This window comes from Haliotis cracherodii, unplaced genomic scaffold, assembly GCF_022045235.1.
Source record: "Haliotis cracherodii isolate W230 unplaced genomic scaffold, xgHalCrac1.p SCAF_16, whole genome shotgun sequence".
Classification (NCBI taxonomy): Eukaryota; Metazoa; Mollusca; class Gastropoda; order Lepetellida; family Haliotidae; genus Haliotis; species Haliotis cracherodii.
In genome coordinates, this window is record NW_027266271.1 from 6,935,901 (window position 1) to 7,080,079 (window position 144,179).

The window sequence follows — 144,179 nt, forward strand, 5'->3', positions numbered from 1 at the left end:
TGGATCAGTCATGTGTAACAGGCAGCAGATGCATGTACTGACCTTGATCAATGTAACACAGGCAGCAGATGCGTGTACAGACCTTGATCAATGTAACACAGGCAGCAAATTCATGTACTGGCCTGGATTAGGGTGGAGTCTTGTACATTGTTCAAATAATAATCTTAGTGTCTCATCAAGTTCATCATAAAAGATTACTTTGTGCCAAGAGCTTGTATGCAATACATAGATATAAGAATATAAGATGTTCTTCATGTATTCTCTTCTTCCAACAAGTAATATATTTTTCATTAAAGCTATTCTAAGACTTACAAATTTTCATGTTTGCTGTTGATGTCATTCTTGATTACGCTGATGCTGCATGTAAATGATGCTTTGTGTAAATAAAGTCGGAGAGACATTTGAAAAATAGATCTCTTTATTGTCTATAATGGTGACAAGTATATCCTACTGACGTCAACACAGGCGTGACACCAAGGCTGGCTAGGCAAGGACAGACAACCCACTTTCTTCCAGGACAACTGGCACAGCAAATGTTCTCAGCAGGAGAATCTCTGAGGGATGGGTTACTTTTTCAGTTGAACGTGTGGTCATATCCTTCTTCCTGTTGTTGTGAGACACTGTGACACAATACCACGTCTGAAGTGTATGCCTGGCCGCCCGGCCTGTGTAGCAGGTCGGGTAGAGTGCTTGTTACAGCACACTAAAGTAGACACTAGATTGCACGTGTTCCTAGCTCAACAAACACAAGGACTAATACCGGATTATGTCAACACGTTTGTATGTCATATTTAGCAGAGAAATAATGTGATACAGAGGGATATGAGATATCACGAAAATCTGCCTTGTCAACTGTAGGTTACTTAAAATATTACGAACCTTTAGATAGTTAGGTCTGATACAGTATCATATACAATAACATACTTTGCAAACAAACAAATGTTAGAGTAACTTGGCAAAGTTTAACGCAATTTATTTTCAATGATGTTGAAAACAAAAGTCTGTGTAAATAACATAAAACCAATGCTAGAAGTGTATACTGTAAATCTTGAAATTAACGCAAGCATGAATTTATTGCGAAAAATGCGAGTGGTTTTTGCTCGCATCAGCTAAACTTCGCATTTATGTCTCCAAAATGGCTATCAACAATAAAACGTCCTCAGTGCACACTCTGGATAGACGATTGGGATCAACAGTCGTATTAATTTGGGGACACATTAATTTCAAGACTTACAGTAGCCTTTGTGTATAGTGTCATGATCAGCCAAACAGGCCATTGCTCAGTCCAGGACTAACTTAACAACTAAAATAACAACATATTGCACAGAAAACCAAGAAGTATCTGATTTCAATAAGAATATAACAGATGAAACATTGACAAAGCCTGGTAGATATAGCACCATGATGAATGATCTAAGTTGACAACAAGGCTACTATATATTATATCCTGGTCCTGCACATGGTTATCACGAGATGATTGGACTTGTGTCTGCACATGTCAGCGTTGCCCACATTCCAGCCACACACATATCACATAGCTTCATGCTGCAGTCCTTCACAGTGTCGCAGGTGCAGCCCTCAGTGGCTCAAGGCAAACAACAGTTCCCTAGGAACAAATAACATAGTGAAAAGTGACCCTGGATCTTACTTCCAGGTAATATCAGCAGCCACAGAGAACCAGGAAAATGTTCCTCATCAGTGTCTGGGCAGACAAACATGGCACTTGGGGATTATAGCTGTTGATACATTATTGCACATGTAGTTCTGCAGGCCAATTCACCAAAAGCCACAACCAGAACATCAATTCCTCATAGATGTTTGACTTCATGACAATTTATACATAAATGTACAGTTGCTCCAGAAGCAATTAAGCCAACAAGCCCTGATCCTGTCTACATGGATCCAATTTGGCACACTCATGACCTTGTGGTACAGTGTTACTAACTGCACAACAAACAGGTTATACACCACCTTAACATACAATACATGACTGTATACACCACTTTACATGTAATACATTACGGGCATATGCTTATATATCACACATCTTACAGTATATATTATCTCAATATAGCAAATAACTGGTTGATCCAAGTTCTAAAATAACTATATAGTTGTGGGATTGCTAATGTCACAGCCAAATAGCTGTTCTGAAAACTTATAGAGAAATAATACTATTTGCTAACTTTATAACTATGTATGGTTCGTATTGAATAATAAATAATTCACACAGCCAGAAATAATTCATCATTGTCCACAGAGAAATGTTATTCAGACAACTTTATAACTGAAGAAAGGATGTTGCACAATAAGAACAGGGTTAAAGAGACATCAGCCTCTACATCATCAAGGCCTTGAAAACACAATACATTTCTTTGTCAACAGAGATTAAGTGTTATGAAGATGAAACACCTGACTACTGACATAGGAGAGCTAAAAAACATAAACAAGATGAAAGAAGATACAAAGACATAAAGTCTGTCAAATAGATGAATAAAATGGTACATTCACACACTGAATATCTACAAACATTAAAGTGTCGTTTTACTTTCAACGTCAGAGTGTAATATTCTGTCGCCACTACCATCCAACCTGACTGGATGTCCTAGGCAAAAGAACTAACGAAGTCCAAAATGTAACAGTGTGAGTGTATATATATATGTATATACATAGTTATTGCTCTATGGAAGGACAGTCAGACCTGGCTCATACAGAGTTATGTCCCTTTCAGTGAGTGAATGTTGTCTAAACAAGGGGAGACAATTTTAGAGCTTGCATACATATGATGTTGCTAATGGTTCAAAATCCACCCCACCAAGTGTGTGTGTTGTCATCAGACCGACTGATGAGGGAGCTATCTCACTTCATTGTGTTCAAATAACACAACCACTAAACACTTACAATGGCTTAATTCAAACGACAAAAAAGAGTTCACTTAAATATGCATCATCAATACTTCATGGGCTGTATATACACTATGTTCTGGCAAGATAATGTTCATTTACATTATAGAATCATGTGTAGTATTTACACTGTTTTCTCTTCTGAGTTCCAGGTCTCCACCATTTGTGATCCCGAATAAAGATACCTCAAAACAGTACAGTACCTACTCATTTAGTTTCTCCATCCCTCATGAATACACATGGCTGCTATGCAGTGATGCATGCCTATTCAGGTAATGACAAAGTCAGTGAAGATGTCACACGAATCTCATGTGACATGTACCTTGCATTAGCTTTGTGCTAACCCTACTGTTGCCTGATGTTGAAGCAATGACCACAAGGCTGTGGCACACATGGCCTGAAAAACATTGCTGAGGTAATCTGACGCTTGTTGGTCAGCGCACCTGGCTTCCCCCTCGCTGGAACAAACCTTGGCTTGATTTGCTGCTGAAAATAGCGACTACACCACAAAGCAGCTGTACGTATTGATGGTGATGGAGAGGCTGGAACATTATGTACAATAGCCTGTGAAGTGTTGAGGATGTGGGTAGGAGAATACTGAAGATACTGTTCCTTTATTCTATTCATCAAAACACCAGGATATATTTCTTGCGTAATGCCTCAGCCTACAGCACATTCACTCACTCAAAGTGTACACATGCCCACTCTGAGAACCAGTTCTGACTTAAAGTTCATGCGAGACTGAGCTGTGCAGACGACATTCCTAGATGCAGGGGACATCGCAGCTCCTACAAAGAACAAAAATAGTCAATAAGTCATCAAAACTGTTGCTACATAATTAGGGATGGAACGCCAAACAAAACACTAATAACCTCATTCACCATTTAGGCACAAACAGAATATTGAAATCATGGATTTAATGCATGCCAAAAACAGGCTTTATATTTTCTATATATCAACATTATCATTTCCTGAGAAGCATTATTGATAATCAATCTGACTGAATATTACTCTGATTCAGCTTACAGCTGCCTACACAAATGTACCATGCATTACAGAAACAATCAGCACATGATGTGTGCTGAAGTTAGGTGCTTAAATATGGGTACGAATACATTAAAATGTCACAACATGCAACAGCAAAAAACCCAACTACAGTGAAATATTGTTTCCTTTTATTTCTACACAACATCAAAAGCAACACAATTCACAACAACAAAAAAGCAAGTATTCTACAAAACATTGTAAGTTCTTTCTTGCACACTTACATCAAAGTAAATCACATATAAAACCTAAATAAACTGTTCTTTGTTTTGCATTTTGCATGTAATATAATGTTCTTATAATACCAGCATCATCATTGGAAAACAACACTCACTCGTAATTATAAGGAGATACAACTCAGCCTATTCTGGAGTATTAGTTAAATTGCTTATGAGATTGAGTGAGAAAGTTGAATGTAGAAGAGTGTGAATGTTGCACACAGAATACTTTATAACAGCACCTTCTGTGACAGCACACCCCTTCTGCATGTGTCAGTGAGAATTATTCATAACGCTGTTAGTGTGGAAGCATATGCTGTTACTCAATGACTTGTCTACAATCTATAAACAGTCTAGGTGAATTAACTGCCACATTTAAAGCCTAATTTCAGATGAAACAACACTCTCAGCCAGTCAATGACACCAAGGTCTCATATGAGCCAACCAGATTTACCCTTTGAATGTTAAGGCACAGCTAGCCTCCAGCTGCGAACCTCTGAAAGAAGCAGGACACCATCAACACCTGATACCCTCCTCCATATGATGTACCTTACTGGGCGACCTCTGATGATCACTTGGCCCACCTTTCCCACAAAGTGTTTATTTAAAATTGAAAAATTAACCTTAAAAGAAATCTTTCAAAACAGAAGATAAATAAGCTACTTAATGATCAGTTAACAGTTCTGTACTGATAATTTTTTAGAACATGGTTCAGCTGTTATCTGATGTTGGCAGCACCACCAACCCCTCCCCCCTCGAATGACACAAGTCTGTGATCATCAGTTCCCCCCACATGAGTCACCACATGGTGTTAGACATAAACACTGTCCAATCTGATGTATACCACAACACCCGATACATGTCTCTATTTATGCATTGCCTTCACTGATCTACACCGCTCATTAACCCACCACTCTCTGTGATGTAATCTCAGGCATTAGATACACCATTGGCACCAGGAAGATGGCATATATGTATGGTGATTGTAATACCAATTCACGTAAGAAGTATGGTCCACAAAAACTGAACTTGAGTCAGTCGTTCAAAAGAAGCAGTTTGTGTAGTGAATGTATCCTGTGTTGTGGTAGACATGCACATAAACACCATACATACAGACAGGAAGTCTCCAATACATGAATATCTAGAATACAGTACAATGCTGTTTCATACAAAACCACATAACTTTCAATAAATAATAACAAAGGAAAAATCAATATTTTGAAAATCACAACCTGCATGTGAATATATGGATATAAAGAAGAGCACTGTTAGATTAATAAACAAAGTGACATGAATGTCTTCAATGAATCTGGTTACTAGAGTCATGTGCCCGTGACAGTGCACTGGTGATGTTATTGTTACACTATCCCACTACAGTCAACTGAACTTTTAGACAAGCTCTACCTTCTCTGGTTGGTGCCTTCTCTCGCTGCTCTGCCAGGTGCGGCTCGGAGTGGTAGGGCTGGGAGTGGTATGTCCGCTGCACCACAGTCTCGGGCATCACAATATCTTCAGATGCACACTTCCGTAATGTCTTCAGTCGCTGGAGGCGATTCGTGTTTGGCTCAAATGATGCCAGTAGTTCATGGAAACTCTTTGGTCTCTCAGGCTTTTCTAGAATAGCACTATCACTCTCTGCTCCTCTTTCAGCTGATTTACCACGCTTACCTCTACTTGACACAAATACTTTTTCCAAATTGTCTACCTCACTCTTCCCACTCACATCTTTCACGACTTTCTGCTCTGGAACGACAACTGTCTTCTCGGGGCTGGCAGCTTGCTTCTTCAGCGGGTGAACGGGAGGCTTAGCACTGGGAGATGTGGGAGTGGAAACCTCGGATGTTTCACTGCTCACAACTTTGTCTGATACACTCACATCCATCGGCGTCTTAATGTGCCCAAGCGTTTTAGAACCAATATCACTTTCTCTCGACTCATCTTTCAGATCCAGATCATCATCATCAGTGAAGGCTAGAGTCAAGTCAGGAGCACTTCGAGTATGAAGGGGTTTGGATTTCCGACTCTTTTCCTCATCACTTGAGCTAAAAATTTCAACCATTCTGGCAATTCCTCGACCTATCTTAGCCGGCCGACGCTTACTATCTGAGCTCTCCGAGCTGGAGGCATCATTCTTTAGATGAGGATGTCGACCACGAAGAGTTTTCTTCTTCAGTTCCTGTGATGATGTCTGGGTCTCCACTGTCCGCTGTTTGGGAGAACCATGGGGTGAAGGAGGTTTCTTCTCACTCACTTTAGCAGCATGGATGTCAAAGGTCTTTTCAAATTTTGCAACTGATGGTGGCGTTGCTGGCTGCTTTATCTGAAATTCCACCGTTGATGTTGCTGTTGTTTGTTTCGGGGTTTCTGTGGCAACATCCTTGCGCAAAGAACGATAAGCCAGGTCATCATGCATAATGTCTGCATCTTTCTCTGGTCGAAGTCTGAGATGTGACTGCGGTGGTGATGATTCCCTTGGCTTGAGGTAATCAGCTGTTGTAGGAGACACTCCTGTTGACTGTGTCTCTGCTCGTGGGGTTGACTTGGACCTGGCTTTCCTAACAGCCACATCATCATCCACCAAATCAGGATTCTTGGAGCGAAACCTGCCGCGTGCCTTTCTGTCTCTGGGAGCTACTGCTGGGGGTGTTTGGGAGGAGCTGACCGACATGGCAGGCTGGGAGCTGCTTGTTGATGGTGCTCCAGGGGACTTCAGCACGATTGAAACACTCTGACTTTGAGTTTCAGGGGGAATCCCACTCTGAGTCATCAACTTACTCACATTTGCAGACAAATTATGCCTTTGTGGTTCATCTAAAGTACTAACCTTCTTGGGAATTGGAACCATAGCTTTCCCTGACTTCCCTATGAGAGGTTCTTGTGCAACTTGTCGTGGTATCAGGGGTTCCTGTGTGACAGTGCGTTGTGTTCCTGGCTGAACGACCTTGGCTGTTGTTGACATGAGGGCCAGACCCTTCCTGCCAGGGTCAGGACTTACCACTGGAAGGTTCAAAGGTCGAGGAATGCCAGTTCTCATTAAGGTTTTTCTTTGTGGATCTGGACTGACAGCAACTTCAGGCTTTGGCTGAAAAATTATGGATGATACTGGAGACATCTGTGGTGCTGATATTTTCCTTACTGGCTCGGGACTTGGTCCTGTTTGAGGAGGGTAGTTAAACCTGGGCACAATATTACCTGGAGATGTCTGCATCCTGCTGGGCCCTGCTATGACAGCCGACGTCTGATTCACTTCATCAAGTATGGCCTGAAACGACTTTGAGATGGCCTCATAGTCTGCCTCAGACTTTCTTTCCGGTTCTTTGCTTCTAAATCTGTCTGGTTTTGCAACTTGGAAGGAGATACTGCTGGTTTCAATCTTCTGCTCAGGTCTCTCTGTAATACTAGGAGCCTGAGGTGGTCCCTGTGACCTGTAGGATGGGTAGTCCCTTCTCTCTGCTCTATCCAGCAGACTTTCATCATCAAGATTCAAACTCTTGTAAATGCGTTCAAGTTCGGTTAGGGCATCTGACAGTTTGGACTTTTTTTTCACATAAAAATCTTGAAAAGATTCATTACGAGGTTCAAATGATTTTGGACTTGCTGCTGGAGCAAACTTTCTAAGGGCCAGCAAAATTTTATCAAGGTTCTTTTCATCAGCTCTAACTAGTTTGGTTTTTATTTGATTAATTTTACTTTCAACATCTTTAGCAATTTGTCTCAGATCCTCCATAGACTGATTTACCTGATTAATCTTTTCTTCAGAGGAAGGCACATTGCGGGGTGGTACAGGCTGGGACTTCAGCGGAGCAGGATGGGTTACTGAGAACAAGGTGGGGGGCTGCTGGGAGCTTTGTGGTATGATAAGCGGAGGAGGCGGCTTGGGTCGAATGCGTCCAGGTGACTTCAGAAGCTGGTCCTGCGCAAGACCAGTGTTAAGCAGTTTCTGTTTGAGTATATTAGGGTCAAGCTGATAGTTGCCATTCACAACATTGGGGTACTCCTGCATTCCAAGAACAGGCTGGGCTGGCTGCTGAGCGGCATATGTCAACAACAAACCTTGAGCAGGAGCTGGACCTGGAGCTGGAGCTGGAGCTGGAGCAGGGGCCACACTTGGTGCCACACCCAGGTGAGTATCATCCCAGTAGCTCCTGGACACATCAGCATACATTCTAGGTCTTGAAGAGCTTGAGATGTTCACCTCAGGGAAAGGTGGGCCTGGAGAAGACCTGTGTGAGTCAGAACTGTCCCCAGCCTTCCTTACTTTAGGGCTTGATTGTTTCTCAAGGGATGTTTTGATGTCATCTAAGACATCATCTAAAGCACTGGGGGCACTATATTTATCTACAGAAATGGTTAAAGGAGTTATATTGGGTGTGTAAAGTGACTTTGACCTATGCATTCTATCCCTAGCTGAAGTACGAGGTTGGGTGGGGAGTGTGTAGCTCTGACTATGGGGATAATCAAGCTGATGCTGTCTAAAAGATAGAGGGTCATCTAAACCTGTTCCATTAAACATTTTTTCAAAACTTGTCATTTCCTCGATTTCTTTCCAGAAAGGGTCCTCTGAGAAGGGTATTGTTTGTAATGTTCTTGCTTTCACTCTTTCTATGCTGACCATATCTCCCTTGTTGCTCTCCATGTTAGGAGACCAAACCTCTGTTTCTTTGATTTTATCTTCTAGGTCAGATATAAGCTTTGACCAGTCAGTATCGTCATCATGCTTTGATGGTAACTGTCCTTGAAGCTGACTGTCAGAATCTAGTTGAAAGTCCAGATCAAACCTTCTACACAAATCCCTAACACTGTCACTCTTAGCATCTTTCAGTTCCTCCAATTCTTCATAACGAGAAACATATTTGCCACCATTTGCAGTAATAGTTGGAACACCATGGGTAGCTGGCTGGAGAGCAGGCTGTTTGTTGGCTAGCATTTGTTCGCGCAATTCTGCTGCAGTCAATAAACCACCAGTAGCTAGCTGTGGAACTGGTGCGTGATAGAAAGTGCTCACTGCACTTGTAGTGTGGTACTGGGCACCTGACACTGGCTCTCTAATCAGGTGGAATAAGCTCTTGGTCTCCTGAGCTATCATCTGAGGATCTGCAGCAAGGTGTATCATTGGGTCAGAACTGGATGGTTTGAGAGTCCGCAGATTACTCCAGGTGAAGCTCTGGGACACAGGTCCAACTGGGGACTGTGGTATCTCAAGTTTCTGCTCCATATACACTGATCTACGAATGTTTCTTGGCAGCAAATCCTGCTCATTCCTCTCTTGGATGGTTCCAAGATCAGGATCACTCCTCTTTTTCATGTATGTTTCCCACCTGTTCACTCTTTCTGACACTTCAATGTCATAATCAACATCTGAAAACATACCCCGGTCCAGGTGAGGAATGTTCAAACTATCTGAGATGACAGCTCCATCCGGCTGTAGTTGGTCTGCTGAACTAGACTTGGGATGCACATATGATGGATGCAGAGCACCCTCCCTGAATGATGGTATTGCTGGAGCTGCATTCAGCTGTGTGTCGGACTTGGAGAAGGCATCTCTAGAGATGTCACTGGTAGGTATAACTGATCTACTATCATATGATAGTTTACGTTCTGATGGGATACCATAGGCGGAGTACCCTGACGAAGATGAGGTACTATTTCTCTGGTTGGGGGCAGTTGGACTAATACCATAATAAACACCAGAATCAAATCTGTTCTCACTTGCGATCCGAATGTCAGGCGGTTGTGGCTGATTCCCTGGAATAGGGATATGGTACTTGAGTTCACTACCAGCTTTTATATGGGGCTGTGAGGGGATAGTATGGGTTGTTCCTTGCTGTTGGGCAGATGCATAGGATGTAGGGAGGACCCCAGAATGTAGGGGACCTGATCGTACACTGGTATAATGGCCAGAACTCCTCCTCGGATCTGGTAAACTGGCTGATCTGGACACTGATGCAGAGCCTTTCTTAGCACGTCCACTTTCTATCTCACTTTCTAGATACTGAATGTTGGACTCTATTAGTTCATCTAATGAGTCATCACTATTGGCTGCTATATTAGCTCGTAACTTCCTCTGCTGATCAAGGACACTTTGTGAAGGAGGTCTATCTATGAGACGACTGGTCTTCAACCGTAACTCAACCACCTCATTAAAGTTTGATGGTGATTTCTGTCCTAGCCCTTGACGCACAGGTGCATGAACTAATTCTCCTTTTGGTACCTCCATTGTCCCACTGCTTGCTGGCCTCATGAACACAAAACCATGGCCAACATTCTGGTAGGTAGTACCAGCACCAAATTTCCTGCTATAATCCACGCCTGGCGAGTGAAGCTCAGGCTGTTGGTTGCTGCTTCCTTCATATATAGAGTCCACAGACGGCACACGGGGGCGGTCAAATGGCCGCTTGACCACCTCAGGGGAACTGTTGTACACTGCAGTCTTTGTCACAGGAGAACGAACCTCATTGTGTTGGGAAAACCTGTTAGCATTAGCTGGAGCATCAATCCTTGTGGGTATCCCAGAATCAGAAAAACCTTTAGGATCAAAAGGACGAATAAGAGGCTGTCTATTTTGGCCTCCACTCTGACTAGTTTGCTTTGCTCCATACGGTGAACCATACGCAGAAGATGAAGGAGCACCATTCACGCCTTGGTAAGATGACTGTGTGATGGAGGACCTTAGATTCCCTGTTTGTTGGGAGGTCCCGCCAGATCTGGGATCAGATGAACCATTCTGGAAGAAAGCCCCTTGAGATTTGGGGGAGTAATGTTGTGTTGGACTTCCTGGTATGACTGCACTTTGTCTGAAACTATCTGGTCTTGGCTGTTTACCAAGGCCACTTTGAATTGCACGCTGTCTGAGTCGAGATATCCGTGACTCAGGAGTGTTTTCCTCGTCAGATGTCATTTGTATGTCAATTCGTTTCCGCCTTAATTCTTCAAGCTTTTGGTATTTGTTTCCTTTTAAACTGCCCCCACCACCACCACTATCCCCCTTGTCTTGAGAACCACAGTACACAAAACTTTCACGATTAGTTTTGATAGGTGTTGGTATCCCTGTTGAAAACCCATTTTCACTGTTCGACTGGCGTTTCTCTATTTTTCCAGTTCTCTTAGTCTTCCTCATAACAAGAGGATTTTTGGTCCACACTTTTGTGTCACTTTCATTAGAGTCTGAGTCACTTCCTGCTGGTCTTTGAGCCTGCACATGAATCTGATTCCCATCATCTGATAAGGGTGGGGAATACCGTGACATCCGTGTGGCAGTAGAACTGTGAGTAACTGCCCATATTGGACCAACAATTTTCTCATTTTTCTTCCCATATGATGCGAAATTGTCATCCTGTCTGCCTTCTTCTGTAAGTTGTCTCTCACGAGTCACCCTGTTGGTGGGCCCCTCACTCCGAGACCGGCGTTTGATTTCTGCTTTACTTGGCTGATCTCCTCGTCCTCCTTCGTTACCTCGAAAACGATCCCTTCGACCCTGGCGTTGTTGGATGCGCCGTTCTGCCATGTTGTCTCCCTCCCTCTGCAGTGGCTCTGGGGCAGATGGACTTGCCGGTTTGGATCCGGGCTGTTTACTAATGCTCCTTATCTTTTCATCAGCACTCTGCAACAGGATAGAAGTAGTTGTAGTAGTAATATTGTCAGTACGGCTTACAGGTATATGATAAACATGAAAGTAAGTTATGGAATATCGTCAGTATGGCATACAGGTATATGATAAACATGAAAGTAAGTTATAGAATATATACAGTACGGCATACAGGTATATGATAAACATGAGAGAAGGTTGTGTAATATTGTCAGTACGGCATACAGGTATATGATAAACATGAGAGAACGTTAGGGGATGTCAACAGGATAGAAGCAGTTGTAGTAGTAATATCGTCAGTATGGCATACAGGTATATGATAAACATGAAAGTAAGTTATGGAATATCGTCAGTATGGCATACAGGTATATGATAAACATGAAAGTAAGTTATAGAATATATACAGTACAACATACAGGTATATGATAAACATGAGAGAAGGTTGTGTAATATTGTCAGTACGGCATACAGGTATATGATAAACATGAGAGAACGTTAGGGGATGTCAACAGGATAGAAGCAGTTGTAGTAGTAATATCGTCAGTATGGCATACAGGTATATGATAAACATGAAAGTAAGTTATGGAATATCGTCAGTATGGCATACAGGTATATGATAAACATGAAAGTAAGTTATAGAATATATACAGTACGGCATACAGGTATATGATAAACATGAGAGAAGGTTGTGTAATATTGTCAGTACGGCATACAGGTATATGATAAACATGAGAGAACGTTAGGGGATGTCAACAGGATAGAAGCAGTTGTAGTAGTAATATCGTCAGTATGGCATACAGGTATATGATAAACATGAAAGTAAGTTATGGAATATCGTCAGTATGGCATACAGGTATATGATAAACATGAAAGTAAGTTATGGAATATTGTCAGTATGGCATACAGGTATATGATAAACATTAGAGAAGGTTGTGTAATATTGTCAGTACGGCATACAGGTATATGATAAACATGAGAGAACGTTAGGGGATGTCAACAGGATAGAAGCAGTTGTAGTAGTAATATCGTCAGTATGGCATACAGGTATATGATAAACATGAAAGTAAGTTATGGAATATCGTCAGTATGGCATACAGGTATATGATAAACATGAAAGTAAGTTATGGAATATTGTCAGTATGGCATACAGGTATATGATAAACATTAGAGTAAGTTATAGAATATATACAGTACGGCATACAGGTATATGATAAACATGAGAGAAAGTTATGGAATATCGTCAGTATGGCATACAGGTATATGATAAACATTAGAGTAAGTTATAGAATATATACAGTATGGCATACAGGTATATGATAAACATGAAAGTAAGTTATGGAATATCTTCAGTATGGCATACAGGTATATGATAAACATGAAAGTAAGTTATGGAATATCGTCAGTATGGCATACAGGTATATGATAAACATTAGAGTAAGTTATAGAATATATACAGTATGGCATACAGGTATATGATAAACATGAAAGTAAGTTATGGAATATCTTCAGTATGGCATACAGGTATATGATAAACATGAAAGTAAGTTATGGAATATCGTCAGTATGGCATACAGGTATATGATAAACATGAAAGTAAGTTATAGAATATATACAGTACGGCATACAGGTATATGATAAACATGAGAGAAAGTTATGGAATATTGTCAGTATGACTTACAGTATATGATAAACATGAGAGAAAGTTATGGAATATCGTCAGTATGGCATACAGGTATATGATAAACATGAGAGAAAGTTATGGAATATCGTCAGTATGGCTTACAGGTATATGATAAACATGACAGAAAGTTATGGAATATCGTCAGTATGGCATACAGGTATATGATAAACATGAGAGAAGGTTGAGGAATATCGTCAGTATGGCATACAGGTATACGATAAATGTTTAAGAAGGTAAAGGAATATTTATAACTTGTTTTGTACTGAAGTATTTATCTTGGAATTCAGGTCATACAACTGGATGGTCAACATATGTCTTGAACAAATGCACCTTTGTAGTTCAAAATATTTAAGAACTGACTTCAAATTTTTTTGCATTGATGGAGGCATAAATATAAAGCCCAGCATAGCAGTATGACACAAAGTGCTACTCACCAAACACATCGAAAAACAAGAAAAAGAGCGTGGCTCACTAATACCCCGACCCGCCTAGTGTGTCAGTAGTTTCAAATTAAATAGCGAGGATAGGGTTAGGGTTTGAAAAATTTCATTAAAAAATGGGAAATTAATAAAATCATTTTTTTTCTTTTGACTGCATCCCTTCATATGACACAGATTATATGTACTAACTTTGAGATGAATCCACTGAATAGTTTAAGAGAAATCGCGCAGACAAAGTTTTCAGACGGACGGATGGAACCTTGGTATAACAATATACCCCCGACATTTTGTCCACACCCTATTAATATAAGCAAATCTGCTAGTGGGCTTGGCACAAAACATTCCCCCATTAATGCAAAAAATTTGCTTGGTCAGCCAATGAAATGCAATGGGATCAATAACAATTATGTTTTTTGAACAGATTGATTACAATTTTTCAAAGAAAAAGAAGTAGGAACAAAAATATTCAAGACAACACAAACATGTTAACTGCTGAGTGCAATTTCCTTTTCTTGTAACAAGTGAATAGATACTTCTGATGTGATCAACAGGGATTTCTCCGAACCTGCTCAGAGGCCGATATTCGGCCCCAAATCTGCAGAAAATGTCATTAAAAATTCCAAATTTGGAATAAAAAAATTCCCATTTCATGTTACTACAATGATTTGATATATAACTTATAACTAAGTAACCTCCATTTACTTCCAGGATGCTACCAACTTCTTACAAACATCCTATTATTGTGCTTCACAGAAGGCAAAATCCTGTTAGAAACTCAATTGTTTCTCACATCTGGTACTGTAATAAAAGGATGAAAAAAAGGCTCCAAAACATGGTTGTGTTTTGTTTTCTAAGAGATGTTCCTGTTCACAAGAAACTCCATGTCTATGCCACTGTACCAATACTCTCAGGCCTGGCATACATTTATATCACAAACTTAATACATTAATATGCATAAATACCTACCCATCTAAAGAGAAATCTGTTAAATGTAATTATCTGACACTGCTACATATTAATTTCAAGGACACGTTTCAATTCCTGTCTGTTGGAACAATTGGTTTGCTTTGTCTATACCTGCATACTTTATTTCTGAGAAAAGAGAAAGAAATTTACTCTAACTGACGCAATGTATACAGTGCAACATTCAACAAAGCACTCCCCTATTCTACTGAACATTCCCTGTACACTGTAACAGGTCGCCTTCCTCAAGCCCCAACTCACTCTGTACAATCCATCTTGCTGCCTCCCAAAGGTAAGGGAGAAATCACTCCACAGGTAACGGTTCCTCAATATCCAAATTCCTGAAGGAGGTTCCTATCACTTAATCATTGGAGCAGATGCAAGTAAATATGCAGGTAGGATGTTCCGTCAGTGTCCAGACCCCATGCTCCCGTGTCTTCTAGTCACCCCTCATTACACCAGACTCCCCACCTACGTCCATCTTGAATCAAGGGGAGGATCATCATCCGGGCTGCACCCTCACATCACCAGTTAGTTTGAATCACCTTCCATGGTGGTGCCAAGCCAGGCTAAATTTGGAAGACTTACTTCGGAGGGTCTACAGGGAGGGTCACTCCCAGCGCTCTACCACACTTGTACACACCTGGAGTTAATTGCCCCTAGCTTGATGTGGTGTAGATTGCGACTTGTCTGTTCATACCTCTTATCTTATTGTAAGTCTCTTTATACGATATGTAAGCTAATGGTAATGTATTGCATAAATACAGCGTGAATAACACTGGAACTATGCCTTTCGCTGCCAACAAATACCTTAACAGCTAAAGATATTTTACCTAAAACAAACATGATGAGCATAATGAGGGTTCCATTATTACATTATGGGATGCGATCAAATATGACATTATGGGACGAGATCAAATATATGACATTATGTGACTAGATCAAATATATGACATTATGGGACGAGATCAAATATATGACATTATGGGATGAGATCAAATATATGACATTATGGGATGAGATCAAATATATGACATTATGTGACTAGATCAAATATATGACATTATGGGATGAGATCAAATATGACATTATGGGATGAGATCAAATATATGACATTATGGGATGAGATCAAATATATGACATTATGGGATGAAATCAAATATGACATTATGGGACAAGATCAAATATATGACATTATTGGACGAGATCAAATATATGACATTATAGGACGAGATCAAATATATGACATTATGGGATGAGATCAAATATATGACATTATGTGACTAGATCAAATATATGACATTATGTGACTAGATCAAATATATGACATTATGGGATGAGATCAAATATATGACATTATGGGACTAGATCAAATATATGACATTATGGGACGAGATCAAATATATGACATTATGGGATGAAATCAAATATGACATTATGGGACGAGATCAAATATATGACATTATGGGACGAGATCAAATATATGACATTATGGGACTAGATCAAATATATGACATTATGGGACTAGATCAAATATATGACATTATGGGACGAGATCAAATATGACATTATGGGACGAGATCAAATATATGAAATTATGGGACGAGATCAAATATATGACATTATGACAGTAGAATGAATATATGACATTATGATTCTAGACTGAATATATGACATTATGACACTAGATTGAATATATGACATTATGACACTAGACTGAATATATGACATTAAGACCATTTTTATGAACAGGTGGGTTACAAGATAGACACAATTTTTATGGATAACAACTTCTTTAATACTGAAGTTAAAGAAGTTGTTATCTATAAAAATTGTGTCTATCTTGTCATCAGTCAACTTCTAAGTAATGCCTATCAAACAAGGTGGGTTACATTCAACAGTATAAAGAGAAAATGTGCCAAGTGGATAATTGATGGACATAATCTGTACCTTTTCTCCCATTATAGATTGCCATATCTCGCCCACGTTTGGATGCAATCATTCGGCCATTGAGTGTATCTGCGTTGACCGGCTACATCTAAGGGGAACAACTGTCTACCCTCTCCAGCATCATACAATTGAAGATTTCATCAAACTGTGAGCCTCATTCTTCATTGTGCTTTGCGATTTATTACAGAGCCGTCTAATATAAGACATTATGGCACTGGACTGAATATATGACATTATGGTACTAGATTGAATATAAGACATTATGGCACTAGATTGAACATATGACATTATGGAACTAGATTGAATATATGACATTAAGGTAGTAGATTGAATATATGACATTATGCCATATGACCGTTTCCGGACCCCTGCATTATGGTATTAGATGGAATATATGACATTATGGTACTAGATTGAATATATGACATTATAGCACTGGATTGAATAATGACATTATGGCACTGAATTGAATATGACATTATGGTACTAGATTGAATATATGACATTATGGAACTGGATTGAATATTTGACATTATGGCACTGAATTGAATATATGACATTATGGTACTAGATTGAATATATGACATTATTTCACTGAATTGAATAATGACATGGCACTGAATTGAATATATGACATTATGGTACTAGATTGAATATATGACATTATGGCACTGAATCGAATAATGACATTATGGCACTGAATTGAATAATGACATTATGGCACTGAATTGAATAATGACATTATGGCACTGAATTGAATAATAACATTATGGCACTGAATTGAATAATGACATTATGGCACTGAATTGAATAATGACATTATGGCACTGGATTGAATATTTGACATGATGGCACTCGATTGAATATATGACACTGGCACTAGACTGAATATATGACAATTGGTAATTAAATTTTATGGCAACTTAATAAGTTCCTTACACCTGAACAATGGATGAATCAACACGGCAAACAAAGCGGCTGAATACACCTGTCTTCCAAGCAACTTCCTGAACCTATGGAATGGTGGCCAACATTTTAAGTTTTGACATTATGTCCAGTAAAGCTGGATTATCTTCACTGAAGGAAGTAAAGCCACTCATCTTATCACCATCCAAATCTGATAGTGTTCATGGGACACCTAGTGGTGTTAGGAATTACAACATATAACTCACATAAATTTGAAAAGAAAAGAGTTGCTCTAAAACTTATAAGCCGTCATGGTTGTCTAAAAGATTCCAAGCAGACATTCAGTACTTCCCAGCATTATGTGCAGGGGAAGGACCCTGCCTCCAGCTGACACTGCCACAAGTCTCCTGCCATGAGCAGCATGCACTGAACTGTCTACATGCTTCCTCATACATGGTTCACACATCTAAAACAATGAAACTGACATTTCTCTTCTTCCTGACTTCTTCAGATGCATATTTGAGTGCATGACTTCCATTGGCAGTGGAGTAGTCATAGCAATGATAAGGCTCTGCATTCAGACGGAGACTCTGGCAACCCTCCACTACCAGCTGTCCCCCTATAAATAGAACCCATTCCACACCAGTAAATATAGACCTGCCCGTCTGCTTGCCTATACCCCCTCACAAACTGTGCTCAACAAGCAACAAGCCCTGTTTTTGTGTACCCAATAAGCACTTCCTATTTAGTGAAATTGTATGTAGAAATACTGCCAGAATTATGCATCAATGGATAGACGAGGCACTGGAGGAAAAATGACAGCAGAGCATTGATTTTCATCTGCAGTTGTTAGGATAGACAGTACCATATCTGAAATTTGCATGTATATACTGTATAAATGTTGCTCTTGAAAAATATTAAAACAATCCTCTGTATTACTGAAATATTAACGTCATGGATTTAAATAACATATTTCAAAAGCAATACTGATACAGTTTTATGTGCATAAATGTACATGGCATACTCTGCCGGTCCTAATGGGCAGTCTATAATGGCTGCATATCAAATCCACATGGTCCTGATAGCTAGTGAGTGAGTGAGATGGGTTTTACACTGCTTTTAGCAATATTGCAGCTATATTATGACAGGTGACACCAGGAATGGGCTTCAGATATTGAACCCATGTGGGGAGTTGAACCCAGGCGTTTGGTGTGATGACCAAACACTTCAACTACCCCACCACCCCTCCTGATAATTACCTGAATGCAATGGTGATAAGCAGTCAGTGGTTGTTCACGATGCTTTCATCAGAAGAGTTCAGCCCGACTTCATCCCCTACTTCGTCACTGTGCCACTGTTTGAGTGTTAGATAATTGCCTGGGACACTTGAATGTGGCAACATGTTGCTGTCGCCTCCCCATCCCCTGTACCTAGCGGAGTAATGATGGGCATCAGTCTGCCTCCTCTGCTGGTACATACATCACATACCAGACAGTCATGCTCAAGTACAATGTTCTGTGGATGTAGGAAGACTAATACAGACTGCCATCTCAAATACCATTAAATGAACAACAGCATTGCTGATTGTGTTCCGTACTTATGATACTCATGTAAACAAGGGCTTCTAAATGATATGTAAATGTTTCCCTTTAGCGCATATACATATTTTCCTATGAATTAATTGATCAAAACAGATGACCCTGTCAGATTCCTACATTTCCTAACTCATGTACTGCTATTTACATGCTTTGTCAGTTTGTGTTGAAATCTGGGATAAGTGTGTGCCAGAGCTGACCAGGTCCACTGTTTGTCTTGAGCTATGTGGAATGTGTCCATGAGTGGTTCACACAATTATGTGAGAGTGATCTGTATGTTTCTGTCAGTCAGGACAAATACCACAGACGTGTTAGGGAAGTGACACAATTACCTCTGTGTGCCTAGCTGACCAGACACAGCAGGCGGGGCCCTCCCCCCATACGTCACAGCATGATCTTACACAAACTCCTGCTCTTCATAAAGACACAACTTACTCATCACCAGATATACAAGAAAAGTATTGATTCTATGTACAACAGAACCTCGTTATTCCAGACAGTACCGGAAATTTACCAGATGTTCATATTTCCGGATTCACATCAAGTGGATAAAGTGGACCAAATCAGCTTGCCTGTCATGTGTGATGTGTCATGACACTACCACCCCCATACTGATCATGGTCAAGAATTGTTGCTCTGACATACAGCTCGTGGCTACTTCACCAACAATAGTTTCTGCAATCTGTGAATCAGGAGACAAGATCCTTGATTCATCTCTAAACAAGATGTAATACCATTGGCGCACAGCCTGTCCGTGCATGTTCATGTATGATAGCTACATTCAAGTCATTAGTTTCGTTGTGTTATGTCGGTGGTGCATTGTACTGAAACAGTACAATCGGAGCGCACTAAGATATTGGTATAAGAATCCTGTGAATAAACAGCAAGTCATGGAGACTAAACATGCAGCCATGGCTTAAACTGTCAAAGATTTTCTATTCTGACTCTGTTTTCCATAGTTGAGCTTGCCACTTTGACAATATTCACTCCGATAATTGTGGTAAATTCCACAGGGTGTTTATTTTACTGCATTCAGTCTGTCACTGAGTCTGTTTGTGGTGCCTGCCATAGCCACAGTCAGTTGATTAGGTCATTGCATGGAGCGCTTGGAGTCAACAAGAAGAGACATACAGGCTGTTGCCAATGGATTTATTCCCCTGCTGAGAAATTTCTTCACCTCCAAGGTGGGATACACGGTATTTTATCAAGATCACATGGACCAATCAGATCTCATCATTTTGACATAGAGGTATGATAACTACAATTGTACCTCCACTCATTTCACTTAAAATGAGTTTGTTATCTCAAGCGTAGCTGAAACCAGGGACCATATGCACCACATGCTGAAATATGTATTGCAATCTGATTATTAACCATGAAGTAGAACTATGGAGGGTTTGACACAGATGTGGCCTGCTGAGACAAGTGATAGCCTGGAAGGACTACTTGTCTTCTGGTTGTTATATAAACAACTTGTCCAAAATGAGCCATGAACTCATGATCCACCCCTTTAATGCTTGACTGAAACTTAGTCTCTGACAGTGTGTATTTTTGGTTGGAAACAAATAACTCCATTTAAACTGAAAGGGAGCCCAAGTGAGATGGGAGATTCACAACCTGAACCTGAGGAAAATCTAGACTTACTTCATATAGGGCTGTTGTATTTCAGTGAGGGCTAGAAGGAGGGGAAGATAATATGGATCAGGGACTGTGAAACAGACCACTCTAATGCCTTCATATAATCAAAAACTAACATTATATTTTTTCAAATCCATTTTCTTTACATAATTTCACTTGGTAACAAATGTCAGTGGAAAGGAGTGCTAGGTTATGTTTATGAGAAAGAAAGTCGAGCTATTTTATCCTGTGTGCTGGCACACTTGTGGATGGTTGCAGATGATTTGCTTGAAAGCGCAGTAGGTGAACTTTCTGAGAGTGAGATAAGATATCTGCCTGAAGCACCAGGTGGCCACACTGATAACACATGGTGGAGGTTCAGCTTCTCACTGCAGGACCATGGGAGGAAGTAGGGGAAAAGTACCATTCTCTACTCACAAGGGATTCACACCGATCCATCTCCTTCTCTTCCATCTTTGCCACAACATTGCCTTCCCATCTTCAAGTATTCTACCAAATCACACAAGCTTGTGTTACCACATGTCATTGTCTTAGTACAGTATCATTGTCTTAGTACAGTGTCATAGTCTTAGTACAGTGTCATAGTCTTAATACAGTGTCATAAACTTAGTACAGTGTCAGTCTTAGTACAGTGTCGTAGTCTTAGTACAGTGTCATAGTCCATGTTGCTGTGGATGCTAGTCTGTTGCTGGGGCAACCAGCCAGATACTGTTTCTCCACCACCATGTTGCTGTGGATGCTAGTCTGTTGCTGGGGCAACCAGCCAGATACTGTTTCTCCACCACCATGTTGCTGTGGATGCTAGTCTGCTGCTGGGGCAACCAGCCAGATACTGTTTCTCCACCACCATGTTGCTGTGGATGCTAGTCTGTTGCTGGGGCAACCAGCCAGATACTGTTTCTCCACCACCATGTTGCTGTGGATGCTAGTCTGTTGCTGGGGCAACCAGCCAGATACTGTTTCTCCACCACCATGTTGCTGTGGATGCTAGTCTGTTGCTGGGGCAACCAGCCAGATACTGTTTCTCCACCACCATGTTGCTGTGGATGCTAGTCTGCTGCTGGGGCAATCAGCCAGATACTGGCAAGCTGCAGGTTTGGCATCAAGACAATGTTGGGCAATGAGTGAGTGAGTGAGTGAGTTGGGTTTAACGCCGCTTTTAACAGTATTCCAGTTATATCGCGGCGTGTCAGCTTAATGTGGGAGGAAAGCCCGAAGTGATGCAGGTCTCAATGTTGGGCAATGTTAGAAGAAGAAGAAATAAGAATTTCAATCAGAATGTATCTTTCTTGCTCCAAGTTTTATCAAAAGGCTGTACTCCCTACTTCTTCGTACCACATTAACATTTCTGTTCTGAGGGTCAAATGGGAAAGGATTGATAACTAATAGCTACACATATGTATGCAAAAGCTTGAAATATATGAGGTAATAAGTCAAAATATGGTCTTTGAAACATAATGGTCTATTTATTTTTTCCCCTATAATACATTCTTGATTTCTTCATGGTTATTGTAAAGCTGAGATATCTGGAAACAAGCATAGTTTACTACCCATCAATAGTGAAAAATGATATGTAGAGCATGTCAAGATTCAGGATATTAAATTGTTGCAATGCCTATAGGAACTATACATCACATAATGAACAGGGATACACTAATCTTTGTGAAATGGAGAATCCATGTGCTTGTTGCACTGGCTTAGGCTCGTGAGACCCAGGGTTTCCACGGGTCAGTCTCCTCCTGGAGTCTGGTATGTCCAGCATGCCAACCTTCCCAGCACCTGACCTATACACTTCCTCACCTTCTTCCACAATCATCTGACTTTAATATCCCACGCCAATGCTGCCTTATCACCCTCTCAAATATGCCCAGCCAGATTTGCTAGTCCAAAACACTACAGCAGTAATCACATGACCTTAATACTACACAGTGGCTCATGTCATTGCCACGATCTACCTGATACAAGACCCCATATATTCTTAAACACTTGTCTTGCAATACAAAGAAATACAGTAAATACCTACATACTGTTGACAAATTACCGTGAAGAACATAACAGGGAAAGTGTCAACAATCGGGCTGTAGAAATACCTGCATATACCCGATACATGACAGTGTCAACAATACATGATCTGGCTGTAGAAATACCTGCATATACCCGATACATGACAGTGTCAACAATACATGATCTGGCTGTAGAAATACCTGCAAATACCCGATACATGACAGTGTCAACAATACATGATCTGGCTGTAGAAATACCTGCATATACCCGATACATGACAGTGTCAACAATACATGATCTGGCTGTAGAAATACCTGCATATACCCGATACATGACAGTGTCAACAATACATGATCTGGCTGTAGAAATACCTGCATATACCCGATACATGACAGTGTCAACAATACATGATCAGGCTGTAGAAATACCTGCATATACCCGATACATGACAGTGTCAACAAAACCAACATATGGCAGTGCCTGATGAAGTCACTGAAGTCCACACATGACTGTGATTTCCACCAGCAGTACCCATGACTGATAGCACCTGTCCATGTTTTTCTTCTAGCTGTTTCAGAGTGGCACCTTTCAGTCAGTTGATCTGCAATCTGGCCACCATCTCAACACAGGCTGATTGTCTTCAATGTGACTCATTCTCACTTCACCCATCCCTGTCAGGGAAGAGCCATTACATTCAGTCAAGGATACATCTCACTGTGTCATGCTAGCCTGCATGGTCAAGGATCATACCTCTATCATGGGAGTATTTATACTAAGTTATCCTATAATAATTAGATCCACATCAAGTGCTTTTATGAGTTATCATGGTGTAATATTTATACATCATTTCATATAATTATAGTTTAGCAAGTAATATTTATCATCAGGTAAAATGTATATATAAAATATCAGTAGTTTCAGTTATAGCTTTTTAGATAGATGCTAGCCTAAGGTAATGGGAGCGCATCTAGACATACTATTCAATACGACAGTGTTACGTCTACATAGTTTAATAGATTAGAAGCTTTTAGATAAATGCTAGCCTAAGGTATCAAGATCCCATCTCCCAGACAAAGGATATTTATTTAAGTATATCTGTCATCACCTACCGGGGTATATTAGAATAACATTACTTCAATTAAGACTCATTAAGGATTAGCCCCCATACAAGCTCGTCTATAGCGCATTAAGGATTAGCCCCCATACAAGCTCATCTATAGTGACACCCTAATCTCTTTCAAAGCATCCAGTAAATATGTCAACAAGATTAGTGCCAGTCCAACAGGATTAACAGGATTTAGTATTCCCCTCTGTCCAGCCATCCATTTAGCATAGGACACAACCAATCGTGTATCAACCAATCACATTCCTTTCTATTGTTCAAACTTTCATTAAATACATACTGTAGCCAAGTTCTAGCAGAGAAGGGGTTTGACTCTCTTACCAAGCAGACCTCTCTCCCACAGCCCAGAGTGTGTACCGACTCTCTGTGGCACCCTCAGTTATTATCTAAGCATAAATTGTAAATTGTTAATTGTTCTTGTAAATAAAATTGTGATTAGTCTCCTGTGACTCTGGCTCTTTGCTGACTAATTCCCCAAGAAAACCAGCACGTCATTTGGAAGGTATTGTTCACCCAGAACAGTTCCATGATACCTCTCTATTGGGTTAGCCCCACAGGTTCAAGGTATCTCTTTGTCCAGTCGACCTCTCAAGGTCGTGGAAGTATCACCTTCTGTCAGGTCAACTCCAGAGTCAAAGAGCATACACAATCCACCAGGCCAAGGGTGAAGGGCCATGTTCTGTGCTTATATAGATTCTAACAACATTGAGCATGTAGTCTAGAAGAAATATTCTCCATCAGGATAAGTTGAAAAACACACTGTCAAATCTGTCCCTCTGTCCTAACATTATCAATGAATTTTATTAAAACAATAATTAAGTTCAGAAAATAATTGCATGGTTTTAAGCAGTGATTTGAGAAACATCCAGTCATAGCCCACACACCAAGAGCGTCCATTGTGCCTTTGGCCCAGACTGATATACATGTATTCTATTCCCCATATATTAGCCAAGACTTATAAGTTACAAGCAAAACCAGCAAGCTCTAGGTACTCCTGACAAGGTCCTACAACATAACATGCCATGAGGAAGTGTTTGAACACAACGGAGAGTCTCCCTCTCTTGCATTGTTAGACAGCCGAGGTCTCATTTAAGAAATATTGATGCCACTGTTTATGGATTTAGTCTGCTGCAGGGAAATGACCCCTGATGTTGCACAACATGTCTCGCTGTATGGGTATTCCAAGGCCATATAATCCCTGTGTATAACATCCTGGTCTCCTAATGCACTCAGATCAAAAGTTGATTACTCCCTGATACTGTTCCCCATAACACTGATAAACATGGATATAATGTAACATATGTGGTAACATCTTATCATTGATTGGTTCTATCTTTACAAACACTTCCGGAATTTATGAAATAGGCAAAATATGGAATGTACTAAACCTGCATCAAAACTCATTAACCTTACCAATTTGACTCATTGAGAAAAACCTACTGATGACTCATTACGTATATAAGATAATTAGAAACTAACATCAGCTTTATTTCATAAAATCTTCCTGCTTGAAAGATGCAATATGTATGCTTAGTTTACATTCAAATAGTACAAGACGAATATCCATGTACAAGGAGTACAAGTGAGTGAGTTGAGTTTGATGCCGCTTTTAACAGTATTCCAGTTATATCACGGCATCTCAGCTTATTAAATGTGGGAGGAAAGCCCGAAGTGATGCAGGTGTCAGACGTTTACCACTTTGGTGAAACCCACCAACACGGGTATGGTGCTGACAAACCTAGCAACTAAATCGGGGCGATTCGAACCCACAATCATAGGTTTCTGGCATGCCCAAGGGACGCAACTCTGCACAGCGAATCGCGGCGCCTCAGACAACTGGGCCTTCCATGCCCCCCACAAGGAGTACAAGAGCAATATCCATGTACAAGAGGGATCTCCATGTACAGGGAGTACAAGAGGGATCTCCATGTACAAGGAGTACAAGAGGGATCTCCATGTATGAGAGGGATCTCCAGGTACAAGAGGGATCTCCATGTACAGGGAGAACAAGAGGGATCTCCATGTACAAGGAGTACAAGAGGGATCTCCATGTACAGGGAGAACAAGAGGGATCTCCATGTACAGGGAGAACAAGAGGGATCTCCATGTACAAGAGGGATCTCCAGGTACAAGGAGTACAAGAGGGATCTCCATGTACAAGGAGTACAAGAGGGATCTCCATGTACAAGAGGGGTCTCCATGTACAAGGAGTACAAGAGGGATCTCCATGTACAGGGAGAACAAGAGGGATCTCCATGTACAAGAGGGATCTCCAGGTACAAGGAGTACAAGAGGGATCTCCATGTACAAGGAGTACAAGAGGGATCTCCATGTACAAGAAGAACAAGAGGGATCTCCATGTACAAGAGGGATCTCCATGTACAAGGAGTACAAGAGGGATCTCCATGTACAAGAGGGGTCTCCATGTACAAGGAGTACAAGAGGGGTCTCCATGTACAAGGAGTACAAGAGGGGTCTCTATGTACAAGGAGTACAAGAGGGATCTCCATGTACAAGAGGGGTCTCCATGTACAAGGAGAACAGGAGGGATCTCCATGTACAAGGAGTACAAGAGGGATCTCCATGTACAAGGAGTACAAGAGGGGTCTCTATGTACAAGAGGGGTCTCCATGTACAAGGAGTACAAGAGGGAACTCCAGGTACAAGAGGGGTCTCTATGTACAAGAGGGGTCTCCATGTACAAGGAGTACAAGAGGGGTCTCCATGTACAAGGAGAACAAGAGGGATCTCCATGTACAAGGAGTACAAGAGGGATCTCCATGTACAAGAGGGGTCTCCATGTACAAGGAGAACAGGAGGGATCTCCATGTACAAGGAGTACAAAAGCAATATCCATGTACAAGAGGGATCTCCATGTATGAGAGGGCTCTCCAGGTACAAGCAGTACAAGGGGGATCTCCATGTTCATATGAATCATGTGGGATAACATAAGATTCCACTGACTTCACATATTCCTATTCCAGTTGTCATGGCAACGTTGCTATATACATGCACACAACTGGTTCTTGGAGCTTGAGTTCTACTACACTGGTAACATGAATCCTGATCTTGCACCTCAGCATGTACCCATACAAAACAGGGTCATTTACACATCACAATATGGATTTGTATCTGCACACATGCCCTCCTATCAACAGAGCTGTCTGCCAGTCTCAGAAGATCAAGGCCACCTTCTGATACATGTACCAGCACAACAAGCATATCAATAGACAACAAGCATATGAACATGTTCCACTGTTGTTTCCCAGATTGTAACATCAGTAGACATTGATGATAGACTACTGAAGCGACTGTAAAGATAGTTAATACATTCTGTAGTAATACAAAACAAATGTAAATCAATGTTTCTGCAAAATGCACAGATAGAGCATTCAGGACTAGATGCATTATAACATTTGTTATACCTCTATCAAGAATGAATTTCACTGGTTAATACATAGGGAACAACAATGAATTTCCATGCTGACTTAACAATAGAAAGTTCAGCCAACAAGTTCAGGTCAAATCTCTTGACTTACACTGATCTCAAATATTGACTCATCACATTCTCACTATTGACTTTGTCTGCTAGAAAACAAGATGGCATCTGCAAATGGTAATATATGGTTTGCCATATATCTTTCTAGAGAAGATACTGTTCAAATGCTTGATAACTTGGAAAGGCGTAACACCAAAAAGTGAAAGTTAAAATCTTGGTATGAAAGACCACAACGTTCCGCTACACTGTACAACAAACTGTCAGAGCACACCATTCAGCTACACTGTACAACAAACTGTCAGAACACATCACTCAGCTACAATGTACAACAAACTGTCAGAACACATCATTCAGCTACACTGTACAACAAACTGTCAGAACACATCGCTCAGCTACACTGTACAACAAACTGTCAGAACACACCATTCAGCTACACTGTACAACAAATTGTCAGAACCCATCTTCCAGCTACAATGTACAACAAACTCTCAGAACACATCATTCAGCTACACTGTACAACAAACTGTCAGGACACATGGTTCAGCTACACTGTACAACAAACTGTCAGAACACATCTTCCAGCTACAATGTACAACAAACTGGCAGGACACATGGTTCAGCTACACTGTACAACAAACTGTCAGAACACACTGTTCAGCTACACTGTACAACAAACTGTCAGAACACACTGTTCAGCTACACTGTAAAACAAACTGTCAGAACACACCATTCAGCTACACTGTACAACAAACTGTCAGAACACACCATTCAGCTACACTGTACAACAAACTGTCAGGACACATGGTTCAGCTACACTGTACAACAAATTGTCAGAACACATTGTTCACCTACACTGTACAACAAACTGTCAGAACACACTGTTCAGCTACACTGTACAACAAACTGTCAGGACACACTTTGTTCAGCTACACTGTACAACAAACTGTCAGGAAACACCATTCAGCTACACTGTACAAGAACTGTCAGAACACACTGTTCAGCTATACTGTGCAACAAACTGTCCTTCCATGTGACAGACTTGCCCGTCAACACCTGAGTATTTCCCTTTTCCTTGTGAATGACATTCCCAGACATGTGATATAGGTCAGCAGTAAATGGGGTTTATATAAGTAATGATAATGAGAGCTCAGTCAGTTGAGTTCCTAATAATGGACTATAATGGCAACAATTACAATCATCATTACACTGCTACTGCTAGCGCCCGGGTATGTGACAGGGCCAGCGCTTTGGGGAGGAAACGGCTTTCTCTGTACTGCTTTATGTACTTTTTCTTAACTTTCCATACCCAGTAAAACAGTGAAATTCCAAGGGTGTAAGAGACCGAAAACTTGATTGAAAACTGTAAACTTATGTGACAGTAAACTCTTGAGAATTATTCACATTATAAAATTGCAGTGTACTAAGCCTCTGATGATAGTATGTTATAATTAAGGTTAAAAAAATGTTAAATGTTAAAAAATCTTTAATTTGGATGAGTATATGTTCTCTATAATCTTCTGTGAATGGCATTAACTTATATTGGACCCCAGACAACTGTGTTATTTACTGTAATATAACTGATTATATACAAATGTGTAATGGTGTTTATGCCATATCCAGATGAGAAGTAAATATTTATAACACAGCTTAGTAGGGGATAACAGTTTGTTACAGGGCAATATTCTACATCCATCAGTATAACCCTCCACTGCAAGGTCCAGCATATGTTTCTGGGGTATCCATACATGTAAACATAATGCAAAATAACAAGGGGCTAATTACATTTTAGGGGCATTGGTAAAATAAATACTGGATGTCTGCTATATTTAGAGGAGGTACAGGCAGGATGTTCCCGCTGAAAGGTGATACGAGTGATAGGCAGATGGTGGAATAATGGCCAATATGACTGCTAGAGGAAGGCCAACTCACCTTGAGTAAATTCAGTGCTAGTTTCTTCATCTTTAGGAGTTAGTCTGTGTGTCCGTGGACTGTATGTATGGAGTGGTGTTAGCAGTAGGACATTAGAGCTGGCCAGAGGAGGTAGTAAGCTACAGCTCACTCACAGTAGCCTGCCTCTGCATTCCTACATCATCTGTTCAGTGTTCAGTGAGAGGACCTGAGCAGGGGTGGGAGGCAGGGCCACACAGAGTCAAAACAAGGCCAACTTTGTTTTCCTTTCACCAGGAGGGTTACAGCCTGAGAATATTTCACATATTAACATCAGTAAACTCGCTGAGTGTGATTTCTTAAATAAGAGCAACCTACTATTTCTTCACTTGAGCCTGGTCTCCCCACTGGAAGAGTCTACTGCGGCTCCTAAGATGGTACCTAGGCAAGATGATCCCTCACAGGAGATAGTGCATGGAGGGGGGCAGATGTGGGGGTCACGGCGTGGGAGGGGGGGTGGGGAACTGGACGTCTGATACACCACTTGTAAGGGAGTTTAGTTTTAGTGCTTTACCATGAACTAGATTGCCAGCATATGAAACCATTAGTACTGTGGTGCCGGTCCCCTCTCCACCACACCTCTCCATGCTGGTCCAGGTGCAGCATCAACTGCAGCAGCTCAACATAGAGATATTGAAACCACAGATCAGCAGCAGGATTAACCTCACCTAATCCTCAGCAACAACATCATGTTAAAATGTAAGTGAGTGAGTGAGTTAATATTTAACGTCACATTGGCAGTATTTCAGCCATATCGTGACGAGTTTAAAATGTAAGAGTATTTACAGAGTGATTTATTTGTATCAGGTCACCTTTGATTGTTTGATTGTAAAAATATTACATTGTATATATTACAATATAGATATTTCTACATCGTGGTTGAATTAGCTGCTTGTCTTTTGGCTTCTGGCCAGCAGAAATAGCAAAGAGCCTGCTAATAGTCTAAATCAAAAGCCAGTGGGCCAGCTGAGATGGTCAGACATTCTTGTATTGGGTGGTAGTCACATTGAGGCAAGATATTCCTGCTATTATACACTTACACCTGGTCAGAAATAGGTGCACATTCAAATCATATCCTAATCCTTATTCATAAAAGAGTGAGTGAGTAAGCTTTTACACTGCTTTAAGCAATATTGCAGCAATATCATGGCGGGGGACACCAGAAATGGGCTTCACACATTGTACCCATGTCGGGAAACGAACCCGGGACTTCGGCGTGACGAGCGAACACTTTAACCACTAGGCTACCCAACCACCCCTTATTCATAACAGAATTAATAATCATATCAAATTCATCAGAAAAAATTGTATAGATATAATTATGCCAAATTCCAAAGTGTTCCTAGTTCATGAACACTTAACTTTCCTAATGGAAGAATTCACTCCATGCCTTGACACTGATCATGACTCAACTAACTTCCGGCCATTGTAATAACTGCCTATGTGTGAATGACAAATTACATCAGTTTTATTTCATCAGCACACAGCGCAACATCAGGCATATCAACAGCTAGGTTACTGGATGCCATTAATAGGAATCAACATATCATTTCTTAATAGGCAATGATAAAAGTCATTTTAAAGAATACTTTATTTCCCAGACAAGAACAAGTATCACGATGAAACATGAAACTTGATCCTTGTAACAGATATATACAGCATCCATGGGAAGTTGGCATCTGCAGGCATTGTGTTATCACAGACCAGTGTCCATGTGGGGCAGTTACCCTTGCTATACTAATTAGCCGAAACACATCAAACACAGAAATTGTATCTAATACACACAGATGAAATCTGTATTAGAAACTGTCATTTATTGGACACAAAAAATTAAATTAATTTCTACAGCTGCAGAATTACATTTTGACAGAATCAAGTAACTTAATAAAATCAAGCTAAACACTACTTGTGTTACAAGAGACCCATTGCCGATGGGATGGTGCTTGCTACTAGTTCACAATGTGAGGCCAAGGTTCAGCAAGCTAACCATCAGGAAGACTGGAGGCGATAAGAAAAGCTAAGCTCAGGATCTCTGTGTTCAGTGTGATCAATCCCAAATAAAGTTGGGTAGGGTAGTAGGGTAGTAGTGAATCCATCACTGTTCCAGTGAAAGATAAAGTTGAGTTTCATTCCCGATATTTCTGTCAGTGTTCTTCATCCCGTATTGCAGTACAATTGAGCACATATATGTTATCATGAACAGAGATTCTTACATACATACTATGTTATTGAGTCTGCCTCTGATAGAGAGGGATGTAAATAATTGTGGCCAATCTCCCTCTAGTCCAGCCAGTGTGGGTTCACAGTTATGCATACAGCATGAGCTGGGATCCACCCATGCTCCCAAGTGCACAGGCTGCAGCAACAGAAACCAGTTGTAATACAAAGATGTCACATTACTTCTCAACAGGGATAAATGGAGCAATAAATCAGTCTATTTTACTACACTTTTCTTGGAAGGAACACTAATTTTGCAATGGTTAAATCATGAACCTAACAGGCTGCATGGTGAGAACTGTCAGACTGCTATGGAAGTGTGATGAAACCTAACACAAGTTTTCAACAAGTATTTGTCACAGAGTGACGAAATATCCCCCGCCTGTACACCATAGTACCAAATATGAAGACAATCCAGCGATTAGTTCTTGAGATATTGTGGCAACACCGTTTTCCAACTCCAAAAACAGATTTGCCTGCTGTGACCTTGAAAATGGGGTCAAGGTCACCAAATCTGACAGGTGTATGCGGTGTCTGTATATACACTATAGTTCCAAATATGAAGACAATCCAGCGATTAGTTCTTGAGATATCGCGGCAACACTGTTTTCTAACTCCAAAAGCAGATTTGCCTGCTGTGACCTTGAAAATGGGATCAAGGTGACCAAAACCGACTGGTGTCTGCAGAGTCTGTATATACACCATAGTTCCAAATATGAAGACAATCCAGAGATTAGTTCTTGAGATATTGCGGCAACACCGTTTTCCAACTCCAAAAGCAGATATGCCTGCTGTGACCTTGAAAATGGGGTCAAGGTCACCAAAACCGATTGGTGTCTGCGGAGTCTGTATATACACCATAGTTCCAAATATGAAGACATTCCAGAGATTAGTTCTTGAGATATTGCGGCAACACCGTTTTCCAACTCCAAAAGCAGATATGCCTGCTGTGACCTTGAAAATGGGGTCAAGGTCACCAAAACTGACTGGTGTCTGCGGAGTCTGTATATACACCATAGTTCCAAATATGAAGACAATCCAGAGATTAGTTCTTGAGATATTGCGGCAACACCGTTTTCCAACTCCAAAAGCAGATATGCCTGCTGTGACCTTGAAAATGGGGTCAAGGTCACCAATATTGCGGCAACACCGTTTTCCAACTCCAAAAGCAGATATGCCTGCTGTGACCTTGAAAATGGGGTCAAGGTCACCAAAACCAACTGGTGTCTGCGGAGTCTGTTACCTTGAAAATTAAGTTAATGTTACCTTGAAAATTAATTTAAGGTCACGAAAACCGACTGGTGTCTGCAGAGTCTGTATATACACCATAGTACCAAATATGAAGACAATCCAGAGATTAGTTCTTGAGATATCGCGGCAACACTGTTTTCCAACTCCAAAAGCAGATTTGCCTGCTGTGACCTTGAAAATGGGATCAAGGTCACCAAAACTGACTGGTGTCTGCGGAGTCTGTATATACACCATAGTTACAAATATGAAGACAATCCAGAGATTAGTTCTTGAGATATCGCGGCAACACCGTTTTCCAACTCCAAAAGCAGATATGCCTGCTGTGACCTTGAAAATGGGGTCAAGGTCACTAAAACCAACTGGTGTCTGCGGAGTCTGTATATACACCATAGTTCCAAATATGAAGACAATCCAGCGATTAGTTCTTGAGATATCGCGGCAACACTGTTTTCTAACTCCAAAAGCAGATTTGCCTGCTGTGACCTTGAAAATGGGATCAAGGTGACCAAAACCAACTGGTGTCTGCAGAGTCTGTATATACACCATAGTTCCAAATATGAAGACAATCCAGAGATTAGTTCTTGAGATATTGCGGCAACACCGTTTTCCAACTCCAAAAGCAGATATGCCTGCTGTGACCTTGAAAATGGGGTCAAGGTCACCAAAACCGACTGGTGTCTGCGGAGTCTGTATATACACCATAGTTCCAAATATGAAGACATTCCAGAGATTAGTTCTTGAGATATTGCGGCAACACCGTTTTCCAACTCCAAAAGCAGATATGCCTGCTGTGACCTTGAAAATGGGGTCAAGGTCACCAAAACCGACTGGTGTCTGCGGAGTCTGTATATACACCATAGCTCCAAATATGAAGACAATCCAGTGTTTAGTTCTTGAGATATCGCGGCAACAAACAGGTGGGACGTACGGACGGACGTACGGACGGACGTACGGACGTACGGACGGTCGTGAATACTAAATCCCCCGCTTCGCGCTTTCGCGCGGCGGGGGATAACAAGGTTTCCTAGAGATACAAACAAAAGGTAGAGTTCTCATGAATGTTTTGTTACTTATTGTTTTATTTTGTTATGTCCATCCAAACTATCCTAATTTCATACTCGGGGGCATGGGTGTCCCAGTTATCTAAGGAGCCACGATTTGCTGCGCAGAGTTGATTCCCTTGGGCACACCAGAAACCTATGATTGTGGGTTCAAATCCCAGTTCTCCCCGATTATATTTCTAGGTTTGTCTGCACCATACCCATGCTCATAGGTTTCACCGAAATGGTAAATGTCTGAGACATGCATCACTTCAGACTTTCCTCCCACATTAAGCTGACACGCCACAATATATGTGCCATACTGTTAAAAGCGGCATTAGTCCCAACTCACTTAATTATTTCAAACTCATATCACATATTTAGAACTCGACGTAGTGAGAGAGTAAGTATGGTTTTACGTCGCTTTTAGCAATATTCCAGCAATATCACAGCAGACGACACCAGAAATAAGCTTAACACATTGTACCCATGTGGGGAATCAATGAGCGAAAGCTTGAATCACTGGACTACCGCCTCGCCTGATCAATGTAGTGACAATCTGGTCATTTGCAAGGATACCTACAATCATGACACCACAATAAATGTTGTTTGATATGACATGAGTTCAAGAAAACAATTCCAAGGCAGTGCTGCCCACTACATACAGGGCAAATGAGCTGAAAGTAATATGCAGAGAAATATTAAGTCATTGAGGATGGAAAGACTCAATTAAAATATATTTTACTTCTTAGTTTTGAATTTTTTAACAATGAAGTAATGTGATGCCATGAATAATTCAAGTTATGGCAGTAGATACAACATATGCCAATATATAACCTGATTTAACCCCTAAAAGGAATGCAGTAGCATCATAAACAAAACAAAATACCTATACTATGGCAGTAGATACAACATATGCCAATATATAACCTGATTTAACCCCTAAAAGGAATGCAGTAGCATCATAAACAAAACAAAATACCTATACTATGGCAGTAGATACAACATATGCCAATATATAACCTGATTTAACCCCAAAAAGGAATGCAGTCGCATCATAAACAAAACAAAATACCTATACTATGGCAGTAGATACAACATATGCCAATATATAACCTGATTTAACCCCTAAAAGGAATGCAGTAGCATCATGAACAAAACAAAATACCTATACTATTTACGAAAATATTATTTTTAATATACCTGACATGACCATTATGTTAACTGAAAAGACATGACAAGAATGGTCTGACATATTTTCTTTGAATGTGCAGTATAACACCCATTCACGGCCCTAGCTGTCATCATGTCACCTACATGCATCAGTCACTGTGTATTGCAACAAAATACATGTGTCCAGGCAATACTGAGCCCAAGTAGCATGTTGAAGGAAAAGATATCGGTCTGTTGAGAGCTCCTACCTGTCTATACACACACAAACACGGGGTCAGTTCCACCAGTCTTGTGCGTGAATGTCAGTCAACTGAAGCAATAAACAACTTCGTGTCTTGAGAAACAAAAAGCTTTCAAGGCCTGCTTGTTTACAAAGTGCATGGTGTGGTGAAGCAAGCCTGCTACCATCATCCATTACAGCCGGACAGGTAAACTGTAGTAAGTCTCACCTCAGCATCTGATAAGACGCCACAGAGAGTCATTAGGAGCTCTCCACCCCCACTACTGACCACTGTGTGGCTTCTTTACTCATGCACACCCTCCCAGTTCAATAACAAGACTCCATCACGTGGACATCACCAAGAAACAGTCTTCTTACACATACCTCCATGGCCATGCATATAATTGATAATATCATTAACATACTTTCCTCAGAACATTGGTGTACCAGTATATCTGATTTGTTCTCACTGCACATACTTATGATATTTACCTGTATTTACCTGTATTTACCTGTATTTACCAGATTTATCATCTTGGCCCACATATGTTTATCAATATTTGTAATAATTAATTACACTTAATTATTACACATTTCCTGAATGCACATACATTCAAATACCTTTATCCCAACAGTACCATTCCCAGTGAAATTGTCAGATTAACCTCAGGAACATATGAATAAAAGCGACAAAAAAACTTTCCATAATCATAAGAAATCTCTGCTAAATGCAGAGTCCACTTTATGAATCACCAGTCATAAGCATGCATTGCCATTCCTAACTATCATCATACTAACTATGTTAAGCTGCATTAACATTTACCATTATTTAAATATTGACCTCAATGCAAAGAGTTTTCAGCTTTACGGCAATGCTCAAGCTTATCCTCTTAATAATCACCAACAACTTCCTACCTTTATCTTTTCACGAACACATTTGAGCATTTTCCAAATCTTCCTCAATGGTTTTGGCAACCTAGCTACCATTGCAGTCACTCAGGAGAGTGAGTTCTTGTACCTGTAGGACTTGAACCCATTAATGTCACTCAGCATGTCCTTGTAGAGGTCACTGGCACAAAGATGTCCTTTGAATATGTAGTATAGCAACAATGAATACTTAATACATCCTTCCAGACCATGGACCATCTGGTATTCTGGAGGAAGTCTCTCCAGATCCTCCAACAACACAATTCACAATGAGAAAAACAGGTCCTTTACAATGTATGAGTTTCCCACTGGTCTCCACTCTCTGTAGCAACACTCACAACTGTAATATATAGTCTTAATTTGTTCACCTGTCAACAGACACAGGGTTCTCAACACAGGGCATATATCCCTCCACTACTGGTGGACTACAGAATTGTCTTGAGAACACCTCTCTGTCCTGTCTGTTTCAGTGTTTTCTGGCAACACGTCACTACTGTTATGTTTATCTGTGGTCTGGCTCACATTCCAGTCACTCTGATTCCTCTAAATTAGTTGGGAGTCAACAAGTGTTCAGACCCCCACTTGATTCTTGACACACTGCCAAGACTAAAACAGTTTCACAAGAAACAATTGTGTGTTCCTTTCTACTGAGGACTGAACAACAAAGTTCTTTACCTTATCAATCAGACAAACACACACAAGTAACACTTTTGGGTAATTATTAAATTTACAAATTAGGAAAATGAGGGATATGAATTACACAGCGAAGATTCCAGATGAATTACAAAGTGATGCACTCCAGGTGGTGTGGCTGAAGAAAACTGATGAACATAAGTACTGTACCTATGGGCACATACGCAAGCCACTTCCTGTTCGAAAACAGCAATCACAATTTAGCAAACATAATGGCTGCCACATTGCTTGGGAAACAAGCAGTCAAAAAAGGCTGGGCAGAGATAGCAGTAGTTGCCCTGTGACAAATGATGCTTTAGCTATTCTTAACCTAGGGATGAGCGATTAATTATACCTCTGTTGAGAGAGGCTGCAAAATCATGAAATGGTAAAGGTGGTTAACTCTTCTATATACAATTAACCAAAATAGCGCCAACAGGTCTCTGGTGAGAGAAGACTTTCAGTGGAACCCATCCAAGTTTCCTGGTTAAGTATTCAGGTAGATAGAGCCTCATTGTAATGCTTCTGGTCAAGACATCTACAAAGATCTATGACATAAATAGGTTCATGTGTTCTGCTGGGCATGAAACTGTCAGTGACATGTCAGAACCTGCGGATAGTTCTTCTCCATCTCTGATTACTGAGCTTTCAAAATGTCTCCCAGGTAACCGTGCAACAACGGGGAGTGCGGAGCAGCAGGAAGTAGGTTTTTTCTTTCAAATTAGTAAAGCGTTTCCATGGTGATTCAACTTCCTGACTGCTCCATCTAGTGGTTGAGGTAGCTCACCCCCAAAATACATGGAGAGCTCTACCCCCTGCAAAGAGTGTTCTACAGGGTAATTCTAACATAGCAAACCATACAGCTAAACAATGGAAATATCCACACAATGCTCCAGATGTTCCAGATTCAAACGTAGATATATTCCTTTTATCACAAATATAAAGGAGAAGAATAAGTTGAGGTAGGAAGATTGGGAAGCTATTTCTGTTTTTGTAAGCAACATCTTATTTAAATGATACAGATAGGATTCCGACCACTCTAGACCGTCTCTGTCATGTAACATAACTGATACATGTACTAAGAATGTATGTGTAAGTGAGTGTAAAATGTTTGCATGGGAAATATTTGAGACAAATTTCAAATAAAATCTTATGTCAGCTCCTTCAGAAACAAAAACCATTGGCAAGCTCTGAAAAAATTGCGTCTCAGCGCCCATTGACTGGAAATTGAGAGGGGCCAATATGTATATATACCAACAAAATGAGCTATGATTATGCAAGCTGTGTCACTTAGGAGGGGTTGAAGATGAAGACCACTTCCTCCTCAAGTGCTCTCTCTCTACACTACTGACTGTAAGATTATCATTTCCAGCCCTCATCTTCAAAAGTTAGCCTCATCCCAATAATACCAATGCTTTAAAATTCCTTCTAAATCCACTCCCTGATTGTTCAGCCCTTACAGCCCATTCCATTCACAGCAAGTTTTAAATACAGCTAGATGCCCTCACTGTAGGTTAAACCATGGTGCTATTCCTATATACTCTGACATTGTGTTTTATTATTATCATTTGTTTAATATTTATTACAGTCATAATATAACATGTGTTCAATTTATTTCTGGGCCTGGTCCTATGTGGGTGTATATGTACCATAAAATTTATGTTATCTTATTTTATGCCTCAAGACATGGGGACCTGCTCTACTTGTCAAATTATCTCTGAACCCAGTCATAGAGCATTATCCGCCGAGACATCTGTCACGTCCATGTCCCTGGCACCTGATGATGGTTCCATCAGTAAGGAGAGGAACAGGTGAGAGTTGCGGCAGCAGCAGCCGTGTACACCACACTGCAGTGTCTGTGAGAAGGGGCGCCACATCCTGGGGGAGACACATTAGACACTACGAGCCCACAGTAAACAGATTTCATACAACCTTCTCCTGTCTACCACTGATAAAATTCCTTAAAATACTTCAGATAACATTTCCATGGCAACCGATTTAACGTAAAAGTGGTGATATCAACCTGCAAGTAGAGATTGTCATCACTTTGCAGGATGCACATACACAAGGTTAAGACGGCTGTGGATCGAGAGCAGCGCTGACTAAACAGCCAATTATGATTAATTTGTAGTCAAGGCAATCCTCTTTTCCTTCATTTACACAGATCACAAAAAACGTTTGTGTAAAAATCTAAAACATGCATGTGTAGTAATCGCGTTACTATAATACAGTATGTCATCAACTTTCTGACATACATCCTTACGAGTGACACTTAAAGAAAGGGATTGGGATTGAGTTATGGAATTCTTTGGTCACAGGGCATAGTCAGAATCGGAATTCTTTGGTCAGGGCATAGTCAGAATTGGAATTCTTTGGTCAGGGCATAGTCAGAATCATACAACGCATTCTGCTTTTAGCAGAGATTTCTTGTAACTATGGAAAGTGTAATTACTCATTGGTACATAATTTACTTTTATTCCTGACTAATTCAAAATAATAGTTACAAAATACATAGTTTTGAAAAAATAACCCTCCATAGAAATGCAATTAATTTTATCATAACCTGTTGCATATTTGCAATGCTTGGAGTGAATCAAATCATTTCTTGGAAAGCAACTTGATCTCCCATTGTAGGGGTGACAGATTGTAGAAAGTGAAAAAATGTTGAACAAATTTATATATTTTCAACAAACTTATTAATAACAGGATTTAAGTTAGTTTTAAGTTGTACTTATATGCAGTTGGTTTGAGATACCTCCCCAACAGTAAGACATATTACGAATGACTATCTGTCCACCCCAAACTTCGACCTGCCTGAACAGTTAGCTGCAGACACCGACGCGAGAGAGCCTGCTCCTTTCAGGGACCAATCACACTTGGTAAGTGTGTGTTCTACTTAACTGTGTATGTTTTCATGATTTACTGCATAATATATATGTATCACATGATGGAATACCTTTTATCATCTCTCTCTCTCTCTCTCACACACACTCTCACACACACTCACACACACACACACACACACACACACACACACACACACACACACACACACACACACACACACACTTGTCATTTATCCAGCTCATAAACTGTTTCCAGAAATTCTGTACAATATCACACTCCCACAAGAGATGGACGATCATCTCTCTATCATCACTGCAAAAAGGACATTGATCACTGTCCACATTCTTGATATAAAATAGAAATGAGTTGGTTGTAAGTATCCTATGAATTATCCCGAACTGAAACCACTGAAGCTTTGTATCTTTGGTTATTTTGAAAGGTTTTTGTAAAAATGGATTTCCAGTTTAATTCACCAAAAATAAATTCCCATTTCTGTCTGGCTTTCCAACTAACCAAAGGTCCCAAAAGTGTGTAGTAGGTATGTGTGGAAACTTTCTTTAATAAGAAAAGTTTAGTCAATAATAAACTGTAATCTGATTAGCTGTTTTTCTGATATCGAACATATACATTGTTATATGCATTGATGCATCGTTTGTCAATAAATGAATGTTTTCATACATATGTTTTTTGTGTGAAAAGGCTTTATTTAAATGAGGAATCAATAGGAAAAAGATACTTCTTTTTAACCAATCAGAATCAAGCAATTTTTAATGTGTGGGTAGAATACTGTTCAAAGCAGCATTAACTCACTCACTAAATCCCTGTTACACACCTACTTTTAAACGTGTCATAAATCATTTTGGCACCAAAAATCTGAGCAAGACAAACCGACATTGTGAATATGTACTGGTAAGTATAATACCAGCTGTAATCACATTTATGGTAGATTAGGAGGTAATACTCAGTGTGATGTTATCTGGACAACCTTGTAAGACAGCAACCAGTCAATGAGTCAGATTTATTCAGTTTGTGGCAGTGTGAAGAGTTAGGTACTCTCAGACCTGTGTCCCTCCCAGCATTCCCTCAGTATACCACTGGCTGCTATCTTGATTGGTTGGTTTCCAGAAATAGCAGCAAGCTGAGTTTGGCTAACTTTCACTTACACTATCATAAAGTAAAAGGACCACAGTGAAAGTGTTCACACATTTGTGAAGACAGCACCATCCAGACAATGTCATGGACATGTTAGTGTAAGAGTGAATAATATCAGGATGATTCTCCCTATAGTGAATTTGAACCCATACCAGAGTGTTTAATCCTATCCTATACTATACTCTAGAGTAAAACTTCCCCGGGATCAGGTAGGATGTAATCCTTGCTTACATGAGCCCTGATGTATACCCCTGATCTCCTCGATTGAATGATCCTGCTGCTTCTTCCTGTTATGAAGGACAGCGGTCAGTGGAAAATGCTCTACGCAATCATTTCAGCAGCAGCGCAGCAAGCTTTACCGCTGTAGTGAATTCAATGCATGTTACATAACTCAGTTCTGAACTGTCTCTTGTAATCTGGTCGGCAATCCTTCCAGAAGAAGTTCTAATGCAGCTGCAGCTGCTACTACAGAGAGAACATGCTGTTGGTGTGGGTAGGACTTCAGGACTTCCTGTGCTGGACTGCATCTTAGCCACTTATTCAGCTTCCAATCTATCAGACACACTTTCTGTAACATCTGTTGAGTGAGTGAGTATGGTTTTACGCCGCTTTTAGCAATATTCCAGCAATATCATGGCAGGGGACACCAGAAATGGGCTTCACACATTGTACCCATGTCGGGAATTGAACCCGGGTCTTCGGCGTGACGAGCCAACGCTTTAACCACTAGGCTACCCGACCGCCCCTGTAACATCTGTTGAAGGGCTACTATTTCTATTTACGTATGCTAACAGGTAAGATATAGTTTACCACATACAGACAATTTAAGCTATTGAAATAGTGATGTTTCAAATAATTGAAATAGTCAGAGACTGGTCATAAGGTACAAATGACCAATCAATCGCAATTTTCCATCATCGAAAACAAATGATATTACCCCTATCTCAACCCTGAGACAGTGTTGTTTCCTGGGGAGGTTTATTCACTTCTTACTACGAAGGACTTGGAGAAAACAGTGAGAAAGTGTGAAGCCAGAGTCTTTATTTGAAAAATATAGTGCTGAAGTAAATATTTGTGTTGGCTTTTGTAAGGTGTGATCTAATGAGCTTAACTTTGATAAACAGCAAATTGAGGCAAAGCAATTAATTTAAATAATCGATCGGTTGGGTTGATCCAATCATAAATAATAAAAATAATAATAATAATGAGTCCTTTTGTATGGCGCCAAACTCAATACCAGCTCGTGTGCTCATGGCGCCTACATTAAAAAAAAATTACAACCTTCATGTTTTTCAAGTTGGACTTCAAGTTAGTGAGGAGCCAGTGATTCAGACAAACAAATAATGACACCGTTAGAAACTAACATTTTTAGTCCGATAGTCCTTAAAATGATAACTTACAGCAAAACCCTTAAAAATGGCAAACCTCTACTAGTCCTTATGTACGTAGTTTGGCAAGGACTAGACGTGTGCCAATTTCTATTGTTGAATGACTTAATTGCAGTCTATATCATTGATCTGGCTCATTTAACAGTGTCACTACCAATACATGTTCAATCAATACAAGACCATGGTTGATGATACAATGTTGCTCATACTGTATTGGAGTAATCTTTACAGATTTGTACTTTAATATAGTATCTCTTTGGGTAGATCTAGACTTTAAACTGAATACCATCTTGTCCTACTTTACATATTTCAAACTGGAATGATCTTGTGTAGTGTGTGTTCAAAACCAAAGAATCATATTTGTCCACATCAAGCACTTTGTGATCCCCTCATCCACCTACCTGGACAGACACTGAAGCAGATACTGAGACGGGAGGGGGGAATAGGGGGCTGAAATAAAAGTGTGTGAAGAGAGGAGAGGCTGGATGTGGGCGGCTACTGTCAGATCAGGGGAGATGATACTGTATTACACAGGGGGGTGCAATTTGTTTAGAATATGTCTGTGAAGGGATGATTATTAGTTTAAGTCATAATTTCTTAAATACTTATCAGTCAGTACAGACTTGGAGCAAGGTTAGAATATGTTAGCCTTTGTAACTAGCAGTCCAGGGAATTGGGTGTCAGACTGGATAGGGGAGGGTACTGTTTGGGGTGGGTGTGGTGTTGTGTGTAGGTGATGGCCTGTAGCTGATGGTCAGTAGGTGACGGTCTGTAGGTGATGGTCTGTAGGTGATGGTCTGTAGGTGACAGTCTGTAGGTGATGGCCTGTAGGTGACGGTCTGTAGGTGATGGTCTGTAGGTGATGGTCAGTAGGTAATGGTCTGTAGGTGACGGTCTGTAGGTGATGGCCTGTAGGTGATGGCCTGTAGGTGATGGTCTGTAGGTGACAGTCTGTAGGTGATGGCCTGTAGGTGACGGTCTGTAGGTGATGGTCTGTAGGTGACGGTCAGTAGGTGATGGCCAGTAGGTGACGGTCAGTAGGTGATGGTCTGTAGGTGATGGTCTGTAGGTGACGGTCAGTAGGTGATGGCCTGTAGGTGATGGTCAGTAGGTGATGGTCTGTAGGTGATGGTCAGTAGGTGATGGTCTGTAGGTGATGGCCTGTAGGTGATGGTCAGTAGGTGATGGTCTGTAGGTGATGGTCTGTAGGTGATGGTCAGTAGGTGATGGTCTGTAGGTGATGGTCTGTAGGTGATGGTCAGTAGGTGATGGTCTGTAGGTGATGGTCTGTAGGTGACGGTCAGTAGGTGATGGTCAGTAGGTGATGGTCAGTAGGTGATGGTCAGTAGGTGATGGTCAGTAGGTGATGGTCAGTAGGTGATGGTCTGTAGGTGATGGTCAGTAGGTGATGGTCTGTAGGTGATGGTCAGTAGGTGATGGTCAGTAGGTGAAGGTCTGTAGGTGATGGTCAGTAGGTGACGGTCAGTAGGTGATGGCCTGTAGGTGACGGTCAGTAGGTGACGGTCAGTAGGTGACAGTCAGTAGGTGATGGTCTGTAGGTGATGGTCTGTAGGTGATGGTCAGTAGGTGATGGTCAGTAGGTGATGGTGTGTGTAGGTGATGGTGTGTGTAGGTGATGGTCTGTAGGTGATGGTCAGTAGGAATGGTACTGGGTTAACCATGGTTGGTGGAACCTGGAGAACTCCAGAAGGATCAGTAGTCTTACAAGTGATAACATTGAAAACATTGGCTGATGGGGCATATATCACACTCCTCATGCTCACTCATGGTACATGTATTCCTGCTCAAAAGGCAAATGAAATGTTTTACTGATATAATATCTATAAATCGTTCAAATGCTAAATTGTCTGAAATTTTGTGAAATTGTATGTTAACTCTAACTGCTCCATGATAAACATGATTATACTGAGCACACATCATCTGCTACACGAAGCATTGGCATCATCTGTCAATATAGACTTTAGAGTTGTAACACCAAAGATGACCTTTATTCTACAACTATTGTAACCCAGCCAAGGCATCACATGACCAACAGTGCACCATGAGAAGACAAACATGTGGAAGGTGACCCTCCACACAACAAGAATGACACCTGTGGGAGTATCTGTAGTGATCGGTGACGGGCAGACTGACCACTGTCACTATCATCATGGACGGCTGACTGATGCCCACATCACCATCATCACAGCAGCATCTGCAGCAGATACCCACATATAGAAGGAAGTGCTGATGGTTGGCAACCGAAATAGTTGTTCAATACCTAGCGACATATTATATTGTAAGCTCAGGGCTAACTCAGTGACAGAAAAATGCTAAAACTTGTGTACCCATATCTGGATTAAACTAATGAGCAAATGCACTTACCACTGAGCCACCATCCCACCCAATACACTTACCACTGAGCCACCATCCCATCCAACACACGTACCACTGAGCCACCATCCCACCCAACACACTTACCACTGAGCCACCATCCCACCACCACACGTACCACTGAGCCACTTTCCCACCCAACGCTTACCACTGAGCCACCATCCAACCCAACACACTTACCACTGAGCCACCATCTCACCCAATACGTGTACCACTGAGCCACCATCCCACCCAATACACTTACCACTGAACCACCATCCCACCCAATACACATACCACTGAGCCACCATCCCACCCAACACACGTACCACTGAGCCACCATCCCACCCAATACACGTACCACTGAGCCACCATCCCACCCAATACACTTACCACTGAACCACCATCCCACCCAATACACATACCACTGAGCCACCATCCCACCCAACACACGTACCACTGAGCCACCATCCCACCCAATACACTTACCACTGAGCCACCATCCCACCCAATACACATACCACTGTGCCACCATCCCATCCAATACACATACCACTGAGCCACCATCCCACCCAACACACTTACCACTGAGCCACCATCCCACCACCACACGTACCACTGAGCCACTATCCCACCCAATACATGTACCACTGAGCCACCATCCCATCCAATACACGTACCACTGAGCCACCATCCCACCCAATACACATACCACTGTGCCACCATCCCATCCAATACACATACCACTGAGCCACCATCCCACCCAATACACATACCACTGTGCCACCATCCCATCCAATACACATACCACTGAGCCACCATCCCACCCAACACACTTACCACTGAGCCACCATCCCATCCAACACATGTACCACTGACCCACCATCCCACCCAATACACGTACCACTGAGCCACCATCCCATCCAACACACGTACCACTGAGCCACCATCCCACCCAACACACTTACCACTGAGCCACCATCCCACCCAACACTTACCACTGAGCCACCATCCCACCCAATACACTTACCACTGAGCCACCATCCCACCCAATACACTTACCACTGAGCCACCATCCCACCCAACACTTACCACTGAGCCACCATCCCACCCAATACACTTACCACTGAGCCACCATCCCACCGAACACTTACCACTGAGCCACCATCCCACCCAATACACTTACCACTGAGCCACCATCCCACCCAACACACTTACCACTGAGCCACCATCCCACCAATACACTTACCACTGAGCCACCATCCCACCCAACACACTTACCACTGAGCCACCATCCCACCCAACACACGTACCACTGAGCCACCATCCCACCCAACATTGTATGGCTGTTACTGTTTTTGCACACACACCAACAGTTCCCTACTTGTGTTTCTATAATGGGACATGTACTGTACATGATGCTTACCAGAGTTGAGACATTTGCCCAGAGAGTAGGACATGTAGTCTAGGAATATCCTCAATGTTCAGCTTCAACCATAAACTCTCACAAAAGAATCACACCTTCTTCATCCACACAACTCTGGGATGAACAAAGCCAAGTTTCTCCACACATTCCTCCACAAAGCGAAGATGAAGAGTTCTCTGCTCTCACTCAAGTCATTAGTGGCAGGAATTTGAAGCAGGCAGCAGCCATACACTGTGCACTCAATGGTGTAAAAATATAATAATCTCTTCTTGAAATGGATCCCTGTTTACAACGTTCTGTATGCATGTTAGTACATTGCATAACACACAGGGTTACACTAGAGGTAGCAATTAAGGTGAGCTTCATTAACTTTGCCATGAGAAAGACCTTGTACAAATTGTGGTTGATCAGGAGTGTTACATGTTGAACTGATGGAACACTGGTGAGAGGATAACTTCACAAGACAGAACATATAGAATTTTGTTTTTAATTTCAATATATTTTGATCCTATAAAAAACAGGATGCACACTACTTAATTGTGTATTCATTTTCCACTCTCAGGTACATATTTTCAGAGTGTTTAACTTGTTGTCCTGTAAATTAAACAAAACAAGAACAAATATTCTTGTAAAATGAGTTAAAAAAACAACATTATCTGGAATGATCATATATCACTGTTGTTGTATAGTGGGAACTACAACCCCCTGAGTTTCTCCGGAATGACCTGTGTGCACCATCTTCCCACATCTGGTCTGCAGTTACCTAAGAAGAGTTCCGGTCTCGCTCACCCCTCTCACCTGTTGGCCTTTCAGACATGGAGGCTCTACATGGGGGGGTCAGGCAGTTACCTAAGAAGAGTTCCGGTCTCGCTCACCCCTCTCACCTGTTGGCCTTTCAGACATGGAGGCTCTACATTGGGGGGGTCAGGCAGGTTTCTGGAGGTGAGTTAAATCTCGCTCACCCCTCTCACCTGTTGGCCTTTCAGACATGGAGGCTCTACATTGGGGGGGTCAGGCAGGTTTCTGGAGGTGAGTTAAATCTCGCTCACCCCTCTCACCTGTTGACCTTTCAGACATGGAGGCTCTACATGGGGGTGTCAGGCAGGTATCTGGAGGTGAGTTAAATCTCGCTCACCCCTCTCACCTGTTGACCTTTCAGACATGGAGGCTCTACATGGGGGGGTCAGGCAGGTATCTGGTCTCTACCCTTCAGGCCTTTCAGTATGGCATGACACTTCTAAATGTGCGTAAACCACTTGGCATATGTAGTAAGACAAAAAGTGCAATGACTCTAGCTAACTTACAGCATTACAAAAGTCCCATGCATGTCCGGTCTGATGTTTCCACACTGGAGTGTAGAATGCATGCATGGGTTACAGAACATGTCCCCGTACTGGTGCTGAGGTGGACAAGGGTTCCACATTATTGCACTTATACAGTGATGTGTCTGTTTGCATCTGCTTGTACTTGTTCAGACAAATTTCAGCTTTATAGTGCCAGCCCACTGAGATACCTTGTCGCAGTTTTACCATGGATATCCTACTCAGACCAATCCTTGTTTTAGTCTTCTAATGCAGAGCACCAGGCAGGGTAACAACAAGTACCATCTTTTAAAGTAGCTGGGCATCAAACCACCGACCTTCCACTCTCCAGACAGACCCTCTATCCACAAGACCACGGAGGCTCTCCATAATACTTGCATGACAAGTTGTTATAAAGTGAAACATATCCAATCAATTATTATATACTCACATAGATGCACCAGTTATATCAGATACATGCACAAACGTTGAGTTTGGCAATAATATCAGGGGCTCTTGACCGTTAGAGTGAAAACAATGGATGAGATTTTGTTGTAAATCTCAATTTTCCAAGATACATTCAGTCAATTTCTGAGAGAAAGTGTTGAAATCACTCGTTCCGAATTTGGCTTTAAAAAACAACAATTTGGGGGCGTGGCCTAAAGCTACATGTGCAGCAGTGACAACTGTTTTCATTGGTTGATACATTTGCCAGGTTTATCTATCCTGTAATTCTTAGCCGTTATACATATATTGTTCCTGCTATTTCTGTTAATCCTACAAAAATAACACAATGGCTTACATTGTTGATTCTGCGTAATGACTTTTGATCTTGACTTTGTGAATAATTAAAAAAACAATTAAATATCAGTAACTAGCATTTTACTACTAACATCCTGTTTGGGTAATAAAACACCATCTGCCCTCGGCCCTATTCCAGATAATAAAGACCTTTCAGGGATTAATCCCCTGAGTAACGACTGAAGGCATGATCAGTGTTGTTACTAAGGTGACTAAGTTGTGGACATGGTAATCTAATGGATGAGCAGACAGAAAAAAAATGTTATGTCTTAAAAAATCTAAGGCAGAAGCAGGCCGACTGGGCGTCGGCCCAATCATCCTGATTGTTGAAATTGCACAGTGCACTAAACACTGGGAACACCTTTTAACCCTAGTGAGGAGAATGCTGTCAGTGGTGGAACATTTTATTCGGGGAACAATTTCAGCTATTGTCTCTGAGCTCCAGATTAGCTGCGTAAAACACGCATCAGAAATGCAGAAATATGCAGTAAAATACAATCCAAGCGTATCAAATACGCAACAAACATTACAGATACGCTTCAAAAATAAAACTTGTGCGTATCATCAAAATATTATGAAGTAACCCTGCGTATTCGATTAGCAAATCAGCACGATGACAGTTACATCATGATCATTTGCCATCACACTTTCTTGTGGAAGTATTGTGGTATTTTTGAGTCCTACAAAGCTCTCGAACCCACCCGACACCAGTTTGCAGAGACTAGATGAACAGTGATTTTAAATATTTAACTTACCCACATGTGTAAAAACTAGTGGGTAACAGAAATTTGAAAACCCAGATAGAATTACTGATACCCAATGATTTTAAAATGCATGGGTAAAATACCCACAACACCAAAAGCTTATCTGGAGCTCTGTGTCTTTTATCGTCCTTTTTACATCATTTCCATTTTTCAAATTTAATTTTAGCCAAGTGTTTGTTATTAATTATGCCCTAAAGTAATAATATCTGCAAAGTTGCTTTGTTGACTTTACTTGGCCTTTAAAATAAATCATATATATTGACTGATTCATAGTAACACAGGGCTGGCTCCATGGGCAAGTGGTAGAGCGTCTGCCCGGAGAGAAGAAGACCCGGAGTTCAATCCCTAGCTGCATCATACCAAAAGACGCCAAAACATGTTACTTTTTGTTACCCTGTCTGGCGCTCAACATTAAGGGGCTGAAACATAGACTGGTCGGCTTGGAGTCAGTACTGTGTCTGAGTGGGGCATTCATGTTAAACTGCGGCATGGTATCTCATGGTACATGTATCTCACTATAAAATTGGCATTAGTTCGGACAAGTTAGCCACACACACACGTGCATGCACGTCGCAATACAAGTGCAATAATCTTGGATGCGATGTTAAACCCCATTTCACCTCAGCTCACCTGATAGTAACACAAGAATGATATACAAAGTCTAAGGCTATTTAAAAAACTAATATTGTGAGTGGGTCATCACGTGTAAATTCATGGCCAACATTTGCCCATGGAGTGTATACAACAGTCTATTTAACAGCAGCAACCAAACGCGGAAGTGGGATTCACTGGCGTAGTGGGATTTATTGGCAGGCAGTAAAACTACACATGTTCATCACAAGAGAACCTTGAAGCTTATCCCTGGTCTAACTGGCATTTCAGGCTCATTCTAAAAATATCTGACCAGCTGCTTCTGGGAACCTAACATACCTTGTACATGGCCAGTCCCTCTGGGTTCTCTATCTATCCTTATACATGAGCTTCCCTTACCCCTATCTCCGGCACTGGCTTCTCTATCTGACCTTATACATGAGCCTCCCTTACCTCTATCTCAGGCACTGGGTTCTCTATCTATCCTTATACATGAGCTTCCCTTACCTCTATCTCCGGCACTGGGTTCTCTATCTGACCTTATACATGAGCTTCCCTTACCTCTATCTCAGGCACTGGGTTCTCTATCTGACCTTATACATGAGCTTCCCTTACCTCTATCTCAGGCACTGGGTCCTCTATCTATCCTTATACATGAGCTTCCCTTACCTCTATCTCAGGCACTGGGTTCTCTATCTGACCTTATACATGAGCCTCTCTTACCTTTATCTCAGGCACTGGGTTCTCTATCTGACCTTATACATGAGCTTCCCTTACCTCTATCTCAGGCACTGGGTTCTCTATCTGACCTTATACATGAGCTTCCCTTACCTCTATCTCAGGCACTGGGTTCTCTATCTGACCTTATACATGAGCCTCCCTTACCTCTATCTCAGGCACTGGGTTCTCTATCTATCCTTATACATGAGCCTCCCTTACCTCTATCTCAGGCACTGGGTTCTCTATCTGACCTTATACATGAGCTTCCCTTACCTCTATCTCAGGCACTGGGTTCTCTATCTGACCTTATACATGAGCCTCCCTTACCTCTATCTCAGGCACTGATTTCTCTATCTGACCTTATACATGAGCTTCCCTTACCTCTATCTCAGGCATCGGGTTCTCTATCTGACCTTATACATGAGCCTCCCTTACCTCTATCTCAGGCACTGGGTTCTCTATCTGACCTTATACATGAGCTTCCCTTACCTCTATCTCAGGCACTGGGTTCTCTATCTGACCTTATACATGAGCCTCCCTTACCTCTATCTCAGGCACTGGGTTCTCCATCTGACCTTATACATGAGCCTCCCTTACCTCTATCTCAGGCACTGGGTTCTCCATCTGACCTTATACATGAGCCTCCCTTACCTCTATCTCAGGCACTGGGTTCTCTATCTGACCTTATACATGAGCCTCCCTTACCTCTATCTCAGGCACTGGGTCCTCTATCTATCCTTATACATGAGCTTCCCTTACCTTTATCTCAGTCACTGGATTCTCAATCTGACCTTATACATGAGCCTCCCTTACCTCTATCTCAGGCACTGGGTCCTCTATCTATCCTTATACATGAGCTTCCCTTACCTCTATCTCAGTCACTGGATTCTCTATCTGACCTTATACATGAGCTTCCCTTACCTCTATCTCCGGCACTGGATTCTCTATCTGACCTTATACATGAGCTTCCCTTACATCTATCTCAGGCACTGGGTTCTCTATCTGACCTTATACATGAGCCTCTCTTACCTTTATCTCAGGCACTTGGTTCTCCATCTGACCTAAAACATGAGCTTCCCTTACCTCTATCTCAGTCACTCTGTTCTCTATCTGACCTTATACATGAGCTTCCCTTACCTCTATCTCAGGCACTGGGTTCTCTATCTGACCTTATACATGAGCCTCCCTTACCTCTATCTCAGGCACTTGGTCCTCCATCTGACTTTATACATGAGCCTCCCTTACCTCTATATCTTTCACTGAGTTCTCTATCTGACCTTATTCATGAGCCTCCCTTACCTCTATCTCAGGCACTGGGTTCTTTATCTGACCTTATACATGAGCTTCCCTTACCTCTATCTCAGGCACTTGGTTCTCTATCTGACCTTATACATGAGCCTCCCTTACCTCTATCTCAGGCACTGGGTTCTCCATCTGACCTTATACATGAGCTTCCCTTACCTCTATCTCAGGCCCTAGTTCCCCTATCTGACATCATACATGAGATTCCCCTACTACTTTTACAGATACCTATCTTAGTCTCTAACATCTTGTCTCTGAAATGAAAATATTTTACAGAAATAAACAGTTGTTAAATTATCATAATACAATATAATAACAAGGAGCCCAGAAACTCTCTTCATTTTCATTTTCCCTGAAACTGCAGAAATCTAGACTAGCGAACTATTATAGACTTGCATGGGTTGCATTTTATATATTTGTTTCAGGGTCTGTATGACATGGTAGTAGGACTGGGACGGGTAACTCAGGTACTTGGGGTTGGGTGGCTACTAGGACCCGGGTGGCTACTAGGACCTGGGTGGCTACTAGGACCCGGGTACCCACAGAACTACCTGGACCCGTGTTTAATCATATGATATATTGTTTTCTGATAAAAATTATCTTGCACTCCATGGTTACACTATAAGTGACTAATGTTTGCATTCCTTCTGACTTCATATTTTTGCATAAAGATAAAACTTTAGTCATCATCAGTTTATGCATGGCCAGATCGTTTTATACGCATATCTAAATACAGTTTGCCAGGGCTATGGTCAAACTATTCCCAGTCAGACATTTGTACCCATCTCTTGAGACCTACAATGGGTACCCGGGTAGTAAATTTGGACTCGTCCCAGCCCTACAGGATAATTATGTCAGGAGGGCAGTGATAGTATGTCTCACTCATCAGACTATGCTAGACAGACCCAAACTCTTATAATAATGACTTAACAGACAATAACTTTACAATGCATAGTTCGCTCATTAAACCAAATACCTGTATTTTCACCTGTAAACAAATACCAACTTGCTGACACTTTTGAAGTGAAATATGACAGCTCATAGGAAGTGAAATGGAACAGACAGTAGACAGTCAAGCCATGACTAAATGCAAACTCTAATTGTAGCAACATGTGCCTTGCACACCCCACATGGAGGTATAGATTACGTTTGAGAAGGCACCAAAATAGACACATAAATATAACACTTCGCTTATCTTCAACACTTGAGGAGCCTTGCAACTTGCAGTTCAAAATAACTTGGTAATCCTAGATGTATGACATAGTTATACTGGATGTTACTCCTCACACATGGAAGTGGTATTTCTTTCACCATCCTGGTGTTCTGTAATTGCTCTTGAAGTCACAAGTGAAATGATGTCAATTTTCTTGAATCAACAAGAAGACACAGGATGTGACTTCATGAATGTCCTTGAATCAACAAGAAGACACAGGATGTGACTTCATGAATGTTCTTGAATCAACAAGAAGGCACAGGTGGTGACTTCATAAATCTCCTTGAATCAACAAGAAGACACAGGATGTGACTTCATGAATGTCCTTGAATCAACAAGACACAGGATGTGACTTCATGAATGTTCTTGAATCAACAAGGAGACACAGGTGGTGACTTCATGAATGTTCTTGAATCAACAAGAAGACACAGGATGTGACTTCATGAATAAGCATGCATAAGATCTTTCTTCACTGAGGCCTGAAGACTATTAGCCATCTTGCATACTCATATTTCAGTGGTACAAATAGTGTTAAATACACCCTGACATGGGATAATGAATTGACCAAATTTATAGCCCTTCTTGTCATAGGTAACTGTTACTATAACATTCTGCAGTGGACCTTTCTGGTGGGAATCCATATCAGGGTTAAGAGGATTTGAAAATATTTCACTTCTGACCTTGGTCAGAATACAGTTAGTACACAGACCGATATGTTTAGTCAATGCCACCATACATCATATCAGGGTAATGAAAGAATGTAGACAAAAAACTCACTGAAATTAAGTATCATCCAGCCATCATGTTTTATCAGGTCCAATAACATCTGACAGAGTGGAGTGCCTGTGTGAGTGAATGTACTCTCATGCTGTAGTTGACTGGCAGACTGAGTTGTGTTTTATGCTGCTTTTTGATCAAATCACCAGAAATGGGCTTCATAATGGGCTTCCCATGTTGGGAATTGAACCCAAGGTCTACTATGTGGAGCAACAATGCTTGTACCACAAGGCTATCCCACCGACCCTTAGTGACATCCACCTGTCAACGGACAGCCTTCTCCTTTTCCCAGATAGATCCTCTCTACAGACAACCTTCTCCCATATGGACCCTGTCTACAGACCGCCTTCTCCCTGGTGGACCCTGTCTACAGACTGCCTTCTCCCTGGTGGACCGTCTACAGACTGCCTTCTCACACATGGATCCTGTCTACAGACCGCCTTCTCCCTGGTGGACCCTGTCTACAGACTGCCTTCTCCCTGGTGGACCCTGTCTACAGACCGCCTTCTCCCTGGTGGACCCTGTCTACAGACTGCCTTCTCCCTGGTGGACCCTGTCTACAGACCGCCTTCTCCCTGGTGGACCCTGTCTACAGACTGCCTTCTCCCTGGTGGACCGTCTACAGACTGCCTTCTCACACATGGATCCTGTCTACAGACCGCCTTCTCCCTGGTGGACCCTGTCTACAGACTGCCTTCTCCCTGGTGGACCCTGTCTACAGACCGCCTTCTCCCTGGTGGACCCTGTCTACAGACTGCCTTCTCCCTGGTGGATCCTGTCTACAGACCGCCTTCTCCCTGGTGGACCCTGTCTACAGACTGCCTTCTCCCTGGTGGACCCTGTCTACAGACCGCCTTCTCCCTAGTGGACCCTGTCTACAGACTGCCTTCTCCCTGGTGGACCGTCTACAGACTGCCTTCTCCCTGGTGGACCGTCTACAGACCGCCTTCTCCCTGGTGGACCCTGTCTACAGACTGCCTTCTCCCTGGTGGACCCTGTCTACAGACTGCCTTCTCACACATGGATCCTGTCTACAGACTGCCTTCTCCCTGGTGGACCGTCTACAGACCGCCTTCTCCCTAGTGGACCGTCTACAGACCGCCTTCTCCCTGGTGGACCCTGTCTACAGACTGCCTTCTCCCTGGTGGACCGTCTACAGACTGCCTTCTCCCTGGTGGACCCTGTCTACAGACCGCCTTCTCCCTGGTGGACCCTGTCTACAGACTGCCTTCTCCCTGGTGGACCGTCTACAGACCGCCTTCTCCCTAGTGGACCGTCTACAGACCGCCTTCTCCCTGGTGGACCCTGTCTACAGACTGCCTTCTCCCTGGTGGACCGTCTACAGACTGCCTTCTCCCTGGTGGACCCTGTCTACAGACCGCCTTCTCCCTGGTGGACCCTGTCTACAGACTGCCTTCTCCCTGGTGGACCCTGTCTACAGACTGCCTTCTCCCTTGTGGACCCTGTCTACAGACTGCCTTCTCCCTGGTGGACCCTGTCTACAGACTGCCTTCTCACACATGGATCCTGTCTACAGACTGCCTTCTCCCTGGTGGACCGTCTACAGACTGCCTTCTCCCTGGTGGACCGTCTACAGACCGCCTTCTCCCTAGTGGACCGTCTACAGACCGCCTTCTCCCTGGTGGACCCTGTCTACAGACTGCCTTCTCCCTGGTGGACCCTGTCTACAGACCGCCTTCTCCCTGGTGGACCCTGTCTACAGACCGCCTTCTCCCTGGTGGACCCTGTCTACAGACTGCCTTCTCCCTGGTGGACCCTGTCTACAGACTGCCTTCTCCCTGGTGGACCCTGTCTACAGACCGCCTTCTCCCTGGTGGACCCTGTCTACAGACCGCCTTCTCCCTAGTGGACCCTGTCTACAGACCGCCTTCTCCCTGGTGGACCCTGTCTACAGACCGCCTTCTCCCTGGTGGACCCTGTCTACAGACCGCCTTCTCCCTGGTGGACCCTGTCTACAGACTGCCTTCTCCCTGGTGGACCCTGTCTACAGACCGCCTTCTCCCTAGTGGACCGTCTACAGACCGCCATCTCCCTGGTGGACCCTGTCTACAGACTGCCTTCTCCCTGGTGGACCGTCTACAGACTGCCTTCTCCCTGGTGGACCGTCTACAGACCGCCTTCTCCCTGGTGGACCCTGTCTACAGACTGCCTTCTCCCTGGTGGACCCTGTCTACAGACTGCCTTCTCCCTGGTGGACCCTGTCTACAGACTGCCTTCTCACACATGGACCCTGTCTACAGACTGCCTTCTCCCTGGTGGACCGTCTACAGACCGCCTTCTCCCTAGTGGACCCTGTCTACAGACTGCCTTCTCCCTGGTGGACCCTGTCTACAGACTGCCTTCTCCCTGGTGGACCGTCTACAGACTGCCTTCTCCCTGGTGGACCCTGTCTACAGACTGCCTTCTCCCTGGTGGACCCTGTCTACAGACTGCCTTCTCACACATGGATCCTGTCTACAGACAGCCTTCTCCCTGGTGGACCGTCTACAGACTGCCTTCTCCCTGGTGGACCCTGTCTACAGACTGCCTTCTCACACATGGATCCTGTCTACAGACAGCCTTCACCCTGGTGGACCGTCTACAGACTGCCTTCTCCCTGGTGGACCCTGTCTACAGACTGCCTTCTCACACATGGATCCTGTCTACAGACCGCCTTCTCCCTGGTGGACTGTCTACAGACCGCCTTCTCCCTGGTGGACCCTGTCTACAGACTGCCTTCTCCCTGGTGGACCCTGTCTACAGACTGCCTTCTCCCTGGTGGAACCTGTCTACAGAATGCCTTCTGCCTGGTGGACCCTGTCTACAGACTGCCTTCTCACACATGGATCCTGTCTACAGACAGCCTTCTCCCTGGTGGACCCTGTCTACAGACTGCCATCTCCCTGGTGGACCCTCCCCTTCTCCCAGATGGACCCTGTCTACAGACTGCCATCTCCCTGGTGGACCCTCCCCTTCTCCCAGATGGTCCCTGTCTAAAGACTGCCTTCTCCCAGGTGGACCCTCCCCTTCTCCCTGGTGGACCCTGTCTAAAGACTGCCTTCTCTGAGGTGGACCCTGTCTACAGACTGCCTTTTCCCAGGTGGATCCTGTCTACAGACTACCTTCTCCCAGATGGATCCTGTCTACAGACTGCCTTCTCCCTGGGGGACCCTGTCTACAGACTGCCTTCTGCCTGGTGGACCGTCTACAGACTGCCTTCTCCCTGGTGGACCCTGTCTACAGACTGCTATCTCCCTGGTGGATCCTCCCCTTCTCCCAGATGGACCCTGTCTACAGACTGCCATCTCCCTGGTGGACCCTCCCCTTCTCCCAGATGGTCCCTGTCTAAAGACTGCCTTCTCCCAGGTGGACACTCGCCTTCTCCCTGGTGGACCCTGTCTACAGACTGCCTTCTCTGAGGTGGACCCTGTCTACAGACTGCCTTCTCCCAGATAAACCATGTCTTATTTATGTTGTGCTGGAGTTGGGCCAAGGAGTCAATTCACGTATCAAGACATCAAGTGCATTTAATTTAAAATAAGTGGGCACCAACAGATACAGGGCTTTCAGCATGTCACCATGCCTTTCCACACAAGATCAACCTGTCCTTAGAATCTTGCCACATTAATCTGGACCTGGATCCACAAAGCAGGCGACAGAAATACATGACTAGGTGGGGGAATGCAAACCGCTGTGCACAGATCCAGTACCATATACAGATCGAGACATCTTAATAAATTGGAAGTCTTTAGCAATTGTTAATTGAAATAAGAATTAGTGTAACTGTTACACAAGGCAACCAAGGTCACCGCTGGTCAACAATGTTGTCACATATGTGTATTTAGATTAATGTTTCAAAATATTAAGAATTGACTTTGCTTTAATGGAGGTATGACAATGTGGCATGCATACTGTATAAATCTGTGTTATGTATTTCACGCAAGCCCCACCCATTCTATTATCAGCTAATCAGGAAACAGTAACCTGTTTGAAGTTGACTTAGGGCGAAAATTATTTTGAAAGGCTAGATTTTTTGCTCTCAGCAAAGAAGTCATAATAAACTCATCTCTTAAAACAATGTGTATTTACCTCGTTAATACTCATAAGCACAGTGACTTTGGTACCACAGGTTACAGGAGCAAATATGTGTTCACCTGCATTTTACCAAGTTTTACCAAAAGTCATTAGCTATCCCTTCCATGTGTTGGCAAACTAAAAATAAATTGTCTGAAATGGCCCCTAGCTAAGAAAAGTAGCCAAGAATAAGTTTCTTGTTATAGAACTGGAACTCTACGAACTATGTTAATGCTTTTTCATGGCCGCAGGTACCTACTCAATCTTCCAACTCTAAACGCAGGAATTCTTTGGGCACTCTTTAGACATGGTTTCTTTGAAGCAGTGCTAAAGATAAACAGATAAATAAACTCCCTGAGAAGAGGACAATCAGGAGTTGGTGCATGGTTGAGGTTTTGGTGGAGAAGCTGCCACCATTGTGGCCACAACTGAGTCTGACCAATCTCGTCTAGAAACTTGTAGCCATACTCAAATATGACTGGCAATAGTGGGTGTAGCAACTGGCTGTTGAAAGTCTTATGGTTTCTGTAGCATGTGAAAGATCTTGTCTTCAACTTCAGATAATGTGGCTTTACATTTTGCACATAGCTAGACCTGAATTTAATCTTATTTAGAATCTTAAATCAATGTACCCGGAGAATTTGTGTTCTATTGATTGTTGGCAAATGATCCCAAGACATGTCTTATTATGTGGTACAAATAATGTTATCACCCATATTATAATAAAGTCCATTTTCAACATTGTCCATTAATACAGAAAATGTTTTGCTACAGAATTTGCCCATCCAAAATAGACAATAAATCCTCAGCATGTGACCTCTACTTTGCTGCTACCCTGTATTGTGTGAACTAATGTCATTGGCGGTCGGATAGCCTAGTGGTTAAAGCGTTCGCTCGTCATGCCAAAGACTCGGGTTCGATTCCCGACATGGATACAATGTGAGAAGCCCATTTCTGGTGTCCCTGCCGTGATATTGAGCAATATTGCTAAAAGCGGCGTAAAACCATATTCACTCACTCACTCACTCACTCACTAACTCACTCATTGGTATCAGCTGGCACTGTCGAGGAATTAAAATCAAGCATACGTCTGCCGGTACAATTTTGTAGTTATTACACATCTTGAACTGCCCACTAAGTTATAGATCATTGATGTTTTCCTATAAACCAATGCTTTATGCTACTTATCATACTTTTATGTGAAACCATTAAGGGGATGATTTCCCCAAATGCCTCTACAGTAAAGTTTTAATTTGGTCAAGTAGTTAACCAGTGCCCGAGTGCAACCATATATGTACACTTAATTCCATTTACTTTCTTTCCAGTTGGATGGTTACATTAAATAATAAAGATTTCAGAAATCCCTGTCTTAGTAAAAGTTAAATACTCTACTACAGACCACGCATCAGGCATCCTAAAGAGGAAATCTACCTCAGTTTTCCACTGCATGGTTAGCCCCAACTGAACACACTTGGTTCTTTCCCAAATTTTAGGCAACATGTGAATGTGATCAGACTCTAGAAAGCTCAGTGACCATTAAGAAACAATGGAACTACTGACAAGATCTTGATCTGTTCTGTGTCAGGTTGCACAGCCTGGTATGAGCCACTTCCCAAACTACATATAGACATAAGGAAAGGATGAACTCCCAACAATCAATGTTGGGTCATCATAACGAACAGAAAGTCTCAGTTAGCCAGGTAGCATCTTTTTCAGATCTGTTGTAGAATTATGAATGTATAGTAAGAGGTATTCTTTCGTGGGATCTACAGTTCAGTTCTTATTCTAGTTTACAACAGTTGAACAAGGTTAACAAAACTTACACCTTTCACTTCATCGTAGTTGATGTTATGTCTGTTTGTTGATTCTAGGTTATTGAACACATTTGCATATTCTACGTTACCAATGTTTATTTGTGATTCAGGAGCACAGGTGGCCCAGTTGTCTAAAGCGCAGCAATTCCCTATGCAGAATTGCTTCCCTTTAGTACACCAGAAACCTATGATTGTCGGTTCGAATCCCAGTTTGCCCCTAGTATGTTTCTAGGTTTGTCAGCGACATGCCCGTGCTCTTGGGTTTCAACGAAGTGGTAAACATCTGAGACCTGCATCACTTCGAGCTTTTCTCCCACATTAAGCTGCCACGCCATGATATAAAAGTGGCTTTATATCCAACTCACTCACTCACTTATTACGTGATTCAAACTTATAGTTTAATTATTTGTTACACAAGTCTACAAAACTCAGCATGATGGTACTTCTACCACAGAAACAATGATTTCGTAGAGATATACCAATATTTGCTTCAACTACGCACAGCAGTCATCAATATTCCAGCTACACAGGCCTGGACAGGAGTCTGGGTACAAAGCCAAGTTCAGTCAGCTCTTACGACAAGCATGAAGTAAGAGGACCTATGCTGACTCTTAATCAGAGCAAACCCCATCTTGGATACATGCAGCAGCCAGTATAAATTTGTTCAAAACAAATATTTTACAGAACTCTGCATCCTCATTCACTTTCGCATGTCACACTTTTAAATTGATGATTGATTCTGGCTACCATAACAGCATCTGACAGCTGTCTTTGCTACACTTTAGCCACAACAACTGGACCTCATTATAAGGAAATTTATGACCAGATATACATGGTTGTGTATATTTACTTTCCTGGCTTGCTTCAAGTGGTGCTCCCTGATAAGACACAGGGAGTTCATGTTCAGCCCATTTCCTCAAAACTGTGGTGAAAATAATTAACCATTGGACTGGCAATTCCTGCCTCTGGCTGGTATAAACTTAGACACTAGACTTCACATCCTGTATTTTTTACATTAGCTCAACAAGAACTCAAGATATTTTTAACATTCTACTTTAATTTATCGTACAAATATTGACAGACAAGAAAGAGATTATGGAAGCAGAGATAGCAAAGCTGAAAATTCCCCACAGAAAAACCTTTCATTTTGTATATGAAGCCTACCTGAAAAAGCTGAATATATAGTAAGTACAAAGCAAACCGATACTGTTCTATCCAAAAAATCCATGCTTGTTGTATGAGGCAACAGAAATGACTAAATTGAGGATTGGTTGGTCACCATATGTATCCTGGCTGATTGTGTACATGTCTCAAGCAAGTGATCTCACAGTACATGTCTCAAGCAAGTGATCTCACAGTACATGTCTCAAGCAAGTGATCTCACTGTACATGTCCCAAGCAAGTGATCACACTGTACATGTCTCAAGCAAGTGATCTCACTGTACATGTCTCAAGCAAGTGATCTCACTGTACATGTCTCAAGCAAGTGACCTCACAGTACATGTCTCAAGCAAGTGATCTCACTGTACATGTCTCAAGCAAGTGATCTCACTGTACATGTCTCAAGCAAGTGATCACACAGTACATGTCTCAAGCAAGTGATCACACTGTACATGTCTCAAGCAAGTGATCTCACTGTACATGTCTCAAGCAAGTGTTCTCACAGTACATGTATCAAGAATGTGATCTCACAGTACATGTCTCAAGCAAGTGATCACACTGTACATGTCTCAAGCAAGTGATCACACAGTACATGTCTCAAGCAAGTGATCTCACTGTACATGTCCCAAGCAAGTGTTCTCACTGTACATGTCTCAAGCAAGTGATCTCACAGTACATGTCTCAAGCAAGTGATCTCACTGTACATGTCTCAAGCAAGTGATCTCACTGTACATGTCTCAAGCAAGTGATCTCACTGTTCATGTCTCAAGCAAGTGATCACACTGTACATGTCTCAAGCAAGTGATCTCACTGTACATGTCTCAAGCAAGTGATCTCACAGTACATGTCTCAAGCAAGTGATCTCACAGTACATGTCTCAAACATGTGATCTCACTGTACATGTCTCAAGCAAGTGATCACACTGTACATGACTCAAGCAAGTGATGTAACAGTACATGTTTCAAACATGTGATCTCACTGTACATGTCTCAAGCAAGTGATCTCACAGTACATGTTTCAAACATGTGATCTCACTGTACATGTCTCAAGCAAGTGATCACACTGTACATGTCTCAAGCAAGTGATCACACTGTACATGTCTCAAGCAAGTGATCTCACTGTACATGTCTCAAGCAAGTGATCTCACTGTACATGTCTCAAGCAAGTGTTCTCACAGTACATGTCTCAAACATGTGATCTCACAGTACATGTCTCAAACATGTGATCTCACTGTACATGTCTCAAACATGTGATCTCACTGTACATGTCTCAAGCAAGTGATGTGTGAGGATCCACTCAGTCTCAACAACAGTTATCCAGCATACATTTTTTGTTAACCTTAAAATAGGGCTCAAAGAAGTTTCTTGTTCCACAGTAAGTGTTGAAAAGTTTTGTCTCTGCAGCAGTTGCCTCCCCTGACTAACTGTTCACCAGATGCTGCTACAGTATGTGAGAGAAGAGCATTGGGAGATACTGTGTATCTAGTGTTACCTTTGACCTTCTCAGAGTGTATCTTGGTCACAAATCTAGGTCCTTTTTATCTTGGAGACTAAATAATCTCAATTATATGATATGATATTTATCCTTTAGGTTAGACACAATATTGGGTTGTCTTACAGAAGCCTCAAATGATATGTATGACTGATAATAAGCTATTTTCCCCACTGTCCATGCCATTTGTCTTGTTTTAATTTTACAATCCGATACCTATACTGTCAGAAAATAAGACATGAGCTCTTAACTAATAGATAGTTTGTTTTCAAAATGTCTGCATTCAAATGGTATATAATGTACACTGATATCATCTTTACAATAAATCTCATTCAATTCCAGGTGATTTTATATTCCATCCCCATGCATCCTTACATATTGGGCAAAATTACAGTAAACCAAGAAATAAAACAGGTCAGAAATCACAGTATCAAATTTGTAATAGTCTACTCAAAGCATCAAAACATTGTATGAAACTATCATAAAAGGATAAGCTAATGTTTAAGAATGGTAATTATCAACACTCTGGTCATTGTCTTTACAAAACAGTTTTCCAATACACTTATAGTGGCTCCATGAGCTATTTTCACAAGACTAGTGGCATGTTACAGACCTATGACGTCAAACTTAAATAGCTAAACCACTCTTGAAATAGTTCAACTCACATCCGAATACATATTATTGTACCTTGCAATGATAACAATGCTCAAGACCGCCATTACCATTAGCGCGGGTGGTACCAGCGCACGTTTTACACGTGCAAGTGTCTGTGCAGAGTAACCGTCGGTTATTTATGCACAAAACAAGTTGGCGTTCATATTACAACAACGGGCCTACCTTGGTTCATGGGCTGTAGTATTTAGAGCCAGTCTGCCTCGGATTTCTCATCACACGAGGGGTTGGGGAACTGAGATGGAGAGCAGCCCATCTGCAATAGACACTGGTCGTCTGCTTCTATTCGGGAACGGTTTATTGTTCGTCGAGGGGTGCAGTCCCACTTTTGTTTTAAATAAGGAGGGTTCATATTTGTGTATGTACTGTGTATATCAAGTATTTCTAGGCATAGGTGGTGACTAGTTACCAAAACTATACACGCTGTTGAAGGTGGTGGGCATTCATAGGCATCGTAAATAACTTCAACTCTGAAAAAATACTCTCACCACTTGTGATGCGATGTATTCAACCGAAAGCATGCATGCACGAGTTTTAACTTGTGAACCCGATATATCAAGATAGTGTATTTAGAGCAACGGCTTATCGCGCTGAGGTGTAAGGTTGTCTTCTGGGTTGTTGTTTTTTCTTTTACCTGACATAGGTTCATTTATAAGAAAAGAATAGGCGTTTAGTTTATAAACCTAAACCACACACAATGTCCATATAACTTTTTAATCTCTCTGCTGTTACCATGCTAAACTAACCTTGTTTATTAACAGTCTTACGTCGCGTCTAGTTCCTTGCTGCCATAATACTACCAACTTATGTGTCTGTTGTTTCAGTGTAGCCTAGAAACAGTGTGTTAAAACCTTGCCCACCACAGATGAACTGGCTACAGGTATTGTATTTCACACAACATTGGCAGATCCACTGGTTGTTGTCTTTATCTGGTTGGAGCCACTTCCCTAACTGTTTTGGGGAAGATAGTTTCATAAAGCGGGCTTCGGGGCAAACCTTCTTTTAGAGTGAAGAAGTAAAACGTGATTGTTTCTATATACACTGTGTCATGTTGATAATGAAATCACAGCACCAATCGACACTTCATGTGGAAACCATACTCGTTTTGTATTCGCAAGCAAAAGCTTCCAAAGTTGTTTTTGCTGGTCTTGTAAGAAGATTGAGTTTTAAGATATATATTACCATGGTTTCGTCAAACCATAATTCAAGTTGGATGAAGAACTAGGAATGGGGCAGTCCTTTTCTAATTTTGAATTTATATATGCGTCAGGGAGACATATACGTAACTATTCTAACTAAGACTAGAACTTCTTGTAAATATCAAAACTGGCTGTTTTTGTCAAATCTGAGAACTATTATCTTGTGCAATTTCTCGACCGTTCTACTTTTTCAATCCAATCTTGACATACAGTTGCAAAACGTGATTCCCCGGGAAAACACACATTAATATTATTGGTGGCATGTGCTCAGATTAGGAAGTGAAGCAAATAAACGTTATGTCACATTTCCAAGGTTTCATTTGCACTCGTATCGGGTTGAGCTCAGGGTTAAACGCTGACGGTGGCAAGGATTCGGGGACATTCTCACTCACTCCATTGAGTATAGACCAAGATGGTCCACTGAAATCGAGTGAGTGAGAAAGTGTCGTTAAACACGAATCCGCAATGTGCTTGGTATATCATAGCGGCCTTGGTAGATATACTCAATCAAATATGGGAGAAGTTTGTTTGGTTGTTTGATTGTTGTTGAATGCCACACTCAGCAATAATCCAGCTGTATGACGGCGGTCTGTGAGTAATCGAGTCTGGGCCAGATAATCCAGTGATTGACATCATGAGCATCGATCTACGCAATTGGGATACGATGACATTCATCAACCAAGTCAGCGACACTGACCACCCGTATCCCGATAGTCGTCTCTTACGACAAGCACAGTCGTCTTTCACGGCAAGCATGGGTTGCTGAAGACCTATTCTAGCACGGATCTTTACAGGTCATGTAAGAAGTAATATTACTGCACGATGCAGTTACCCAACATGAAAGCAATATTATTTCATCACACTGTACACACGGACAATGTAATAGTCCTTTTTCGGGACGCATGTTGGTTTGTGGGCCCAGTTCAGAATACATCCTTTGTAACTTAGTATGAAAATAAGACAGTATAATGTTTCATGCAAAATGAAATTCTTAACAATTATACGTCGGACAAGTGTGACATGCTGATTAACGACGAAAGAAGACGTTTATGATTTAAATTGATGAACGCGGAATTTTAGTTCATCCCATCTACAAACGCGATGACTACTGAAAGACTAGTTTGAAACAAGTTAACAGACCACATAGGCTCATATATCGCAAACGAGAGAAGGCCACAACATGTGATGGCTTCTTAATTGTCCTTTTGCCTGTTTTGATAAAAACTTGAGGCCATGTGGTAAATGATCGAAGGAATACATGCACGATACGTGGCTTTTGAAGCACAGATTCGCCAAGTATATGTGACAATGTTTTCCTGCCTTGGCCACCACCAACAGCTTCTCGGCACTTCCTTCCTGCTCTTGGCATTGGCAGGTGCACACGCTGCAATACTCATCACTTTAGGAGATTCACAGAACTTAAAACACATGAATTCAAGTTTCTCTTGGCTTTTATGTCCATGTTTTGTTGGAAGCGAAAAGAAATAAAATTCAGCTGGGTATAAAACCACGAACCTATTATTGTTTTCTGTCTATTTGACGAGTGCCAAAACAAACCTTCATGATCTTGGACCATCTTGTATATAATCTGACTACTTTAAGTTGTGATAACCTAAGTTACAGACTCACCGATTCTTTGAACATGTGTTGATCAACTAGTTGTATAACCTCTGGTTACAGACTCACTGGTTCTTTGATCCTGTGGTGATCAACTAGTTGTAAAACCTCGTGGTTACAGACTCACTGGATCTTTGATCATGTGTTGATCAACTAGTTGTATAACCTCTGGTTACAGACTCACTGGTTCTTTGATCCTGTGGTGATCAACTAGTTGTAAAACCTCGTGGTTACAGACTCACTGGTTCTTTGATCATGTGCTGATCAACTAGTTGTATAACCTCTGGTTACAGACTCACTGGTTCTTTGATCCTGTGGTGATCAACTAGTTGTAAAACCTCGTGGTTACAGACTCACTGGTTCTTTGATCATGTGGTGATCAACTAGTTGTAAAACCTCGTGGTTACAGACTCACTGGTTCTTTGATCATGTGCTGATCAACTAGTTGTATAACCTCTGGTTACAGACTCTCTGGTTCTTTGATCATGTGCTGATCAACTAGTTGTATAACCTCTGGTTACAGACTCACTGGTTCTTTGATCATGTGCTGATCAACTAGTTGTATAACCTCTGGTTACAGACTCACTGGTTCTTTGATCCTGTGGTGATCAACTAGTTGTATAACCTCGTGGTTACAGACTCACGGGTTCTTTGATCATGTGGTGATCAACTAGTTGTATAACCTCGTTGTTACAGACTCACTGGTTCTTTGATCCTGTGGTGATCAACTAGTTGTATAACCTCGTTGTTACAGTCTCATTGGTTCATTGATTATGTGGTGATCAACTAGTTGTATAACTATGTTGGTATTAGTACCTGTGGTTGTTGCATGGATAACTTACCCGGTATATAATATGGCCCCTGAACTATTATGATGACCACAGTGTTAACAGGCCACTACAAAACTGCAGTTAATAAGCTGCTAGACAGTGAAGGAGGAAACAAAAATCTAAAACGTACATGTCTGTTATTTTATTATTTTTTCCACAAAATATTGGTAAACCTACCCTTAATAAAAACGCAAAAGCCTGCTCCAGTATAAGGCATGGCCTATATGTTCTACATTCAGTGTAGACAATTAATACATAGTCTGATGTGCACAACAAGGTATGCTAATACCACATATTCATATTGTATACACTGACCTAACAAGGTCATGGGAGTTTGCTTCTAACAAGAACATGGTCTAAAACACTCGTCGAGAAACAATGTTTGAGATCTTTAAGGTTTCCATTTAATTTTATTTTTCAGTATTTGGTACTTCAAAAAGCATCATATGAATTTTTAAAATAAGTATGTTGTTCCTTAACATGTTAAAACAAGGTAAAAGGTTCATAACAAGAAAAAAACATTTTAAAACATAATTATGATTAGAAATTGAAAACTTAATTCATTGATTCTTTTATCAGTGGACAGAGTTTTTGTTTAATTATAATTTTAAGGCCCACATATGTTCAAGTCAAAACAGTTCAGTATAGAGATTTTAGCTATTTCTTCTTCTTAAGTCCTCTGGAGGGGAGTTTTTTGTAATCATTTTGTAATTTTGTCTTTAGAAATAGTGTTTCCAATGAACAACTATTTATTTTGTTGTGGCCTATCACGGAAAATCAATTCATTTCATTGACCATGTTCATTATTTCTGCTTTTCAAACATTAAATTGTTCGTTCCTGCCACTAAAATGTAACATTATCCATATTACGGATGTTAAATATGATTACTGACATTCTTTGACTCTGGATTTTAACCCTTCTACCAGCTCCTTAAAACAAGTGTAAAAGTCCACAGGTTTGTGAATATGAAAGTCACTGAGATGCGGCACTCTCACTCTAGCTCTATCCAGTCTCCCCAGCTGAGTGTTACTCTCAGTCTGTGATGGACAAACATCATGCTGAAAACAGCTCACAGTGTCTACACCAGCCACTGTAATGGGTGGCACAGAATGGTTTGCAGCAGACGGCGCACAGCTACCACAATTCCTGGTGTCTCCTGCTACAGTGACATGTGTGTCAGCACAACCGACATACTCTTGTAGCAGCTTATGTTCAAAACCATGTTCATGTTCCAGTGGCACTGATGGCCTACTGGTGGCGGGGGTTGTTGAAATAGTCATGAGAGAGTCATGAAAGCTTGTCTCTGATGGAGTTGTCTGCCTCAAGTTTTTAACTTGTTCTTCACGGCTTAATTTCTTTTGGCACAACACCCAACTGTCTGACCCTGACTGAGCCCCATCTGTGACACTCTCGGCAACATCATCACTGCTTGTGACACATACAACGTTAGTTTCCATCACAGCTCTGTCATCCTGCACGGCCAGCTTCCCTCTCTCATACCACAACACTTGCTTCTTGACACGTTCTGATCGGGTGGACAGACTTCTCTTCGCACCTCTGTGTTTTGTATGAACACTGACCAGTATGACCTCACCATCCTCCCCATCTGTCTCCATATCCGCACATACGACACCATCATGTCCCTCTACCTTGCTGTCATCACACACGACACCATCCTGTCCCTCTACCTTGCTGTCATCACACATGACACCATCCTGTCCAGGCCCCTTTATTCTGTACACACTTTCATTTCCCGATGTCTTCTGCATGTGTTCACAGTCACCAACATGATATTCCCTGTGTCTGTTTAGTGTCTGATGGACAGGAGGTTGACATCCTTGCATCTGCCTGTCCCTCCTTCCAGCAATACCCTGCTGGTCCAAGTAGGCCTCGGCCCGGTGCCTGAGATACACAGCACAGGCTCCACATGGATCACCAGAGGATTTCAGGTGAAGAATCACTGCTTGGTCTGCCTCCGGAATGCCAGCATTGGTCAGAAGGTTACCAAGGTGATGGTTGTCAAAATGCACCAATGGGCATCCTCCTTGCTCTGCTGGACCAAGTTGGCGTCTCTGTAAAATACAATGCAGACATTCAACCTCATTTGTTTTCTGTGTTACTTCATTGTGATGATCAAAATTGAGTCCCTGGCCAAGTGAACACTACAAATTCACTTGTCCGGAGACAAAGTCTACTTGTCCTGGTTATTGACAAAATATTGTCTTTTATCACAAAATCAGGCCTTACTGCCCACAATTTTATTTTGACGTTGATAATCTGTTTTCATATCTCTCTTGCTTTTCTCACCATGAACATTGAACAAATCCATTTCTAAACCACAATCGAACTAAAACCATGTTTTCAGCAGCCCTTGCAACCTGTCAGGACTTTCGTACAAGATGTTGCGATACATGATTCATTGGTCATACTCATGATGTTTACACTTTTTCAAATATAAATTTGGTACTTGTTATGAATATTTTATCCAAACTGACAAAAGCTCTTCCAAATTTGAAGGTTTGTGGACAACTAAAGCTGATTTGTGTTTGTCTCATGCAGTGAGTCAGGCATGTACTTTCTCCAACCCTGACACCACTACAGTATGGAAGACCACCTGTACTACAGCACTGCAGTACAAAAACAATCAAATTGAAACACCTACAACTAATCACTAAATAAATTTAAATGTAACACCAATGAACCCATTCATATTCAATATTCAAAATTTCAATTTCAGATATAACACAGTAAACATATTGTAGTTTTTATTATTCCTGCTGCCATAGCAACATAATTATGAAACACCCCTGTTACTATTTATTTCATAGCACAATGAATAAGGTTGTCAGTTTCATCTTCCTGAGGCAAGGGCGTCAACGGACTATAAAAGTTCAGTTTCCACCCTTGCTGAACTAAGCTGGAATTCTGGTGTTACATTTTGGCTGGACCAGTGAGTCTATACATAGTCCAATCAAAATCATGTAATGAACTAGACATCCGGTTTGTAAACAACATGCATTACAATGTGCAGATTTTGGTCGACTGTAGGATCATGTGTACAGCAACCAGGTGTTGAAAGATATTTTCCAAATCTTTCATGTTCTTAATCAAGATGCTCAAGTGATATGATACACTTCGCAGGTGTAAGATCTGTTTTATTACAATATAGATCTTGGTTATTGATCAGATTGTCTTGACTGGCCGCCACCATTTTGTTTGAAGCAACTGCAAGTGATATGAGAGATGGTCAATAGGGGGGGCATGAAAGTGATATAATCATGACACTATTAACAGCCACTGGTGGCGCCACAATCGAGCCTGGAAATTCAAGCCTAGTTTGGCAAGGGAGGAAACTGGACTCTTAGTTTATGCCCTTGGCTTGGGAAGATGGCTATTTTTGCTTCTCAGACATATGGGGGATGTCAGATTCTTACTTTGAAGTTGCAGTTTAAAAGCAACCATGTTTGTGCGTGATCTATCCTTTTTCCGTCTCACCTGAAGTGAAGCACAGCAGTGTCCGCGGTAGTTGCGACGAGCACCCTCCAGGCCGTACAGGTGTCTGATACTGTATGTATATCTGCATTCATCAGCCTGCCAGCTGTGGAGACCCGTCCCGGGGACATGACTGGGCTGTGAGTACTCCTGCTTCCACAACTTGATGGCCTGGTGCACAGGCATCCCCACCTCCTTCAGGAACAGGCTGTACTGGACCTACACAACATGGGGAGGGGATGGTTACGCCAGTCTGCAACATCACACATAGTTACCCACAGAAAATAATGGAATGATGTCAGTTGCTATACAGGTTGACACACATTCATGTTTGGATTCTGTGAGCAGTATATGGTAAACATCGTGCTAGATATCTGTGATGAGTAGTCAGGCCTGGGTGAGACAAACTTGTCACTGATCACATCAGCATCCTCCATACCCTGAGATAATGAAGACAACCAAGCCAGGTCACCCTGAGATAATGAGGACGAACTAAGCCAGGTCATCCTGAGATAATGAGGACGAACTAAGCCAGGTCACCCTGAGATAATGAAGACACACTAAGCCAGGTCATCCTGAGATAATGAAGACACACTAAGCCTGGTCATCCTGAGATAATGAAGACAACCCAAGCCAGGTCACCCTGAGATAATGAGGACGAACTAAGCCAGGTCACCCTGAGATAATGAAGACAACAAAGCCAGGTCACCCTGAGATAATGAAGACAACAAAGCCAGGTCACCCTGAGATAATGAAGACACACTAAGCAAGGTCACCCTGAGATAATGAAGACAACCAAGCCAGGTCACCCTGAGATAATGAAGACAACAAAGCCAGGTCACCCTGAGATAATGAAGACACACTAAGCCAGGTCACTCTGAGATAATGAAGACACACTAAGCCAGGTCACCCTGAGATAATGAAGACAACAAAGCCAGGTCACCCTGAGATAATGAAGACACACCAAGCCAGGTCACTCTGAGATAATGAAGACAACCAAGCCAGGTCATCCTGAGATAATGAAGACAACAAAGCCAGGTCACCCTGAGATAATGAGGACGAACTAAGCCAGGTCACCCTGAGATAATGAAGACACACTAAGCCAGGTCACCCTGAGATAATGAAGACACACTAAGCCAGGTCACCCTGAGATAATGAGGACGAACTAAGCCAGGTCACCCTGAGATAATGAAGACACACTAAGCCAGGTCATCCTGAGATAATGAAGACACACTAAGCCAGGTCATCCTGAGATAATGAAGACAACCCAAGCCAGGTCACCCTGAGATAATGAGGACGAACTAAGCCAGGTCACCCTGAGATAATGAAGACAACAAAGCCAGGTCACCCTGAGATAATGAAGACAACAAAGCCAGGTCACCCTGAGATAATGAAGACACACTAAGCAAGGTCACCCTGAGATAATGAAGACAACCAAGCCAGGTCACCCTGAGATAATGAAGACAACAAAGCCAGGTCACCCTGAGATAATGAAGACACACTAAGCAAGGTCACTCTGAGATAATGAAGACACACTAAGCCAGGTCACCCTGAGATAATGAAGACAACAAAGCCAGGTCATCCTGAGATAATGAAGACACACTAAGCCAGGTCACTGTGAGATAATGAAGACAACCAAGCCAGGTCATCCTGAGATAATGAAGACAACAAAGCCAGGTCACCCTGAGATAATGAGGACGAACTAAGCCAGGTCACCCTGAGATAATGAAGACACAGTAAGCCAGGTCACCCTGAGATAATGAAGACACACTAAGCCAGGTCACCCTGAGATAATGAGGACGAACTAAGCCAGGTCACTCTGAGATAATGAAGACACACTAAGCCAGGTCACCCTGAGATAATGAAGACAACCAAGCCAGGTCACCCTGAGATAATGAGGACGAACTAAGCCAGGTCACCCTGAGATAATGAAGACAACCAAGCCAGGTCACCCTGAGATAATGAAGACAACAAAGCCATGTCACCCTGAGATAATGAAGACAACCAAGCCAGGTCACACTGAGATTATGAGGACGAACTAAGCCAGGTCACACTGAGATAATGAGGACGAACTAAGCCAGGTCACCCTGAGATAATGAAGACACACTAAGCCAACTCACATAATTTTATTGCCCATGATAACCTACAGATGAAGATAAATGCCATGTATCTTCCCTTCTGTCTTTTCTATATGAGATACACCATTGCACATGTCTTACTAAACATTCATGCCTCCTCTGTCATTTAGTAACCATGGTAACGTGATCAGATGTTATTGTTAGTAAGTCAGCTCAACACTAGTATATTTAATAACGTGAACCCTAGTCCTTAACTTGAAATAATTATATTTGTCAGATCTGACAACAATCAGCATGAGTCCGTATAAGAAGTTTGTGACACGAAACTGCATGATTTTCATCAGCGCTTGACATTACAAAAATGTGTCCTTGCTGGAAATAGTCTTGTCAAACACATCTTTTTACAGTTAAAATAAAATATAAAATAACGTCTGTCACCATTGTATATTGTGGTCAATAATAAACCAGAGACAATTTCACAATTCAGGGGCAGAATAGGTGGCCATTTTACCATGAATACTGCGTTTATGTTTGATGCACGAAAAGAGACAACTAAGATGTGGATCATGTGGTCACAGAGTGAGTTGCTGCAGCGTTCTAGGGCACTCTGTGTTCAGGTGTTGTAACCACTGATCTTCATAATCTCATTCTCATTCAGACGCGACCCGTAATGGGAAGTCCTTAGATATTGTTTCAGTGGTAGCGAGAACTAAGATGTGATTTTAATGAGATTGCCATCCTGCCTGGCATAAACAGATTAAAATCATCAATCTATCAATAATTCAACTTCAAGACCAACTATTACTGATATCTCAGCAGTGAGCAAAACAAGGTTAACACTTAATGTTGGATAATATTTACACAAAGCATTTCCCCATGCAATACTGATCCCGGTGGTGGTCTACTGATGAAAGATGTGCCATTGTTTCAACAGTGGCAATGATCCAAAGAGATCCCATACCCTGTCATTGTGTTTGAGTCGGTGGTTTGTACGCAGTGCTTTGTGAAGGCTGGACATACAGAGAGGAAACATGTACTCCGACTGGTCCACTTGATCATGTGATAAGCAGGACAGATTGTTCCAGTTCAGTGAAATGGGAACTTTTGCTCTGTAAATAGACTAGTAGAACCTTCATTCAATTAATGTTCACATCAAAATTTGTATCAATCAAACCATATGTTCAGTTTAAAGTGTTAAATAATATGTCGATCTATGAAACAAATTAACTCACAAACTGCTCCATGAACAGTCCATGAACATACAATTTCCACTAGAAAACTGCTTTACAATGATAACAGATTAAACATGTCTAATGATAAATATTAAAATGTTATAATAATCAAATGATAATGTTTCTTCATCAGCAGATTCTTTTTCTCAGGCATAGGGAAATGTTGTGAACTCTATCATTTGTTGTTACTGTAATCAAATACCCTGTATAAACACAAGGGTATCATGTCACGATAATGTTTCAGTCTGTATTGGCCAACTGTACCTTCAACATCTTTGCACATCTCTTCATCCTGACATCCTGCAGTGCAGCTCTTCTTGCCTCGCTTGCTTGTTTCAAGGTTAGTTGTAATACTGACCTGAACACTCCGGTCAACACTTCATCGAGGTTGTCATAATGCACCATTGCCATTCCCCTGTGCAACACAACGTTTCTGTTGGTAACAAGGGAGGTAACGGCTTGGAAGGGCACCTGGAAGTACTGACCATTCCTCCCGGTCATGTACTGGTGTGCTGCATTCTGCCATGTTCCTGCAGACTGTTTGATCGCCTGGAGGATACTTACAACATGATGGATGTCTGCTTCATTGTATGTTGCTGCACATGGTTTTTCAGTGGTGTGGACATGTTTTGTTGTCGATTTTAAAAGCCTGTAAATTTCTTTTTCTGTTAGACAGGAAAACCGAAACTGGAACAGCTGAGTTTCTGCTTGCAAGAAAAAATCTGTGGTTTCTTGATCAGCAACAAATAGAAGTCTGAAATGGAAGGAAATTAATGTTGAGTGACTCATACACAGACCATGATCATGTGTCACTTGGCCAGCTGGGCTTGCTTGCAAGGATCATGTGTTTGTAACAAAAATAATTTCACAATTATATTAAAACTAAATTAATCTGTGACCAAGTAAAGCATCAAATGTTATAATACCTTAATATAAAATGTGAAATATTATCCTTCTGTGTTCCCTCTATCAAACAGTCGGAGTTGGCTACTGTCTGAAGATTGTTAGCGATATCAAGAAGTCGAAGGCGATCTCCTCCTGCCTGGTGAATTTTTAGTAAGAACTCCAATCGATTCACAGCAAACGTATGCAGTTTCTGCAGTGAAACATGGCCAGTCGTTGGTCGTAAGTAAAACGCCATGTGTGTCAATGACAAAATAGCGGTTTATCAAACATCGGTGTATGAAATGTCCCATTTTGTTTTCACACTGTATCGAAGACAACTCCCACAAGTGAGGTTGTATTTGCCGCTTTCTATGACTTCCGGTTGATAGTATAAAATCCGGACTTTAATTTCTAAAACCGGACTACCCGGAACCGGACCAACAAATTAGTGAAAATGCTACAGGAGATGATCATGGTACAGTTAACTGGCAAGATCATTGGAACATTAATTTTTCCTGGGTAAAGGTATACATTGATGTTCACAGTGAAATATCAAGTCATTATAGTCTAGTCATTTGTTAATGTTTAAACATTCACAAGATGTTTCTTATGAAATATTCATAATAGGTTTGCACATTTGCACATTTTTGTTGGTGACTGACTGTACAGATACAGATGTTACACAGATGGTAGAGATGGTTGATTGATCACAAAATGGTTACATCAGGGCCAATGCATTTGAGATGTGTGTGTTTCTTATAGTGTCTTGAACATACTAAATAGCATTTTACCTTGAAATGTCACCATCATCAAGGTTTGACATCATGTATTAATGTGCAAACAGTGCGAATACATCCATGGTTTGGATGCAGAAAATACATAACCTCAGTCCTGGGAAACACAAAAGATTAAACACTCTACATTATATTCATTAAAATGCATTTAAGTTCAATGACAGTCCATATTTTCTTGTATATTAGATTTTTAACGGAAAACAGGGTATATTATTGCCAAGCAACTACTATTGAAAAAGTATTAGTGTCATCAAAGTTTGTTGACCGCCACTCAATCTCTAATCAATATCAAATTTAATCTGTTGTGAATGCTTTTAACAGACTCCCCCTTCTGTTAATTTCCTAAGAGCCCAGGTTGCTTATTAAGGTAACTATAGTGTGTTGTGAAAGGTCCCAATCTCCTAATTAACACATTTAGTAGTTGTGATGGAATGTGGTCCAATTAACTGCACTAAAGTCAGAAATCTGTGACATTAAGCCGCGATGGTCAGGGAGAATAGGTGGAAGGATGACCATGTACAGTAAACATGACTCCTTAGTGTATCTTAGGCTTCCGTTCCACCCACATTGAAACTGAGACGAAAAACGACCATATTCCCCAACAGTGAATGGCTACCAGTAGGATCAGATGGTAATGCGACTGTCAGCCTTCTGGCACTGCACACATAATGTAGCACCATGTAGCACCATGAGCACTCACTTGCTGTATGGAATGGCATATAATAAATGGAATTATTATATTTGTAAAATATTTTTTGAATATAGTAAGTTATACTGTGTAAGTTATAGTGTTATGTCATTATGTAGTATGGCAAGACCTTTGTACCTCTCATCAGGATTCTTAAAATTAGATACTGGGGATCCTCTGGTCTGTTATGTTAAAGAGACCAAATAAAACCCTCCATCTTCAATATTGTACATCAAAATATGGTTTAATTTGTTTGTTGACTTCATGTTTTATCCATGGGAGGGAGGACGAGGCACCAAGATTTGCTGTCGAACTGTTAGTTTCAGGCTCCTCTGACAGTAGGTTTGAATCCAGACTTATCCTGATTGAGATCCTTGGTTTGTAAACACCATACACATGCTTTTAGGTTTCATCAAAGTGGTAAACTTCTACGACTGTCCCTTGTGTCTTGTTTGTTGTTTAACACTACACTCAGCAGTATTCCAGCTATATGACAGCAATCTGTAAATAATCAAGTCTCCACCAGACAATCCAGTTATTGACATCATGACCATCGATCAACGCAATTGGGATACGATGACATGCATCAAACAAGGTCAGTGAGCCTGCATGACCACCCGATCCCATCAGTCGCCTCTTACGACAAGCATAGTCCCCTTTCACTACCACATTAAGCCAGCTCCTTGTCATGTACTGAAATAGTGTTCAAATCCAACTCGTGCAAATGTAATGGACATGAAAACAACTGAGAGAATCTACAAAAGTTGAAAGATTTGAATCCAAGTTGCACCTGGTTGATACATAAGTATGCTACATGATCTGACAGATCTGATGTGATTCCTCCACAGTGGTAAACCAGTACGACCTGCAGCTGTCACTCAGGGGCTCCCTCCCATTACACCATGATACAACTGACACTGTACAAGGTGGTGTCCACCTCACTCCAATATAAAGAAATGTTTGTTTCCTTACATGAACACCACCACAGAGAAGCTTGTAGTATTAGCTGTGTATTGTCTGTTGCTTTGCCATTCAATCTGTAATGATACATGGATGAAACAGTCGTTCCTCCAGTCCGTTTTCATGACAACAGACAAACAAAAACTTTGTTTGCATTTATTATCACAAAATAGTAAAATATACAGTTCTTCTGAATATTATACAAAACTCACTTATGCCTTAGAAATGAAATGAGTTGAATGTATTGCACATGAAAGATGTACGGCATGCTATGATACCTTGTGCGCAATACAACACAGAGACAGATTGACTGCTACGGGGAGATGCTCCCCATCTGCTTACAGAGGCAATAGAAACACTGACATGAGTCCTTAGGCACAGAGGAACATGTTCCCTACACAAGTGTTCCCAACAAGATCATGGTAGCAAATTGATTGTGTTGTATCTTCTTTTCACCTTTAACATGAATTTCTAGTTTCTGTGTAGATAAAATTCCTGCTAGAAATTGATATGTACAAGGTAAAACAATCTATTGGAGATTTGAACATAAATTGTTCTACAAAAACTAAAAACCTGAATTAAAGTTGGTAATTTGGTCCAAGTTGTATGAGAAAGTGAAAATCAGATTGTGCTCTATTCCTGGAAAGTGACAAGATGCTGTAAGTGCAGCTGAAGTTATCCTTAAAGAAAGTATAGTGAACATGCAGTGGCAATATGAGGAAGTGCTCAGAATAGATGCTTTCATCTATGAAACCAGTTTTAAACTGTAATACAATTAAGAAGCTTCTGGTCCTCGTTCCAGAAAGCAATCTTAGCGTTTTAATGATTGTAAGTCTATGTTAAAGTAGGGAGTTAAGATCACCTTAGCGATAAGATAGCTTTGTGGAACAGGGTCCAGATGGATTAAACTATGTAACTGTTATAGGCTTCTCCACCTGAACTATTAGACATTTGCATATCAGTCAGATTGTGTTTGTTTGAGTACACTGTCGATAGTCTCAAACAAACACCTTCACTGTTTCAAACATTCACAGGAAATAAACAGACAATGAAAAATAAAAGTTATTGTCGAACATAACAACTAAAACTTTCATCTAAAATGTATCCTTACTGATTCAAGTCTGCTAAAATTTATAATACTATCACAAATTAAAATGCAACATTTCTAGTTCATTTATTAAAATCATAACTACAATATCTTAACAGATTGATCATAAAAAAACATAACAGTTCTTTGCAGTTTTTATCTATTCTTCATGACTTGTAATATAAGAAATTCAGCACCGATGTCACAGTGATGAGGGTTAGCATCGGACTCCCTTTCTATTTCAAACTCGGAGATAATATTGATAGCTGCTCTAGAAAAGTAGGTCACATGACTTCACTTTTTCAAACAGGATAAATACATTCAACTGAAAACGCAAAAACACCTAAAACACTATATATCCCTGGATGATATAACCGCCTTCTGATACATGTATGACATTATTGTATATACATAGCCCTGATTAGCAGACACACACACGCACACACACACTCTCCCTGCCACACAGTACCTTCCACACATCTATGGTATAAACAATGACTGATGAAGAGAGGGCATGACCATGATATATACATCAACAATTGAAGGCAGGGCAACACACACAATATATACAATGACAGATGAAGAGAGGGCAACACACACAATATATACACCAACAGTCAAGGGAATGACACACACGATATATATAATGGCAACTACACACAGCTAGGTTGCCTAGCAAGTTTAAGTACAATATTCAGAGTCATCATCTTTCTTGTAGGCAGATGGAAATCGGTCCATGTATTTTTTAATGTAGTCTTTTGCCTTGGCCTTGACATTCTCATTGACTTCGAGGTCTTCCACGTGACGACAATGTTTCAGCTCTTTCGCCATTACGTGATGTGTCAGCTGAAATGAGATTTTGGTATGATAAGCTTCAGTACAATTCAGCCAGAGTGAATAATGATCTTGAATTTATAATGCTGTTGGTCCCACTGAAAGAAATTATCAGTGTAGCAGGAAATGAATCTTTGGGTGAATCAGGTTTTATGTCACAAGATAATTTCAGCTGTATCGCAACTGCCTGTACTTTAATCTGGACCTAACGAACCAGTGACTCCAAGCACGATTAACGATCAGAGTCATCATGACCACCCATCTCGGCCAACACTTATAATAACATAGGTTCTGGGGGAACAATTCTATCATGCATTACCCATGGTGAGACAAATCTACTAAAACTCACTTAACACTTTTCTGAATTTATTCATGAATGTGTGAAATATTGCAAGTGTACCCGAGATGTGCTGTAATTCATGTGTACAGAAGGTGTCACTCACGCACGCACGCACGCACGCACGCACGCACGCACGCAGTTGCTCTCCAGAAGGTCCAAGCAATGCAATGTGTGTACCAAGGGTTGCCTGGGCAATGTGTGTACCAAAGGTTGACTGGGCAATGTGTGTACAAAGGGTTGCCTGGGCAATGTGTGTACCAAGGGTTGACTGTGCAATGTGTGTACCGAGGGTTGACTGAGCAATGTGTGTACCAAGGGTTGCCTGGGCAATGTGTGTACCAAGGGTTGACTGGGCAATGTGTGTACCAAGGGTTGACTGGGCAATGTGCGTACCAAGGGTTGACTGTGCAATGTGTGTACCAAAGGTTGACTGTGCAATGTGTGTACCGAGGGTTGACTGGGCAATGTGTGTACCAAAGGTTGACTGGGCAATGTGTGTACCAAGGGTTGACTGTGCAATGTGTGTACCGAGGGTTGACTGTGCAATGTGTGTACCGAGGGTTGAATGTGGAATGTGTGTACCGAGGGTTACCTGGGCAATGTGTATACCGAGGGTTGACTGGGCAATGTGTGTACCGAGGGTTGCCTGGGTAATGTGTACCGAGGGTTGACTGGGCAATGTGTGCACCGAGGGTTGACTGGGCAATGTGTGTACCAAGGGTTGCCTGGGCAATGTGTGTACCGAGGGTTGACTGGGCAATGTGTGTACCGAGGGTTGACTGGGCAATGTGTGTACCGAGGGTTGACTGGGCAATGTGTGTACCGAGGGTTGACTGTGCAATGTGTGTACCGAGGGTTGACTGGGCAATGTGTGTACCAAAGGTTGACTGGGCAATGCGTGTGTACCAAAGGTGAACTGAGCAATGTGTTTGTACTGAAGGTGCACTGGGCAATGGGTGTGTATGAAGGGGTACTGAAGGGGTACTGAAGGTGCACTGAAGGCGTACTGGGCAATGGGTGTGAATGAAGGGGTACTGAAGGGGTACTGAAGGGGTACTGAAGGTGCACTGAAGGCGCACTGGGCAATGGGTGTGTATGAAGGGGTACTGAAGGGGTACTGAAGGTGCACTGAAGGCATACTGGGCAATGGGTGTGTATGAAGGGGTACTGAAGGTGCACTGAAGGCATACTGGGCAATGGGTGTGTATGAAGGGGTACTGAAGGGGTACTGAAGGTGCACTGAAGGCGTACTGGGCAATGGGTGTGTATGAAGGGGTACTGAAGGGGTACTGAAGGGGTACTGAAGGTGCACTGAAGGCATACTGGGCAATGGGTGTGTATGAAGGGGTACTGAAGGGGTACTGAAGGGGTACTGAAGGTGAACTGAAGGCGTACTGGGCAATGGGTGTGTATGAAGGGGTACTGAAGGTGCACTGAAGGCATACTGGGCAATGGGTGTGTATGAAGGGGTACTGAAGGGGTACTGAAGGGGTACTGAAGGCATACTGGGCAATGGGTGTGTATGAAGGGGTACTGAAGGTGCACTGAAGGCATACTGGGCAATGGGTGTGTATGAAGGGGTACTGAAGGTGCACTGAAGGCATACTGGGCAATGGGTGTGTATGAAGGGGTACTGAAGGTGCACTGAAGGCATACTGGGCAATGGGTGTGTATGAAGGGGTACTGAAGGTGCACTGAAGGCATACTGGGCAATGGGTGTGTATGAAGGGGTACTGAAGGTGCACTGAAGGCATACTGGGCAATGGGTGTGTATGAAGGGGTAATGCAATGAACGGGTTGTATTTCTGTATTCCTCCTCACCTTCCTAGCCAGGTGCTTGAAGTCATCGGTGGAGCAGATTCTCCCTGCTTTGCAGTCCGGCTTGCGGTAAGGGTTGAGGCAGCTCACAATCAGCTGTGACATCTAGAACAGCCCAATCATGTATTACAACCAGCCATAGAGAGGTAGGTCTTTGGTGAAAGCTGACACCAGTTATTATCAAATGAAGTACATTCTAATGGTAGATGCCCTGTATTATTCTTGACACATCATAACAACATCTCACTGAAGTCTTTGTAAAGGTACACCTGTCAGCAGCTGCACATGTTCTTCCTGTATTGTGACAAACAAACAGTATCATGACTTACAGCAAGAAATAAAACAATTAATACCTTTTGTCTGAACTGGTCTTTGATCTTCTTGGCCACCTCACTGGACGTGTCAGCTGCGGCCGTGGTTGTCTTCTTTTTGGACGTCTGAATCAATAGAAAGCACAACATAGCAACCATGAATAGGTGTACCCATCCATGACAGGTTCACTGACCCAGGCACTGAACAGACACTAAATCATAACTGTGCTTCTATGTGTGGTTCCAGACACTGAACAGACACTAAATCATATCTGTGCTTCTATGTGTGGTTCCAGACACTGAAATAGACACTAAATCATAATTATGCTACATGCTGGTTTCAGACACTGAACAGATATTAAATAATAGGTGTGATGATACCTGACACTACATAGACACTTAATCACCACTGTGCTGATATGTGATGCTTCCAGACACTAAATCATTGGTGTGGCAATACCCGACAGTTCCAGACAATACATAGACACTAAACCATTGGTGTGGCAATACCCAACAGTTCCAGACAATACATAGACACTAAATCATTGGTGGGGCGATACCCGACAGTTCCAGACAATACATAGACACTAAACCATTGGTGTGGCAATACCCAACAGTTCCAGACAATACATAGACACTAAATCATTGGTGTGGCAATACCCAACAGTTCCAGACAATACATAGACACTAAATCATTGGTGGGGCGATACCCGACAGTTCCAGACAATACATAGACACTAAACCATTGGTGTGGCAATACCCAACAGTTCCAGACAATACATAGACACTAAATCATTAGTGTGGCAATACCCAACAGTTCCAGACAATACATAGACACTAAATCATTGGTGGGGCGATACCCGACAGTTCCAGACAATACATAGACACTAAATCATTGGTGTGGCAATACCCGACAGTTCCAGACAATACATAGACACTAAACCATTGGTGTGGCAATACCCAACAGTTCCAGACAATACATAGACACTAAATCATTGGTGTGGCAATACCCGACAGTTCCAGACAATACATAGACACTAAATCATTGGTGTGGCAATACCCGACAGTTCCAGACAATACATAGACACTAAATCATTGGTGGGGCAATACCCGACAGTTCCAGACAATACATAGACACTAAATCATTGGTGTGGCAATACCCGACAGTTCCAGACAATACATAGACACTAAATCATTGGTGTGGCAATACCCGACAGTTCCAGACAATACATAGACACTAAATCATTGGTGTGGCAATACCCGACAGTTCCAGACAATACATAGACACTAAATCATTGGTGTGGCAATACCCGACAGTTCCAGACAATACATAGACACTAAATCATTAGTGTGGCGATACCCGACAGTTCCAGACAATACATAGACACTAAACCATTGGTGGGGCGATACCCGACAGTTCCAGACAATACATAGACACTAAATCATTAGTGTGGCGATACCCGACAGTTTCAGACAATACAGACACTAAATCATTGGTGTGGCAATACCCAACAGTTCCAGACAATACATAGACACTAAATCATTGGTGTGGCAATACCCGACAGTTCCAGACAATACATAGACACTAAATCATTAGTGTGGCGATACCCGACAGTTCCAGACAATACATAGACACTAAACCATTGGTGGGGCGATACCCGACAGTTCCAGACAATACATAGACACTAAATCATTAGTGTGGCGATACCCGACAGTTTCAGACAATACATAGACACTAAACCATTGGTGGGGCGATACCCGACAGTTCCAGACAATACATAGACACTAAATCATTGGCGGGGCGATACCCGACAGTTCCAGACAATACATAGACACTAAATCATTGGTGGGGCGATACCCGACAGTTCCAGACAAGACATAGACACTAAATCATTGGTGGGGCGATACCCGACAGTTCCAGACAATACATAGACACTAAATCATTGGCGGGGCGATAGCCGACAGTTCCAGACAATACATAGACACTAAATCATTGGTGGGGCGATACCCGACAGTTCCAGACAATACATACACTCTAAATCATTGGTGTGGCGATACCCGACAGTTCCAGACAATACATAGACACTAAACCATTGGTGGGGCCATACCCGACAGTTCCAGACAATACATAGACACTAAATCATTGGTGGCGTGATACCCGACAGTTCCAGACAATACATAGACACTAAATCATTGGTGGGGCGATACCCGACAGTTCCAGACAATACATACACTCTAAATCATTGGTGTGGCGATACCCGACAGTTCCAGACAAAACATAGACACTAAATCATTGGTGGGGCGATACCTGACAGTTCCAGACAATACATAGACACTAAATCATTGGTGTGGTGATACCCGACAGTTCCAGACAATACATAGACACTAAACCATTGGTGTGGCGATACCTGACACTACACAGACACTGAACCATAAACTGTTGATATGTGTTGGTTCCGGACACAAAATAGACACTGAGTCAATGTGAGTGAGAGAGGGAGAGCAGTAAGTGAGGAGGAAGAGTCAATTACCTTTACTTCAGGTTCTTTCTCTGCTGGAGAGTCAACTTCCATGTTGTCTTCAGGCACCAGATCCCATGTTGGTGGATCCCACTGGGTTTGTCTGAAGTCGGAGTAAGTGCTCTTAGAGGCTAGTAACATACACCTGCAGGGCCAGCCTGTGTTTCACAAGATTGGGCACTTAACTTTAGAGTATGAATACTTAAGTGAACATTATCAATGCACATTCCATCCCTTTCACAGGCTTCATGAAAACAAATCTGTTTTGATACTTCAATAGTTAAGGTACTCACTTTGTTTTTGAATGGTAGTAGTAGACGTTGCCCTCCTTGTCAGTGGCCGACTTCCATAGCGGGGGCAGGCCAGAGCTGTTCTTGGATGGAGGTGGTGGAGGGTCCTCTTCATCCTTCTGGGTCTGAGTCAGCGAGACCAGGTTCTGTTGGAGACTCAGCAGCTGTTGTAGCTGCTGCACCTGCAATATGAACAGTCAGTAGCAGTCACCTGAAGGACATGAAGGTCAAAGACACAGTGACTGTTACACTGAGGCCCGCACTATTGCAGCCATATCATTGTAGCCTTACATACCTGAAATTTGTACCAGTGGTGTTTTGTATCAATAACAATATAGTTCTCATGGGGGGTCTATTCTGTCCTTCCGCCACTGGGTCGATGCTGGGACCTACCTGCTAGGTACCACCATTTTAGGGTCAGCCACTGGGACAATGCTTGGCTGCACTGCTGTGCTTGGACTTATCTGCTGTGCCACCACGTTAGGGTCTGCCACTGGGACAACGCTGGGACCTACCTGCTGTGCCACCACATTAGGGTCAGCCACTGGGACAATGCTTGGCTGCACTGCTGTGCTGGGACTTATCTGCTGTGCCACCACGTTAAGGTCTGCCACTGGGACCACGCTGGGACCTACCTGCTGTGCCACCACATTAGGGTCTGCCACTGGGACAATGCTTGGCTGTACAGCTGTGCTGGGAGTGCTAGCGTAGAAGACCTGCTGGGCCTGGATGGTTTGGTCGGTGACTGAAGCAACACTGGACTGGGCAATCACACCAGCAGTAGCCTGCAACAAAACAATAAGCTTCGAAATGAAATACTGCTTATTGCAACATATTGCTGACTGGAGATAACAAATATTCCCAGATTTTCAGTATAGCTATTCATGATACTATTATACACTGATAATAGACATTGCTGCATTTTGTCAGGTTTGGGGTAACCATCCTGGGCACACTAGCACAAAGCAATCTTAGCTATATAAGTCGAATGTAACTCCCATTCTCTAACATAGACTAAGATAGTCATAGCACCAAGATCATACTGTGCAAGTGCGCCCTGGTGTAGAATACAGAAACTGACACTAGTGCTGTTTAGGGGGACATATATATTGCTTGATATTTTGTGTTTGGGTGTACATATGTTGCTATTTTGTGGGAAACACTGCCTGCTTCTACATCCTCACCTGGTACTGCTGCTGTTGATACATCACCTGGGGTTGGCTGGGGTCTGCATACTGCTGTGCCTGGCTGGGGTCCATCATGTGGGGGTAGTTGAGTACCGACGCCACCCCCTCCATCCCAGGGTAATGACCTGTCAGCATACAAATCCTCAGTGAAGACTACATTACTGGTCAAACAAGATCTCACACTTACACAACTGCACAGCTATACACAAGACAAAAGTGGCACAGTATTTCATTTCCATTGACATGAGTGACAATGACACAAAACAAATGATACTTGAAAAAGCTACCGACAGTTGAAAATGAAGCTGAGCGGTGAAAATTATTGTGAAAATTGAAAGCTACGTCAATCCAGTATGTCCTATGTATGACCAGCAAACAAGTAAGCTTACAATGATGCAGTGGGTCATCGACATGTACAAACAAGACACAGTAAACAAAACTCCAACACAAGTCACAAGCCATCTCAAACTTCAGCCAGCCAGCAGCATATGCTTCCATGCATGCCAACATACACACACCTGCTTGGCTGGACCCAGTGTCAAGGTCGGCCATGTGACCTGCTGGAGGTGTTGTCTTGGTAACACTACCTGGTGGCATAGAGGGATCTTGTGTATATTGAAAGCTGGGATCCTGAGGTTGGAAGCTGGGGTCTTGTGGGAAACTGGGGTCTTGTTGTGTAAAAGTGGGGTCTTGCTCCTGCTGATAATACTGGGCCAGGTTAGGGTCATATCTTGGGTCGTAATTGGGATTCTCTGCATATCTGGCTTGCAAATACTCTTCCTGCTGTCGCCGTATCTCAGCATTCATCTCATCCTGAGCCCGGACTTGAGCCTCAAACAGCTGGCGCCTCTCCTCCTTGGTCATCTCTGGGGGAGTTGGCAGCAATGGCTTCCTGGAATGACACATCAACATGTGATCAGTGGAGAGAGTGAGTGAGGAAATGAGGGAGTGTCAATAGATCCTATAGAGTGAGGGGTTCATTGCTACTTTGACAGCAGTCAGTTTAAATGTTTAATGAGTAAGAGCTCAAGGCAGATGACCACTGTGGCTTCTATACTGAAGTAATGTGACCCAAAACTAGACTGCATCTGGAATTGAAGTCCACAATCAGATGAGGACGGCAAGAACATGTTTGTACATGACGAGATGAGCAGAAGTAACTCATGGGCTCCAATCCTTGCCCACCATACTTCACTGGGCTTTCAAAAAATGATTTATATGAAGGTTTTTGATTGTGTTAAAACAACCATAAAAACACTTACCTGCTCCTGTAGGGGCTTGAGGTGTCATCTCGCCTCCGCTTACGCTTGGAGGGTGGCGCTAAATCAAGGAAAAGAAACATGATCATTGCTAACTGTTTGTCAAAATAAACAAGAGAGAACAGGAAACTGGTCAAATGTTTGATGGCCATCAACTTTCTTAACTGACTACTTAAGCATTCTATTGAACATGACCTGTCTTAACATTAACACATCTGATGTCTATACATTCAATGTAATAACTTACTTAATACTAATCAAATTAAAAGCTATCATCCAGAAACAGCTGACAACAGACAGATGGCCACAATCAAATCAGCTATACTGATAACTGTAATATAAAAAGACAAAGTATGCAGTAAGTTACATATCAACTCACCTGATTTTCTATTGGACCGCTCAGTATACTGAACATCTGAAAAAACAAAAGACTATGATTTCAACCCAGTACATTACACCACGAAGACTTCTCCACCTCATCAACTTCTCTTATCATAGTACATGTGTCATGTATCACCTGATTTCACCAGTTCTCACCTAGCTCTTTCTCTGTCCTCTTCCTCTCCTCATCTCTTTCCTTCTTAGGGATCTTGAAAAGCTCCTGCAAATACATTCATGTTGCCTTTACTCACAGTCCTTCAAAGTACAAAACAAGCATAAGCAAGAGAATCTTAAATATTAATTTGGATCTTGAAGCATATTTATGCATCACCTTCAGGCCGCTCCACTGTTCCAAAAGCTCAGTGGCCAGGATAGACAGACTTTTCTTCTCATCTCCCTCAAGTGCCTCACTCTGGATCTCTGCTGCCTCACTCTGGATCTCTGCTGCCTCACTCTGGATCTCTGCTGCCTCACTCTGGGCCTGCACCACCTCACTCTGGATGTCAGCAGCCTCATTTTGGGTTTCAGCTGCCTCATTCTGAGTCTCAATTGCTCTATTCTCGGTCTGTGCAGCTTCACTCTCAAGTTGGCTAGACAATGCATCAACCTTGACCTTGCTGTCACTGTCCGTGCTTGACTTTGAGGAGCTGTCACTGTCTGTGCTTGACTTGCTGTTGTCTTCACTGGGACTAATAACCATGTCTTTCCTATCACTCTCTAAAGGTTCAGATTCTTTTTCATCTCCCTCAGTATTTCCTTTGGCCTCATCAGTTTCCATCTTGTCTTCAGATATGTCCGTAGCACTGCTCTCTGCTTCAATAGAGATATTGACTTTGTCCTTCTCATCACTTCCCTGAGAACTATCTGCAGCATCAACCACAGCTGCCTCCTTCCCTGTTGCCTCAGCATCTTGCGGAGGTGACACAATCTTGGATTTTTCAGTTTCCCCACCTGCTTCTTTACCTTCAGATGAAAAGTCCACATACCCATCCGAATATGATATTTCTTTGAAAGAAATGTCCAAGAAGCTTCCAGTAGCTCCTGATGAAACCAACCCAGACTCTGTCGCTGCTGTAGACTCCGGCTGAGTGGATGTGATCTTGCTGGAATCAGAGATGTCGCTATCTGAACTGGTGGCCTCATCAGCAAAAGTCACCTTCTTTTTCTTGTGCTTGTCCTTGCTATCTTTGGTGGATGCCAGGATAGAAACAGGTATTGAGGTAGTCGATGGGAGGGGGAGAACATCACTGTTGGTGTTAGAGTCTGCCTCAGACTTCACTGGCGTCGACTCCAACTCTGCTAGCTGACTCACAACAGTCAAAATCTTGCTCTCCTTTAAAACTGTTTTATTGTTGATGGGCAGGGACTTCAATGTGAACAATATCTGAAAAAAAAAGAACCACATACACAGTGTAAATATATTACCTACACTTCTACACAATATGAATTCATGAACACATGCACTACATTCAGGAAAACGAAAGCCAACATTTGTGTTGAACACACCCACCAGGAACTTGAGCTCCTCATCCTCCTGAGACGAGTCAGCCATCCAGCTCCACAGCAGAGGCAAGCCATGGTAGTCAAGGAACAGTCTCAGACATGCTGGCTCCTGGGTGTCCTGCCACAAGCAAACATTCATTTGAACACAACCTGTCACATCAGTAACTTGTTTCAATATAACTGAACACATACTAGATGGTCACTGATTCATTATTACTGATGCTTCAGCGATGAAGATGTTCTCACCTGGAGTATCCTGAGGATGACCTTGCGGTGCTCACACTCCTCGACCTTGACCATGAGCCGACACAGGGACAGCACGTGGTCCTTGTTCTTCAGGCCCTGTTGCTGCATGCGCTCCAACTCCTCCTCCAGCTGCAACCAGACACACATCATCAAACCCAGGAACACATCTGGCTATTGACAGAAAACACACACCTTCTTTCTAGCCAAGAAACACCTCTGTCTATTGAACCAGGCCGACACACTATCTTACTAACCCAGAAACCAGGGGTCTGGAAAATTTAAAATCCCAATCAGACATTTGCATTTAGGCCACGCCCCCTTCAAATAGCGCATTTTAGTACGACTTTTCACACACATTACAAGTTTACGTATTCATAACATGATGAATTATGAATTGTTTAATTCACCGGACAATTAATAACAAATAATATCATTTTAGATATACATGGAAAACATACATTTGTTTCTGTTATAATAACGATCTGTTAACGTAGTGAACGGTCTAATTAATATTCATGAGTTATATTCATGAGTCTGCTCAAGTGTACGCGTTGTAACATTTGGATCAAAACTATCATCCCATATTTGGTTATCACGTGACCTCACGGGAAAAGGGTTTTTTTAAGCTTAAGATTATTTAAAAACAAGACAGATAATTTAATCACAAATACTAAAATATCGTTGATAGCAATAGTTATTTGAATACTTTTTTTTATCTGTACTTAATTATTGACCATAAAAAAATTTGATATCAATCGTCCGAGAAAGCAAAATGGCGGTCAATCAAGATTCAATATACGACTAGCTACTGAAAACAATAAAATCTGCGAATCCTCATTGTATGTCAACCAAGTGAAAGTCATTAGCCACGACTTACAAAATGATCGTCCAGACTTTGAGGGTTTGGCAGATCCGCTCGACTGATCTGCATCGGTCAACTGGCTGTCGTCACGCTTTCGCTTCTTGTCTGAGGTTACGTATCGTAGCATTGTGAGGATAATGAGGTACATCGATGATGCAAGGTATTTATGTACAGTTGTAAACACCTTTCACTCAAATTAACAAGATGTTCTCAGTAATTAATCCTCGATTAATGAGTGTCAACTCAGTTTATTGCCTATTACAGTGATTGACCGATTGGACTATCATGTACGTACGATGTATTTACAGCAATCAAAACAAACAAAGCTTGTCAGTGTAGATAATCTTCATTGTGTTACAACTACAGACAGAAACTGCTCAGTCCTTCCTAACTGTTGATCATGTTCGGTCAAAAGTTAAGAATGTCCGGACAATACTTTTTAAAATGTCTGGTAAGCAATATTTTAAACCGGACATTTGAGATTCCCAATCGGACATGTCTGGCGCATATGACGGTTTCCAGACCCCTGCCAGAAACACTTCTGTCTTTTGACAGAAAACACACACACACACACACACACACACACACACACACACACACACACACACAGGTATATGTCGGTCTATTGACACAAAGCAACCCTCAAATAGACCGGCTTATGAGACTTACACTGGACGAGACTTTCCATCCCTCCCGAGACAACTAAAGCAGGCAAACCCAAACTCTCCAGACTTTTACTTGGGTCAGTTTGCTACAACTGATCAGAATTCTAAAGTCTGCACAAAGACTGAATAGTTCTCTATTTGTGTTCACTCACTGATTCATCTTCAAACAATTCCTTCTTCTTCTTGTCAACAACCTTGTCCTTCTTCTTCTTCACAGGGGTTGCCTTGGTTGCACCGATGAACCCTCGGCAATTGTCAGACCCACAGTAACACTTCTGTGCATTCTCACTGAAATAAACATGCAATATTCTAAGGTAAAACTACCTCCAGATTATTCAAGAATTAATTATTTATCAGTACCTGCTCAATGGAGACCACTGTTCTGTACTTGTTAGTATCACAACATAATGACAGGTTTATACTTTTCCAGCAGAACATACAGATGAATTAATGGCCATACCAACTAAGTTTAATGACAACCAATCCTTCAGGATGTGTAACTATCAAAGTTGAGTCTCACCCGTATCTCTCGAACTGGTAGTCAAAAGTCAGCTCCTCATCTGCTGCAATTGCCCGTCGAGTGAAGAACCCAATCCTCAGCTCACCATTCACCGTCCACTGGAATACACAGGACAAATAGACTCACATGATCCACTGCACACACATCTTGACTTAATGAGACAATGTTGTCTATGCCGACAAGTATAGGCCACAGAGGACTCTTTCAGACACATTAAATGATTAGTTTGCAGGTAGTCAATTATTGATGAAAGGCTTTGGGTAAGGCTAGTGGCAAAGTACAAAGGTCTGTCAGTCTATTCATGACTGACTATTCCAATTACATACACACTGAATGAAAGTTGTTCAATGTCACAGTCAGCATTAGCCCTGCTGTATCATGGCAAGCTTAACATGAATTTAGACTGGGTCTGGCAAACCAGTGGTTGAACAACGATGTCCATAAAATTACACACACAATCAGCCAGATGATCATAACCAACTTACTGTCACACCAAGCATGGGGTTTGAGATTTAACTACACCAATATCCTTACAGGCTTCTCAATAGTATTTATTGTCTGAGAGTGAGACAACACATAACCCTGCAAGCAGATTAACTACATCCTATACAAATGTAGCAGAGACATGCTCACCTTCTGCGTCTCACAGTTGGGGTCACAGCTGTGGTTGATGAACCTGGAGATGTTGCCCTTGTACGTGGCGTCGATCACCTCGTCTGCATTCAGGGCCATAAAGTAGAAGTGGGTGGTGCTGTTCTTAGCATACTGCTTGGTGCGGTTCTTGAACTGACGATAGTCCAGGACTTCACCCACATACTCCATCACAAAAGTGCTCCTGAAACATACATAATAATCAAAACCACTTGCAAACCAAACATAAATAGAGGATATTTCATGTGTCAAGTGAAATATCACTTTTCCATTGAGTGAGTGAGTGAGTATGCTTTTACGCTGCTTTAAGCAATATTCCAGCAAAATCACGGCGGGGGACACCAGAAATGGGCTTCACACATTGTACCCATTCCCCTGAGAGAAACATGGTATTTAACAAGACACATGGAATATCCTATTTATTATACTTCTTGTGTCCTTGTCGACTGGAATATATTTTTCATTACAAATGTAAAAACCTTGAAATGTAAATTCTCCCTACCAACACACAGGGACGTTTCATCCCCCTTTATAATTGCAACTTAAAAAATACTTCCAAGTTCTCAAAATCTTAAAATATGTAAAAAAAAGTAATAAAAAATATTTGAGATCACCAAACTTTTGTATCATACATTTGGATATGATAATATTCAAAATCAGCTTCAACTAAAAATATTCATGAAACCAACAAGACTGCTGTTGGAAGCGAAGGAATCCATGCTGGTCAAGTAAAACAATAACACTTGATTGAGGAGTTCAATGAGAAATTTAGTTTATAACAAAACATTTTCAAGAAAATAGCAAACCGGGTCAAGAAGCCATATTAACTCAATATTTGACTATCTGATGTAATTAAATTTAGTTCGTAATTTTATAGTTCGTTATAAGCCTATATACAGCAAATGGACGGGACCAAAAAACATTTTGTTATATCCGTTAGTTTCTTATAAGCATGTTCGTTTTAAACATAGTTTATTGTAGTTGTAGTTTCCTGTAGTTGATTGTTCAGTGACATTTTGTTACCTTTGGATGTTTATACGTTTCAGTTTGCTTTTGCAATTTCTTTTCTCAACCAAAAACCACCAACAACAAAAATGTTCTTTTATTACAAAAAATGTTCAAAAGAAGATGTAAAACTGTTATGGTTTAATGAAATAAGGCTCGGGAAAAGATAACCTATAGCTTTAGTCTGTTCTTGATGTCAAAGCAGGAACCTTACAAGTTGGTGGCACTGATGTTCCAAGTTTGAGACAATAGCACTGTCAAATGTGTACTGTATAGTGCACATTCCAGTGTTACAGGGGATCCTTTGGTCCAAAGGTTTTCTGCTACAGTATAGGAAACTAGGGACCCTCAAATCTTTACCTTTTAACATTATGGCAATGATAAGGACCTTTTGACTTTCATTTTGACTATTGACACTCAATACCAGACTAACAAAAGGGAATTATGAAACCGGATATTCCAGTGATTTGCATAATTTATTAGATTCATAGCTCACTTAAATAATTTGACATGACACTGGGAGCATGCCGAAGATTTTCCTGGTTCTCAAATGTATTACAACAAAGAACTTGTTATTTTTTTTCAAGCAATACTGTGCAATATAATTTATGTTTCCAAGCAACAGGCTTTCAAGGGAAGAGATTTCAAAAACAGTGATAACATATATATTAATAAATGGGGAATGGACTGCCTTGTTTATTGCTGTCACAGTAGAGTTAATAGTTATGAACAAGTTATCAAATCCCATGGGATGAAAACCGATAGAAATGTTATTGTTAGCAACAATTTCTCGCTTTTCCTATGTCTTCTGTATCATATTCTGATTCTATGATGTGGTTCAAATAATCACAAAATGCTGCTATACCCTTGAACTCAACTGTTAGGATTTCAACTATTCTTATAATTATTTGGATAGTGGAAAGCTACTATTTTCAATATAAATACAAGGGTTGGTGTATACGGCAGTTGACAGAACAGCATGGTGTTTACTCAGATCCTAGATCTATGTAGATCTTTGGTAAAACAATCACACAAAACATTTGTGCATGGAGCAAGATAATGCATCAAGTCTGCTCTGGATGGACTTTACCTGCATCCAGGGTAAGACAGTCAGACACAACTGTGGAGGTGTGTTTTGAAGAATGTGCTTCCGTTACTGATAACAAAGAGGGCTACAATTACATGGCTGTGTCGTGTTGTGCGTATAGTGACCTCCTTCAGTCATTGCATGGGGTATTCAGTGAAGCAAATGCAGCACTCTTGCATGCGATAAACTGATCACAAAGAGGGCTACAATTACTTGGCTGTGTTGAGTTGTGCGTATAGTGACCTCCTTCAGTCATTGCATGGGGTATTCAGTGAAGCAAATGCAGCACTCTTGCATGCGATACACTGATCACAAAGAGGGCTACAATTACTTGGCTGTGTCGTGTTGTGTCGTGCATACAGTGAACCCTTTGAGTCTCTGCATGAAGTGTTTGGTGTAGCAAATGCAGCACTCTTGCATGCGATACACTGATCACAAAGAGGGCTACAATTACTTGGCTGTGTTGAGTTGTGAGTATAGTGACCTCCTTCAGTCATTGCATGGGGTATTCAGTGAAGCAAATGCAGCACTCTTGCATGCGATACACTGATCACAAAGAGGGCTACAATTACTTGGCTGTGTCATATTGTGTCGTGCATACAGTGAACCCTTTGAGTCTCTGCATGAAGTGTTTGGTGTAGCAAATGCAGCACTCTTGCATGCGATACACTGATCACAAAGAGGGCTACAATTACTTGGCTGTGTCGTGTTGTGCGTATAGTGACCTCCTTCAGTCATTGCATGGGGTATTCAGTTTAGCAAACGCAGCACTCTTGCATGCGATACACTGATCACAAAAAGAGCTACAATTGCATGGCTGTGTCGTATTGTGTCGTGCATACAGTGAACCCTTTGAGTCTCTGCATGAAGTGATTGTGTAGCAAATGCAGCACTCTTGCATGCGATACACTGATCACAAAGAGGGCTACAATTACTTGGCTGTGTCGTGTTGTGCGTATAGTGACCTCCTTCAGTCATTGCATGGGGTATTCAGTGAAGCAAATGCAGCACTCTTGCATGCGATAAACTGATCACAAAGAGGGCTACAATTGCATGGCTGTGTCGTATTGTGTCGTGCATACAGTGAACCCTTTGAGTCTCTGCATGAAGTGTTTGGTGTAGCAAATGCAGCACTCTTGCATGCGATAAACTGATCACAAAGAGGGCCACAATTGCATGGCTTTTTCGTATTGTGTCGTGCATACAGTGAACCCTTTGAGTCTCTGCATGAAGTGTTTGGTGTAGCAAATGCAGCACTCTTGCATGTGATACACTGATCACAAAGAGGGCTACAATTGCATGGCTGTGTCGTATTGTGTCGTGCATACAGTGAACCCTTTGAGTCTCTGCATGAAGTGTTTGTGTAGCAAATGCAGCACTCTTGCATGCGATACACTGATCACAAAGAGGGCTACAATTGCTTGGCTGTGTCGTATTGTGTCGTGCATACAGTGAACCCTTTGAGTCTCTGCATGAAGTGTTTGGTGTAGCAAATGCAGCACTCTTGCATGCGATACACTGATCACAAAGAGGGCTACAATTGCATGGCTGTGTCGTATTGTGTCGTGCATACAGTGAACCCTTTGAGTCTCTGCATGAAGTGTTTGGTGTAGCAAATGCAGCACTCTTTCATGCGATACACTGATCACAAAGAGGGCTACAATTGCATGGCTGTGTCGTATTGTGTCGTGCATACAGTAAACCCTTTGAGTCTCTGCATGAAGTGTTTGGTGTAGCAAATGCAGCACTCTTGCATGCGATACACTGATCACAAAGAGGGCTACAATTGCATGGCTGTGTCGTGTTGTGTCGTGCATACAGTGAACCCTTTGAGTCTCTGCATGAAGTGTTTGGTGTAGCAAATGCAGCACTCTTGCATGCGATAAACTGATCACAAAGAGGGCTACAATTGCATGGCTGTGTCGTGATGTGTCGTGCATACAGTAAACCCTTTGAGTCTCTGCATGATGTGTTTGGTGTAGCAAATGCAGCACTCTTGCATGCGATACACTGATCACAAAGAGGGCTACAATTGCATGGCTGTGTCGTATTGTGTCGTGCATACAGTGAACCCTTTGAGTCTCTGCATGAAGTGTTTGTGTAGCAAATGCAGCACTCTTGCATGCGATACACTGATCACAAAGAGGGCTACAATTGCTTGGCTGTGTCGAGTTGTGCGTATGGTGACCTTCAGTCATTGCATGGGGTGAGGAGGGGAAATTGGGTTAAATGTCGCGTCCAAGATTATTGCACTTATATAGCGACATGCATGCACGTGTGTGTGTGTGTGTGTGTGTGTGTGTGTGTGTGTGTGTGTGTGTGTGTGTGTGTGTGTGTGTGTGTGTGTGCTTGTACTATAACGGACTGATGCCGATTTATAGTGCTAGCCCACTGAGATACCATGCCGCAGTTTAACATGAATACCCCACTCAGACACAGTATACTGACTCTGAGCCGACCAGTCCTTGCTTAAACCCCTTAATGCCGAACGCCAGACAGGGTAACAACAAGTACCATCTTTTAACGTCTTTTGGAATGACGCGGCCGGGGATTGAAACGCGGACCTTCCGCTCTACCACTAGACCACGGAGGCGGTCAGTCATTGCATGAAGTGTTTGGTGTAGCAAATGCAGCACTCTTGCATGCGATACACTGATCACAAAGAGGGCTACAATTGCATGGCTGTGTCATATTGTGTCGTGCATACATTGAACCCTTTGAGTCTCTGCATGAAGTGTTTGGTGTAGCAAATGCAGCACTCTTGCATGCGATACACTGATCACAAAGAGGGCTACAATTACTTGGCTGTGTCGTGTTGTGCGTATAGTGACCTCCTTCAGTCACTGCATGGGGTATTCAGTGAAGCAAATGCAGCACTCTTGCATGCGATAAACTGATCACAAAGAGGGCTACAATTGCATGGCTGTTTCGTATTGTGTCGTGCATACAGTGAACCCTTTGAGTCTCTGCATGAAGTGTTTGGTGTAGCAAATGCAGCACTCTTGCATGCGATACACTGATCACAAAGAGGGCTACAATTGCTTGGCTGTGTTGTATTGTGTCGTGCATATATTGAACCCTTTGAGTCTCTGCAAGAAGTGTTTGGTGTAGCAAATGCAGCACTCTTGCATGCGATACACTGATCACAAAGAGGGCTACAATTGCATGGCTATGGCTGTGTTGAGTTGTGTGGTGCTGTTTGTATAGTGACCTCCTTCAGTCATTGCATGAAGTGTTTGTGTAGCAAATGCAGCACTCTTGCATGCGATACACTGATCACAAAGAGGGCTACAATTGCTTGGCTGTGTCGTATTGTGTCGTGCATACAGTGAACCCTTTGAGTCTCTGCATGAAGTGTTTGGTGTAGCAAATGCAGCACTCTTGCATGCGATAAACTGATCACAAAGAGGGCTACAATTGCATGGCTGTGTCGTGTTGTGTCGTGCATACAGTGAACCCTTTGAGTCTCTGCATGAAGTGTTTGTGTAGCAAATGCAGCACTCTTGCATGCGATACACTGATCACAAAGAGGGCTACAATTGCTTGGCTGTGTCGTATTGTGTCGTGCATACAGTGAACCCTTTGAGTCTCTGCATGAAGTGTTTGGTGTAGCAAATGCAGCACTCTTGCATGCGATAAACTGATCACAAAGAGGGCTACAATTGCATGGCTGTGTCGTGTTGTGTCGTGCATACAGTGAACCCTTTGAGTCTCTGCATGAAGTGTTTGGTGTAGCAAATGCAGCACTCTTGCATGCGATACACTGATCACAAAGAGGGCTACAATTACTTGGCTGTGTTGAGTTGTGCGTATAGTGACCTCCTTCAGTCATTGCATGGGGTATTCAGTGTAGCAAATGCAGCACTCTTGCATGCGATACACTGATCACAAAGAGGGCTACAATTGCATGGCTGTGTTGAGTTGTGTTGTGCTGTGTGTATAGTGACCTCCTTCAGTCATTGCATGAAGTGTTTGGTGTAGCAAATGCAGCACTCTTGCATGCGATACACTGATCACAAAGAGGGCTACAATTGCATGGCTGTTTCGTGTTGTGTCGTGCATACAGTGAACCCTTTGAGTCTCTGCATGAAGTGTTTGGTGTAGCAAATGCAGCACTCTTGCATACGATACACTGATCACAAAGAGGGCTACAATTGCATGGCTGTGTCGTATTGTGTCATGCATACAGTGAACCCTTTGAGTCTCTGCATGAAGTGTTTGGTGTAGCAAATGCAGCACTCTTGCATGCGATAAACTGATCACAAAGAGGGCTACAATTGCATGGCTGTGTCGTATTGTGTCGTGCATACAGTGAACCCTTTGAGTCTCTGCATGAAGTGTTTGGTGTAGCAAATGCAGCACTCTTGCATGCGATACACTGATCACAAAGAGGGCTACAATTGCATGGCTGTGTCGTATTGTGTCGTGCATACAGTGAACCCTTTGAGTCTCTGCATGAAGTGTTTGGTTGTAGCAAATGCAGCACTCTTGCATGCGATACACTGATCACAAAGAGGGCTACAATTGCATGGCTGTGTTGTATTGTGTCGTGCATACAGTGAACCCTTTGAGTCTCTGCATGAAGTGTTTGGTGTAGCAAATGCAGCACTCTTGCATGTGATACACTGATCACAAAGAGGGCTACAATTGCTTGTTTCTGTTCTGTTAGCTGCGTACTCTTAAATGTATGCATACCATAGTACGGTTTTTGCTGTGGTGACCTTCAGGGGGTGTTGTGTTAAACACCATGCCAGCCATGACACACGACAATTTGTTTGGCCATGCTGAACACCTGCAACATGACATGCTACTTGATAACTGGGGAAACACCTGCTGCCAATGCTGTACTCAAACTGCTCAAACTGTGTCTCATGTTATGATTTGCAAAATCTTTTTGGTTTTCATTGCCAATTTTTATCATAATTTGAAATGGTCAAATAATTCTGTTAAAATTTTTATCGTGACAAAAAAATATCAAATACAAATAATATTTTGTAAAAAACTACTGTATTCAACGTAATAAGCGCCCCGCTCTAATAAGCGCCCACGGTGATATTTGCTAATACATTGACTTGTGAACAATCCCAATTACCTTTCTTTTGTATCATTTCAGGCTGTCAGCATAAACTACGAAATTTACGATCTTTCAACTCTGTTTTTTCTCTCATATTCTAATAAGCCCGCTATTTCTAATTTTGAGAGCGCCCCGGGCGCTTATTACGTCGAATACAGTAAATTATTATTATTATGATTTTCATGAAGATAACCATCATTAATGTATTGGTGACCTGCAAGTACAATTGTGCAAGAGTAAGATAATATATTTGCTTCCTCTAAAAGAACAAATCAAGAAATTGTACGTATGATTTAAATAGTTGGAAAATGCAGAAAACATTCACAACAGGCAATGCCCAGTTACAACAGGTCATCACTTCAAGGTCACTGACAGCGTTACTGACCCCCTTTGCCCTTGAAGTAGGAAAAAGTACATTCTCCTCAGGACAAACAACAGTTTGTCACAAGCATTCACTGAAGTTGGGCAACCAATTTTTAAAAACTAAAAGTAACTAAATTGGAACCTACAAGAAACGAACAACATCATCAGCCAGTGCAAACTGGGAACAAAATATTCACCACCACACACCCTCCCCTACCCCCCAAAAATAAAAATAAAACCGAAAAGTCGTCAGCTAATTTTAGTCATTTTGTTCTGGGATGGGGTAGCTCGTTAGGCCAAAGACCCTTGTTGACCCATGGGTACAGTATGTGAAGCCCATTTCTGGTGTCCCTCGCCGTGATAATGCTGAATATTGCCAAAGCAGCTTATGACCATATTCTGCAAAAATCATGGGTATGATAATTCTTCAAATGCATTCAACTTATTCTGATAAATGATAGGACCCCCCTCGTGAGAGACGAAACCCATATCAACTTACGCTTCCAGGTCTGCATTGGCCTTGAGGCCCCAGCCTTTACTTTCTGCATTGAAGGGATCAACATCTGCATAGATTTTCTGAAAACAAAGTATGTTGCATCTTTAGTATTACGAGTGATACAGTATAACAAAGTAATATAACATCCTGACAATGCTCATAAAGTTTACTTATGTTTACACTGATGAAAAGGAAACTGAGACATGAGCCCTGTTACTCACCTGTTTTGTGTACTTCCAACAAGATCTCTATTACTGGATAAAATTTGAAACAAGTGAATGAAATAATCTTCTCTTCAATCTATTTTTCAATACCAGTTCGGTTTATGGTCTAGTAATGCAAGTCAAATTCAACCCCACAGTTTTGCAGCATATTCTTAACAACTGATTGTCCTCCAGAAACATTCCATAAAAATATATGTTTAAAAAGTTTTTAACAGATTATGATGTATTGGTAATGTTTTGTTAAAATAACTAAAACGTCCGTCTATAATGCACTACCAGAAATAGAGTTCCGAAACCTAATTGATTTTCACATAACCATTGATATCAAGAAATGTCACCAAGTCTTGTACCATTAAATCTGCCTAGACGAGTAATTGTAATGATACTCAAGGGCTATTTTTATTGGCCTTTTTTTTACCTGGAACATAGTAGTAGCCATAACACAAGCAGTCAGTCTAAATATGATGAATCAAGTGTGATATAACTGATGATGAGGGAAGACCCTGGGATGTTCTCAAAACAATATCACAAAAATAAAATTTGACTGCCAAATCAAAAGGTTAAAGACTAATGTGACAATAAATACTTGACAAGGAATATTAGAGGTCCTGCAATAAAAGTAATTATCAAAATGTATAGTACACAACACCATTTCATTACTTCACAGGTCCTTCATATTTCCTGTAAGGACCCTTGAAATTTACCCAACACTGAAGAGGTAAATGTACCTACCCTCTGGAACCTCTTGTTGTCACAATACTCAGCACAGGCACAACGGGAGCCACTGCAAGGTAGAGGCACAGCTAAACCAATAGTTCACTTAACACATATCAACACTAGCATCGGCTTTATCTCCATTGTTTAACAATGCAATCAACAATATTCCAGCTATATCTTGGTGGTCTGTAAATAATTACTTACTGAAGGAATAAGCAATGTCCAAAGCAGTTGGGTTACAAAGACACTCAATCAGTTACATCAAAGAGTCTGACCACCTGGTCCAATTTTGTTGCCTATTAAGATGAGCAATGAGGTGTTGGAGACCAATTCTAAATAATTTCAATATCTTATCAATTGTGGATGAAGGGTAAGGTCCCAACTAACTGCTTACTAAGATTTGCTTCCTGGACCAGAACATGGCCTGAAGTCGCTTGGTAGATTACTGATTGCTAAGATGCTACAATGTTGTATTTATACCTACCGGAATCAAAACATGTAATTAATTGAAATTCAAACTAAATCAGTCTGACAATATGCAATGTAAGTTAATGCGTAGAAAAAGTTCAAAGATCAACATGGCAAGCATTATTGATCATATGAAAAGTCTCACCATTCTATCAGAAGCATTCTGTTGAGACAGTCTTCTCCACAAGCATCGTATCCCATCTCTCGGTCCTCTCGAGAAGTGGTACAATCGCACACCATCCGACGCATACTCTTGGATTTCCGCCTACACAGGAAAACAAGATAAATGTCAGCATGAATTCATCATCAGAAACTACAAAATATACCAAATCATAGCCGACTTTTCTTAGTTCAACTGGACATTAACAACAGGCCAATGGTATATTTGCATTCTTCTGCACCTCTTTCGGTTTTCAAATAAAAGCATGCCACTTAGCATTACTCAGTTCTTCTATATTAGACTGAACAAAAAATGTTGGGGAATATTTTCGGAGATACTTTTTTTTATAGTGAAGCCTGAGTATGCAATTTCATATGCAATATCCCCCCAAATATTCATGATGCCCAACTTTTTGGTTCAGTATTGATGACGACCTTAAATAGCTCACCTTTCAGTGAGGTAGATGTTTTTATCCACCGGCTCAAAGTAGGGGTATGTTTTTGATTCCTCCTTCACTTCCTCTGGTGGTTTCTGCTTCTCCACAGCTTCTTTAAGCAGCTTTGTAGGCTCTTCCCCTGGCATCACAATTGTCCCCAACGAAACTGATGTTGATTCAGCTTCAAACCCTGACAGTTTATCGACACTTGTTGGCTTTTCTTCCATACATACAATATCAGGCAATAATGCATTCTGGTTGAAATTGTCCTCTACCAGATCCGTTTCACATTTAATTTTCCCTGATTCATTTGTTGCGACTGTGGTGTTGACTGCCACAAGAACTCGAGAGGCTAGTTTCGGAGATAGGAAGGCTTCCCCTGGTACAAGCCCTTCTGTTGGCTTAGTAGAGGGGAGCAAGAATGAATCCCCTGGTTCAGGTTCTGAAACAGGATGAGGATATGCTACCTCCACCCCTGTAGCCTGATTGGGATTGTTCTGCATTAAAGCATGAGGCTCCCCAATAAACTCTGGTGGTGGCTGCACAGGCAGTGCCGGTGGTTTTATACCCACTGGTAAGGGTATGTGAGCAGATAAGTGACTTGGGGGTGGACCTGGTGGTGTTGACATGTCAGGCAGAGGTATACTATGTACTGGAGGTGGTTGAATGCTATGTATGGAAGGAATGCCTTGAACAGGAGGTGGCTGAATGCCTTGAACAGGGGGTGGTAGAATCCCATGCAAAGCTGGAGGATGTATGCCTTGAACTGGAGGTGGTTGAATGCCTATTGGTGGTGGTATGCCATGAATGGGTGGTTGCACAGCATGTACCAAAGAAGGGTGGACTGTTGGTGGTGGAGCCCCAGGAACAGACCCATGCACTGGAGGTGGCTGAACGCCATGTAGTGGTGGTGGCGAGGGCCAGGTGGATGGAAAACCTTGGTCTTGTTGGAATGTAGTGACAGGGCCTGATCCTGGAGGGTAGACCTCCTGGGGTGGAGGAGGAGGAGGAGCAGCAACTTGAGGTGCAATAGCCGAGGTAGAACTAGGTGGTCCAGCATAGGTGGCAAGCAGTTCTGCTGCTCCTGGATACTGAGGCTGCCCTGAGGGTCGGTAAAGACCTTTTAGAGATGGATACATATCTGGATGAGGTTCATGATGCAGTTTTGACAAGTCACCCTGTTTTGCAGATGAAGATCGTGGGAATGCTGCTGGATCAAAGTCTAAGGCTTTGGCTGCATAGGCTGTGGGGTCTTTAAGACTTTTCATTGGAACTATGGTTTCAGCCATACGCTCAGCTTCACTAGTTCTCCTCCAACGTGACTTCACCTTTTCTGGTTTTATTGGACTAGAAGAATCTCCTGAGCTTGGCAGAAATCCCTGAGAAGCTGCCATTGATGAATCATCTGACTTATAATCAGGTTCTGACTTGTCATCTCTCCGGCTCCTTTCACTTCTTCTGTCATCTGGTGATCGAGATCGGCTGTCCCTGTCATAGTCATCATCATATCTTCTCCTTGATCGGTAGGAACGTTCTCGATCCCTGTCATCCCTGTCTCTAGACCTGTAGTCATCTCTGCGACTACGGTCATCTCGATCTCTCCTCCTCCTGTCATCTCGATCCCTATCTCTGTCCCGATCACGATCTCTATCCCTTTCCCTGTCCCTATCTCTATCACGATCTCTATCACGGTCCCTGTCACGGTCTCTGTCTCTCTCACGATCTCTGTCTCTGTAGCTGCGATCATCATCATGTCGTCTCCTCCTGTCTCGTCTGTCACGGTCATCCCTTTCTCTTCGTTCCCGATCTCTCTCACGTCTATCTCTTTCCTTTCTGTCTTTTTCATCTCTTTCTCTTCTTTCTTCCTGTTCTATCCTCTCCCTTTCCTCTTTCTCTTTCTTTTCCTTCAACTCAATTTCTCTCTGCTTTTCTTCAAGTTCCCTCCTTTCCTTTTCTTCTTTCTCTGACTTTTCTTTCTCTTCCTGCAACTTATTCATTATTGTCTCTTTGATACTCAAAGCCTTCACTTCAAATGTATGGGCAACCCTTTCAGGGAGCTGAGGAAGTTGTGGAACTCTTTCAACAATTTGTATGTATTCCTCCTTGGTAGACTCAGGTGTAGAAGAGTCTTTCTCACTAACATCTTGTTGAACAAGATCACTCTTCTCTACTTCTTCTGTTTTTTCTTCTTCAACTTTAGCAGTTTTGACCTTCTTTACACCTTTATCACTTTTCCCAGCCTTTCCCCCTTTACCCTTTGGCTTCTGTTCTGACTCTGAGGGAACATCTACTTGTTTCTTCTGAAGGCGGCCACTACGTCTGCGTTGTGGTGTTAATGACTCTGCTTCCGCCTCTGCCTCTGCCTCAGCAGATGGTTCATCTACCTCAACCGGCTCAGGCTTTTGTTTTTCAGTTGTCACAAGCTTCTGATTCCCTGATTTTTTACTTGGCTCTTCCTCTGGCATGGTCTTATTAGCATTAAGGCGCCTGCTTCTTCTTGGCTGGACCTTAGATTCTCCTATACTGGCCTCAGTTGGGGTGCCAGGTGATGGCTCCTCTGCTGTAGTTAAAGCCTGTTCTTCCTTCTGTGCTTCCTCATGCTTTACAGACTGTGTCTCTGCCTTGGTTTCCTGTGTTGTTGTTGAAACTTCTGACTCAACCTTCTCCGATTCCTCAACCAGTTGAACCTTCTCTGTCACTGCACACTTGACAACTCCTGCACGATTGTCATGTGCCTCATCCACTATGTCACACTGTTCAGTGTTTGCTGGCACAATGTCTTCCCCATCACCAGGACTTACTGTGTCTTCATAAGCAGCAGCTTCCTGGGATTCATCCATCTCGGGGACAGCAGTCACATGTGCTGTTTGTTTCGATTCTATATTTGTACTGCTATTCCCATAACCTGGTTCAATGTCAACAGTTTCAGGCTTAGTCTCTGACTGACAGATATCTTCTGACTTGGCTTCACTGTCCATTTTATGACTGGCATCTGTTACAGCTATGGCTGTATCATTGCCCTTTCTCTCCTCCGTACTTAAACGGAGAACCATTTCTGTCATATCTGCCCGTGTGTCTTCAATAAGTAGTTCAGATGCATCACTTTGAAGTGGAGGGCACATATCTTTACACCTTAAAGGCATATTTATGGCTGACTTGTTGGTAACTTCACCAGTTGGCAATGTGAGTACAGGCTTTGAAGCTTTCAGTTCATCTCTTGCATCATCCTGTTTTTCAAATGATTCAGGGGGGACTTTCTCTGTGGGAGACAGGTCTACTTTTAGTTCTGGAATAGGCATGAAGTCTTTGAGTGAAGGTTCTGGAATAGGGGAATATTTAACAGAATCTTCAGGCTGATGTTCACGAACCTGTGGGGCAGTTGGGGCAGTTGGGGCAGTTGGGTATTGCTGAGTTTGACCTGAGTTGTCAACAGGAGGATCAGATGCTCTCTCATCAAGAGAGGATGTTGGGAGATTTGGTACATTATCTGCTGCATGATGTAGTTCTTGAGATTCAGACTGCTTTGGCACATCTTTGAAAGAATTAGAAGATAACACAGAGTTATCAGGAGCTGCTTGTGAACTGCTTTTGACACCAGAAAACATAACTGTGGAAACCATGTCAACCTTTTCAGTGGGGTATTTATTGTCAACTTCTATCTTCGATTTCTTCTCCAAAATTTGTCTCTCTGGATTCACAGGTTTCCTTAAAGATTTTTCGCTCGACTCAGTTGGCGATTCGACTTCCCGAGATCTTGACCTAGTCAGTATCTTAACTGGAGCTTTTGAGCTGATATCTTTTAACTTTGGAGAATCCTTAAAGCCTATGCCTTCCAAGGGTATTGTGGGTTCTTTTTTTGTTAAAGGGTTCAAGTTTAACTTAAGATTAGAAAACTTAGAAGGTCTATTCATAGGCTTGAAAGATTCAGTCTGTACACTTTCTGATATTGCACTGACAAAATCTTCCTTTTGCCTCTTGCATTGAGTGTCTTCTTCATCATCAAGAACACTTTCAATCTTCTTTGTTGGAAGGACTTTGGGTTTTCCAAAACTGAGAGAAAATTTGATCTTTTCTGTTTTGGTTTGCTCCATTTGAACTTGATTTAAACTCTCCAATTTAGGAATACCTTTTGTATCTTCTGCTCCCAGTGACTGAACTTTTGGAAGACACACACTTGATGAACCCATTTCACCCTTATCATATACCGGTACTGTTTGGTGCACAACTGATGTTTCTATTGAGTTTTCTTCTTCCTCGTCACACAAGTCCATGTCATCACTGGAGTAGTTGTCTTGTCTCAAATTGACTGATTCCACCTTGCTATCAGCAGCATTAACAACAGGCATCTCTGCAGTGTCCTGTGTTGCCACGACTGGCAGTAACGCAGAGCCAGGGACATCAGGGAGAGGAATATCAGGTAGTGGAATATCATTAAGATCAATTACATGTTCAGCAGCTATTACTGGTTTGGGAATCACCTTCTTCTCTACTGATGTTTTCAGATCAGAAATCTCTTTCGGTTTATCAGGAGAATATTTTCTTGATCGATACATTCTTCCCATTGAGTCGGTTTCTCTCTTATCTCTGTCCCTCCTAGATCTGTCTGGTGAGTCTCTTCTCCTTCTTAACCTCTCTCTATCAGCTGAATCTTCTCTCCTCCTATACCTGTCCCTCTCTGGAGAATCGTCTCGCCTTCTAGAGTATCGATCTCTACTGGAGTCTCTTCGTCTATCAGATTCCCTCCTTCTGCTTCTATCACTACTACTTCCTCGCCTTCTACGGTCTCTGTCAGCACTGTCATCACGTCGGCGTGACCTATCGGCACTGTCATCACGCCTGCGTGACCTATCGGCACTGTCATCACGCCTGCGTGACTTATCGGCACTGTCATCACGCCTGCGTGACCTATCAGCACTGTCATCATGTCGGCGTGAACGATCTGCACTGTCATCACGTCGCCGTGAACGATCTGCACTGTCATCACGTCGCCGTGAGCGATCGGCACTGTCATCACATCGCCGTGAGCAATCGGCACTGTCATCACGTCGGCGTGGGCGATCGGCACTATCATCTCGGCGTCGTGAGCGATGATCTCTCTCTGAACTGTTATCCCTACGGCTTCTACTTCTTTCCGAACTATCTTCTCTCCGACGAGACCGATCTCTCTCAGAGCTGTCATCTCTTCTTCTAGAGAGTCTGTCTTTGTCATGGCTGTCATCTCTTCTCCTCAACTTGACTCGTTCAGAACTTTCATCCAGTCTCCTTCGTGACCTACTCCTGTCTGTGCTATCATCCCTTCGCCTTGATTGCTGACTTTCACAACTGTCACCTCTTTTCCTAGATCTATCACTGCTGTCCCCTGGTCTCCGATGCTTTGACAGCTCAGAACTGTCATCTTGCCGAGACTTTCTTTTTTCTGAGGTATCATCCTTCCTGGATCCACCCCTATCTGCACTCCTCCGGGAGTCATCACTGCCATCCCTCCTCTTAGATCCTTGTTTCTCAGAACTGCCATCTCGTTTTGTCATCTCACAGCTACCCTCTCTTGCCCTGGATCGTTCATCACTGGTATCCTGCTTCTTGCCTTTGTCTAGATTGCTGTCTCCAGAGGCATCCTTCCTCTTCTCACCCTCTTCACTTTTGGTCACTTGCATTACAACATTTGATGTTGCACTTTTGACTGTACTGGCCTCTTTTTCAACAACAGAAAGGGATTTTGAAGGTTCAGATATTTTAAGGAGACCATCACCTACTTGAGAAATCTCTGGTGATGACTCATAGCCAACAATTGGAAACTCTTTGATGGGAAATGAAGTTGCTGAATCAGGTGACTCAGTTACAATTGTGTCTGTAAACTTTCTCTCAACTTTTACTTTGGAAGGAGAAACTGACTTTCTATGAGCAAGTTTTTCCTGGCTTTGTGATTGCCTTTGTTTGCTTTTATGCGATAATGAAAATTTCTCCTGAGATGGTGATGTGCTAATCCTTGAGTGTGATTTGGTTTCAGGTTGATGAACTGAATACTGATTACTGACATACAGAGTGTCACACCCTCGCTCTTCTTTTGGTGGAGTTCCCCACATGGATCTTTCTGGAATGGTCAATACTTCATCATCAGATGGGGAGGAATCCCACTTGGAACGGAACCTGGAATCATAATCCTCTTGAGTCACCTGCCAGTTTACTTCTTCTGAGGTTTTAATTTCCTTGCTAACAACATCCAAACTGTCAGATATGGTTTTACCTAATGAGCCTTTTCCTAACTGACCTTCGCTTTCTCTAATTGCCGACACAATCATTGAATTGTCCATATCTTTCCTCCTATCAAGATCAGATTTTTCTGGGGAGTCCCACTTGGATCGTACAAGACACTCAATATCCACAGTATCTTTGATCTTGTGAGTTTCATCCATCATTTCAGGTGAATCCCATCTTGACCGGCTAGGAAATACATTAGCCTCTTGGTACTGCGCTTGCACTTTCTTTTGGCTATCTTCATTGATGGCAGTTGAAGGCAGCTTATCATGCAATGACTTTAATTTGGGTATTTCAGAAAGGTTCTTCTCCTTAGATTTTAAAGTGTCCTTTTCCTTATCATCTGTGTCAGTACTTTTGGAAATAACTTGAGTGTCAGGTGATATATGCTGACTCTTTGTTTGTGCAGTCTTGTGTGTGATCTCTTCAGAAATCTCTTCTTTCTCACGAGATAATGACCGGTCTCTTCCTGAGTGTCTTCTCTTAACATCCTTCTCTTCAGAGTCAAGTTTATCTCTTTCGTTCTTATCCTTAGACAATGACCGGTCTTTATGAGATCTTGTTTGCCTCTCCTTTAACTTTTCAGGTGAAATGTTACTTCGTCTGCGTTTTGAACGGTCATTATCCTTGGACTCAGAGCTATCCGTCCTCAGTCGTGTTTTTCTATCATCTACATCCCTCAATTTCTCAGCTGATACCTCCCTCCTGCTAGATTCTGAAAGTGTCCCCTTATCTCTGGACCTAGACCTTCCTCTACTGGAACGCCTTCTGCTTGGTTCACACTCCATTTCAGGAGACTCAACTTTCTTCTCTTCCTCTAATAACTTGCTTGTCCTACTTAATCTTGATTGCTTACCATATTCCTTGGGAAGCCTTTCTGGAGAATCTTCCCACTTTGACTTTTTAGGAAGTGGCTTAATTTCAGGAGATTTTGAAGAATCTCTGAGAAGGCGTCTTTTTCGTATATCTTTCTCCTCCTCAATACTGCTTTCCTGTTTCAATTTGTCCTTCATTAAGTCTGCTGCCAAATCTACCTCTGACATCTCTGTGGCACCTTCAACCTTTACTGCCATGCTGGTCTGATGTGTGGAGTCGGTCAGCACAGTTTCAGATGGTGACATACCCACCGTTGGATGAACACCATTATCAGCAACAACATCATCCATCTCTGAAGACGGGGATCTGTAAGTTATGGATTTTCTTTGTTTCTTTAACTGAGGATCATCTGCAAGTGGTAAGCTTTCCTGTTTTTCCTGTCTTATCTCCACTTCTTGTTCTTGCTTTTCCAACGTAATTTCACTTCCTTTCTTGACAGGAGAAATGACGCTTTCATCCATATCTTCTAATCTAACTAAATTCAGTTTAACCTCAGCTCCCTTTAGTGTCTTCACATATGTGGTTGTTTCTTTGTCATCATCAGTCTTCATTTTTTCTTGTTCATGAACAGGAGACCCCTCCTTTCTAGATCTTCTTTCTTCAGGGGACATACTCCTTAACAATTTCACATCCTCATCATGTGAAGATAAACGACTACTTCTTCTTCTGCTGGATCTTTCTTTACCCCGATCAGATGAAGTTGATCTGTCACTACAAGAATGCTTTTCTCTCACTGGGGATTTCTCACTTTGTGATCGCCTTCTACTTCTGTCTCGATCTTTTTCTCTTGAGGATGACCTATCACTTCTTGATCGCCTTGACCTATCATCTTTTTCTTTTTCCTTTTCTCTTCTTCTTTCTTGAGATGGGGATCTATCTCTTAAACGTCTTGATCTTCTAATTTCAGGTTCAATGGTTTTTGGTGCCTCCGTAAGTTTTTCTAACTTTTGGACAATCTCTATCTTTTCCTGCTCTAACTTGAGGTTTTGTACTTCCTCAGCAGACATAAAACCACACCTTACTATACTAGCAATGTCTTCTTCAGTACAGAACTTTATCCCTCCTCTCCCTCTTACATATGCTTGAACTGCACTCTTCTGTGATTCAGATGGCCCCTCTGCATCTGGTCGGAACATCTGTTTCTTGTTGACTTTGAATCTAACAGGTGTCACAGCACTTTCACTACTTTCTTCATCATCTTCATCACCATCATCGGAGGAAAAAACAGATTTCTTCGCTGGTTTGATCTGGAAAGAGATTTTACCTTTTCCAGCAGGTGGTGAAGCTAAAGCAAAGTTTAGCAGCTTTGCTCCAGAAGACGTACTTTTACCTGCATCTGTTGATGCAGAAGTCTGGCCACTAAACTTGTTCAACAACTTCTGAGCATGAGACAGTTCAGGTTCAGGTGGAGGATGGACTGATTCCATTTGAGGTGGTGGTGGGGGAGGAGTTCCTTCGGACTCGCCTGACGGTTCGGATGTCCGGGAGGAGGATTGCTGTCGGGTTCTACGAGGTGACACAGGTGGAGGTGGTGGAGGCTCATCTTCTGAAAATCCATGCTTTTTCTTTTTCCGCTTTTTCCCTCTGCTTTTGCTTTGTGGCGAGGAAGGTTCTGCTGGTGGCATTGGTGGAAGAGGTACGTCATCTAGGTTAATGTTCAGCGTGTTGGGCAATGGTACATCTAGAAGCATCTTACTACTATGACATTGTGTTGATGTTTTTCCTTGTGGTAGGGGATCAAGACATGTATCTGCTGTGGTCTGCTGCTGCCGGGTGGGAGGTAGAGGAACTTTGTGGTCAGCAGCTTGTCCTGGTGTTGTGGGAGACTGGACTCGAGGTAGTGAGATGCTCAGCAGCTTGGTGGGGCTATGAGCTGGATCAACTTCCCCCTCCACAGGGTCACTGGAACACAAAGACACAACACTCACAAACTGGTGTCAACTCCACTAACATTTCATAGCAATCTTTCACATTTCACAGATAAGCTTTCTTCAACCCTGTCATGTAAAATACTAGCCTTGAGAATGGTTTACAAAACAAATGTGATCCAAAATTGAGCACATATCATTTGAGATCAATTGAAATAATCATATATGGATCAGTTGAGACAGTGGACTAAATCAATTATCTTTAGAACTTATAGACTTTTTACTATTCCCATCACTACATTTAAGCATCGACTTTCACTTTCTGTAAGTTAACTGGAGCATAAACATTCATAGAGTAAGGGCCAAACTGTATGATCGTCATAGATTTGCGATATTAATTTTTTGTATGACTATTTTCCCTCGAAGGTTGCAGGCCTAGATCTATACACAATTATATAAAGAGGTATATGTGACTTCACTGACAGCCATACAACAAAAAACTGTATCGCAGCATAAAATAGATCCTCAAAAAGAAGTGACATGATCGTAAGTATGCTCAACTTGCTTTAAAGGAACATCTGTTGTAGTTTTTGACAACAAATGTCAAACAAACAATCAGTCACTCGTCTGTCCCAGTTAACCAACAAGGGCTGTTGCTCAAACAACCAGTCACTTGTCTGTCCCAGTTAACCAACAAGGGCTGTTGCTCAAACAACCAGTCACTCATCTGTCCCAGTTAACCAACAAGGGCTGTTGCATAAACAACCAGTCACTCATCTGTCCCAGTTAACCAACAAGGGCTGTTGTATTAACAACCAGTCACTCATCTGTCTGTCCCAGTTAACCAACAAGGGCTGTTGCTCAAACAACCAGTCGCTCATCTGTCTGTCCCAGTTAACCAACAAGGGCTGTTGCTCAAACAACCAGTCACTCATCTGTCTGTCCCAGTTAACCAACAAGGGCTGTTGCTCAAACAACCAGTCACTCGTCTGTCTGTCCCAGTTAACCAACAAGGGCTGTTGCTCAAACAACCAGTCACTCATCTGTCTGTCCCAGTTAACCAACAAGGCCTGTTGCTCAAACAACCAGTCACTCATCTGTCCCAGTTCACCAACAAGGGCAGATGCTCAACCAACCAGTCACTCATCTGTCTGTCCCAGTTAACCAACAAGGGCTGTTGCTCAAACAACCAGTCACTCATCTGTCTGTCCCAATTAACCAACAAGGGCTGTTGCTCAAACAACCAGTCACTCATCTATCTGTCCCAGTTAACCAAAAAGGGCTGTTGCTCAAACAACCAGTCACTCATCTGTCTGTCCCAGTTAACCAACAAGGGCTGTTGCTCAAACAACCAGTAACTCATCTGTCCCAGTTAACCAACAAGGGCTGTTGCTCAAACAACCAGTCACTCATCTGTCTGTCCCAGTTAACCAACAAGGGCTGTTGCTCAAACAACCAGTCACTCGTCTGTCCCAGTTAACCAAAAAGGGCTGTTGCTCAAACAACCAGTCACTCATCTGTCCCAGTTAACCAACAAGGCCTGTTGCTCAAACAACCAGTAACTCATCTGTCACAGTTAACCAACAAGGGCTGTTGCTCAAACAACCAGTCACTCATCTGTCTGTCCAAGTTAACCAACAAGGGCTGTTGCTCAAACAACCAGTTACTCATCTGTCTGTCCCAGTTAACCAACAAGGGCTGTTGCTCAAACAACCAGTCACTCATCTGTCTGTCCAAGTTAACCAACAAGGGCTGTTGCTCAAACAACCAGTCACTCATCTGTCTGTCCAAGTTAACCAAAAAGGGCTGTTGCTCAAACAACCAGTCACTCGTCTGTCTGTGCCAGTTAACCAACAAGGGCTGTTGCTCAAACAACCAGTCACTCAACTGTCTGTCCCAGTTAACCAACAAGGCCTGTTGCTCAAACAACCAGTCACTCATCTGTCCCCGTTAACCAACAAGGGCTGTTGCTCAAACAACCAGTCACTCATCTGTCCCAGTTAACCAACAAGGGCAGATGCTCAACCAACCAGTCACTCATCTGTCTGTCCCAGTTAACCAACAAGGGCTGTTGCTCAAACAAGGGGTCACTCGTCTGTCCCAGTTAACCAACAAGGGCTGTTGCTCAAACAACCAGTCACTCGTCTGTCTGTCCCAGTTAACCAACAAGGGCTGTTGCTCAAACAACCAGTCACTCGTCTGTCCCAGTTAACCAACAAGGGCTGTTGCTCAAACAACCAGTCACTCATCTGTCCCAGTTAACCAACAAGGGCAGATGCTCAACCAACCAGTCACTCATCTGTCTGTCCAAGTTAACCAACAAGGGCTGTTGCTCAAACAAGGGGTCACTCGTCTGTCCCAGTTAACCAACAAGGGCTGTTGCTCAAACAACCAGTCACTCGTCTGTCTGTCCCAGTTAACCAACAAGGGCTGTTGCTCAAACAACCAGTCACTCGTCTGTCCCAGTTAACCAACAAGGGCTGTTGCTCAAACAACCAGTCACTCATCTGTCCCAGTTAACCAACAAGGGCAGATGCTCAACCAACCAGTCACTCATCTGTCCCAGTTAACCAACAAGGCCTGTTGCTCAAACAACCAGTCACTCATCTGTCACAGTTAACCAACAAGGGCTGTTGCTCAAACAACCAGTCACTCATCTGTCTGTCCAAGTTAACCAACAAGGGCTGTTGCTCAAACAAGGGGTCACTCGTCTGTCCCAGTTAACCAACAAGGGCTGTTGCTCAAACAACCAGTCACTCGTCTGTCTGTCCCAGTTAACCAACAAGGGCTGTTGCTCAAACAACCAGTCACTCGTCTGTCCCAGTTAACCAACAAGGGCTGTTGCATAAACAACCAGTCACTCATCTGTCCCAGTTAACCAACAAGGGCTGTTGCTCAAACAACCAGTCACTCGTCTGTCTGTCCCAGTTAACCAACAAGGGCTGTTGCTCAAACAACCAGTCACTCGTCTGTCCCAGTTAACCAACAAGGGCTGTTGCTACAAACTATCAGTCTAATTGGTGTTGAGCAATAACACAATCACAATATCTTTCACCAAGATTACTACTGTGCATGACATCTACAATAGTATTCATCAGTGCCTGCAACATACAGCATTCACCAGCAACCTTTGATATAACGATGTGAAAGCACAAATAGGTGAAGCACAAATGCTTTGAATATCAACCACATAACATGCAGGTTTTATCAAAATAACCATCTGTTATGAAGCTGGTTCTAATCACCAGCAATTATGTATGAGTCAAACTGAGTGTTGGAATAGCCGGATCACACATTCTCGGTACTGACTTGTTACAGTACATGACAATCCCAATGTCTTCATGAGATCAAATGTGACAAGAAACAAACACCAAACAGGGCTCAAATGTAGTTAAATCAATGTATTCCACAGTTCAAAATTAAGCATGAAATTCAAGTGGTCCTCTTCATAACCCCCCAAAAGAAAAATTTCAATACAATAGTAGCAACACACAAAAGTTGGTTTGCCGTTCCAACACCACATTCAGCTATATTCCAGCCAAATTATGGCAGCCTATAATTAAACAAGTTGGGACCAAATATTGTAGACCTCACAGACCCTCTTTAAATGTCTTCAGAAGATAATGTGGAATTTCTATAGACACTTCCTTGCTGAATTGTCCTCATAACAGCAGAACAACTTAGGTAATGATATGCCATGTTGACACTTTTCCTTCAAGTAATAGGTGGTATTTAGTAGTCTTATATTATGCAATGATAAAATGATTTAGTGTTTGCCATGGTCCTGTGGTGCTGCTATCACTGCTTATAGACTCAGTTGATCACCTTTCCGGGCTTACAAAAGAGGGGTAAATATGCAAGCAAAACAGAATTTCAGCAACCTCTATTTTGACAAATATTTATTAAATATTTTCAAACAATACTGATGGACGATTGTGGTGTACAATATGTCCTGACTGATTCTTAAATATTCACTCATTGAATGTAACAAGACACACAAGAAGCAAATAACACACTACTTGTATTACAATCGAAACAATGAAAATCTTGACTGAAGACCCTGACCATCAAGAAATTAGATTCAGTGAATTGTTGACATTTTGCAGTCGAGAATGAAGGCTGAGAAAGGGCTCCTTGAGAGATCCAACAGCAAAACACCTCATAGGTAAAGAGAAAAAAACAGAACAGATGCAGGCAGTTTCCTAGCACTTTCCTAGCACTTCAAAATCAACATGCCATGCTGAAGAAAAGCAATGAATCCAGTAAACACGAGAGTTGAGGTTTAAGTGTACTTTATCTTCTTCATACTTTGTGGTATATAGCTTTTTCATGCTTATTTATGAGAAAATTCTATCAAAATTCAAACTAGGAAAATAGCTTCAAATAAAGGCCATGTTTAATTTGTGTTCACCTCATATTATCTTCACTGCTGTCAAAGTTGTAAATCACACAAAATTATTCAAAGAGGATGTGAAGAAATCATCACTTGGTATCTAAACTGCACAGTTTCAGTATTTGTTTCATGTTATCTTCAATGTGTCTTCTTCATTATAATTGTCCTTTTATCAACCAGAATATATTACAAGACTGCATGGTCAGAAAACAAATCAACTCCCTCTCTTTGACATGACTACATGAAATGACAACGTTTTACAAGATGTGATACAGCATGTAAATATTTAGTCCCATCTGTCATTAGAAGTTGTGGAATTTCTCAAGGGTACCTCTATACAAATTCCTATATCCAGTATACAATGCCTACCAACATTATGGAAATGAAGACAGCCCAGCCTTAGCTAGTGCACTCAGACTAACGATTGCTTTGTTTGAGAGAGCAGCCAGTCTGCCTGCAAGCTATGGCTATGAGCTTGCAAGCAGTCAGTGAGCTCCGGCTGTAATGAGGTCAGATAGCTGGGCCAGTCAGCCATATTGCATTCTGCCATGCCAGCAGACGACAAGCAACTAGCTGAATAATTCACTGCATTGAGAAATTGCTCTGATCAGTTTGTATGGGAGATACTGCAAAATGTATGAATGTTGATATGTTGTTGTAACGGTGGGGACTATTAATAACTGGACAGACGTCCTCCAGGATGTAAGTGTGTAAGAGTCTTGTGGGATGCAGATGTACAGTGTTAATGTTACCTCTGTCTCTGCAAATACTTGCTTGGCAAGGCTCAGTGTCTGCTGCTGACTTTTTCCTTGTGCACAGATAATTTCTCAAAAGCTGAATTTCACTGAAACAATCCCTCATAAGAGTGATTGCCAAAATTACCATGTGTTAAAAGACAAGATGTGGTGTTGATGTGCTGGCATAGAATTGTCTAACATCCCAATTTCATGAAATCTATGTGTACATGGCTGTCTTGTTGCAGTGTTGGAAAGATGTGATCCCTCTCAAGAAGGATTGAATTCATGAAGATAATTTAACTTCAGATGCATGTAAATTGCAAATACTTTATCCCCTCAACAATACAATACTCGTTTAAGGTTGTATCTGCTGTTATAACCTACACAACATATTCCTGTGTGAAGGTTGGATTCACTGTTACAGATAACACACCTCTATCAAGAATTAAGATTGTATACATCTCTATAGCTTCCACAATACAGTCCTTAACTGTGATAGTCTCTGCTGTTATTACTAATACTTCAGCATGTATGATGTTAAGGTTTTCTAACACTACCCAACATTACAAACATGGTATCTAAGCCTGAACAATGCACATTCAGTTGAAACTATTCAACCAGCTACTTAGACTTGCACACGTCTTTAAGGCAATAATTATTAGTTTAAATCATAAGTTCTAGATTATGTAAATATTAAGAACAAGTTGTCCCCAGAAGAGACTGATCTAGACTTGCCTATTAGGGGGATAGAATTACTACACATCCATGGATGTTTCTTTCAGTACAGCCTTGGAGCAAGGCTACCAGGTAATCTGTGATATCAGTATCAGCTCGGCAGTGGGGTCAGCAGTGAGGTCGGCAGTGAGGTCGTAGATGAGCTGCCTGACCTGGGCTCATCACTATCTCCCTATCACTAGCACCAAGTGTAAGTATTGCATAATTGGTGTGTCCTGGACTTGCTGTACACATGCTTACAATCATTTGTAGTATGGGTAACAAACAAAATGTTTCACACACTTGGCAACTGGAGCAGTCTGGAGCCTTTGATTCGAGTGGGAAGACGATATTAGAACACAGTGCAACAAGAAACACAGCAACTGTCACCATTATACCTGATCTTTCAGAATACAAGAAGAGCTGGCTCTAGCCATGGCAGCCACTGGTCAACATGATGTAATATGTTCAGTTATCACTTCATTAGGATGCATATTATGGGTCATGCAGAATGTACACAATGTTGAATCCTTTGTTAAATAGATCACCTCTGTTTTACAAACAGAACCTTCTATTTTTCAGATCCAAGATAGTTAAACTTTAGGTTTCATTGAGTGGTCTGAATGAAAAACACTGATACCATGTCTTGACAGCACATGTATGCATCATTACACATATACACCAAGTGCATGACTGTCACAATGACACAACACACAAATAATCAATAGACATGTTTAGCTTGATTCCTCTAACTCCCAGGATCACACTGCCTGCCATCTGTACACAAGTGCAATGTCAACCATCCGTATACAGGTGGACTGTCTGCCATTCGTATACAGGTGTACTGTCTGCCATCTGGACACTGGTGCACTGTCTGCCATCTGTATACAGGTGCACTGTCTGCTGTCTGTACACAGGTGCACTGTCTGCTGTCTGTACACAGGTGCACTGTCTGCTGTCTGTACACAGGTGCACTGTCTGCTGTCTGTACACAGGTGCACTGTCTGCCATCTGTATACAGGTGCACTGTCTGCCATCTGTATACAGGTGCACTGTCTGCTGTCTGTACACAGGTGCACTGTCTGCAATCTGTACACAGGTGCATTGTCCACCATCCGTATACAGGTGCACTACCTGCCATCATTACACAGCTGCACTGTCTGCTGTCTGTACACAGGTGCACTGTCTGCTGTCTGTACACAGGGGCACTGTCTGCCATCTGGACACAGATGCAAAGTGACAAAACATATTTATGCCACTTTTCACAATAATAATACTGATCATATATATTACAATGTTTGTTTGGTTATAGTCAACCGTTTTGTAAACATTCTGCAATCGTTCTGGTAAGAGTAAAAGCATTTGTTACTTTCCCACATGTTTCTTATCAGATGTTAGCACAGTGGCTTGAGGAGCTGTACACAACCTTGAAGTGTACACCCTGTCTTATGACAGAACATGCCTCAGGATAGTGAAATATCATTGATAAGGAGCAGTTTGACACTTAAACAAATTATGGTGATTATGAAAACTGTTTTATCTTGTATGGTTATTAAATATTTTTCACCCATGTTGATGTAAAACCAAGACAATTTACTAGATTAGAAAAAGACTGTGCAATTCAAATACTTACACTGCTTTGACATACCTACATGAATGTTGTTAAATGAACATATAGTGTCAAATGCAAGCTCGAAACAGGGAAGATACTTAAGAAATCCATTTTCAAAGAATAACTAAGGTTGTTGAGGAAACCTGTAAACAAGTTCAAGAAAGTAACAAATATGATAATAATCATATCACTATGAAAATAAGCACACCTTGATGCAAAATATCCCTTTGCTGTTATCACTGATTTCATCATTCAGAATTCATCATGAACACAGAGGGATTCAAAATATCCTCCCCTTAATTACACTCAAGATAACCTGGAAAATCCTATCACAGTGGAGGATGATGAATCACATGTCATTATATACAAACCTTCAAGGTTAAAAATTTTAACCTTCAGGATGAGAGCAGGTACTTGTTGGAATGCTAACAAAACCTTCAGGATGAGAACAGGTACTTGTTGGAATGCTAACTAAACCTTCAGGATGAGAGCAGGTACTTGTTGGAATTCTAACTTAACCTTCAGGATGAGAGCAGGTACTTGTTGGAATGCTAATTAAACCGTTAGAACGAGAGCAGGTACTTGTTGGAATGCTAACTTAACCTTCAGGATGAGAGCAGGTACTTGTTGGAATGCTAACTTAACCTTCGTGATGAGAGCAGGTACTTGTTGGAATGCTAACTTAACCTTCGTGATGAGAGCAGGCACTTGGAATGCTAACTAAACCTTCAGGATGAGAGCAGGTACTTGTTGGAATGCTAACTTAACCTTTAGAACGAGAGCAGGTACTTGTTGGAATGCTAACTTAACCTTCGTGATGAGAGCAGGTACTTGTTGGAATGCTCCACTACACTGTGCAATGCATGGCAGTCTTACATGTACTGGGTTACTTCATACCAAATAGCAAATTAAGTGGATGCAAACAAAGATTGAAAGCTAACAAACATTCCTTCTTGTTTTTCATCATTTGGCTAACAATACTTTTACAGCTGGCTGCCAACACATTGCCTCACATTGGAATATTGCTGACAAAGAAATACTCAGGGGAAATAGGTCAGGGGTATAAATAAATCTGTATTGCCCAGTTGTCTTGACCTTGTGACAAGGTAAATAAACTTGTATAGCTGAGTTGTCTTGTTTCTGACAAGGTGAACATACTTGTACAGTCCAGTTGTCTGAGTTCCTGATAAGGTAAATAATATACAATCTGTCATGTATATGCCAAATGTCTGAGTTCCTGATAAGGTAAATAATATACAATCTGTCATGTATTGCCCAGTTGTTCCAGTTCCTGATAAGATAAATAATATACAATCTGTCATGTATTGCCTAGTTGTTCCAGTTCCTGATAAGGTAAATAATTTACAATCTGTCATGTATTGCCCAGTTGTTCCAGTTCCTGATAAGATAAATAATATACAATCTGTCATGTATTGCCTAGTTGTTCCAGTTCCTGATAAGATAAATAATATACAATCTGTCATGTATTGCCCAGTTGTTCCAGTTCCTGATAAGGTAAATAATATACAATCTGTCATGTATTCCCCAGTTGTTCCAGTTCCTGATAAGGTAAATAATATACAATCTGTCATGTATTCCCCAGTTGTTCCAGTTCCTGATAAGGTAAATAATGTACAATCTGTCATGTATTGCCCAGTTGTTCCAGTTCCTGATAAGGTTAATAATATACAATCTGTCATGTATTGCCCAGTTGTTCCAGTTCCTGATAAGACAAATAATATACAATCTGTCATGTATTGCCCAGTTGTTCCAGTTCCTGATAAGATAAATAATATACAATCTGTCATGTATTGCCTAGTTGTTCCAGTTCCTGATAAGATAAATAATATACAATCTGTCATGTATTGCCCAGTTGTTCCAGTTCCTGATAAGGTAAATAATATACAATCTGTCATGTATTGCCCAGTTGTTCCAGTTCCTGATAAGGTAAATAATATACAATCTGTCATGTATTGCCCAGTTGTTCCAGTTCCTGATAAGGTTAATAATATACAATCCTTCATGTATATGCCAAATGTCTGAGTTCCTGATAAGGTAAATAATATACAATCTGTCATGTATTTCCCAGTTGTTCCAGTTCCTGATAAGGTAAATAATATACAATCCTTCATGTATATGCCAAATGTCTGAGTTCCTGATAAGGTAAATAATATACAATCTGTCATGTATTGCCCAGTTGTTACAGTTCCTGATAAGGTAAATAATATACAATCCTTCATGCATATGCCAAATGTCTGAGTTCCTGATAAGGTAAATAATATACAATCTGTCATGTATTGCCCAGTTGTTCCAGTTCCTGATAAGGTAAATAATATACAATCTGTCATGTATTGCCCAGTTGTTCCAGTTCCTGATAAGATAAATAATATACAATCTGTCATGTATTGCCCAGTTGTTCCAGTTCCTGATAAGGTAAATAATATACAATCTGTCATGTATTGCCCAGTTGTTCCAGTTCCTGATAAGGTAAATAATATACAATCTGTCATGTATTGCCCAGTTGTTCCAGTTCCTGATAAGGTAAATAATATACAATCTGTCATGTATTGCCCAGTTGTTCCAGTTCCTGATAAGGTAAATAATATACAATCTGTCATGTATTGCCCAGTTGTTCCAGTTCCTGATAAGGTAAATAATATACAATCCTTCATGTATTACTTGTCCGGGTTCCTGACTGCCTGATTTCCTGACACACTAAGGTGCAGACTGTCAGTCCAGTTATCTTGAGATAAGCCCAGAGTCCAGTGTGTGATCATCAGATATGACAAAAGATTTAGCTGCTGGAATACCATTGCAATGCTTGTATGAAAACTGCTTGCAGTCACTCTACAGAGAGAAGTTGATTCCTCAAGATGCCAGCTCATTAGTTGTTATGTAATCAGTCCATCAATCCTGACATTACAGCCATGGTGGTGTGTGGGGAGAGGCAGCTTAAAATAGAACACACCAGTCAACACCAGCAGTGAGGAGGAAAGAGGTCTATGAACAGTATTGACCAGGAAAGTGGAATCCCTCATCATACAGCTTGCTATGCAAGTGCAATCTAATACCCCAAGCATGGACATCCCAGCAATCTTCAGGTTGCATAACATCCACAAAGCAAGCAACAGTCATGAATCACAAGCTACACTCACTACTCGGGAAGTTGGATGGTAAACTGCAACAGATATTGTGGTGTGCTACTTTTTTATTTCCATGTCTCTTCATCATGGTCATCCTCAATTCTTCAGATAATGTATTCACTACATCCCTCCACAAACCCGAATATTTCATGATTCCACCTTGGAGAACCAGCAGATATACAAGTAGCAGTGGAATCTGGTCATGTCCTGGGTGTCTGACATGCTAATTGTCTGACATCCTGTCGTCAGCCAGTGTGTTTGGGAATAATTGGACACACACCTATTACAACAGTGGAACGAGCAATAGTTCCAAGAATACTGCATCAGATAGACATGCTTATTTGGTATATCCATGCTTGTTAGTAGTCACACTGTTATTTCTTAACACATTGATGCAGTGAAGGGCAGGCTTTACACCACGCACAAATATGTGTCCTGTACACACAAACACAGAAAATGGACGCAGTAAAATAACATACCGTATTCGACGTAATAAGCGCCACGCTCTAGTGAACAATCCCAATTAGCACCCCTTTCGATTGATCAATGTATACTTATTTATTCGTGTATAATACTCACTCGTGTGTTATATGCACCCTTAATTATGGGCAATTAATTTCTGGAAAATATATCTGTCGTATATAATAAGAGCCCCCTATTTCCAATTTTGAGAGCGCCCTGGGTGCTTATTACGTCGAATACGGTACTGCATCCGGAGGGATGCACAATAACATTCATTTCACCTTGAGTGTATCAAGGGCACTTATGGGTACCATATTCGACGTAATAAGCGCCAGGGCGGTCTCAAAATTAGATATAGGGGGCTCTTAATAGAATATTATTTTGGTGGGAAAAAAACAGTTAAAAGATCGTAGATTCTATGGTTTTTGCTGACAGCCTAAAATGTTCATATACGACAGATATATTTTTCCAGGACTTAAAGGCCCATAACTAAGGGGACATAAAAAAACACAAACACGTATTATACACAAATAAATAAGTCTGGCAGTGTTAGAAATTGGCACTAGTCCTATAGTCCTTGCCAAACTGCCCAATGGTAAAGGTATCATAAGGACTTGTAGAAATGTGCTCTTTTTAAGGGTTTTTCTATGTTATCATTATAAGGACTAGTGGACGAAAAGTGTTAGTTTCTAACCCTGTCTTGTGTACATTGATCAATCGCAAGGGGTGCTAATTGAGATTGTTCACTAGCCAGTATATTAGCAAATATCGCAGTGGGCGCTTATTAGAGCGGGGCGCTGATTACGTTGAATACGGTATCTGATATTTCAACCATCAATCTTTACACATGCTGAAATGTAATTTCAAAAAATTCTATTCTATTTTACTTATTTCTCATTACTAACTACTAAGTGAATACAAATGATGTTTGAACTACCTAGTTATGTAACAAATTAACATATAACTTTCATAACTCATGATATGAGTATCCAGTCACCAACCATTGACAATGAATATCAAAAATAACTTACTAATCAACAAATGGAACTCAACTGAATTGCTCTGGTATTCCGCCCGGCAGTGAACTAATGCAAAGACAGGCCATGGTAAACCCTTGTTTCAAGGCCAATAAGATAGGGACCATGCCATATGCTAATTCCACATCTCATGCAATCCATCTTGAATAAATGTATTCCACATGCTGTCCATTATATATAAAGATGTCATTGTGAAACTATCATTGTTAAATGTAGTGCAAAATGTTGTCTAATGAAATAGATATATTATTCATATTATATTATTTAAATCGTCTCCTCGTCTTGTTTTCATCTGCATAATCCAGATTAGAATCTTGTAAACACAACAGCTAATCATATATTGTTTCTACAAAGTCAAAAAAAAAAGTGGTCAAGAGAAAAATGCACAGGTCGACCTATTTTTTCTGCTGTTTAAACTTAAAAATATCCAAATGATGACTTTCTGTGTATGAACCAGATGACAGTCTCAGTCTAATAACAGTCCATATATTAATACTAAAATCTACTGAAAATGATGTGAAGAACCATGTGTGGGTAAGTAGACTTAAAAGTTTTGGCACAGGCTGCAGTCCTAGCAAATTCAAATGAAGCTGTTAAAAAAAAAAATTCTGGGTGAGTTGCATCAAATATTATGTGTAGGGGTGAAACGATACAGCAAGGTCACGATATCATACGTATCACGATACATAGGTAATGATACAATATGTATCGCAATACATATTTACGTCAACTCGCCTGTAAATATACCTGTACACCCCAGTGTGACAATGAAAACAAGAAAACAGCATTATAACTATCCCCTGCCATGGGGCACATTAGAATTTCGATTGTTCATATAGTAGTGAATATAAACTATACAAAAAGAGTCCTATAAAGCCTTAAGAAGAGATTGGCACTTGGGCCGCTTTATGTCATCACAAATAAATGATTAAATGTGAAATCAATACACTCAAAAGGCCCCTTCTCTGGAAAAAAATAACTCAGTCTTTTTTAAGTATCTCTTAGATAAGCATGCAAACTTTGATTCAAGCAACTTCAGTAGTTTCTGAGGAAACTTGTCCCCATTGCAGACACTATGCAGTAAGTTAAAATGACATGGATAAAGGGCCATAACTCTGTAACAAAATACTTGGCAGGACTACTTTTCAAAACTCAGTCTTGCCAAATATCTCTTAGATAAGCATGCAAATTTTCATTCATGTAACTTCAGGAGTTTCTGAGATAACTTGTCCCCATTGCATACTCTATGCATGAAGTAAAAATAACATGGATAAAGGGACATAACTCTGTAACAAAATAATTTGAAGGACCACTTGTCGAACTGAGTCTTGCCAAGTTTCCATTATATAAGCATGCAAATTTTCATTCATGCAACTTAAGTAGTTTCTGAGAAAACATGTCCCCATGTCATGCAGTATGCACTAAGTTGAAAAGCACGGAACAAGGGCCATAACTAGGAAAACAATAATTGAGGGGGGCCAATTTTCAACTCATTTGAGATCATGGCCAGTAACATCAGTGTGTAAAATCCTGTATTGCCCAGTTGTCCGAGAATGTGACAAGCTAAATAATCCTGTATTGCCTAATTGTCTGAGTTCCTGACAGGCATTATGTGGGGCAACACATAATGAAGAACTGATAGTCATTCAACCAAACTGAAGGGACAGTTATCAAGTTACATAATGTAAACCAATGTTAACACCAAGCAGAAACAGACTACAGATTCAATCAAATGATAGGAATTTATGGGTCAACACCTGCCAGGTAAGGGGAGAGATGCATGCATGCTGACACATCTATCTTCCTTCCAATAACCCAACACCTGATTCATCAAACAATACATCATAGTATGTTTCAAAATATCTCTTGATTTCTCTGCTGTGAAGTGAGAGAAAAGACACACAATGATTTGATTCCATGAAACTAAATATTTCCATTACATGTAAACAAACATTTTCTGAATATTCCCTCCCAGTGCTTTAAAACATAAATGAATTGCTCAGTAATAAACCAAACTGACACATTTGACATGGCACCCATGTTTCAATCATCCAGTTCAGTGAAGGTGATGCAAAGTACTTGTTTTTTTCAACTGAGCATGCAGGATGGCTGACAGCAACAGGGCGTGTCACTCAAGGATCAGCCAATGAAACGAGCACGGTGTGGTAGGGGTCAATTTTCTCGCAAATCAAATGGAAGAGACATATAGAACTGTTCCTGAACAAAATATGTTGGGAACTGATACATGTGGCGTTCCCTTACATTCAAACTTCATTTTCAATTACAGGTTGTATGGATTCATCAATGACATAAAGTATTACATGTGTGGCCGATCCTTTGAGTCCTGCTGCCACTCTAACAAGAGAAACTGATAGCAGAAATCAATACTGTGAAAAAGTCATTCAAGCTCCCCATGACTACTGTGATGCAAAATCATGGCAAAAAGGCTGTGTAGATCAGACGGCTCACCGCAGGAAGATAGCTTCTGAACGGTGGGCCAATTTTAGGCCAATTTTATCAATACTTACACAAACATCAGTCATTTGAAATTGGGCCAGAAATATGACAGCTGATGCCACTGACCATTCATATCATCATAATTCACTGAGAAACTAAAGCTATTATCAGTACAATAATTTTAACCTATGAATAATGTTCACAGGATTTTCAGCCGTTGAAATTCAGCGCAGCTGACAGCCCAATGACCTCAATGATATGCAGAAGATATATCTGCAAACAGATGAATAGTCACAGACATAACCTACTGGACCCTGTTCATCTGACCTCAGATCACAGTTACCTCCCCTTAGTTTAACCATCCCACAAGATAGTCCTGACGAACTGTCCTTTGTTAATGGATTGTTTTGATCAGGTATCAGACAGACTTATTTATTACTTGGCTTACACATTTAGTTTGTGAAAACATTTTGGTTGGTAGTTTGACATTTCAGTTATATATTTATGTACTTCTTCAAAAAGTTATCTGCATGTGTAACCACTGTCTGCCTAAATAATTTTATGCAAGTTTCTATGGGAAACATGGAAGTTCACATTCTGGGGAATAATGAAAATAGTACCATTCAGACTTCAGTTGGTTTGTTCCCACTTCTCAATATTTTAGGATTGTTCAGATCCAGAAACCAATCAAATAAAAAAGTCTCCCTCACCAAAATGGAAGATAAGCCATAAAAGTTTGTTGAAAACAATATTTTTTTTATCCAAAACTTGTACACAACTCCAAAATCTCATGAAATGAGCGCAGATTGAACTCCCATGGTTGTGTTTCGGCCCATTACTTGTGATGATATGACTGTGACAGTAGCTACTGCGATATCTAACTGGTGAACTTAATCCTATATGTTGACTGAGATCTTTGTTTCAGTGGTTCTGCTCTCCACACTGAACAAGAGTCTTTGCCATTGTTTAAGAATATATACATCTAATATGACATTGAATACATAATTTTGATGCACTGAACAAACATTAACCCATTTAAGGTGAGTTGTTTCTACACAAACTTTCAACTCAATCAACCAGGAAGTTGGGGAGAAAAAATTGAAAATGTTGAAATTATACAAAAGAAAACAGGGACCAAGCTTTGACTTATGCTTCCATGGCCCATCTTGACAGATGGGTCAAACATACCCAAAAGATTGGTATATGTAGCTTCCTGTCACATCTCCATATAAAATCCTCAACTAAAGAAAACTATCTGGAGTATGAATGGTCCAAAACATCACCTTAGCTTCATACAGAACTAATCCCATGCAACTGTCAAGCTCTATTCCTTGAGTTCCTCCGACACTGCCAGATGCTGTGTCTGTTGTCCACAGAGTGTCTCAGGCAGACACAAAGAGGCAGTGCCATGGAGGTCTTCTGAGAGTCTATTTCAGCATGGAAATCAATACAAAACTGTTAGCCAGACCGAATGAACAGAAACATGGCTGCTTTCATTTAATCTTACTGCATGAGTGAAGAAATCTTCTTGTAAGATTTGAAACTGAAAAGATTTTAGTAACTTTACATAAGTTTTGCTTCCTAAAGAACAATGACAAAGAACTCTGATAGTGAAATCCAAGGAAGAATAGGAACAAAAAATGGAAAGAAAGTAAGATTTTGTCAAAATACTGAGTTAAATTACTCACACAATACTTTGTGCATGAATGTTTGAGTGCCTTCGTATGCATGCAAGTAGATGAGCGCATGCACTTGCGTGTGGATTGGCAGGTGAACAAATACATGCACATAAATATCAATGTGAAGTGAAATGTTTCCACCACAAAAAGTCTCAGATAGCTAATATGGGCCAATGAAACCTGATCAGTTGTTGCCATGACTACTGATGTCCAATATCTAATATCACCAGGTGAACGGTGGATCATAATCAGTTAGACTGCACAGTGAGAAGGTCAGTGAATAATACTTCAACATGCAAGAACATGCACACAAGTCAGTTTCAGCTCAAAGTCATCACACAGTTACAACACTCAGAAGCCTATCCTGAACCTGATGGCATGTTACTGTTTGAAAACATGACATTTTGTACCTGGGTGCCTCTTGAGTGCAAGGACCAGCCTCTTACTGATTTCTCACTAACAGAATTCCCCAAATATGCAAGAATATCACAACATAGCAAGCATATTGGTCATCAAAACAACTGGAAACAGTTTCAGCTAATGCTAATGGAGTGGTTACTAGGACTCTATTAAGTTGTCATAACGCACAGAAAAACAGCAGGAAAATGTGAAAACAGGGAGTGAGGTCCATTCGACAGTATCAATGTTCAGAAGGAATGCTATCAAGCTTATTTCCATGTTTCTACATGAATGACCTGTGTTAACTATGTTCATAAATGGCATACGTCAACATCCGTACAAGACCCTGCCACAGAGCATAATAGTATAATATAAGATAGCTACACAATAAATAGCAAAGAACAATGAAGAACGAAGAATTGTGTATTTCACAAAAAAAAACATTGTTCTATCATGACGTCATTTCTTGAGATTCAAATATTTGTTCGCAACTTGACGTCATGTATTGGACAACGTTATTTTTAGAGGGAAGTGTCTAGTAAGATGTTTCCCATGGATGTAACTGGGCTACGCAGATAAACGCAGCGGCCCAATGATCACATCTAAAAGTGGGTGAGATATGACAATCAGTTTTGGAGAATAAGTACAGCTAATCAACGTGAGGATTGTGAGAATATGCAGGAAAGACCAAATTTAACCCACCTGTTCGTAAAATGCTCTTGCCCAACATTTCCAAGGTCAGATTCTATTCAGGGAGTCATCATTATTAAGATCTGGTTAAATATATTTAAAGCTTGTGTATTTTATCAACATCTTTAAAGAGGCTGTACATAATGTTGATACCTCACATAAGAAATTAACGAATCGTGATTTTGTTTATTGTACAATAAAACACTGCAGGAAGAATAAAACATGAGGGGTGCAGCCCTGAGTGGTTGATTCGCCTTGCAAAGTTTTATTGCATGATAAACTACTCCCACTCGTCATTTATTTCTAAGTAAGGAAGGTATGTTGTCCCATCAGTCTACAGGATCACATTCGGGCTGTGTCCAACTGCCTGTGACCCACTGTTTAGTCTGCCTGGTGCCCTACAGTCAGTCTGAGACCTTCCAGACTACTTTCAGTCTAGGACCTACTGACAACAATCATACCAAGACCTACTTGGTCAGAGTCAGTCTGAGATTTTCTGGGTCAGATTGGGCAAGAATTTGCCCTTTTTAAAATCAATTTATTTTCAGCTAGCCATTTGCTCATTGAGAGCAGTATCCAAATCATTATTGCTACCAGCTTTGAAAAACACAAAGTAACAGCCCAAACATAATTGCTCCTGTTTTTAGTAGGGAAGCCTTTTCTGAAGATCTCTTTTGGTGAAATGAAACATATCTATTTGGCGTTAAGTGATACAGGAGAAAAGACACATGCAGGCTCAAACAATATCCTGTGACATGTGGCCAATCAGAGATGTTGAAGTGTGGTTGATGTTTGTTTAACGGGCTGACAGGGAGTGACCCTTCCCCTCCCATCAGTCTATAGAAAAGTTGAAGTTGAATGGTGAATGGATGGATTGGCATTATAAACAAGGGAGGTAAATCCAACAGAAGGCAATTTCCAACCACATTCACATTCATGGATTTGTTTTGAAATCATGAAAGTCAAAATTTGTAACATGTTAATATGACTTAAGTTCTAACTGAGCTCTTCAACAGACACACCAAAAATATTGGCATGTCTGCCCCAGTTTTCAAAACCAAAATTTATGATTACTAACAGTTTCCAATGATAACAATATGCAAACACTTTGTTCACAGCACATCACAACAACAGTTGCACTAAAGGTATATGTAGAAGTTATTTGAGTCCTAAACAAGGTTGACTACAGCCCAAGTTGCTCTGCTGCCAAGCAGTTAACGCTATCCTGGTAACTTGGTTATACTGTTGCAAGGATAAAGATCTTGCTCTTTCATGCACCTTCTGAAGTGTCTCCTCCTTCAGTACATGTTTTGAGGAATCTAGATTAAACAACCAGCTGCTAGTACCAGGTAATTCATGTTACCAGCTATCATCTGAAAATCACATCAGGACAGGATTGACTTTTTTTATTCTTGCTTTTTTTATTCTTGTGCAGACAGTTTGTAATTGTTTTTAGCCAAAGAATACAATTTTCAGAAAAGCTAAAACAGAGTTGAAAACCACAAGTTATTGGCTTAAGACAAAAGAGTTTTTATGAGAGACCACTAAAATCTTCTGATGATAGACTTAGACACTTAGCAAATTGTTCCATTTCTGTTGGTTTTCATTTTAGAAACCAATACTAGAGCTACAAGCCTCTGCAGCTAAACTGAATCTTTCAGTAAATATCATGCATTACTGGTGCTGAGTGTAGAGAAACGCATTTATCATGATTGCCATGACAGTAGGCAGCCAAAGCAATACATGATGGACAAAGGCTAAAACTGTGTCATATGTCACAAAGCACTGCAAACTACAAAATGTGCCTCACAATGAGATTATGCATAGTCAAAATTAATAACTCAATAAAGCTGATATGGCAGCCATAATTATGTCAGCACCCCTCTCGATACAAATTGTCCTTAGCTTCATAGGAATTATGGTTTCAGAGAAGAAGTAAAAAAATACAGTCAAACTAGAAAAAGTTGGTATTGTGAAGGTCAAATGTCGAAAGTTGAAAGAGCTGGAAATTTTTTCCTTGATTGATGGAAAAACTAATTTTAAGTCCAAACCAGGGACCTGGAAACCAGTCTGTGTGCCGGACATGTCCGGTTGTGACTGCAAAATGTCCAATTTGAAAAAAAAAGCAAACTGGACATTTTAAAATTGGCCAACCGGCTATTTTCAAGAAAGTCCTTCCTGGTCATTACAAACTGAGACTGGATATCATAACAAAGGATACAAATAAAGATGTGCGGCCAGACTGACATGCGTTTTGTTGTTGATTAGTGTTTAGACGACTAGCAATCGGTCAACATAATATTATGCACCATAAAAAAACCTACACTGTATCAGTTCAAGGAATTCAAGTGATAACAAACTTATAATTGGTCAATATAAATGTGACGTTTGGGATAAAATATCAACAGACATTTTGATTTACCATTAAAATTGTACTTCCTGTTCTGCTCGGCACTGTTTAATATGCATAAATTAAAACTATTGTGTGTACTTTCTCACAAATAGCAATCACATGTACACACATTTCTACCAATCTACAAAAAATGCACAATATTATAACTTCAAAGAATTTTGATGCAACGATCGGAAGAAATGTATTTGAAATTGAAACTATTATTTTATTGGACATCACATATTCCAATATTGTTTAATTTTAGTTGCAGCTTTTACCATATATATTCAAAATAATAATAACCATAAGAGTAGCACATTGGAACAGCTGATCGCTATTGCCAACAAATATGTCTTATAACAAGTCAAAATGTGGCTTTTATGATATATTTATCCATTCTCTGTCAATGTAAGTTCATTTCAAGGCATCAATAGCAGTAATATGGTCATGGTTGCTGTAAATAACAGTGAGTTGTGCTATCAACTGATCCATTTACACACGATTTCGCCAAATTGATGTTAATAAAACTGAATGAAAAATTGCATAAATTTAAGAAAATAGATTACAAACATAAGTCTGTATGTACAATGAACACTTTTAATAACCAGATAGTGTTATAACAAGATCAAATTGCATAATTCAGTATGGATTTTTTGACATGGTATTTCCAGTGTAACTTGCTCACGCTAACGTCTTTAGTTTGATTTGGGGAATAAACATAAAAAAGTGTGCACTATATTCAAGAATATATGGCATATGTGAAAATGACCTTTGAATTTGTCCTTTCATTACTTTATTCAAACATGAACATCCACCAGCAACTATCAAATATGAGGTGGGCATGACCAAAATACAAATGTCCGATTGGCAAATATTTTTTCTGGATCTTGGTCCAGACCATTTATAGAATTCTGGATTTGGGTACGTCAACTTTATTACAGTACAGCTTGAAATAACATCCTTTTAAATGGACTGAAGATAAACACTGAGATGACTAAATATCATGTCATCAATAGTTTCATTTTTACAGCTGACAGTGGAATTTTACAGGTGATAAAAAAAGAATAAATGTGCATATCAGATGCAGGCAATACTAAGGTTGTACCAGGGGTCCGGAAACCGTCATATACGCCGGACATGTCCGACTGGGAATCTCAAATGTCCGGTTTAAAATAACGTCCGGTTTAAAAAGTATTGTCCGGACATTCTTAATTTTTGACCGGACATGATCAACAGTTAGGACTGAGCAGTTTCTGTCTGTAGTTGTAACACAATGAAGATTATCTACACTGACAAGCTTTGTTTGTTTGATTGCTGTAAATACATTGTACCTACATGATAGTCCAATCGGTCAATCACTGTAATAGGCAATAAACTGAGTTGACACTCATTAATCGAGGATTAATTACTGAGAACATCTTGTTAATTTGAGTGAAAGGTGTTTACAACTGTACATAAATACCTTGCATCATCGATGTACCTCATTATCCTCACAATGCTACGATACGTAACCTCAGACAAGTAGCGAAAGCGTGACGACAGCCAGTCGACCGATGCAGATCAGTCGAGCGGATCTGCCAAACCCTCTAAGTCTGGATGATCATTTGTAAGTCGTGGCTAATGACTTTCATTTGGTTGACATACAATGAGGATTTGCAGATTTTATTGCTTTCAGTAGCTAGTCGTATATTGAATCTTGATTGACCGCCATTTTGCTTTCTGTGACAATCGATATCATTTTTTTTATGGTCAATAATTAAGTACAGATGAAAAAAGTATTCAAATAACTATTGCTATCAACGATAGTAGTATTTTAGTATTTGTGATTATATTATCTGTCTTGTTTTAAAATAATCTTTAGTTTAAAAAAAACTTTTCCCGTGAGGTCACGTGATAACCAAATATGGGATAATAGTCTCGATCCAAAAGTTACAACGCGTACACTTAAGTAGACACATGAATATAACTCATGAATATTAATTAGACCATTCACTACGTTAACAGATCGTTATTATAACAGAAACAAACATATGTTTTCCATGTATATCTAAAATGATATTATTTGTTATTAATTGTCCGGTGAATTAACAATTTAAATTGAAACAATTTATAATTCATCATATTATGAATACGTAACAACTTGTAATGTGTGTGAAAAGTCGTCCTAAAATACGCTATTTGAAGGGGGCGTGGCTTAAATGCAAATGTCCGATTGGGATTTTAAATTTTCCGGACCCCTGGGTTATACACTCTAGTCACAGTCCATACTCAGGTTATACACGCTAGTCACAGTCCATACTCAGGTTATACACTCTAGTCACAGTCCATACTCAGGTTATACACGCTAGTCACAGTCCATACTCAGGTTATACACGCTAGTCACAGTCCATACTCAGGTTATACACGCTAGTCACAGTCCATACTCAGGTTATACACGCTAGTCACAGTCCATACTCAGAATATACACGCTAGTCACAGTCCATACTCAGGTTATACACGCTAGTCACAGTCCATACTCAGGATATACACGCTAGTCACAGTCCATACTCAGGATATACACGCTAGTCACAGTCCATACTCAGAATATACACGCTAGTCACAGTCCATACTCAGGTTATACACGCTAGTCACAGTCCATACTCAGAATATACACGCTAGTCACAGTCCATACTCAGGTTATACACGCTAGTCACAGTCCATACTCAGGATATACACGCTAGTCACAGTCCATACTCAGGATATACACGCTAGTCACAGTCCATACTCAGGATATACACGCTAGTCACAGTCCATACTCAGGTTATACACGCTAGTCACAGTCCATACTCAGGTTATACACGCTAGTCACAGTCCATACTCAGGTTATACACGCTAGTCACAGTCCATACTCAGGATATACACGCTAGTCACAGTCCATACTCAGGTTATACACGCTAGTCACAGTCCATACTCAGGATATACATGCTAGTCACAGTCCATACTCAGGATATACACGCTAGTCACAGTCCATACTCAGGATATACACGCTAGTCACAGTCCATACTCAGGATATACACGCTAGTCACAGTCCATACTCAGGATATACACGCTAGTCACAGTCCATACTCAGGTTATACACGCTAGTCACAGTCCATACTCAGGTTATACACGCTAGTCACAGTCCATACTCAGGTTATACACGCTAGTCACAGTCCATACTCAGGATATACACGCTAGTCACAGTCCATACTCAGGTTATACACGCTAGTCACAGTCCATACTCAGGATATACATGCTAGTCACAGTCCATACTCAGGATATACACAGACTATAATCAAGCAATACTCTGGCTTCACACAGACAATAGGCAGTCAATATTCAGCTGTGAGAAGCTGAACTGGGTGAGAAACTAACACAGCCACCTGTCTAAGGGATAGCATCAAATCATTAGTAAATGTTTAATGTTGATACTGTATCAATACAAATTTATGAATGTTGTTCCTGAAATGTTAATTCACAACCACAACATTTATTGAGATTACTATGTTTGAGATGGACCATGACAAGGCTGAAAAATCATTTTGAAACATTTAATTGAATGACACAGGTAATTTATATCTATACACATTCAGAAGAACTAATTTTATTATTAATTGACATATCAATATATTGTGATACTTCTAAGTCAATATAACAAATTTCTAATCAATGACATCCCTAGACTGTCTTATAAAAGGTGTGTCCACATCTTAAACAGGGCTGTGCCCCCTCCCCAACCATTCAACCTATGTAGTCAACATATCACTTTATCAGTGTATATCACACATTAGTCAACATATCACTTTATCAGTGTATATCACACATTTAGTCAACATATCACTTTATCAGTGTATATCACACATGTAGTAAACATTAAGAAACCAGCGATTTTAACTTTTTTGCAGTTGTTTTTTTAATGTAGACTACATCATTTACCACTAAGTGAAGACAAAAGTTTGAAAGTCTGGAAATGTTGAATACTGCATTTCCGTGATAAAGCAGGTCAATGTAAACTGGGCGAGCTGAAGGGGCATGCCACTAGCCCGCTGTGAAGGGAGCTGAACAGTTGTTGGCACAGCCTGGCTAAGTTGGAGCCCTGCCAAAGACTTGGTATCAGAAATGAAACAGGTGAGATGGTAATCATTTATATATCATATTCCTTCCCCCTATAGCTGCTCTCGATCTGCACATCATGTACATATGTATATACCAAAATCACGCCAAATTTTTTATTTATTTTTATAAGTATCTGGTGCATACAGAACTTGCTCTTTAGAATATTTTAGCCCACTAAACATGAGAAAGATTCATACTCTATCAGTTCTTCCACTCCAGAAAGAAAACTTTGGGATATTAATTATCTTCACTATCTTAATGGAAGTGACAAAATAAGTTATTAGAACATGGTAAGTTAGAAGTAATCATAATAAGCCTTGTACATTGAAAAAGTCCACATATGAGAATGAGTGAGTGAGGTGGGTTTAACACCACTTTGAACAGTATTCCAGTTATATCTTGTCAGCTTAATGTAAGAGGAAAGCCCGAAGTGATGCATGATTACCACTTTGGTGAGATCCACGAGCACTGGTATGGTGCTGACACATAGAAACATAATCAGAGTAAACCAGGCTTCGAACCCATGATCACAGGTTTCTGGCATGCCCGTGGGATGCAACTCTGCACGGCAAACAGTGGTGCCTTGGACAGATGGGCCATCTGTGCCCCTGGTCAGTCCCCTATGTAAGCATCTGACAATAAGGGGGCTCTTGGGCCACCGAGGTCACCTACTCATAATCTGGGATCCCCTATATCATTAATGTTATACAATAGAGTAATCATAAGGAAGCCTTCAGTTTCTGTCTTCATATTGAAAATTGTGCCAGATATTAAGATCTACTTCCCTGTTCCAGTAATGAACAGATGAATATAGCAAACTGTTTTTGTTTTTTTGTCATGGCCATTTGCTGTGTATATGCTGTATATCATCTTCCCGAGGCAAGAGAGTTAACTGACTATGAAAGTGGGCGACTATGCTTGTTGTAAGAGGCGACTAAGGGGATCGGGTGGTCAGTCTAGGTGACTTGGTTGATGCATGTCATCGATCCCAATTGTGAGGAACGATGCTCATGATATCAATCTCTGGATTGTCCAGACTCGATTAATTACAGACCGCCGTCATATAGCTGGAAAATTGCTGAGTGTGGCATAAAAAACAACCAACCAACGACTATGAAAGTCCAGTTTCCACCTGTGCCGAACTAGGCTGGTATTTTGGCTGGACTAAGGAGTCTATTCATAGTTCAATCAAAGTCGTGCAACGTAATTGAAATCTGCTTCGTAAACTGTCGTGCAGATATTGGTTGATGGCAGGATTTGCAAAGTATGTGCGCCGCTAACTAGTTGTCAACAGATATTTTCCAAATCTTTTCATGTTTTCACACAAGGTGCTTACGTGCTTTGATGCATTTCGTGATAACCCGTTTTATCCCAATATGGATGCTCATAAGGGACATAACTTGCAATAGCCACTGGTGGCGATATGATCGAGCCCAGGAATTCCAGCTTAGTTTGGCAAGGGTGGAAACTGGACTTTTAGAGTCAGTTAACTCCCTTGCCTCGGGAAGAAGGCTGTAAATTTGCTCACAACAAACTATGGTCATAACGAACAAATGTTAGTTATTACTAGGGCTGCAACAAATACATTATGAGGAGAAAACGACTCATATCACGAATATAGGGTAATGAATACGAATATCAATTCACATTTACAACAAGTCAGCAGTTTATGTATTATTTATCATATTCAGTGAAACAATAACATAATTTATTTGACATGTTTTGTTAATTATTAATAAATTATAAATTTATATACTGCTCTTATCCAGGTACTAGTTATTGCTCAAATGCGACAGTGATCAGTGAAAACAATATTATCAAATTAATTATTATTAGAGTGTTGTCATTGAAAGAAATCTATGCAAATAATATGTTGTTATGGATATTTTTAGGAACAGGGTATGTAAATATACATGATAGCATATTCATAAATATTCGATTATAGTGGCCATGACGATCGAATTCAATTCATGAATGGTTACAGTTCGATTCTCCAAATACGCGAGTGAATCGTAACTGCCCTAGTTATTACCATAGTTTACTGTAGTAGAAATAATTACAGCAAAATATGAAATATGAAGCAAAGGAGGATAAATGATTCAGATAACCAGGAAAATCTTGGATTCAAACCCATAATCATTGTATACTGGCATAACTAAAGATTGCAACTCTACAATGAGTGAGTTGGGTTTAACACTGCTTTTAACAGTATTCCAGTTATTACGGCAAGTCAGCTTAATGTGGGAGGAAAGCCCGAAGTGATTAAGGTCTCAGACGTTTACCGCCTCGGTGAAACCCACAAGCACGGGTATGGTGCTGACAAACCTAGAAACATAATTGGGGCGAACCGGGATTCGAACCCACAATCATAGGTTTCTGGCATGCCCAAAAGGACGCAACTCCGCACAGCGAATAGACGACTGGGCCACCCATGCCCCCTGCAACTCTACAAAGCGCCATAGGCAACAGAGCCACCCATGCCCTAGTCTAGTGTAGATATACAGATGTCAAATTCAGAAGTATCATGGTTGATTATTTTTATTATACACTGCAATGATCCTAAATGAATGGGTGAGTTTGGTTGGAACAGAATTCCAGTTATATCACAGCATGTCTTTTTAATATAGCAGAAAGAAAAGCCTGAAGCGCTGCAGGTCTTTACCATTTTGGTGAAACCCACAAACACGGGTATGGTGCTGTCAAACCTACAAACATAGTCAGGGTGAACCAGGATTTGAAAAATTATATGTTTCTGTTGTGTCCAAGAGATGCAACTCTGCACAGCACATTGTGGTGTCTTAAGACAACTGGGCCACCTGTGCCCCAGCTTTCATCAGAAAAACTTCAATAATGATAAACTACAATTTCTAAACAGACAAATTCCTTGTATGAAAATAATTACATATTTATGCACACAAACAAGTGGTTGACTAAACAGTCATGCTTACTCTTCAAATACTGCTGATAGCCAACTATGCTTGCCGTAAGTGGCATCTAACTGGATCGGGTAGTCAGGCTTGCAGACTTGGTTGATACATGTCATCGTATCCCAATTGTGTGGATCGATGCTCACGATATCAATCACTGGATTGTCTGGTCCCGACTCAATTATTCAGACCGCCTGAAATATTGCTGAGTGCAGCATTAAACAACAAACCAACCAACAAACAAACTGCTGATAGCCATTTCAAATACTGCTAAATGTAAAGGTTAATGGCAAACTCAAATGAACCTTTGATTCAGCTCAAACTTGCTCTAGCTATTTCACACATCAATTAGAGCTATAATTTTTAATCATTGAACTGTCAACTATGAATGCAAACAAATGAAAAAAATGCGGCATCAAAAATGTGGCTATAATTGAAAGCCAAAGGACAGTTTCCTGTATCAGCAAATACGGGGGACCATTGAGAGGAAAGCCCTCATTATCGCTACTATTGCTATTAAATTAAACACTGCACTGTTTTACAATCAGCTAATTCCCAGCTATCAGCTTGTGCAGGTAACCAACAAACAGGTGACATCAAACATGGACTGCATGTAGGATTATTATACATCCAGGGATAATTCTAGGGTGGGGCTTTGTGCTTTTAGCCCCTAAATTTGACAAAATGCCCACCTTTTCAAATACAATGGAGCATTTTACCATTGTGCTGTATGTGCAAGTTGAGTGTACCTCACATAAAGGGTCCATGTCAGAAAATTCCTAGTGTAAACCCTGTACATCAGCACATACAAACAATGAGTCAAATAACATGGCTGCCGTGGACGGTATCCGGACATTACCCCAAATGTAAATTTCCCATACAGGGTGATGTAAAATTTGAGCATATAACTTTTGATGTTATCAACTAGCAGTTTAGAAAGAATATAATCTTCATAAACTCTGTGGTATCAGAGATGTTGATAAAACTGATAGGTTAAATATCACAAGTATTCAACACTCCTCAAAGTGAACAGGAACCCATCTTGGCCACTGCTAGATTAGACTAATGAAGCATTGGCGCCACAAATAAATTACAAGCTGACCAATTACAACTGAAAAGGTGACATCTATTCCAGTGCAGGAAGACAAGCAACCAAATGTTGCTGATGCCTTGCTGATCCAGCTATAGAAATCATTGCTCCAGTGGCAGTAGACAAATATTGATTGTGTTCTCAATACACCAAGCACATAAGGTTGAGGAAGGTGTTGTGAGATAATCCTGGGCTGACTATAGTAACATTCCAGCTCATACAGAGAAATCATACAATCGCTTATCTTGATCAACCTCACAGACATTTGTCTAATAACTTCTATTTGAGGAGTCCTGATATGGGTGAAGAAGCAAAATGGAATTACCAAATTTCCGATGCCTTTTTAGGCCCTTTTCAAAGCTAACAGTGGACCACAGTATGCTTAAAACAAATTCATTTCACTGCCAGAATAGTTCCAATTGTCCTTCTAATTAATTACACTATAAAAATATCCATACATTGGTGTTTTCAAATAATCTATCAATCAACTTCCAGGCTAATGTCATGCTACTTGATGTTTTCACACATTACTGATAATTGCAGTATATTTATTTAACAGCAGAGTTAACAACAGTGCACAAATTCAAAGTCCCTTTTTAATGCCGGACTGCCAAATTCAAGGCCTTTTCAAGTGTCACTAAGAAATGACGACCAAAATTTGTCTTTTTAACACAGATGCTCATGCACATACCAACACAGTAACACAAAAGACTGATTCATACAATGATCATCTATTAATCTTTAATGAACCAATTGCTGGGCCTGTTCAAGTTTTACTTCACAGGCCTTTTGGATTTCTTGTGAGATTGTTCACGGTAAGAATTAATGAATTAATCTTGGGGTTGTCCTTTGGTCTTATGGAAAGACCATTAGGAATGACAATAAGCTAGTTAGTTAGTAAACCATGTTAAGAAGATATCTTTACCTGCTGATTGGTTCAATACATGTAATATCTGTCCATACAAACCAGTGTTACCAAAACCTCTTCAGAATATTTTTAATATATTGTTACGTCAAGTGAAAAGAAATAATCATGCTTTTTTATAGATCTTCCTCTACAAAAGGCGCACCCTTTGTTTCAGAGGAAAATAAATGTTGACTTAAAACTAGGAACTGAGAGAATAGAAGAGAGTACACATAGGCATATATCTATTTTGCAAAAAGCATATTCATTTTTTAAATTGATCTTCTGTGTAATTTGGTTAATTCCATGAGCCCCCAAACATAATGTGTATTTTTTTTTAAATATTGATACTATTAATGTTTTTGATGAAACAAAAATCTTCCAAATAACCGGTTAAATACGTATATCTTTCCATTCCAGCTGAGAGCAACCATTCCTGGAAATATTTGCAATGTTTAAAAATGTGAATGAAAGTTACAGCCCAATGTCACAACCCTATTAAATAAAATTAAATACTTAAGAGGTCCCTAATTAAATTTTAATATACTGAAAAAGCCTGAAGGCCACTCCTTATTTCATATCCCAGAATCTCTGTGGTATGTTCAATCAAATGTACAGCATTACTTCTAATTTCATATTTCCTGGATGCTGATGTTAGTTTCTTGGTTGCCAAAGTCAACATCACAGGAGTCAACCCTATTCAAATACTAACAGAAAGAGTGAAAGCTTCTCAGGCTTTGGTTTGAAATGACTTTAATACGAAGTTTAAAGTAACAAACATTTGGGCTGGCTAAAAAGATTGATGATTGGAATTAGCGTCAATGGGAAGGATTATTAACTATAATGGATATGAAAATTGTGGCATTGATAATATCTTACTGAAACTACTGGGATGAAATATAGTTGTTATTGTCAATTATCAAAGACTGAAAACAATCTGCCGATCATGTTTTACAGACTGAATACACTATTGGCTATACATGTACTATTTTCATAACTCAAACGCTTGTAAAAGCAAACTACCGAAAATAGTATTCCTCAATTGCCACTTACTAAGTGGTTAAAAATTCCTTGAGCAAAAGCTAGAAATTAAAACAAGGTCGCCATTGGCCTTCTGTTCAGCACTGTTTCTGCGCACAGTCTTAACTGGAAAATGTTACATTGGCATTTATATATTGAAAAGTCATAAAACAATAAAACAAAGACCTAGTTATATGTTTGACATCATTTCTATCGACGATAGAACTTGATATCATATACGGATCCTCTTTGTTTTGGAATATTCCATGAAGATATTAGAAGCTCCATGTGTGCTGTCCTTCAGTTTGATAGTGGTGAGAAGTTGAGAACCAAGTTTATCACACAACACGATTGCAATTAACAGGAATTACAAGTTACACAGAAATGTACCTTATTTGTGCCCCAGCGCAAAATGCATGACATATTACACAACTCTCGCCTGTAACCAATAATTATCTTTGGAACACGGCAACAATTACAGCTAAGTAGAATCGTTTCACTCTTCCTCAGCTATTAAACACATAAATTTACGTCATTATTCATGTGCCACTTCTGAATTATGTGTAACACGCTATTTTTGTTATGTTAAATGTTCACAAAGTAATCCTTGCATAAATGTGTCACCACTCACCAGTGATGTAAAACATGTTTCTTTCAGACCATCTTGCATATTTGCTCAACGTTACTTCTCCAATATCTATTGATAACTGAACGATATTTACTTGATGGTTATCGATCTCTTTGATCTATATGGATAACCTGTCCTCTCAACAATTGTTACTTTAGTATTATATTTATGGTTACATATTGGTGAGCTAAGTATTGTCTCTGTCTTAAGGGAGAAAAAGATCAAATAGATGTGTAAGGCAAGCAACTAAGGGGTGTAATGTCGAAAAATAGCAAAACATTGTTAGCAATCCATCCGATCAATGTTTAGTCACAAGGCATAAAAATATAAATTCCCCAAAGGTCAATCAGAAATATGCCCAGTATCAAGGTTATGTGTTTAAAATTTTCTTTGCTATCTGCAACAAAATCTGCGAATAACAACACACACAAACCTACAAAAGATTAACTAAATAGAGTTATCTGCCCCCAGAGTTTGGATTTTTAGGGGTAGCTCTGTATACAGCTAGGCTTTGACAAAGCTATCATCCCATCAATAAGAATGAGGAAAATGAATTAAAATGTGCTTTAAGCTTCTGCTAATTTAAAGTTTTGTTTTATTTTTTCAATCTATCAATAACCATTTAACTTACATCTTATGGTGAAAATGTCTAATTTCACAAAGAGCACAATGTCCAGGCAAGGATGGAATCAAGAATGAAATTCCAACCTAGTTCCTTCTGAAACCACAGTCTTTTAAACAGAATCTGAATGTGATGTATATAGATCATAGGCTATTTTCTAACAAAAAAATGTTTCCTAAAATGTTCAGAATAATTTTACAATCACATGTTAACCCTACATCAACATGTATAGACCTATGCCAATATGACAAGCTTGATAACGATCTGGAAAGAGAAAATATTTTGAGTTCACTATCATTTAAAGGTGTCTAATCTTTCAAAAAGGCTGAAGGTCACACAAATTTGTCATACTTAACTAAATATCTTTTTAAAACCCATCTTCAAGGCTGTAAGTTGTAAAAGAAGAACATCTGTCCTATCCCTGGTAAATTAGTATGTTGGAAATAAATTTACAATAACACCTGTGACAAAGTCATGCGTGGTAATATTTCAAGACTCAAGGCAATTGTACAATTCTGACCACTTGTTTACCGATTCTTAACACAGCTGTCAAAACCACATATTCACCAACCAAATGGTCTTAATATTAAATGATTAGATCAGATAAAGAGATACTATATGTAATTCAAATACAGCCACATATTTGCTTCTATGGGTGTACGTGAAGGTGGCACAGACCTGTTCAAACTCACTTCTGTGATAGGACATGCCAACAATGGTGTGTTGGCCAATAACCATGTGAAGTCTTCAAGAGGAACTGAACCATCACCACCCACCCCCCTTCTAAAGACCTAAAACAAAACTATTCCTGGGAAGTGAACAAGTGATTTGTCACTCTACTTTTGTGACAAAAACATGATAAACAGAGCTGAATATTAATGTACGGCAAAGTTATGGAAGTATCAAAGAATCCAACCTTTGATATTGTTGGGTGTACATCATATAGTACACACCTGGGAATGCTTTGGGAAAAGGCACTTGACGTGCAATCTACAACAGCACACGTGCGGTTGTTGTGACAGGCTGCAGGAGACACTGTCTGTGTATTGTAGATGTGTTGGCACTTACTCTGTTGGGCATGCTGGGTCGTAGAAATCCGCCATGTCAATCTGTTGGTCCCGGCTTTGCTCGGTCAACGACTCGCTAGCTGACACATCCAGGCGGGCCTGAGGTGATTGCAGAACATGGGTCGCCTCTTCACGCCGAGCTTGACTGTCGGCGTCGATCGCTGGGTGCCTCCCTGCTCTCTACGATTTCCTCGGATGCCCTAGTTCTTCAAAGACAATAATGGTTAGCGCATTGACAATAGTTCATTGTAAATTGTGTATATCTTACTTGACTGTTACACGAAGCCAATATCTCGCACTCTTTGTTGTAAATATATTCGTTCTCGCTTTCCAAACACGATCGTCGGCCATAGGGGAACTCGCTCACCTCGTACCAAAGTGTTTCATAAATTAAAATAAAATTTCATAAAATCAGAATAATATGGTTCAATTTTACTTTCTTTGACATTGTAGGATTTACAGACTACGATATCCTGAAATTAAACTCTTGCATCGTGCAGATTAAAAACAATTATTCAGTGTTACATTTTACACGACCGCTAGATGGCGCCCAAACGAGCACGTGTTTGGACTGTTTCCTCGACGGATCCATTGCGCAATAACTAGTGCTGCCTTTGAACTGCGTGGCCGCCTATTTACAGGTGTAAGTAGACGTGAGCTCAGTTAACATTTTAATTTTCAAGAGACACAATTCTTGCTATTAACGTTTAAAATATAGACATATCTTTCGCGCAATCAAACAAGACGGAAATATAAATTAGCAACGAACAGATAACATGTATTCAGTATATATACTATTGTTATGCCAAAGTATGTTCCACACATTTGTTTTTAATATAAGTTTGTTATATATATGGTTAAAATGTGTGTGGTACATTTTCTGAAAGGGTATTAATTAAACTTTGTATTTGATATTTGTTCTCGGGGATGGGCCCTAGTTTGAAAAGCAATGTTCTGGTCAACATTAATCAACGCAGATCAAGGAAACAGAAATATGAGGAATACAAATCACAAATATAATTAAATGGTATAACGAGGGTGAAAAACTATTTATAAATACTTTTGTCGTTTGGAAAATAGAAATTACGTTCCTAAACTTACAGATATTGCAATCTAAGATAAGGGTGCAGAAACTTCAGATAGAAAATTGATAAAGAAAACGAACTTGGGTCGATTTATGAGAAAATGTAGAAAGCAGAAAATTTAGATGATGGCTTAGCCGAGCTTAATGAGGTAATCACTCCCAAAGATAAATAAGCAAATATAATATAACTATATTATATATATATATAATAGTTGGAGGTCAATTACTCTGGGTTGTATAACGGCATTTATTTAGTGAAAGATTTATTTAGTAACGCCGGTATTATTCCATTTGGTGACCTGAAAAGATCCTTTACATTAGTGAGTGAGTGAGTGAGTATGGTTTTACGCCGCTTTTAGCAATATTCCAGCAATATCACGGCGGGGTACACCAGAAATGGGCTTCACACATTGTACCCATGTCGGGAATCGAACCCGGGTCTTCGGCGTGACGAGCGAACGCTTTAACCACTAGGCTACCCTACCGCCCCTCCTTTACATTAAAGGTACAGTTACATTTTAGACATATACTAGTACTTTACAATATCCCCCCAAAATGGCTAGCTACTAATACAAATAAAAGACCTGTAAAAACTCATGATCTAGACGTTAATAGTTGCAATTATCTAATAATTTGATTGTGGCAATTAAGCTTTGAATGTGAAATCCTATGGTTTAACATCTTTGCCGGATATAGGAAAGGCAGTAAAGGTATTAAGATAGTAGATTTCTAATGCAGTCTTTCTACATAGAGCTGATTATACGAAATGGAGTTGCTAGGTAACACTATTTGTTTATTTTGTTATAATGAAAATGAGGTAAATAAAACTGCAAATCATGTTTTCTGG

General features: G+C 41.1%; 3 protein-coding genes across 9 annotated transcripts; all 3 read right to left on the reverse strand.

Annotated features, from left to right (window-relative positions):
* Positions 1–422: 422 nt before the first annotated feature.
* Positions 423–63,115, reverse strand: LOC139463760 (uncharacterized). 6 transcript variants are annotated; one of them, XM_071245042.1, is made up of 4 exons: positions 36,313–36,815; positions 5,570–11,765; positions 4,620–4,661; positions 423–3,691 (listed from the first exon to the last, which is right to left on the reverse strand). In XM_071245042.1, exons 1-3 carry the CDS (start codon positions 36,382–36,384, stop codon positions 4,630–4,632), a joined length of 6,300 nt encoding a protein of 2,099 aa, XP_071101143.1. In that variant the 5' UTR covers positions 36,385–36,815; the 3' UTR covers positions 423–3,691; positions 4,620–4,629. The 6 variants fall into 6 exon arrangements, with proteins under 6 accessions (XP_071101143.1, XP_071101146.1, XP_071101147.1 ...); XM_071245045.1 differs by lacking the exons at positions 423–3,691; positions 36,313–36,815 and adding exons at positions 44,497–44,598; positions 63,029–63,115 and having other exon boundaries at positions 3,704–11,765; XM_071245046.1 differs by lacking the exons at positions 423–3,691; positions 36,313–36,815 and adding exons at positions 44,497–44,598; positions 46,183–46,321 and having other exon boundaries at positions 3,704–11,765.
* Positions 63,116–67,129: 4,014 nt separating this feature from the next.
* LOC139463765 (DNA primase large subunit-like) lies at positions 67,130–74,504 on the reverse strand. Its single transcript, XM_071245054.1, has 6 exons — positions 74,239–74,504; positions 73,577–74,066; positions 73,042–73,200; positions 70,006–70,221; positions 68,160–68,582; positions 67,130–68,120 (listed from the first exon to the last, which is right to left on the reverse strand). Exons 1-6 carry the CDS (start codon positions 74,451–74,453, stop codon positions 67,395–67,397), a joined length of 2,229 nt encoding a protein of 742 aa, XP_071101155.1. The 5' UTR covers positions 74,454–74,504; the 3' UTR covers positions 67,130–67,394.
* A 2,903-nt stretch (positions 74,505–77,407) lies between these two features.
* Positions 77,408–142,633, reverse strand: LOC139463756 (uncharacterized). 2 transcript variants are annotated; one of them, XM_071245030.1, is made up of 22 exons: positions 142,250–142,633; positions 101,155–110,175; positions 100,692–100,811; positions 100,094–100,145; positions 99,141–99,217; positions 91,095–91,296; positions 90,462–90,559; positions 90,094–90,229; positions 88,415–88,543; positions 88,176–88,286; positions 86,997–88,049; positions 86,822–86,885; positions 86,664–86,699; positions 86,288–86,345; positions 85,613–85,917; positions 85,023–85,150; positions 84,474–84,623; positions 83,842–84,020; positions 83,561–83,651; positions 81,072–81,155; positions 80,722–80,823; positions 77,408–78,572 (listed from the first exon to the last, which is right to left on the reverse strand). In XM_071245030.1, the coding sequence occupies exons 1-22, from the start codon at positions 142,282–142,284 to the stop codon at positions 78,408–78,410; spliced, it is 12,396 nt and encodes a 4,131-aa protein (XP_071101131.1). In that variant the 5' UTR covers positions 142,285–142,633; the 3' UTR covers positions 77,408–78,407. The 2 variants fall into 2 exon arrangements, with proteins under 2 accessions (XP_071101131.1, XP_071101130.1); XM_071245029.1 differs by having other exon boundaries at positions 85,544–85,917.
* Positions 142,634–144,179: the final 1,546 nt, after the last annotated feature.

Bases quoted from the DNA above. Each gene is read 5' to 3' on its own strand.
- LOC139463760 (XM_071245041.1), bottom strand. From the start codon at position 36,384: ATGGTAGCTAGGTTGCCAAAACCATTGAGGAAGATTTGGAAAATGCTC. The intron at 11,766-36,312 runs GTAGGAAGTTGT...ATCCTGTTGCAG, and splicing joins GTGTTCGTGAAAAGATAAAG to AGTGCTGATGAAAAGATAAG.
- LOC139463756 (XM_071245029.1), bottom strand. From the start codon at position 142,284: ATGGCGGATTTCTACGACCCAGCATGCCCAACAGA. The intron at 84,021-84,473 runs GTAGGTCCCAGC...TTCATATTGCAG, and splicing joins CTAATGTGGTGGCACAGCAG to GTGCAGCAGCTACAACAGCT. The intron at 80,824-81,071 runs GTATTAATTGTT...GGGCTGTTCTAG, and splicing joins AAGACCAGTTCAGACAAAAG to ATGTCACAGCTGATTGTGAG.
- LOC139463765 (XM_071245054.1), bottom strand. From the start codon at position 74,453: ATGGCGTTTTACTTACGACCAACGACTGGCCATGTTTCACTGCAGAAA. The intron at 73,201-73,576 runs GTACAGTTGGCC...AGGTTCTACTAG, and splicing joins GATGTGCAAAGATGTTGAAG to TCTATTTACAGAGCAAAAGT. The intron at 68,121-68,159 runs GTAGAGGGACAT...GCGGATATGGAG, and splicing joins TCGTGTGTGATGACAGCAAG to ACAGATGGGGAGGATGGTGA.